General features: G+C 36.4%; 1 long non-coding RNA gene across 2 annotated transcripts; it reads left to right on the top strand.

The window, feature by feature from the left end:
- Positions 1-43,817: 43,817 nt before the first annotated feature.
- Positions 43,818-115,017, top strand: LOC309660192. Of its 2 annotated transcripts, none has more exons than XR_014263254.1 (2): positions 43,818-63,308; positions 112,631-115,017. It is a non-coding gene; the product is annotated as an uncharacterized lncRNA (long non-coding RNA). The 2 variants fall into 2 exon arrangements; XR_014263255.1 differs by lacking the exon at positions 43,818-63,308 and adding an exon at positions 97,859-104,534.
- The last annotated feature ends 29,162 nt before the right edge of the window (positions 115,018-144,179 follow it).

Raw genomic sequence — 144,179 nt, 5'->3', positions numbered from 1 at the left:
AGTCCTTGACTTAAAATGAGTCACCCAAACTTAAATGACTCAGATGTCAAATTTTTAAAGTCCAGAAATAGTAGTATTCCACTGACAAAACGGTTGGTGTACTAAACTTGAAAGCGGTTTCAAAAGAAGCGCCTGTGTATTTTGCAAAGGATAAACTCTGCCAATGATTAACACTCACCGTTGCAATCACCACCATAATATAACGTGACCTGGTGCCAGGTACTTTCACATTCATTATCTCAGTTAGGTTTCAGGCAGTGGAATAACAAGGGCAGAACAGGGATGAAGGAGTGCATTGCACGGGGATATTGCAAAAACAATAATAAAACTGACTAAAGTCGGTCTGCTTTTTATTATCACCAGGCATCAGCATCTCCAAACAATGTCAGTGCTAAAGTACTCCTGCCAGAAAAAGATCTCTTGGTCTAAATTCTAAACAATAGCTGTGGTAACTATTGTGTTTTGATAATTGTATTCAAGCTTCAAACTGGCACATTTTTAAATTAGTTACCTTTCAACGAACATTGTTTTATAAATGGAAGTAACTTTGGAAAATTCTTTGGATATAGTTGCCTCCCCCCACACAAGTGCATGCACACATACACACACACACACACACACACACAGACAGACTCAGGTACACAGTTTCATTCTCGTAGTTTAAGTTTGTAGCAGTTTAGTCTCATTTGAGTTTTCTTTGGGAGCAGTTCCTCCTATAACGCCTGTGATAGCACATGTTCCTATATTTAAACAGTGGGTCAAAATAAATGATGACAGCACACTGAAAATATGAAGAAATAGAACTTGATTTACTTTAATTCTAGCATTCTATGTTACCGCTTGTAGATTTCACTTGTTTAAACTTTAAAACAGTGGAAAAGTATGAAATTCAAAGTGGAATATTTTTTTATTGAGGTATAATTGACATATTACATTAGCTTCAGGTATATAACATAACGATTCCATATTTGTATATATTGTGAAATAATTACCATGATAATTCTATTTCACATCCATCAGTCACCCTAATAGTCATAAAATTTATTTTCTTGTGATGAGAACTTTTAAGATATACTCTCTTAGCAAGTTTCAAATATGCAATACAGTATTATTAACTATAGTCACCATGCTGTAGCTATATGACTTTTATTTTATAACTGAAAATTTATACCTTTTGACCACCTTCAGACATTTTGCACACCCCCACCCCATCCCTTGCCTCTGGTAATCACCAATTTGTTCTGTGTATCTACAAACTTTTTGTTTTATTGTTTGTTTTTAGATTACACATATAAGAGTTCATATGTTATTTGTCTTTCTCCATTTGATGTATTTCACTCAACATAATGTCCTCAAGGTCATCCACCTTGTTGCATGTGGCAAGATTTCCTTCTTTTTTATGGCTAATAATATTTCACTGTATATAAATACCACGTCTTCTTTACACATTCCTCTATTGATGGACACTTAGATTGTTTCCATGTCTTATCTATTAGAAATAATGCTGCAATAAACATGAGGGTGCCTATAGTTTTTCAAATTAGTGTTTTCATCTTCTTTAGGTAAGAACCCAGAAGTGGAATTGCTGGATCATATGGTAGTTCTATTTTTAATTTTTTGAGTAACATCCATACTATTTTTCATAGCAGTTGCACCAGTTTACATTCCTACCAGTTGTGCACAAAGGTTCCCTTTTTTCCACATCCTCACCAATGCTTGTTATTTCTTGTCTTTTTTATAATAACCATTGTAACATGAGGTGATATCTCACTGTGTTTTTGATTTGCATTCCCCTGATGATTAGTGATGTTGAGCACATTTTTATATGCCTGTTGGCCATCTCTATGTATTCTTTGGAAAAATGTCTATTCATATCCTCTGTCCATTTTTAAATCAGATTGTTTGCTATTGAGTTGCATATATTCTTTATATATTTTGGATATTAGCCCCTGATCAGATATATGATTTGCAAATACCATCTCCTGTTCAGGGGGTTATCTTTTCATTTTCTTAATGGTTTCCTACACTGTACATAAGCTTTTCAGTTTGATGTAGTCCCATTTGTTTATTTTTGCTTTTGTTGCCTTTGCTTTTGGTGTCTAATCCAGACAATCATCTCCAAAACTTATGTCAAGGAGCTTACCACCTACTTTTTCTTCTAGGAGTTTTATGATTTCAGGTCTTACATTCAAGTCTTTAATCCAGTTTGAGTTAACTTTTGTTTATGGTGTAAGATAACAGTCAGGTTGCATTCTTTTGCATATAAGTTTTCTCAACACCATTTACTGAAGAGACTATCCTTTCCCTCTTGCACATTCTTGGCTCCTTTGTCATGGTCTATATGATCACTTGTAGTTTTTACTTGTATTTAAACATTAAAACAGTGGAAAAACATGAACTTCAAAGTGTGGTATATTTACTTGATAAATACCTATTTTAGTTTATATGAAATATTTTACTAAATCTAAATATTAATAAAATTAAAATTCTTTCTTTTTAATTATTTAATTATTTTAAAACTAAAGAATAAATCATAAAACAGAAACTAATATTATTATATAATGTAATATTATTATATTATTCATTATGGTTTCCTTTTTCCTCCCAAAATACATTAATGAAACTGAAAGTATTAAGTAAATAATTTTTTTTTATACTGTAATTTTTATGCTATTTTAAAAATTGGCATGTTCATATGATGTCCCATAAAATTAAAAAAAAATTCTTTGTCTGCATTTCTTTTCTGGCTATTATTATGGGCTTGGGAAGTGAGTAAAAGAATTTCAAAAATGTTACTGAACACTTATTTTATGTAAGGTAATTCGTGGAAGACTAAGAATTGAGACTTCTGGTGCCTTGACAGCTGGGGCCATATATTATAGTCATCTTCTTACTAAAACATAGTTAAGATACACAATATTACCCTTACTTTTTTTGGAGCCTACAGTGTTATTGGAAATGGTGACTATGTACAAACAACTATGATAAAATGAAATACCTGATTTTTTTTTAACAGAACTGAAAAGAATTATTTTGCTTTATTGTAATCGACTGTTCTGGAATATGAGGATTTCCTCTCGTTCACAGTTCTCTTCCATGTGTCTACCTTTTCTTTTTGTTCTTCTTCTTCTTTTTTTTAAAATCTCTTTAGTCTGTTTTCTCTCTGAAGATGGTCCTTTGAGAATTTGGAAGTACTTAGTGCAGATGACAATTCGTTTTGTATTGGCTATTCAATTCCAAGTAGCATTTCCAGGAACAAAATATTCTTCTTTTGGAGTGGACTATTAGTGCCTGTCATGATGAATAAGGCTTTTTTTTTTTCCTGTTTTAATTTTTATTTTATATGGGAGTATAAAAGTATCTGATTACTGCAGACAAATACTGCAGATTTTCAGGAGAGAGAGAAAGAGAAATCTTGTGATTAGGGTACTCACAACACATGTCATGGATGATTATTTAAGCTGCATCTTGAATAACTTATAAAAAAAATGTATGATGAAGAAAAAGCTTTACCAGGGAAGGATAATGAGTTTGGGTGTGGATATGTTGAGTCACAGGAGACTCTTCAGTCCTGATCATGAATAGGGGTCTATGGGTATCTTTTGTCAGGTATCTTAAGTTCTAGCAAATTGGATATTTAGTTAGAACCCGTAAGCATTTTTTCTGACACACCTAAAATAATGGACAATTTATTCGGCATTCCTTCACTTAGAAAGTATAGACTATTATAGAACTTGAATATCGAATGCACAACAATATGGCATAGGGTTTATTTGGTTTTGGTTTTTGTTTGTTTGTTTTCTACTATAGTTGATTTACAATATTGTGTTAGTTTCAGATGTATGGCAAAGTGATTCAGAATATATATATATATATATATTCTTTTTCATATTCTTTTCCATTATAGGTTATTACAAGATATTGAATATAGTTCCCTGTGCTATACCATAAACCTTGCTGTTTATGGTTTTGCTTTTTTTAAGTGGGTTTAGCTTATTCTGTCATTCTCTGTATAAAAATATGCAGAACTTCATTCTTCTTTTGGGAAGGTACCATGGAAAGGGGATCAGAGATTTAGAGGACAGAAGCCACCCTCAGAGCTATGGTCATTGCAAACCCTTTTTATCACTGGAGAGCCTCCCAATGAGAAGAGATGGTAACAAACTGAGGAGCGTGACTGACCGCGGGCAGCATCATGTTCTCTCATTTGAGGCTTACCTCTCTCTTGAGATCTAGAACTGGGCTTCTGTTGTTAGATCTGAGTCGCAGTTTATTTAAATTTAAAATTTGTGTAGGGAAGGTTTTTAGCCTATTCTACCTAAATATGTACATAGTTAAAAAACCAGTATTTTCTTTCCAAGCAAAGCTGAAAATAAATATATACTTACAGTATTCTTTATTCTGCCGGGCGTTGTGATTAACAAACAGTTTATTTTTTGGAATCCAATTTACAATCATCTTTCTGTTATTCTTGTTAATATTATTATTTTATTTTACTTCTAGATATCACAGTTATTCAGGTTCAGTTTTGGTAAAATAGCCAAGACACTGACACCAACGCCATAGGCCCAGTCTGCACACTTTGTTTCTCTGGTCCCTATGATTGTGGTTATTTTTGAAGTCGGGCACCTTTATAAAAACATGCCTCTTCCATAAACCTCTGGACCTACTACTTCCCATAGCCTTATTCTTACTTCTAGAATTGTAAGATTCTTGAAGGCATTTGAATATGTGACTTCTTAAAGTTACTCTGTTGGTTTTCAATAATAAGTTACCTATTTTACTAACAATACTAATAAGACCATATTAAAGGAGTCTTGGTAAAGCTACTGACTATGCCTCGCGTCTCTCTGGGCATGAAGATCTTGGCAGTGCAAAGAGTTAAGTAATTTACTCGCAAAGAACAATGATTTTTCTCCCGTTTATTTTGGACAGTTTAAAACAAAATAGTAGGGACTTAAAACAATCAATATTCAAAACCTGAGGTAGCCACTGCTAGTTCAGCTGACACTCAGAAATCAGACAGAAATATCTTCTTGTTAGTCAAAACTGAATCTGCTGTCTTATATTTGTGGGACTTGAGATCTGGCATGGCTATCTTTATCTATACATGTCTATGGATAAGTCACATCACCTACCGGAACTCCAGTTTTATCTGTAAAAGGGAGATGAAGAATTTCTATCTCACATGGCTGTTGGAGGTCTTAAATGAGCTAACATGAGAAGGTGATTGATTCTTATTAGTCACTCAATTAAAAAACATTCAAAATATGTCATCATAATGCAAGTTAAATTATTTTAAAGTGCAACTGAGTTATTTTGAAACCTCAAATTGATTTAAAACTTCCATTTGTATAATTTAATTTAAATAAGATAATGGCTCTTTAAACATTACTATAACTTTTCATAAAATTATCTGCTTTTTTCATTTTTGGCACTAGGTTCAATTAAAATTTCATTTGGCATTTGAAAAAAATCGAGGTATGAAAGTTTTCTACATTGAATTTGTGAGATGAAAAATTTTGTATTAAAAAGTCTTCAATATTGCCAAATATTTATTTTGAGACAATCTTCCATTTTAATTTCCCTCTTTAAAAAAAAACAGTTTATTTTCTTAAATCATTTTGTGGTTAGTTTGCTTTGAACATACTTCAGATATTTCACAATTTATGTATGGAAAAACAAGTTTTCCCATGTCTAGTTGATATTTGATTCACAGAGAATCTAATAATAAAGTGGTCCCCTATTTAACATCTGTAAATTTAAACATACCGGTTGAAATGGGGTAACAGATATAATTATCCAGATAACTTCATCCTTCCCTAGCCTTCAAAGTAACAAAGACATACTTTTACCTAGATTTTGAATATTTGAACAAAATGTTTTGTGGTCCAAATCCTTGGATAATTGCATCGATTTTTAGTGTAGGAGGGAACCTGAGGGAGAAGTAAAGTAAAGAACCTGTGGATACACTCCAAAAATAACTTAAAATTTGTAAAATATAATTGCTTTACTCTAACTTATAGCTCTTGGGAATATAAATTCTTACTATCGCTTGTGGAGAACATCTTGGCAATACTTATCAAAATGTAAAATGTACATGCTTTTTGATTTAAAAATTCTACTTCAAGGCATTTATTCTATAGATAAACCCTCCCATATAAAATAATGTATGTACAAAGATACTCCTTATAACACTGTTCATAAAAGCAAAAGCTTAGAGTCAACTTAAATGTTCATCAATATGGTTTTGGTTAAGAAATCATTGGCTACGTATGTCTTATTAAGAGAATTAGTTTGGTGCTAGTTAGGAGTACAAGCCCTGGAGCTGCACAGCTTGGGTTCTCATCTTGGCTCCACTATTTATTGCTGTGTGGACGAGTCATTTAGTTTCTGTTTGCTTCCATTTCTGCATCTTTAAAATAGGATAGCAATAGTACCTACTTCATTGGATTTTTGTGAGGGCCAAGTGATTGCAGAAGGTTTAAATATGTGCAGAATTTAGCACAGTGCCAGGACACAGGAAGCACTTCACACATAGCAGTAGGTCTTCTGCTTGGTTGAAAAATCTGTTTCAGGTGGACACAAAGAAATAATGATACATGAGTAGTAAGTGCTATCATAGCACAGAGAAGGGACAATTAATGTTTTCTGAGATGTAAACACATACATGCTAATGCAGATGATCCTACAAAGTAGATTATTTACATGTAGATTACAGGTGGAGGAGGGTTTAAAACAATCTGTTTGGATTTCTGAAACATCAGGAAAAGGTAGGATTGCACCAACCCAGGTCTGTCCTTGACTGTGTATCCTGAGATTCTCATAGCATATTTTATTTCTTTAACGTTTTTGAAGTCTAATAGTTGGGTTTTGGGAATTGATTTTGGCAGTAATTATTTTTGCTTAGTAGAATATGGGAAAGGTTTAATGATGGTATAAGAAAAAAAAAGGACAATTTTTAGTTTACAACTCACAGAATCATTTTTTTTTCCTTTCCTTATACCTGCATAATTAGACTTTCAAGTCTTTAAGGGTATAAAGATTTTCAAACATAGTACCCTGAATGCAGAAAAACCAAAATATTAAGCATAGTAGCTGTGAGTAAATGCAAACATCTCATCTCTGGTAGAGACTCTTGAATTTTTTTGTGTGAAGAAATTCCTGAAGGGGAAATAGGTACTTGAAGCTTTAAAAGAGCAGACATCGTTTCTTCCTTGTTTCTCCTTTCTTAAGTCAATCAATAATTTAATGAACATAAAGACATAGAAAGGGAAATGTCAACTTTAAGGAAATGATGAAACCATTTAGCCCCATAACTTAGTATATATGTATGAAGTAGGACAACCAGGGGCAGGGAAAATCTGATCAAGGTTAAGAAGACAGCAAGAAATAAAGATATTGTATTATGAAATTATTACTTGGTTTCAGAAAAGAGAAAGGGGAACAAAGGCAATGTCTGCTTTTTAAAAATTGAAAGTCTCCATTTATCTTGAGGAACCCCTCTCCAGAAAAAGTTCAGTGGTCACTGCTGTTAATATTGGCAGTTATTCCCATTATGTGTAATTGTTTTTATTTTGTTGTGGAGTCAGGTGAGCATAGTTCTCCAAAATCAATGACTTATTGTTCGTACCAAGTAATTTTCTGCAGCTTCTTTGAAGCTTGTTTAAAGAGATGCTATCTTTTCGGCATCTTTGTGGTAGCCTCAGTGTTTATAGTATAAATCTTTAACATATCATAATCTAGCTTAGAGCAGTATTATACCACTTCATATGCAGTATAACTTCACAATAGTATATTTCCATTTCTCCTCTCCCAGGCTTTGCACTACTGTCATACATTTTGCTTTTCTACCTTAATGGAACACCATACTACATAAAACATTTAATGGAATAACTTGCAACAGTTAAAAAAAAAATGAGGAACCACTTTATGAATTACATGGGATATGTTCCAAAATGTACTGTCAAATGAAAAAAGTGAAGAACAATATGTTGCCTCCGTGTGCGCATGTGTGTGTGTACACGGATGTATTTACACATATGTTTACAGAGAAAAAGCCATCTTGGAAAATGTTGTAACAGTTCAGTAACTGGTCATAGTTCCTGTGGGGAGAGGAATTGGAGAACTTGCATCTTTTGCATTTGCTACTTCACTTATGCATTATCTAGTAACACAAATAAATATGTAAATAAATAAATGGAGGTAGATGGAGAGGGTCGACACTGGACTGGGAAACATTACTAGAAATCTCTGCCATCAGACCCTTGACTGTATCAGTATCTGAGTCATGAGAATTTTAGATGGGGAACAGAGGAGGAGGGGCAGATATGAAGTACTGAAGAATGAGTTTGGTTTTATGAGTATTAATTTGAAAACATAACTTCAGAGAAGTGAATTTAGAGCATAAAAAAGAGAAAGGAACGGGTTTGAGATAAATATTTTAAATTCACTTACATGTAGATATTAATTGCAACATGACATTGACACGTTCACCTAGACTGAGTGTGTAGTGAGGAAAGAAGAAAGAAAAAGATGGAATTCTGCGGCCGGTAAAATAAGAGATGCTATATGAAAGAGAGATGGAAGGGAAATCAAATTCTGCAAAGAATTAAGAGAGGTTGTGATGCAAAAGAAGCACAGGGAATGTGAATAACGTGAAGACTAAAAATAGAAGCCAATTTAGGGATTAGGAGATAGTACATTGCGGAGATTTTTGACCTGCATCTACTATTTCTAGGTCCATATTTCTATAACATCTAAAATATGTAATGTATTATATATATATATATATATATATTTTTTTTTTTTTTTTTTTTTTTGGTTGGAGCACTTGGTGGCCTACATACCTTGTTGCTCTGGGACAGATCCTGCCTATGAGGACCACTTCTTACCCTTCCAGTAAGCATCTGGTGGAAATGCCATTGGCCACTGGCTTACCAGCCTCCCGTCTGCTGGATCTGAAGATTAATTTACTGCCCATCCTTTTTCTGCTCTCACTTGACATCTCATAAAATCCCATAGGTGGGATTTTAAAGTCTGTGTTGATTGTTAAAAAATATATACATATTTCAAACTTTCATAGATACAAGATATATATTTTATATATAGTATATATAATATATACATGTTACTGTATGTGTGTACATATATATTCCTTTTATACCTTCAACTTAGGATCAGGATACTGTAAAAAAATCAACTCTTTATTTCTTATCCATGAACAGATTGTGAGACTGTGGTCAGGGGCATGACCAGGAGTGTCATTCAGCTGGAAAATACTGAAAGCTGAAAACAAGTGATAGGTTCTGAAGTCAGGTTCTACAACAGGAATAATTTGAACCTTTTAAAGATATCCATAATGATTGTTATCTGGGTCAACTAGAAAACATATATTTGCCAAAGGTTTGCTATAACCTAAGAATTCAGCGTGATATCCCTCACTCATTTTCTCCACCGCTTCACCTCAAAATAAATGGGCTTTGTCCTGTGGTGTAGCCTTTCTTTTTCTGCAAAAAGGAGAAGACATGGCAGAGAACATGAGTTAGCTACTTGTGCAAACTGAAATCAGTGATTTTCACTGGAATGAATCTAGCTTGTTCTCTACAGATTGCCTAAATAAAGAGTGGGAAGCCGAAAGGCCTCTGCCTTTTAATATTTATTTGGTTAAGGCTTGAAGATAACGTTGACCTCAACATAAAAACCTAAGATTAAAATCTTTACAAACTACAATTTGATTGAGTAAGGCCAGAAAGTGACTAAAATAAATGATTGTACTGAGATTGTGTATATTCCCTAGAGACTAAATTTGTCAGAAATAAGAAAGCTGCCTAGCCTATTTTTAAAGAGCCAAATCGCATTTCTGTACTTTTTAGTGTATCTTAGCAACCCACAGAGCCAAATATGTACGCCTGAGCAGAGAGAAGATTCATACTCCTATATGCTTCATTTTATGAAATGTTAAAATTCATGATTTTCTATTACATTTCTGGATGAGACAGTCCCTCTCCAAAATATAAGAAAGCCATTTAATTGTATTATATTTCATGGAGAAAAGGTACGCTGAGGTTTTCTTTGGTTTACAAAATTTACGTAGTATTTTAGAGGGATGAATCAAAGTTTTTACTGTGGAGCTGGTACAAAGTTTTTACTACAGAACTTTATATAATTATGGAGTCTAAGCAAGCATCTGCAAGGATGAGAATGTCTTTATTGCTTATCTAACTCTATCCTAAGAGATAACAATTTTTAGGGAAATTAAGTATCTTGGAATAAACATTACATGTGTTTACTCATTGATAGAAATCAACTCATTATATATTTATTGAGCATCTACTGTGTGCCATGCACTGTGCAAAGAACTAAAGAAATCCAGATAAAGAATGGTAGTTTTTGTCTCAGTGCACTGACATTCTAAGGGAGAAAACAAACTAAAAAAGAAAAAAATTGTACAATGTAATGACAGCAATGGTAAAAGATGTGACCTGGGATATTGTATCCATTGAAGTACAAGCAAAATAGATATACAGGCCTACAAAAACAAAAAACAGAAAACAAACTTTTGTTCAGGGAATACACATTTTGAGCTAATTCACCCTGAACACTTACAGCACATAAGCATTTTACATGTAAGAGAGGATAAAAAGTGCCACACTTATCTTGAATTCTACTTAATTGATATTTGGGTAATTTTTCCCCCTTGTAGTTTGCTTGTAGAGTTATCATTGATATTACAGTGTATTTTTTGCATATTTTACCTTGGCCATAAAATATGCCAAATTATGTTATAAAAATATTTTTGTCCCATGGGAGAGCAAAATATATACCTGAGATCTAGAAGCTCTTTTTTAATGATGAACTCAGAGTCATAAAATACATTTACCTGATGCCTTTTTCTGTAGTTTAAATAGTTGTCTTGGTCTCCTTGATAAAAACAGTGTGGCTGAACTCTTTTTTTTTCCAGAATTCTTTTTGGTTTTAAAAACTCTGTCTATGGTATGAGGTGTTGATCTAAGCAAACCACTTTCCTTCCTCCAGATCTTTTACCATCATTTATAAATTATTCTTAAAACATTTTCATAATAGTTTTTTAATATTTTCTCAGAAAACCCTTGTATTATAAATATTAAAAGAATAAATTATCCAGCCAAAAGCGTTTAATGAACCACATCTATGTTTCCCAATATATTGTTTACTTTTCTTTGCCATGGAACAAAGAAGGATAAATGTGAATAGTTGAGAACTGTCAAAGTGACATGGTGCAAATCATGTATAATCTTAAAAATTAGTCCAATCCATGTATAATACTAATAATTAGAGCAAGTCATGAATAAGATTAATCACTGATTTTATAAGGTTTTACTATGTCACAAGTAATGTTTTCTCTGTTGCTTCCTGCAGTGAATAGAAAGCTGGGTGCGCCATTAATACTTTTGCTCCAATGATCTGAGCTTTCGTATGTATTCCATTTTCTCCTTGTGTCATTGTAGACAGTAAGTTTAGGGTTTAAAGTTTTAAGTCTCCATCCACTGTTGTTTCATAGAGAGGATGGCTGACTTTTACATCATTCCCTCTAGACAGCTTTTCATCTACTAAAAACAAGGCTCCAGACAAATCTCTCTCAGATTTGTCCTTTCTTTTCTAATTCCACTTCTGCCACATCCACTGCCTTGGTTTAGACCATCTTCTCTATCTGGACTGGTCCATTTGTCTCCCACCTCTACACTTGCTCAAAGTTTTTCTTCTGGCATCGGAAGCAAACAAGACATTCTCAAACCTAATACAAATCTTTCATTTACAAAAGAGGTCTGCATTTCTCTCAAGCTACTTTCGCAGGATCCCTGACAGCTTCCTTGAACAGGAAGAGATAAGAGGTGTTTCTGGCAATGACTGGCCAGCTTTGCTTTAGAAATTCTTCCGTTACCATTGCATTAATGGATTTGAACAAAGTGTGGCTGAAGGAAGTTGTAGGGAGGAAGGAAAAGGCAGCCCAGTCTCTGGAGATAAACCCTCAGGAAGGACAGCTTATTACAGTGTCGAAGAGTCCAGGTTTGTAGACAGAGACATTTAGAGTTTCTGTTGTGACAATGAGAAGAGGAAGAAGAGAGAACTGCGATTCTACTAAAGCAAGCATGGGGCCAGGCCTGTGATGCTGTGTGTCACAAGAGGCTGAGCTAGAGGGAACAGAAAATGGAGTTTCACTTCTCTACTTTGATCCCAGCTAATTTAAATGGCTCTTAGATATGGGATAACAAAATGAGGCAGTGGAATCTACCAAACTAACAAACTTAGTTCTAACCTTGGGAATCCCTTAGTACAGTGGGGTAACCATGCTTCCTGGGTATGGTTGTTAGCGGGAGTGGTAACCCACATTCTCCCTCCCTCTTCCTCTCATGTTTCTCTTCCTCTCTCCATCTCTCTTTTTCTTTCTCTTTCATTTATTTTTATTAAGTAGACATTAAATACTATTTATGCTACTCATAATATGTAAATTATAACAATACAGATGTTCATAAACGCACCATCCCATTATATAGAGTATATTGCATAATTTTTAGTTTCTTGTGTGCTTACCTCCATAGAGGTAACAGCTGTAAGAATCATGTTTACCATTCTCATGATTTTCTTTATAGCTTTCCCACATGCTCATAACCCTAAACACTAAGTTCTAAACTATGTTTAGTTCTACATTTTAAAATTTTATGTAGTGAAATCATGCTGTATGCATTCTTCTACAGTTTCCTCTTTTCTCTCCAACTTATATTCTTAAAATGCATTTCTGTTGTTGCTTGTTACTATTTTATCTTCATTGTTAGATGGAATTGTGTTGTGGTAGATATTTGGGTTGCTTCTAGTTTTGTTTTTTTGTTTTGTTTTGTTTGTTTGCTATTACAAACAGAGTTTCTGGGAGTACTTTGGTACATATTTCTTGGTTCATATATAGAAAAGTTTCTCTAGGGTATAAACAAACATAGGAGTGCAATTGTTTTGCCACACATAGGATAAATACATCTTCAACTTTAGATACAGCCAAATTGTTTCCAAAGTGACAATATAGCCTTACACTCCCACCTGCAGTGCATAAATGTTTGGTGTTCCACATCCTTGATAAATTTGACTACATTAAATTCTAGAATGTCTGTTCACTAAACAATGCTGCAAAGAGAGTAAAAATATAAATCACAGCCTGGAAGAAGATATTTACAGCAAATACATTTCCATGGCAGAGATCTCTTGCAATGCAAATTGAAAAAGACAAGAAACTCTGTGGAAATATGAGGAAAAGAGTTAAAAGACACTTCAGAGAAAATAAAATTTCAAGGATCAATGAATATATAAAGGATATTCAACCTCATTACTATTCAGGAAAAGTCCACAGTGGGATATAATTTCATATTTACCTGACTGGAAATTTTAAAGACTGAGAATGTCAAGTGTTATCAACAATTTTCTGTACTTTCTTTTCTTGGTTAATAAATCCTTCTATATCGTAAATATGTAAAGATATTTTTCATATTATTTTCTAAGTCTTACAGTCTTTCTTTAGTATACTTTTTATTTTGGAATAATTTTAGGTTTACAGAAAGGTTTCAGCAATAGTACAGAGTTCCCATATATTCTTCCCTCAGTTCCATCCTTTGTTACCATCTTGCATTACAATAGTACACTTGTTAAAGCTAAGAAACCAACATTAGTACATTACTATTAATTGAACTCCGATTTTATTGGGGTTTCACCAGTTTTTCACCTTTCTATTCCAGGATCCAGTCCTGGGTAAGATTGCATTTCTTTGTCACTTCTGCTAATCTGTGACAATTTCTCAGTCTTTTCTCATTTTTCTTGACCTTCACAATCTTGAGGAGTATTGGCCAGGTAACTGTAGAAAGTCCTTGAATCTAAATTTTCAGATGTTTTTCTCATGATTAGAGTGGGGTTAAGGGTTTTTTGAAAAAAAATACTATGTAAGTGATATTCTCATCCCAGAATATCAAGGGGTGCATGATATCTACAAGACATCACTGGGAATGTTAACTTTAATCTTCTGTAAGAAAGATTTGTCTCCTCTTCCCAATATATTTATTTATGCAACCATTTATCTTTATTCATGTATATATTTATGTACATTTAGTATATATTCATGTATATTTATTTTGTACTTTGGTTTAGTCTTGCAGTTTTTCATTTACATTTAAGTCTTTTCTCTACTTGGAATTGGTATTTCAATATGGTGTGAGGTAGGGGACCAGTTTTATTCTTTATATACAGATAACTAACTGTCTCAGCACCTTAATAGAAAAATTCATCCCTCACCCTCCCACATACACACACTTATCTGCAATGCCAGTCTATTCATAAAAAGGTTCTGTTTAAAAAATTATTGTCAATCTAACATTTTAAAAATTATTTGATTTAGTTTTGGTAGCTTGAATTTTTTTAATTTGAATTTTTTGTGATCTTTGTCTATTTGGTACGTTGTGTATTCCTTGTGATGTTAAAAACAGTTTATAGCATGCATCAGTTAAAAATCTTTTAAGAATAGTTGGAACTTCTTTAAAAGCCAAAGCAAAATATTCAAGGTAATAGTAACAACTGTTGATTAGATGCTTACTGTGGTTTCTATACTAAAGATTTACCTACAATCTTTCATGTTGTTCTCACATCATTTTTGCAATATAGGTGCTTTCCAGATTGCACAGATGAGAAAACTGAGGTTCACAGAGGACAAGTAATGTACTCCAAGTCACAGCTAATCAATGGTAAAGCCAGATTCAAACCTGGTTTTGACTTCAAAGTTTATAGTTGATTTCTTCCAGTAAGGACTCTGCTTGCTTTACAACTTAATCCTTTTGACTCAAACCAATTTTCATTGAATCCTTAGTGTAAACACTCCAAGAAACATTTACTATTAAGGTAGGTTCTGCTACATCTGCCTCAGCTAATATTGGTTATGTACAATAGTAGTTTCAAACTGAAATAGATGCATAATTTCAAAACCAAACAAACTCAATTGTTTATAGAAATATTAACTTGTGCTTGAGAGAGCAAATGTGACCACTTATACATGAAACTATTAGAAAGAATCAAATTTACAAACCTACTTAAGCTATTAAGATTACTTTTAGGGAAAGCAATAAACCAAGAGAAACCAGCAAGTTCACCTTGCTATTAAAACCATGGAGAATTAAGGTAAGACTGGAAAAAGAAGATGGGAAACTAATTTATAAGAGCAATTTAACATCTTCAAGGTAATAAGAAATATGTAATCCTTTGATAGATGTTTGATTTTAAAATTTGCTGTGCAGAGCACATTTTATTTTAAAAGGAACCATAAAATTTTTAGGTAAAGGGACATAATTCGTGGCCCAGGATCTGTGCTGCTGATAAATCCCATAAATAGCAAAAATCTGATTGGAAATCCAAATTCTCATAGAAAATAGGGACGTGTAGAAAAAAATTGAAATGTGGTTACTGAAAATGGACCTAGAGAGTATTACTCAGTGAAATAAGTCAGATGGAGAAAGACAAATACAGTATGGTATCACTGATATCTGGAATCTAAAAAATAATACAAATGAATGTATATGCAAAACAGGAGCAGACTCACAGATACAGAAAACAAACCTGTGGTTACCAAAGGGGAGAAGGAAAGGGAGAGGGACAAATTAGGGTATGGGATTAATCGACACAATCTACTATGTATAAAATAGATAAGCAACAAAGATATACTGTATAGCACAGGGAATTATAGCCATTATCTTGTAATAACCTATAATGGAGTATAATCTGCAAAAATACTGAATCACTATGCTGTATACCTAAAACTAACATAATATTGGAAATCAATTATACTTCAATTTAAAAAAAATAGAGTATTAGAAGGCATTGGCTTCCAAAAGAAACCAGAGTAGACAGGGTTAGAACATTCTGCCAATAGGTAGCTGCTCTTATGAATCACTTTCCTCAATTGTTCAGGAAACACTGCAATGACTTTCTTCTGGACAGCCATATTCTTTCCCCAAAGTTTTGTGTTATGCAGATTTATGCAGATTACGCATCTTTGTAAACTAACAAACCACTTTCACTGGTTTAGAATTTTGTGCATTGTATGTCTATTTCTATAATTCTTTCTTTTAAGGCTATTAACTAAACCATACAGATGTTAAAAATTATATATTTTTAAAATTTCAACATAAAATTTAGAATTGTTACACAAACTTCAGCAAATTGTCAAACTAAGGATGCTTAAATCACAGATAGTAAGATGTTACTGTATTTGCCCTTATCCCCAAAGTCATATGAAATTTTAAAAAAAAGCATGGTGTGAACATATTTTCAACATATGGAGTAATACAGTTTATTTATAAAAACTAATGCATTTGAAACCTAGCATCACCATGATCCATTCACAGGAAGGGAATAATAATTAAAGATCAGAAATATATGTATCAGGTCTGAATTTTGTATTAATAACTACATTTTTCCAATTCATGTTTTTATTTTTTGCTGCTAAGTAGACAAGTTTCAGTGTTACAAATAGTATATCAAAAAGCATTATCATTCTATTACATAAGTGGTTCTTGCATTTGTTTTTGAACACATGGCTACTGCATTTTATTAACTAATTAAAGAATGTATACTCTGTAATTAAACCTTTAAAAATATTCTGTTATCCAAAATGCCTCCCATGTTAAAAAAGAATATTGGTCTTAATTTCTTATGATGCATGTACATTTATATTTCTTTGTTTAATACTATTTCTGTGCCTTCCCTTTACGTCCCCTTTAACAAACACTTCCCTTGTCACATCCTAGCCAAGAACAAAAAAGGCCACACTCATAACATTGCGGTCTATAATTTTGGTTAAAAAGGATGAGGTTAAAAAAAGTTTCTAACTTCTCCGAGAGTTGAGTTATAAGGGAAAAGATAATCTAGAAACAAATAAAATAAAATCACAGGTGTGGATTAAAAAAAAAAAAAAAAAAAGTCTTATAAGAAATTACCCAGATGGTGATGTCATTAAATCAAGTAGAATGAAAATTATCTAAAATGCTTTGGGAAGGTTGTTCTCTGGGGCAGTTCTTATAAATGAAGGATCCTTATAAATGAAAGAGGGAAGCAGGTGTGTCAAAGTCAGAGAAGAAGTTGTGACCATGGAAACAGAAGTCTGTGCTGTACGGTTGGCTTTGAAGATGGAGCAAAGAGCCATGAGCCTGGGAAAGCCTCTAGAAGCTGGAAAGGTTAAGGAAACAGATTCTCCTGAAAAAAAAAAAATGCAGCCATGTGGATATCTTGATTTTAGCCCAGTGAGACTCATGTCAGATGTCTATTCTGTACAAATGTAAGATAATAAATTTGTGTTAAGTTGCTGTGTTTGTGGTAATTTGTTACAGCAACCACAGGAAACTAGTATAAAGACACAGGCACGTATTTCATAGAAATAAGTAATTTTTTTAAAAAGCAGAACCCTATGATATAACAGAAAGTGAGCTATAAAGATTTCTAGGGAAATAATTGCAGTTCTCTTCAAGTCAGAGCATCAGAGAACACTTTTCCTCTTTGGTTCTACAAATATCAATTACAAATGCTCACTTACTTACATGCAGTTTCAGATTATGCAAAAGGTTTAAATATCTTTGGTTCCATTTTACAGTGAAATTCATCTTAGCAGAAAAAGAAACAAGAATCCATGCCTTCAAACATTTACTGTGCAGCTACACATATGCTAAACCCTGAGGATAGAAACATAAATAAGACAGTGGCTGTTATTCCCTTATTTTGAGGCATACAATCTAGTATAGGGTTTTTCTCTTTGACCATGACCTATAGTAGAAAATAGATTTTCTATTGCTACTGAGTTTATACACCTATGACTGAACCAAAGGTTGATATACGCTAATATTTTCTATTCTCTTCTGTCTATTTTATTCAAAAATGCTACATAGAAACTGTTAAATTGATTTTATAACCTTCTAATGGGTTTGAAAAACACTAGTTTTGTAAGTTAGACATGTATAGAAATAGGTGAACATGTCATATGCTATAACAGAGAGGAAAATGACAACCATGGTAACTGCAAGAAAAACAGTATTAGTTAACATCTGAATGCTTCCTATGTTCATTGCTTTAAGATCATTTTAACATTTGTAGTACCTTAAACAGGTAATCACACTTCAGATGTAGCAGTATAAAAACTTCAAATATCATTTTGGAAGTCTATCAGAGTTTTTAGTTCATAAGAAATATTAAAGATGACTTTTTAAAATAGTAAAATGAGTTGTGCTTGAGTTGTGTGATTGAATACAAGGAGGCAACAAACACCACTACTCATGGATGAAGATGGAGTCAGGATATGGCAAGTATGGCTGCAGCTAATACCTTTGGAGCAGCCTGCGAGGCCCACAGCTCCCTTTGGCGATGCACCTTCGTTTCAGAGGGGACACTTTTGCTTGACCCAAACCAGAAGTTTCGCTAATCTGCTTTCAGGACATCTTAGCCTTGATACCGCAAGCTTAGAAGCACAGTTTATGTGACTGTGCTTGCTTGTTAGAAAATGTTAGACAGGCCTTAATCTAAAACTTGTTTTCATAACATACCGTGAGGTAGCAAAGTTATGTGATCGTCAGCCAACACCTCCCTCTAATCACTGGGAGCTGTCAATATTTGCCCAAAGAACCTGATAATTGTTAAATGGTCAACTTGGCTTCTTTTAGTTCCCCAACAGACTTTGCACTGTGTTCCAAGGAACTTGTAGCAACTTATCTCTTAGCCTGTGTGTCTCAGCAAGAGGTATGCTGTCAGAAACACTTACATGGAGTTTAGTTTTCTGCATTTTCAACAAGCACCCTTGCCATTCCATAAGCACTGCAGTTTGAGAACACCGGCTGTAAGTGGGGGAATGACGTCATGAGTGCAGTGGTGATCCCATCAGATCTGCTGCAGCCTCATCTCCTTTCTCCCTCCCCAGCCCCATACTCGGAAGTGGAAGGCAAGGTGTCCTGATCATTGCTCTGAAAACTATAGCATTTTCCATTTCACCACACCTGGAATTCTTCTCCTTGACTATTGTTTTCCTCTTAGCCTATGACCTAAAATTTCTCCTGACTCTGGTAGTATCATAAGGACTGAGAGTAGAGAACGGGCATAAAAGGGCTTAGAAATATTACTATCAATCATTTGTTATTTATTATTTTAAATCTTGCATCTTATAAGAAAGGATAGAAGGCAACATCAACAGTACTGAAAACATGATGTTTAATATACCTTTTCTTCACTCTTCCCTCTCATTCCTCAGATTCCCTTCTGTGATGACTACAATTATCTTCCTGCCTAACAGCCCTTATCTCCGTCCCTCCCCAATCCTCACTGAATGCCTAAGTGACTGTGCCTTTTTCTGCACACTCTACAAGAGTCCTGGAACTTTTAGGGTGGATACAAAAGAGCAACTGAAAATAATTGTGTCACATCTATCTTAGAGGTCTGAGGTATCCAAAAGGGAAAAGAGAGAGAAAGAGTGAAAAGGTGTGGACAAAGAATGTTGTCTGCCATTTCAGTAAACAATGAATGTTGCCCACCATCAAGCCATGAGCCATTGTGTCCACTGCTGACAATGCACCCTAAGGGGAATTCAGGATGGAGAAAAACAGGATACTGGCCCTGGATGGTTAGAATTCACGTGAAAGGGATAATTTCAATGAGCCCAGACCCTTGCATCTTCCCATACATAGAAAAGCGCTAAAATCATTAACTTGGGATGTCTGGTTTTGGTGATTAGCAGTAATTCTTTTGATGTTCGACTACGTGGTGGCTTTTTGGCTTTTGTTTTTGTTTTTGTCAACAAAACTCGTATATATCCTTGCTCCTCCCTTACCTCTTTGGAACAGTTCTTCAGAGCTACCTGAGAGGCTGTCTTCTGGGCTATAGTCCTCAGTAAGTTCCCTGAATAAAACATAATTCTCAACTTTCAGGTTGTGCATTTTTTGTTTTTGTTTTGTTTTTGTTTTTTTTCAGTTGACAAAGGAAGGAAGAAAGGGAAGAAGGGAAGGAGGGAGGAAGAAGGGAGGGAGGAAAGGAAAAAAAGGACCCTTGGGTCCCTGGAGAATAAAATGAATTCTTCCCACAATGATGAATAAAAATTAAAAACAAAAAAACAAAACTTTATGATTCAAGTTTGCTCATTTCAGTTACTCCTGAAAAAATTCTTCTCTCCTAATTTCAGTTTTTAGCATAATGTCTGAATCATGTGAAGATCATTAGTTATTTTTAATGAAGACTGGATTATCAGAAATGTTTAAATCTAATACCTTCCTCCCACACATGGCACGGAGATGCTTTTCTTCCTTCTGTGAGTTGTATATGCTTAGGATACACGGAGATTTCAATAATAATATTAGCTACATTTATGTAGAAAGACAATTTCATGATACTGCTTTAAAATGTTTCAAATTTCAGTTTCTAAAATCTCCATATTGCCTACTTACAATTCTTCTGAGAAACCTTCCCTCATCCCTGGGTTTTGTTTGGAGGTGCCCCCTGGTTAAAGAGATTCTCTCTTAGAGCCCTTATGATAATTATCTCTTTCTCTGCTTAGAACAAAACCAGGTACACAGTAGGTGCTTAGTAATTGCTGGATAGAAGAATAAATGAATTATTGCCACTACATAGCTTATTTTTTCCCTCTAGTGTGACTAAGTGATTTTCCTTCCTTTTTGACATTAAGACATTTTTACAGAAATGGAAAAACATTATTTAATGTGAAAAGCCACTATTATGGTCTATTATAATCTTCACCCCAAAATAGAAAGGAACAATTTGTCTTTCCATCTAGTGTCTAAATTGTGGGTAGCAAGTTTCAGTTTCTAAATGTAATTGCTGTGCAGATCCTATTCATTTTGTTCTTCTTGGATGGCTCTGAAGCATTCCTCTAGCCTTCTACCTTTGAGTTTTGTTTTAAGAACACTCTTGTCAGTTGAGATTAAGATAACATTTCTAAGTGAACACAAAAGCTGAGAAAGAATTCCAGTCATGCTGCCTGAGGAACTAGCTGTGCTGTTCCTTTTATTTTCTCTCTGTTCTTCTCCAGACAGAGTGAAGCTGTGCCCCCAAACAACTAAGAGTCAACAGGTAAAATTACCGGTGAGTAAGGGTTTGTACAACATCCCCTGAAATACACAACAAAGGCAAAGCACTGCAGTCAAGACTAGCCTTCTGTCGTTCTATTAAATATTCTAGAAAAACTGATTTTTCAAATAAGTATTTCAGGGTGTAGGAAAGACTTCTGCCGTACTCCTCAGTTTCTGTCCATTTTCTTTTGATTTAATGGACATGCAGAAATGTGGATCAAATCAGGGTGTAGTTTTCACTAAAATGTCTAGAATATTCTTGACTCTAAAATAACCAGAGGTCTTTTTAAAAATAGTTATAGGAAATATTCTTTTCATTCTGGATTCCTTTGTCCCCAGGCTTACTTTTTTCTGAAGTGACTTCAAGTTTAATTTGAGATCTGCCCATAAAGAAAATTCTTTCATTTATCGAATATTTGTGGGCATGCAATGTGGTGGTAACTGTTCTCCACAAAGAGTGGAGAACAAGGCAGAGAAGGTGCCTGCCTTTCATGATACTTTCATCCTCATGAATTTCTCCTGAAACACCATAGCCCACAATTTTGAACAAGTTGCTTCCCAAATTCTGCTGCACTGTATTTCCTCAGTGTTTCCTAAATTCTTTCTCTCAGAAAGGAATAAGACAACGTCATAAAGAACTGCCTGGGATGTTCTAAAAAGTTTAGATTCTCAGCCTGTGAGGCCCAGAGATTCTGTTTCAATAGGCTGGACTGACCCAGCAATTTCTATTTTAAAACATTTTCGTATATTTTGAAAAAGGTTTAAAATGGGTTTTAAAAATTCTTCTAAAAGGTGTGTTTTGGGGACTTCCCTGGTGGCGCAGCGGTTACGAATCCTCCTGCCAATGCAGGGGACACGAGTTCGAGCCCTAGTCGGGGAAGATCCCACATGACGCAGAGCAGCTAAGTCCGTGCACCACAACTACTGAACCTGCGCTCTAGAGCCCGCGAGCCACAACTACTGAACCCGCACGCCTAGAGCCTGTGCTCCGCAAGAAGAGAAGCCACCGCAATGAAAAGCCCGCGCACCGCAACGAAGAGTAGTCTCCGCTCGCCACACCTAGAGAATGCCTGCTCACCGCAATGAAGACCCAATGCAGTCAAAAATAAATAAATAAATAAATAAATAAATAAGTAAGTAAAAAGTGTGTTTTTTGGGGGGAGGAGGCAACATGGGAAAAGCAGAAAAATTTTGTAATATCTGAAAATTGGGGTGACAGAATAGTTAAAAAGCAATTTTATTATTGATTTGGTAAGCACATTAAGTCACGTTTGGAAGAAAATTATCAAAGACAACTGAACCCAGTGCAACAATGACCTGATAAAGAATAATGACTAATCCTGCCAAATACTTGACCATTGAGCTTTCTTTCAACTCATGCAGTGCAAACTTAAACTAAAACACACAAATTAGTAAGAATTGTATAAGACTTGTAAACATAAAATGAATGCACACCTTTTTTTTCTAGCTAGATGCTATAACATAGCATCTATCTGGTCTTTAATAGTTTCCATAGGACTACAAAGAATATTTTCTATATGAATAAGCACTATAAAAACTCTTATTACTGTGTAATCACGTGATAATATATTTCATGCGTTGACAGAGCCAGAAGCTAGGATTAAAGCTGAGTGGTTTTGTTTTCTCCTTTAAATAGTACAAATTCTTCAAAAGGGATCTATAACTACGTCTTTGTAATCTGAGGTAGAAATTTGCCTAACAAATACAATCTATTATTGCTTAAAAGAATTTGAATGATAATATCTGGTGCTTGGCACATTTTACTTTCCAGAATTTCCTTTACTGAAAATTAAGATTTGAGGATTCTTCTCAGAAATCTTCACATTTCTAAAGACAGTGAATAAAAGAGTTATTTTGTATTATCTTCTTCTTGCCAACGGTCTAAATTTTCACCTATTTTTCTCTTCATTTTAGATTTGACACAGCCATTGCCAAATTAATAAAAATACTTCTTATGTTTACCCAGAAATACAAGATCTGTCTCCTAAAGTAAAGGAAATATAAACAAAAGTAAGCAAATGGAACCCAATTAAACTTAAAAGCTTTTGTACAGCAAAGGACAACATCGACAAAGTGAAAAGACAACCTACTGAATGGGAGAAAATATTTGCAAATAATATAACCGATACGGGATTAATATCCAACATATATAAACAGCTCATACAAGTCAACATTAAAACAAACAACCCAATGAAAAAATGGGCATGAGAACTGAACACACATTTTTCCAAAGAGAAAATGCAGATGGCCAACAGGCACATGAAAAGATGCTCAACATCGCTAATCATTAGAAAAATGCAAATCAAAACCACAGATGTCACCTCACACCTGTCAGAATGGTTATCATCAAAAAGAGCATAAATAACAAAAGTTGGCGAGGATGTGGAGAAGAGAGAACCCTCTACAATGTTGATAAGAATGTAAATTGGTTCAGCCACTGTGGAAAACAGCATGGAGGTTTCCCAAAAATTAAAACTAGAACTACCACATGACCCAGCAATTCTACTTCTAGGTATATATCCAAAAAAAACAAAAACACTAATTCGAAAAGACACATTCACCCCAATGTTCATAGCAACATTATCTACAATTGCCAAGATATGGAAGCAGCCTAAGTGTCCATCAACAGACAAATGCATAAAGAAGATATGATATACATATACAATGGAATACTACTCAGCCATAAAAAAAGAATGAAATTCTGTCATTTGCAGCAACATGGATGGTCCTGGAGGGCATTATGCTAAGTGAAATAAGTCAGACAGAGAAAGACAAATATTGTATAATATCACTTATATGTGGAATCTAAAAAATACAACAAACTAGTGAATATAACAAAAAAGAAGCAGACTCACAGATATAGAGAACAAACTAGTGGTTACCAGTGGGACAGGAGGGGCAATATAGAGGTGGGGGGAGTAGGAGGTACAAACTATTGGGTATAAGATAGGTTCAAGGATGTATTGTCCAACATGGGGAATATAGCAAATATTTTTTTTTTTCAGTAGTACAGAGGTTGAGAAACCCTGTTTTATTTATTTTTTATTTTTTAAAAATTTTTATTGGAGAATAATTGCTTTACAATGTTGTGTTAGTTTCTACTGTATAGCAAAGTGAATCAGCTATACTTATACCTATATCTCCTCATTTTTGGATTTCCTTCCCATTTAGGTCACCACAGAGCACTGAGTAGAGTTCCCTGTGCTATACAATAGGTTCTCATTAGTCATCTATTTTATACATAGTATCAATAGTGTATATAATCAATATTTTGTAACAATTGTAAATAAAATGTAGCCTTTAAAGTTGTATATATAAGTATATAAAAAAAGAATAACAACAACAAAAAACAAAATGAACTAAAAAAGTATATATGGGGACTTCCCTTGTGGTCCACTGATAAAGACTCTGCCTTGCAGTGCAGGGGATGCGGGTTTGTTCCCTGGTCAGGGAACTAAGATCCCACAAGCCTCGGGGCAACTAAGCCCATGCATCACAACTACTGAGCTCGCGCACCTCAACTAGATAGCCTATGTGCTGCAAACTACAGACCCCATGTGCTCTGGAGCCCACGTGCCACAATTAGAGAGCCCGCATGCCCTGGATCCTGTGTGCTACAACTAGAGAGAGAAAACCCGCATGCCACAACTAGAGAGAAGCCTGCGTCTCAAAGAAAGGTCCTGCATGCCTCAACGAAGATCCCGTGTGCTGAAACTGAGACCCGATGCAGCCAAAAAAATAAAATAAATAGATAAATAAAAAATAAAATAAAAAAGTATGTATGCTGGGGCAATAAAAATGTTCTTAAATTGGATTGTGATGATAGTTGCACCACTTGGTGAAAATATTAAAAGCACCGAATTGTATACTTTAAAAGGGTGAATTTTATGGTATATAAATTATATGTCAATAAAGCTGTTTGAGAGTGTTTATTGGGTTTATTTTAATTGCTAAAAGTGTTTGCTAACCTTTTGGTGGCACATTTGTGGAGGAAAAAAGGGAAGCAACTAGAGAAGTAGATTTCCCCATTTTCTCTCCCTCTATTTCTTTTTTAATTTTTTAAAGACATAGTATCATCATGTAGTAATCCTCTTCCACAAGCAAGGAGTACTTCTTGTAAGCTTGGAAATTTTAGTTAAGATGGATATCATAGGTAAGTATAACAACAAAACATGTGTGAAAACAATGGCTATACATTTTACTTATTTATAATGTGTTTTCTTGGAAGGCTACATGCTGTATCTTTGTAGGTATTCAAGTGGAGTTTCCATTACATTTGTAGAGGATGCTTGAGAGGACATATCCACACAGAGTGTGAAATTGGGCTTAAGGACTTTTAAAAGGCCCATATAATTCTGAATTAAGACCTCCAATACATGGAGAGTGAGCCTTACTAGAACATTTTGCCAAAAATTTACCATTTAAAGCATATTAAAAGAAGTACGTTTCTAAAGCAATTCTCTCTTATTCATACATAATTTAATAAATGTTATCACTGGTGTTATTGTCCCCTCCCTATGGTAGTCATGACTTTTCGATGAAAACAAAGACCAATCTGGGTCTAAGAGATTATTGACCCCATGAGTCATGCCAGTGTCATGGCAACATGGGATGCTATACTTTAAGTCCATCTCAAAGAAGTGAGTTTTTATAAACCTTATCTAGGCTAAGGACTTCCCCAACATGCAAATTCTTTAATGAATCCCTGCTTGGTTGTTCCTCTTCTGGTCACTTAAGTAACCCATGTCCCATAAGAAGTTATAGTGTTCTCAGGGGGACTGAAAAAGTTGGTATTGGTATTTATCTTTGAGAATCCCATTTGATGACTTCCTGAGTTCTTGCTGTGCCAGGTACACCTCACCATCAGTATTTGAAAACTTCCAGGCACATCAAGACACTTTCAAAGTCTAAGTATCTTGAACATTGCATGGAGCCATTCACATCCTCCCAAAAATGTGACATCAGTGCTAAGCTAGGATTGCATAGATTCTAAAAACCGCAATGAAGAACACTTATCTCTAGTACAAAACTAGACCTGACACATGAAAGGCAACTATAAAACATTCTGAAGTCAAAGGATAATGAAGAGTGTTGGCCAGCAGCAGTAATTAGCCAAAGACTCATCACCCAGAGAAATAAGAAGGGAGAAACTTCCAGACTAAAGTGGTGAGGTTAAGCTTATTCACTCTCTTCCTGGACTTCTTAGGTTGAACATTTAATATAGGTTCCCAGATCTTTTTAAGTATCCCTCATCTAGGGCTTCCTCATAGTAGAACATTTCTCTACATGCAGAGTGCTCTAGGAACTCTCAGACTAAGATGTCAAGAGACTTCCTTTTTCTTTCTTTCTTTCTTTTCTTTTCTTTGTTTGTTTGTTTGTTTTTTTTTTGGAGTAAAATGATATAAAAACTTTCTATTACCAGAAGCATTTTATTCACGAAGAATTCTCTCTCAAGAGTAAGCTGCTAATTTCGTCTCATTATTTGGCTGCCTGGAAATAAGGATGGTTTTAAAATACAGAAGGAATTTGCTTCAAAGCCTATGGATATCATCACAAAATGCGTTCCTTAAAATGAAATATTCATAATCTGACTCGATAAACTATTGTATACTGGAATAAAAATATTAAGTAGTGTAGAAAAATATTAAGTGCTTTGCATGTACTTGCATAAGAAAGCAGCCAATAAATGTTATTATTAGTAGAAACTATTAGTAGCCAATATTGTTACTATTAGCAGAAAATGGACAGAGATGATGATGTATTTTCTAGTTTTGCTTATACCAATACCTAAATATTTGGGTGTCACCTTTGATGTTTGCTTGATTTCAGTTTCTGTGACAAAGGAAATATGATTTTAAAGAAAAAAATTAAATCTATGAGTGGTTAGGAAGAGAATCATCACATCCAGAATGGCACAAATCTTCTCCAACATGTCATAAAGACATTTTACCACCTGGTGAAATTCCTACATTGCATGAAAAAGTTTTTGAGAAAGAAATAAACATTTTGAAGGCTAAAATAGTTTTCATAAGCCATCTTTAGATGGTGAAACTCAAATCTGCTCAGTTACCTTCTCAAATGGAAGATTTCAGTAAATTATAAACCCTGAGTAATCAGAAATACAAAATATAAATTTTGGAAAGGGCAGAAATGACACAAATATCACTATCTCATTCTACGAAACAAGAATATGTTAAAGAGTTCTCTACATGAGACATTAAGAACCACTATCATGGAAACACAGGCATTTTATAAAGTCCAAATCTTGTTCCCAATATTCATTTTATTTTAAATTATTTTACTATTTGTTTATTTTTAAATTGTGGTAAAATATGCACAATGTAAAATTTACCATTTTAACCACTTTTAAGTGTAGTTTAGTGCATTAAATTCACATTTTTGTGAATGATCACCACCATCCATCTCAAACACTTTTTTCATCTTACAAAACTGAAACTTTGTACCCATTAAAAAATAACTTCCCATTCACCCCTCCTGACCCTGGCATCCACCATTCTACTTTCTGTCTCTTTGAGTTTGACTATTCTAGGTACCTCATATTTGTGGTATCATACAGTATTTATTCTTTTGTTACTGGCTTATTTCACTTAACATAATGCCTTCAAGGGTAATCCATGTTGTAGCATGTGTCAGAATTTTCTCCTTTTTAAGGCTGAATAATATTCCCTTGTATGTATATACCACATATTGTCTCTCCATTCACCTGTCCATAGCAACTTAAGCTGCTTTCACATTTTGGCTGTTGTGAATAATGCTACTATGAAGGTGGGTGTACACATATCTGTTCAAGTCCCTGCTTTCATTCCCTTTGGGTGTAGATATACCAAGAAATGGAATTTTGGAACATAGCAATTCTACATTAAATTTTCTGAGGAACCACCATACTATTTTCCACAGCATCTGACTCATTCTATATACCCCTGGCAATGCACAAGGGTTCCAATTTCCCCACATCCTTGCCAACACTTGTTATTTTCTTTTGTTTTTTTCTTTTCTTTTTTTTTTTTTAACTATCCTAACTGAATGGTACAACATTATAGTTTTGATTTGCATTTTCTTAATAATTAGTGAATTTGAGCATCTTTTTATGTGTTTATGGAGAGTTTTTATATCTTTTTTTGAGAAATGTAGATTCAAGTTCTTTGCCCATTTTTTAAACTGGGTTGTTTGGTTTTTCTGTTGTTGAGTTTTCTTTATATATTCTGGATATTAACCCCTTATCAGATATGTGATTTGCAGATGTTTTCTCCCATTCCATGGGTTGTTTCTTCACTCTATTGATAGTGTCCTTTAATGCACAGAAGTTTTTAATTTTGATGCGGTCCAATTTACCTGTTTTTTATTTTCTTGATTGAATATTTACTTTAACAGAATGATATACAGTTGAATTGGTCATGGTTATAGTCAGTTATACACAGGACAGAGTTTTCCACATAGACTAGATGAAAGTAAGCACATTTTGATTGCAAACTCTGTCATCCATACATTCTGCAGAATTGGTACACAGTTTCAACTGATTATAGGTAGTTTTTATTATTTTTGTAATTTTTTCCATTTGAGTCCTACTTGCATTTTTAAATAAAATGACTACTTTATCTGAAATCCCAATTTAGGTCAAGAAACAGATTCTGAAACAGATATTTTTTTAGTTGCTATTATTCATACTTCTTGGATGTACTGTATCTGAATTCCTAGAAATTTACCTCTGAGCCTGGACAGTGTTCAAATCCATTTGTTTTATAGTCACTTCACTTTCTAGTCATGTGTTGCTTAAATACAGGAGCGGTGCTGAAGTGTTCTGGAGCTCTACCCCGTCTTTTGGAATTCCAGATTTTTAGGAAAAAAGACAATTTCAAGAACAGTATGGAGGTTCCTCAAACAACTAAAAAGAGAACTGCCATATGATCCAGCAATTCCATTCCTGGGTATATATCTGAAAAAAAAGGAAACACTAATTGGAAAAGATACATGCACCCCCCCCTGTTCATAGCAGCACTATTTACAATAGCCAAGATATGGAAGCAACCCAGGGTCCATCAACAGATGACTGGATAAAGAAGATTTTATATATATATAGACGATGGAATAATATTACTCAGCCATAAAAAGAATGAATTTCTGCCATTTGCAGCAAAATGAATGGATCTAGAGACTATTATGTTAAGTGGAATAAGTCAAAGACAAATACTATATGATATCACTTATATGTGGAATCTAAAAAGTAAAACAAGTAAATGTATATAGCAAAACAGAAACAGACTCAGTTACAGAAAATAGACTAGTGGTTACCAGTGGGAAGAGGAAAGGAGGGAGGGACAATATAGGGGTATGGGATTAAGAGATACAAATTACTACAAATTACCCTGTACAAAATAGATAAGCAACAAGGATATATTATACAGCACAGGGAATTATAGCCATTATTTTGTAATAACTTTTAATGGAGTATAACTTATAAAAATACTGAATACTATGCTATACCCTGAAGCTAATATAATATTGTAAATCAACTATACCTCAATTAAAAAAGAGACAATTTCAAAGACCTCATGATAGTTTGAGTCCATTGCATTGTGCTTTAATTATATTTAGATAAAGATTTAATCGGATTTAATCAAATACCTGGTCCAATGGATGAAGTTGAACAGCTCCCCCAATCTCACACACACACACACACACACACATACACACAGACACACACATACACCACGCAGTGAAGAAGGTGGAAATAATCCAGTACTTTTAGGTAACTGGCTATCTGCAGATCTTCCACATTTGTAGATTTCAAGAATGCATTGGGATAAGTAAATTATTAGGTTGTCTCATTTTCTACTTGGGTCGGTCACTTCTAAGACTTTTAATTTAAAATACCTAATGTTTGACATGTTTAAATCAGAGTTAAGGCTATGAGTAGGCTCCATATACTAATATATTACATGTAAGAGTTTTAAAAATGTATATTTTTTGGAAAAGTCCATATGAGAAAAAAATAGCATGTTTACAAGTTGGCTGAGGACTAGTTGGTAGGATTTTAGGATTTCTAGGTAGGAGCTTCAGTCCAAATATATGGAGACATTTAATTATTGTTTGTAATTTAAATAAATTCTTTTAAAAATATACCCAGACCTTTGAGTCTGAAAGGATTTTGGTGTTCCAGCAATCCCTGTTGAAAGCTAAAGCTCAAAGAATTGATATCATTATCAGCTGAAATAAGCCAGGTGTCAGATATGAGCTCTTGTGGTAAAATAGAGGACTTAGAGGTCAAACAAGTTCCAAGATGGAAGAGAGAGATGTTAAAACAGGATTCAGATCTGCACCTCATGCAACTGAAAATTCAGATAAAGTAGATTTAAAACTAAAAAAGAAAACCTTAAGAAAGTTTCAATAATTAATTTTCAGATATCTGGGTTGGAATGGCTTTCTACTACAAAAAGAAAAAGATATTATTACCCAAAAAGATCATTATTCAAAAAAACTACAAGTAAAATTAAAAGGCATACTGAGAAAATAATCACCTCAGACATGAGAGCTGACACTTTTTTATGTTGATTTTTTTTTTGTAAAGGGTTTTTTTTAATTATGTGTAACACAAAGTTATTTACGTCAATAAATTTTTAAGGAATTTCACATGTTCTGATTCTTTCCACTGCCAATCACCTTAGTTCCTCCAAACTCATAATCTTCAAGATAAAATAGCCCTTTCAAAAAGAAGTTATCGTGTGAGTCAGCCCACAATTCTTTTAGTTAGGCTTCTTTGATCTCCAATGAAATATGGACACACTTCAAAATTCCCCACCTGTAATCTTTGGGATCCAGTTTCCTCAAGCGATTTACTTTAGGACCATGTTTAGGGTCAGGCGATGGATCTGCCTGGTGTTGATTTTTTAAAAAACCTGAGAAATGAGGTCTTAAAAATAGCCAATTTACAAAAGAATAAATATCATACGCCTCAGACCTTGACCCAGTGATTTAATCACTGGGAAAAATGCACAACTCCAAAATAATAATTGTGTGTTGACAATAGTGTTTCAAAAAACAAACATGTGACATAAGGGGCCCTAGTTCATTCTCTGGGTCATACCATTTTCCCAGTTAGTATAGTTGCTTGGATCAGAGATGGTTATAAAAAGAGTGCCGTCTCAGCCTGAGCCATTTCTCAAAGGTCATTAGGACTGAATTGGTAAACATAAGGTGATTAATGGTGGTATAGCTGTGTCACATTTGTGGCAGTACAAACATATAGCTTTCCTGAAGATTTAGCACCTTAAGTTTTCATTGGGATGTATTCTAAAGGGAACATGTCTCCATATGCTGAATTATTCTGTCAATTGTGAGATAATTTCCAGGGGTTGACTTATTCCCTCAGGGGTGAGGGAAAGCACTTTTTCTTTTCTTTTTTCCACATTCTTTTCCCCAACAACCTGTTTACCTCTGAACAAACAAGGAGAGTTATCAAAATATATGTGTGTATACTTTCTTAACCTCTCCAGTAACCTCATTACAGCTTCTTTCCTGCCTCAACTCCACATCCTAACTACAGACCAACCTGTCAGTTTTCTCATGTTTATCTAAATTGCATGTAGTCCTCTCACCAGCTATTATCTCTTACTCTAGTAAGTCTAGGTTAACTAATTGTTTTCTTTTTCTAAGGAAAAAGAAAACAATAGTCTTAGCCATAATTTTAATCCTATAGTAAAATGAAACTATAGTTTAGGACTATATATATTTTTCTCACAAATAAGCACAGACTGGAATTTACTTTAGACCACAGTATCTCAGATTGAAGTCAGCAAATGGTGTCTTGAGGTTTTCAAACTGCTTCCCACGAATTCTGCTTCATCCAGATATCCACCTTATAATGGAACACCCAATTACATGAGTCCCCAAGTCTGTATTGCGGTATGATAGTGTGTCTGAAAAGTGGAAGCTGAATCACTGCGCGAAGTTTTCAAAGCACTTGAAATAGACAAGTCGTGAGTCGATGGATACATACGCACCTCTTTCACGTAGCAAATGTCTGCTTTATGCGAATGTTTCTGATACTGACGTGCAATAATTCAGCAACGGTAAGTGGGCACTAAATATGCAGTGAAGAAATCTGCTGTTTTCAATTTTAGCAATCAATAAAATAGAAAATATTTGATGTCGATTTCAACAAACTACAATGCTAACCTGAACTTTAAGTAAACATAGCTTTGTTCCTTATTCATGTGTTAGATTGACACTTGAAGATTGTTTGTTGGGTAAATTGTCATTATTCTGAGCTAGTGAAGTTTTGAAACTGTTCAGCTTCCTATAGTATGCATATGTGAATAAGCAGTTCTTACCTTTGCAGGATTTATGTAAAAATACAAAGAGAGATCAAATCTAGGATTAGATCTAAGGTTTCATCTTTCCATTAAACTGATATCATCTGTCATTATTAATTATTAATTTAGATATTATAAATGTTTTGCTTAGCTGTACTACTTAACTTGAAAAAAATTGTTTGGTTGTATGTTTGTACTTATGCTAGGAAGTATTCTTAGTTTTATTTGTATTTAACATTATATCCAAAGGAATTTAGTCTAAGCATTTTTCAAAAATTGAATCCAAATGTTATTCAAGATTGAGAAAAAATGCTTTTGCAAAGAAAAGGATATATTTCCTTTCTTTAATTCTAAAAATTATTAAGAAGAAATTTCAACTGAGAGAATAAGTAGTCTTGGGAATAGATGGAAAGAGCCCACACATTCAAGCTGTATTAACACTAGAGTTAGCCAGATAAAATATACATTTTTGAAAATAAACATTTTATTTGGTGGTTTTCCAATATCAAAAAAGTAGATGATATAAGCCAGTGATTCTTTTTTAACCGCATATTTTAAAATTAAAAATGTTAACTTCAAATCTGATTTTATACCAGTACTGAAGTCTTGCATTATAAAATGCAGCCATATGACTGCTATAGCATATTTGTTTCCCAGAAAATTTATTATAAGCAGAAATTCTCACCTGTTTTCCTTGTTTGACTTTGGTATATGTTTTCAAAATAAATGCCTTGTTAGGATGGTGCAATAGTATCATACTAATATTCTTATTACTAATAACAATACAACTACTAAAACCTTGTAGTTTTATAGGGTTTAGCAACATATAAAATACTTTCTCATATATTAATTTTCACAATGATATTTTGAAGAAGGTCCATCACTCTCAATTTACAAGTGAAGAAAAAGAAGTAAAGAGGCTTATCTCAGATCATAGAGTTAGGGAGTCATTTAACCGAGGAAACTTTAATTTGGCCATTTTTCACAATTACTGCCTCTCCACTCTACCATGTTGCCCTGGAAGCATTCTCCAGCTCTCTCTCTGACCTTCCTGCCCCCAGTTTCTCTCCTAATCCAGGTCATCCTTTACACAACTACAAGAATGATCTACTTATAGAAATAAATCTGCTGCTGCAGCTCCCATTCTCATAAAGAGCTCTCCTGTCTCTCTCTTTTTTTAAATTGTGGCAAGAAAACTCAACATGAGACCTACCCTTTTAACAAAATTTCAAGAATATAATACAATATTTTAACTATAGGCACTATGTTGTACAGCAGATCTCTAGAACTTAATCATCTTGCATAACTGAAATTTTATACCTGTTGAACAATTCCTCATTTCCCCATCCCCCAACTCCCAGAAACCACCATTCTAATATTTTGACTATTTTAGACATTTCATATAAATGGAATCATGCAGTGTTTGTCCTTCTGTGGCTGGCTTGTTTCACTTAGCATAATGTCCTCCAGGTCCATCCATGGGAGGATGGGAGTGCATCCCATCCCAACATGGGAGTGCAGGTACTCTGCACTTCAAGACTCTGATTTCAGTTCTTTTGGGTATATACCCAGAAGTGAAATTGCTGGATGATATAGCAGTTCTATTTTAATTTTTTGAGGAACCACCATACTTTTTTCCACAGTGGCTGCATCATTTTACATTCCCTCCAACAGTGTAAAAGAGTTCCAATTTCTCCACCTACTTGCCAGCACTTGTTATTTTCTTTTTTATAGTAGCCATCCTAACAGGTGTGAGGTGATATCACATTGCCTTTTGGATTTGCATTTCCCTGATGATTAAAGATGTTGTGGACCTTTTGAAATACTTTGGTCGTCATCCAACATCATATGTCTCCTTTGGAGAAACATCTATTCAAGTTCTTTGACTATTTTTTAATTGAGATATTTGTTTTGTTTTGATTTTGTTTTTGTTTTTGCTATTGAGTTGTAGGAGTTCCTTATATATTAATATTTTGGATATTAACCCCTTATCAGATATGGATTTGCAAATATTTTCTCCTATTCCATAGGTTGCTTTTTCATTTTGTTGATTGTTTCCTCTGTTGTGCAGAAGATTTTTAATGTAGTCCCACTTACCTATTTTTTGCTTTTGTTGCCTGTGCTTTTGATGTAATGTCCAAGAAATTGTCGAAGAAAGTTCAATTAACAATCAAGTTAAGAAGAGAAAAGGGAAGTTTATTTGAGCCAAACTGAGGATTCTATCCAGGAGACAGACTCTCAGAAAGATCTGAGAACTGTTCCACCTGTTAGAAGTCAAAACAAAGGATTGTACATCAAAATAACATACTGATATTTTACATAAAGCTCGTCAAAGATACATAGTCCAGGTAAGCACGTACAAAGCAAGAAACAAGTCATTATGACCCCTTACAGAGCTGTGAAAGAACACTATTCATTAAAGAATTTACATTACTAGCATCAGAAGAAAGGGAAAAGAAAATGAAATTTATGGCTGAGCAGGCACTCCCATCTTTAAGGAGCTCTGGTTAGTGTGTGATGCAGATGCACATTGCACATAAGGGAGGGATGGAGGAGGCCCAAATGGACACAGAGACATAATTTTATGTTTAATTTTTTTGTCCTGCCTTAAAATATAAATTTTATTTCATCAAAATCATTACCAAGACCAATGTCAATGATCTTTCTCCTATGTTTTCTTTTAGGAGGCTTATAGTTTCTGTTCTTCCATTTAAGTCTTTAATCCATTTTCAGTTTACTTTTGTATATGGTGTAAGATAAGGGTCGAATTTCATTCTTTTGCATATGGGTATCCAGTTTTTCCAGCACCATTTGTTGGAGACTATCTTTTTCCCGTTGTGTATTCTTGTCTGCCTTGTCAAAAATCAGTTGACTGTGTATGTGTGAATTTATTTCTGGACTTATAAAGAGCCTTTACTCTTAATTGACTGTAGGACAGAATGTCATCTGGCTTCACCTATCTCTCTCCATCCTCATCTTGTTGCCCCTGCTTCTTTACAATTACTGAACGTTACATAGGACTAAGGACAAGTAACCCTACAATATCGCAAGTAGGAGGATGGTAGGAGATTATAGCTATTGAAGCATAATAGAATTATCAATATTACTTGAAATCAGTTTCATCCATTGTAATATCTCATGCAGTTCTTTTTGTTCTTACCTAAATTCCTGTTTGCTTACTTAAGGTCTACTTTTGGAGAGACTTGCCTTGATTATGATCTAATAATGCTCAGGCATATTAATCATGGTATGCTTAGGCCAAGTACAGTACACACTACCACTGCTCCTGAATATACCAGGTAGTTTTACTCTTCCATGCCTGGAATATCCTTTCCTCTCCCTTTGCCCAACCAACCTTTCCTTAAATACCAACTGAATATTCTTGTGATATCTGGCACTTCCTTAGGCAGGGTTAGTGTCTCTATCCCATGCTCTTGCTAAGAATTTTGTCCATGCCTCCAGAAAATCTATTATTTCTTGTTATAATGTTTTCATAAAGTTGATAAATATAAAAGAAGAGAAGCAAAATCACCCATGATTCCATTACTTATAAAAAATCATTATTGATGTTTTGGTTTATCATGATGTAGGTTTTTCCAGTGTAGAACTGTTTAAAAAAATCAGTAATCTTACTATACAAATAAGTACCTTCTGTTCCCTTCCACCTTAATATGATATCAAACAGTTCCTCATAATTTCACGTCTTTGAAAACATCGGTTCTAATGTCTGCATACTATTCCATCAAGTAAATACACCATCTTTTACTTAACCCTTCCCAAATCATTCAAAATGAGTTTTTTTTAGTTCTTTCTTAATCATATTTGCAGCTCCAATATTATCACAGAGATTGGGCATGTTAAAATATATTCTATAAATCAGTGCTAAAGAAATCTTCTGTCTAGGAGACTTATGCTATTCTCCTGTTATTTTACTGTTTTGATTAATTTTAATCCCAATTACAGAATATTAACTGAAAATTAGGGGGAATTGGAAAGTTGGAAAAACTATCTGCAGATTTCAGTCTGAAGCTTTTCCTTTGGAAATATACCAGATTATAGTTCCCATGGTTATCATGGCCATTCCATATAGATTATTGTGTGTTTGTAAGTGTTTGCACCTCCCTGAAATATTTTATTTGACTCTTTTAACTGCAGAAACTACTTATCAATGCTACCAGTAGAATAGAAAGGAGGCAACACAAGCATCTTTTCCAAAACATCGAAAGGGCTATTCGTGATTATATATCAAACTTGTAATATGAAAGCTTGATATTTCCTTTGGAAAGGTCAGTACTGTCTTGGGATTCAAGGAAATGTCACAGAATGAATTAATGGGAACTAATTATTGAAACTCTTGCTTAAATATTTGGCCTTATTTACCAACATCAGAATTTACTTCAGCGTATCAGTGGAAATTGAGAGTGGGGAATGGGGTAAGAGGTGAGAGGGAGAAGCACTTTCCATTTGACCACATATATACAAATAGTAAAGCTAAAGCTAGCTCAGCAAAACCTGACAAGTGTTTGCCGAAATAAATTATTTATTTGAAAAATATTGACATTAGTATTTTACACATTGATTTCCATCACATAACAGGGAACATAATGTGGAAAGAAACATAGGGGAAGAAACAAGGGATTTTGATTCGGACTTGGGTTCATATCCCATCTCCAATTCCTATGACCTCTGAGACCCTAAGCAAGTCTTTTAACCTCTCTGATCTTTAGATTTCTCATCTGTAAAATATGAATAACAATGCTTTCTTTGCCAAGCTGCCATAAAAGTAAAAAGAGACAAACACTTAGCATCCAATACACTGCAGGCGTTCAAAAAAATGGGAGCTACTGTTATTATCATACTATGTTACATACTGGTATCCCAAAAACAGATAGGAAAATGGGTTTTGTCTAAAATAAAAGGCAATTGGCAGGCTTCCCTGGTGGCGCAGTGGTTGAGAATCTGCCTGCCAATGCAGGGGACACGGGTTCGAGCCCTGGTCTGGGAAGATCCCACATGCCGTGGAGCAACTGGGCCCGTGAGCCACAACTACTGAGCCTGCGCGTCTGGAGCCTGTGCTCCACAACAAGAGAGGCCGCGACAGTGAGAGGCCCACGCACCGCGATGAAGAGTGGCCCCCGCTCGCTGCAATTAGAGAAAGCCCTCGCGCAGAGACGAAGACCCAACACAGATAAAAATAAATAAAATTAAAAAAAAAAGAAAAGGAAATTGGCATGAGATACATTCTGGGAAGAACAGATTATCACAGCACTACTGCCTTTTTTTGTTTTTTTTGGTTATCTGTAGCCTAAGTTTTCTGATACTGTTTTAAATCCATGGGCCTCTCTATTTGTTTACACAGGTCCCCTAAATGTTATCTGGAGACTTCCAATGCCTGACTACCTATCATATGGTGAGTCAATCAAATTTTTTTTTTGGTCCACAAATAATAGGAATTTCAAATTGATACCATTATTTGCATAACATTTGGAAGAGTATCTGCTATGACAGTGTCCACTTGACTCAATCTACCTGAAGGCTCTAATCTGAGTCCAGTAAAGTGCTCTTGCAAATAAGGTCTACCAACCAAAGAGCATAACTGCTCAGATTCTCCTTTATACTTAGAATATTTTTTCCCCAAAGATACCAATAGAAAGAGCTTTGGTTATTCAAGAGAGAACAGCGAGTTCACAAATAAAGCTTCCTCCTCTGTGCCCTGTTTCTTCATCTGTACAAAATACTAATGAACATTGGGAATTTCAAACTCTTTTGGAAGCCAGCAAAGACATATTAATGATATAAAAGTGGATATGGGAAATCAGAATGAGAGAGTGAATATGAATTAGGTATTTATATAATTAAAATATTCCAATAGACTAAGTTTGAGGTTCATAAGAGTAATATTAAAAATTAACTTTCTTCCCAACATGGAACATGGAGAAAGTAAAATCAAGATAATTGTCAGGGGTTAGTTTAGTTTTGATGAATGAGTGTGACCAAATCAGAATAGTGATTCTGAATTAAGTTCTATCAAAACAAATACAATATCTTTTAAAAACTGTTATTTTCTTTCTTAAGTTGGGCTTCTCTAGCAATTGCCTTTCCTGGTACACTTATACCAGGAAGGAAGTTTGCTAGCCAGGACATGTAGGAAGGTATGAAGAATTGATGTTTATTCTGAGAAGATAAATAAGGCCCCCTTTCCTGAAAAATACCTTCCCGCAGATTTAACGAATGTTGGTATCATCCCATCCTGCCCATATCTCTTCTCCAGAGTAAATAGGGTAGGTATCATTTCCACTCCTATTCCCGGAACCCCAGTGTTCTGCTGTTGTCTTAAACCAAATCTTTTAACTTGTGAGCAAAGAAAGCCTTTTCTCATCTGGCCTTCCCAATCATCTAGAATGATGTTTCTGTCTGTTCCATGAATCAATCCATTGTCATCTTGGAGGGCCACAGACAGCAGTGGCAAGGATAAAATACAGAAAGTTAGACATTCATGTTGGGAAATTGGGAGACACTATGCACACAATAAACACTGTTGGCCTAAACCACTAGAGAGAACTAAAATAAAGATAGTAAGTAAGTTTGAGAACATTGGATCAGGACATAGAACCAAGGTTGTGTTAGCCAGGTGAAAGAAAGATCACATGAAACAAGTAGGATTCCAACAACACGGAAGACACTCTGATAACGCTTCATATTGATGTCAGGCCAGCATGTAAAGTGGCAAGAATGTCTTATCTATTTTCCAGTGTGGATGAATGTCAAGTGGAGTATCAGTAGTGAAGATGATTTTGACTATTCCACGTGTACCTAAACACAGTCATCTTTAATTTGGCTGAAGCATGGATTTGATCACACAATGTGAGTTGAGACAGTCCCTTACCTGGTGAATGATTCTAGGTCACCACCCAGCACTCCCATCTCTACCTTTTTGATTTCTTTCTTATTTTCTACTTCTTGCAGTAGCTTTCAAGGAGGGCCAAATACTGTTGATGTTCTGAAATATGGCCCTCAAGGGAGAGTTAAAACTTGGATGTAAAGTAAACATTATAATAAGCAGAAATGCCATGATTCTTGAAAAAATGAGATTTCTGAGAAAGCTAAGAGACTGTATAAATATGTATTTGTCTGTGTTTGGGGGATTTTCTAAAGTATTGGTACACAGACCTTGTTAAAGTCAAGTTTACTATATTCCTATCTAGAATACACACAAGACTTCTTTGAATTTGGTTAATTTATATAAAGCTTTTTCTCTCATACAAAGCAGGGAGGCTCCAGGACCTGTAGCAAAAGACAGAAATGAGCTTTGAGACCCTAAGATGAAGTCAAACACATTGGTGATTTAATGGCAATCACCCTGCATAGTCTGTAATCACTATATGATCAAGAAGTGGCGATTTCTATTCAAAATGGCCACCTGTAGATGATCTATTATACTTTAGTGTGAAAAGGACTCCTTGTATCCGATATAAACTGCTTTGTTCAGAAGATGACCAATTTCTGCTCTTAGTGCCAAGACATGCCTCATCAGTGATGACAACCTCCCAATCCATTTCTGATAGACAGATGGTGGGCCATGGCCTGTCCTTGGCTCCATATGGTCATATGGATGTTTCTTCACACCAACCCTAATGGGGTCAACTGAAGGCTTAGAGACTTGGGAAAACAGCATGTTAAAAGTTCATTCATAATTTGTTGATAGATCTCTATTAGTGGAGAAAATTGAGGTACAAGGGCTGGGGGATACCTCTGTTTTTTGTGAAAAGGTTTTCTGACACCCTTTAACTCAACTTGTGTTGGTAAACTGCTCCCTTAAAAGATGATCAAGGAGATAATTTCCAGTAACGTTTACGTGAATCAATAAGCAGATAAGACAATTATCTTAATTTTAGCTTCAGGACTCCACATTTGATTGCATTGATTTTAAAACATCTGTATTTGAATCAAGTGTCTCTGACTCTAGCCATTTTCTTGGCTGCATTTTTTCAGTGCTGTATAACATATTATATAAACAACTTATTTAATAATGTTGTCTTCTTTATCATATTCCATTAAGTATTCAAATGCCTTATCTGCCCATCGAAATTTTTTTCCTTAAAATGGATTCTTGGAATTTCTAAAATTGGATACCGCCAGGGGAAAAAGAAGAACTTTACATATCATGTAGCAAATTATGTGCTTTGACCACTGAATAGATGATGTATTGGCAACTACTCAAGGTTCACATTTGTGGTCTCAGTTTGGAATTGGGATTCAAGAAGACTTCAGTGGATAGTGATCTGCCTCCAAGCGTCTTCTCCAATCCTGCTTGTCAGAATCGATATAACACCCCAACTGTACTAATTACAGCATTTACCATATTCATTCCTCCAGTTGTACTCAATTTTCCATATGAAGTCCAGTTCCCTAGAGCATCTTTGTCATCTTTTCATTTCCTCCCCCCGGGCCTTTAACCAAATATGTGCTCGATAGTGCTCTGTACTGGTGGTCCTAGGGTAAGTGTGATAGAATCAAGCTTTTCACATCAGTTTACCCCTACCTTGGTAGAGGTTACTCATAGGCTCGCAAGTAAACCAGCAAATAGTTCTAAAGTATGGTAACTGCCTAGTTAATTTAGAAAATTGAGAGCTGTGATGTAAAATAGTTAATATGAGTGTTGGGAATCATGTGAAAACAAATTTTTTTTCTTCTTTTTGGTATTGGATATGTCTTCTCTCTGGCAAGTTCTCCTTCATCAGTTGTGTGTACTGCAATTCACTTGTTTGAACTAAACTACTATTAAATTGGAGGCTAGTGCTTTCCCACAGCTTTTCTTTTAGTGACTTCTGATGGTGAGTGTGAATTAAATGGACTCTTAACAGCATTCCCTCAGGTGTTCTATCTCCTGAAGTTCCAAAGCTAAAAGTACACATTTCCTTTACTGCTAATGATGGTGAAGGTGTTCAGAGCATGCCAGCCCAAAACATGCCTCTTTGGCATATTGATAATTTTTAGCTTAAGGCACTTAAGAAACAGTAGATACAGGAAGGGCTCTCTGACTTCCCACTTTCTACCTAAAAGCAGGTCATATTTCCCATGAAAAAGGTACCCTCCCTATACCAGTAAGAGAAGAACATTCTTACCACTGGAGACTGGATATCAATTCCTAAATGGATCTGTACAAACAAACTTACTAAAATAACCCTAGCCTTCCATTAATTTCCCTCATATTCTTTCTAGTCACTTCCCTACAATTTACTGCCCCTAAAAGCCTAAGTCCTCTTCCTTTGTCTTGTCATTTCCCCACAAATTTATGATATTTTGTTAAAAAGGTACATAAACTCTCAATCCTAATTGCTTTTTTGAGTCTTCATTTTTCCCTATGATGGCTCCTGGGTGCACACAAAAATACTAAATAAAATTGTATGCTTTTCTCCTGTTACTCTGTCTTACTTCCAGTTAATTATCAGGCTCAGGGCAGAACATAAAAGGATAGAGGAGGATTCTTTTTCCTCTTCTATACTGGCTATGGTTCAAGCTCTTTATCATGTCCATTTATTTAAATATGATATATGAATCATATGTTTAAGGAGTTAAACAGCTAAAACGTGATATCTATCCCTAATCACTATCCCTAGTTAACAAAGTACATGGAATGGGTTCTCTTGATTTCTCAAACATGAATCCCAACAAACCAGAAAGGCATGTATGAGTCAACATACTTACAGCCTTATGTAAGGTTGTAAGTGCTGTACTTTGCACTTATAGTGCAAAGTACTTTGCAGTGCTGTACTTTCCTGTGGAAGGCATCCTTCTCCCTCAGATTGGAGGTAAAATGCCTCACTCTTAAACCTGGGAGTCAAATAATTTCTTAAATTATTTAATCTGGATATTGTGAGGTTAACAAACAATCATTATTAATAATAAAATATGATGAGTTTCCTTAGAAATAAGTAACAAGTTATTGCCATAAAGTAACTTTGAAAGCTATTTTGTAAGTTCAAGAATGGATGAGAGCTCTATGTTATAAAGAGTTAGTTTGCAATCATCAGCTGGCTGAATTTGAGCTCTATTTTCCCTAATGATGGGTGTAGATGGGAATGCAGCCAATCTCTCCAAATGACCTCAAACATTCCAGGAATGTAGCATGACCCTTCCCAAAGATGGGATGGTCAGCAGGGAGCATTACCATGTGGGATACAGATTCTTCATTTACTTCCCCAGAGGATATGAAATGAAAGGTTCATATGATTTTATTTTCAAAGGTTCTGTTTTGGCTCACTTCTGGGAACTCCCTTGTATAGTGATGATGGCTTCTTTCCAAAATGTGTTGATGCTAAGATAAGTTTACTATATCTTAGAAGAGGAAGCTATTTACATCTCCCATATTGTAAAAACTGCCTGCTTAACTGCTTCTATGTTTTCTGTATTTGAAGAAAAATTGGAAACACTATGTAAAAATGAGAAATGACACAACTTTTGGAATAAGTAGGACTTTTAAGAATCCACAAAACCGCTGGGTTTGAGTTCTGTTTCTACCACTAACTAGTTCCTTGATCTTCAATAACTCATAATCCCTCTACCTTTCAGTTTCTAAACTTGAAATGAGAATAGTAGAACATACATAGTAGTTGCTGTAAGGATTCAATAATAAAAGTATGCAAAAGGACCTAACAACCCTTGGTGTCAAAGAAAATCCAGACCTGGATAGTAATTAAAGTGGTAAAAACAGATTTTATTCAGAACCATTGCAATAAGGAAAAGAGACCTCACTATGGAACTGAGCTCAATCCCAAAAACAGTACGGGCAAGTGGGAATTTATAGCCAAGAAGCAGTTTAGGGGTAAGTGTATGGAAAATTATTGAAACATCAGGGGTAAGAGAGATTCTAGCTAGACTCACCTGACAGGATCTTTGCTAAAGAGAGGCCACGGTGATCAGACATCACCTGCGGGATGATGGAGAATGAGAAACCCAATGAGATATTGAGGGTGAACAGATATAGAGGATGGGCGGCTCTTGCTAAAATGATCTAGGAGGGATCCTGCTAAAATTGGATTTTACAAGGAAGGGCACAGGTGAGCTGTGGAGAAGTTTCAGGAGGCTGAATAAAGTTTGGTCAAGCAAAGAATCTTGGTCATTGGACACAGTCTGCTCACGAAGTCTTGGTTTATATTCTTCCTATTATCTTAATATTTGGGAACTATATTTTATCAATCTGTAAGATAAGTATGTTTTTATTTCTTTGACATATTGAGTTATTTTAGATTTCCAAGAAAGTAATAAGTAAAAAGGCATTGAAAATAATTTTAATATTTCCTTAAAAAGTTAATATTTTTATTTATAGGATTAATGCTACAAGATTATATTGGACATCTATGAATAAATGCTACAGTTGTTGAGAAGCATTAGTAAAAGCTTTGAAATGTAGATTCTTTCTGTTTCAAAGAGTATGTGAGCTCAAAATGTGATACAACTTCTGTGCATTAATGCCTCGCATACTCCCACAGAAGCTTCCCATTATGCCTTGACAACAGCTTGTCATCCATGTGGTAGAAATTTTACCCTTTGAGAACAACCAAATTTCAAATTGTGGAGGTGTTTTTTAAAAATGGGAGCTTTGATTTTATTCCTTTTTTTTTTTTTTTTTGGCATGCATAGAGTAAGAGGAAATTCAAATCCTTAAAGGTAAAGAATCTAATGAGGATAAATTTTACATTTGATCCAAGGTACATTTTCAAAACTTAATACTCAAAGTGCATTGATTTGCAATTACTTTACAACAAAGAGATACCACGTACTGAATTCAGGCTGAAATATCCTTTTCCACAGGCCTGGCCACACATTTCCTCTTTGAGAATGGCTTTGGATTTCCATGGCCTTTCATGCCATTTTTAGTTTTAAATCTTTGATCACAGTAGCTCACTCATCTTCTCTCCAGTTATTCTCACTTCCACACTTAAGAATCAAACAAGCAAACATGAATATACCAGGATGGCTTGGAATAAATACGAAATCCTAGGAACTAGATGAACTTTTAATCAATTTTTCCATATAGACCAGTTACAAGTTTGGCTCACATGTAAGATCTGCGATTCTAACTTCTGGCCTATGTATAGTTTTATATTTTGACATTCATTGGTTAATTCACACCCATGTTACTCTCTTAGTGTATTCACTTACTCTGATGCTACAATATATTAGTAGGTTCTGTGAATAAGAACTACTGATTCTAAAACTCAAGTTAAGCAGGTAACTTGTCAGATGATAAAAGGAAAACACTTCAGAAATGCTATTTTGAAGTAAAACTAAAAGCATATTTCATAAGTTTCAGCTTTTCATGTCCACAAAGAAATACAGGTGCTTCAAATATTTATAATTAGAATAGACTTTGTCAAGGTGGCATTTGTTACAAGTTTTGAATGGGATTAAGGGTTTGGATTAAAAAAAATCTAAAAATCATTAAATACTAAAAGAATCCTTTGGAAACCTGATAATTACACACACACACACACACACACACACACACACACACACACACACACTACACTGCTTCTATCTCACTACATTTAATTCAGAAATAGAAATGTTTTCTCCCAGGTGCTGACCTAGCCAAGGTACTTTTCTTTTGTATTTTTAGAGAAGAAAACCAAACTTCTGAGAAATTAATTTTACTAAGGTCATACAACTAGACAGGGGAAGCCAGAAGTCTAATCTAGGTTTGCCTAATATCACTGCTTTATTTGTTCCACCATATTCCATGCCTTGACATAGACAATTGGGCTGAGATCTCTGCCCTCAAAAAATGCCATCTAAATGGAGAAGCAAACGTAAACAACCATTTATAATACACTTGAAAAGCAGGATAAGTTTTACTAGTTTCATGGGAACTTTAAGAAAATTGTTTTATTGTTATTTTTTTCCAGAGCTACAAATGACACATAACATTGTGTAAGTTTAAGGTGTATAACACGTTAATTTGATACATTTATATGTTGCAGTATGATTACCACTGTAGTGTTAGGTAAAACTTCTATCACATCATGTAAATATTTCTTTTTTGTGGTGAGAACATTTAAGATCTAGTGTCTTAGCAACTTTGAAGTATAGAATATTGTTGACTATAATTACTATGCTGTGCATTAGATCTTCAGGACTCTTTCATCTTCTAACTGCAAGTTTGTAGCATGGGAACTTTTTGATGAGATCAACTTAGTCTATCTCAAAACCTCAGGGAAGATTTTGTTGAGGAACAGGCCTGAGGAGGAATAGAAGCATTCAAGACAAAATGGGAAGTAGGGCATGACAGCAGGAGAAATAGCATATGTAAATCATTTGAAATATAAGAGAACATCTCAAAGTCAGGAAATCATGAGGAGGTACATGTGATTAAGTACCTAGGAAAGAAGAGGATGCGTGGAGTATTAAAGTCTTAGAGATAGATCATGCTAAGGAATTTGGACTCTATAACATAAGCAATTAGAAGCCTTGGGAGGGTTTTAATCATGAAAGGAAACTTCATTTACTCAACAAATATTTGAGTGCTTATTATTTCCAGGCACTAATCCTATTCATAAATTAGAATAATTTCAGACAGCAATATAGAAGACAGGCCAGAAATGGCAAAGAGTAGAGGCTATTTCAAAATGTTTAGGCAAAAATGATGAGACACAATTGAGATAGAGACTAAACCTATTTCACCTTTGGATTAACTATTGTCAGAGGGTAAAATAATAGGAAAGATGATTTTAGTAGCTTTCTCTTCTCATCTTTATTTCCCCCTACCTGCCACGCCTCCTAATACTTTCAATGCCCCAGAAGACCTCCAAGGCTCCACAAGTTTCCTGTGAATTCAGATACTACTCTCTGACTTGTTCCAGTCACCACTGTATTTCATTACTATGCCCGAGATGCTGTCTCAAGTGGAAGTCAAGTTCAGGAACTAAACTTTTGAGACAACTTACCTGTATTACCCTCCCCAGGCTTTTGTCTATAGCCCACAGCTATAAAACTCTTCTGCTTCACACTGTGAAAATCCTTTCCAAGAAGTTTAAGCCACTCAGGAACAACACTGTATGTTTGGCTCAGTTCTCAGTCCTTTTATGTAAAAACTCACCAAGAAGTGGAGAGAATCCTTCTCAACTTTTCCAGACATCTTATGCTACTAACACTTTAACTCATATCTTTTCTCCTCCCCTTTTTTATTCTCTTCATATTTCAGTTACTGAATGAAACTTTAGAAACATTTATGTAAGAAGATGGGTAGATATGAGGAGATAGACAAAGTAGTTCAAGTAATTGAGCTTTATCATAAAGTTAGTATAAAAATGCAGAGTTAATTTTTTAAAAATCTTTAGTTTTTAAAGGACCCAGGTCTGTGGTTCATAGTAGAAAATAGATTTCTAATTTTCTTATTAGAGTTTATTTTTTAGAGTATTTTTAGGTTCACAGTAAAATTGAGTGGAAGGTACAGAGATTTCTCATATACCCCTTGCCCACACACATGCATAGCCTCCTGCATTATCAACATCTCCCACAGAGTGGTACATTTGTTGCCATGGATGAACCTACATTGATACATCATTTCTTCCAAAGTCTGTAGTTTGCATTAGGATTCACTCTTGGTGTTGTACATTCTATGCATTTGAACAAATGTGTAATGACATTTATCCAAAATTATAGTATCATACAGAGAAGTTTCACTGTCACAAAAATCTGTTGTGTTCAACCTATTTATCTCTCCTGACAATTACTGATCTTTTTACTGTTTTCATAGTTTTGCCTTTTCCAGAGTTGGAGTCATACAGTGTGTAGCATTTTCAGATTGGCTTATTTCACACAGTAATATGCATTTAAGTTTCCCCTATGTCTTCTACTAATCTATCTTTGAGAAGATTTCATTTGGAAGCTTATACAAACACAGTATTTCATATCATCCTTAATATGTTTGTTTTATTTTTTTCATTATAATGAGATAGCATTAAAAAGCAATTTTTTTCCACTAAACCCCATATAATTGCCTTCAAATCCCCTTTAATTTATCCCAGTGTGCTGTAAAAATATCATTATTTCTATGGATTTCATAATGTGAAAAAGGGTTGTGAAGCACTACTTTAAACTTTACATGAGGATTCTTAACCTCGGGCCCCTTGATGGATTTCGGTGGATGTGTAAAATATGCAAATGCATTTGTTCTGGAAAGATGGTCAGTAGTTTTCATCAGATTCTTCCATGTCCTTTCATGACTTGATAACTCATTTCTTTGTAGCACAGAATAGTATTCCATTGTCAGGGTGTACCACTGAATGCTGTCTACTTTATCCATTAAAGCCTTTAATATTAATCATAGTTGTTTTAAATTCTTGGTCTGATAATTCCAACATTTCTGCCATATCTGAGTCTGGTTCTGATGCTTGTTCTGCCTTTTAAAACTGTGGAGTTTGTTTGTTTGTGTTGTTTGTTTTTTAAATCTGAACTCCCCAGTGGGTTTCAGGGAGGCATTTTATTTTATTTTATTTTATTTTATTTTATTTTATTTTATTTTATTTTATTTTATTTTATTTTATTTATCATTCTATTCTATTCTATTCTATTCTATTCTATTCTATTCTATTCTATTCTATTCTATTCTATTCTATTCTATGCCACGTAGCCTGTGGGATCTTAGTTCCCCCACCAGGGATCAAACCCGTGCCCCCTGCAATGGAAACGTGGGGTCCTTACTACTGGACCTCCAGGAAATTCCCTAAAACTGTGTTTTTTTAATCTTTTGATATGCCTTGTAATTTTTCTCAATAGCTGGATATGATGTATGAGGTTAAAGAAACTGCCATGAACCAGACTTTAGTAATGTGATGGGAAAGTGTGGGGAGAGTGGAAATGTTCTATAGTCATATGATTAGGTCTCAGTCTTTTAGTGAGACTATGTACTGGACTGTGAACTTTGTAAGCTCTTCTCAGAAGTCACACCCCACCCACCCCTTATGTATGACAGGATAGCTGGGGTAGACTGGAACTGGGTATTTCCCTTCCCCCAAGTCAGTTAGGCCCTTATAAAACCAAAGCAGGTGGGCTCTGGTTAAATACTCTTCCTGAGGGCAAACCTTGTTAAGAAGAAAAGAATGATGTGCTTTCTTTCATGATGGCTCCTTTGTCCCTTACCCTGCTGGCAGCACAAGGAGATTTTTCTCTACTTACTGTGAGAACCTGGTGGAGCTCCAGGAGATAAAACTCACAAGACTGTAGGGGCCCACTGATGACTGGGGTCCTCTGGAGTTTTTATCTCCCAGAATTGTCCACGTGAACCTTCCAGCAATTCATCAGTTATACTCCAGGTTTTCCTACCCTGGAGCACTGATTCCCATGGAGGTTTCTGCCCTGGTAAGTTGTGATTCTTCGTATTTATTTGTCTGTCTCTCCAGTTTTGGAGCCAGCAGTTTGCTCTGTGGCCTTACTTCTCTTAGGGATCTAAGAAGAGTTGCTGATTTTTCAGTTTATTCAGCTTTTACTTGTTAGGATGGAGTGGCAACTTCTCAGCTTCTTACATGCCAGACCAGAACCAGAAGTCTCCGACAACAGATTTTTTTTCTATTAATTTTATTAAGCAATGTATTAGGAGTAAGTAACTAGAAATATCTGGGTGATTCAGTGTCATTTAGCATTCCTAAGCCCCTTCAAATACCTAATTTTCTGAGAGGGGTGAGATCACACCATGAATCATGCGTCTTTTATTGTTGTTACTGACCCCTCCCTTCATATTCTTCCAAAAGATCACATTACTATCTGGCGGCCTTTCCCATGACAATCAAGGAAAATGGAAATATAGTGTAGGCTTCTCTTCTTACTGCTGTCTCCATCAAGAAATTGCACCAAACACTCTGGGGAATTTAGTTTTCTCTACTTTGTTACTCATCTGATATTTTATAGTTTAAGGGCAAGTCTTCATTGTATTATGGACTTAAAAGAAAAAAAAATGCAGTGGTGGCACTGTATTGTAGGATTCCAGAAGCTTTTGGTAAAGTTGTAATTTAAGAAAAGAGAGTTCCTAAACCCATTAGAGGCGTGCAGGGTTTGCAAAAAATATGTTGAAGAATTCCCTTTCTTTCCACCCATATGCTCATAATCTGTTTAGTGTGGTGCTTGACACTTAGGAATCCTCAAATGTTAGTGTATACCAAACAACATATTAGGTGCTAGAGAAGGACCTTGAACCAGTCCAGCAAGACTATCTTGTTCATTCTTTTACACTTGTAAAACTGACCCAGAGGGCTATAGGGAGGGTATCCTGGAGTTCATACTGGAGAATTCTGTAATTCCGGTTTATTAAAGATACTTATTTTCCTATTTGTATAACTCTACAGTTCTGCTTAAGCCATGGACACAGATAGTCCCACAACATAATCTATTTTATAAGGATTATTAACTTGCAGATGGAGGTATGATCTGAAAACACTTCCTCTCAGTCTTTGGTCCAAAAGTCTTAATGCCCCATGTCACATAGACATTTTACTCTGGATATAGCAATTCAGGGATTTTTCTTTCCCAAGGTCTTAACGTGGGATTCAATGCCAAGTTATACATATTGAAGGCTGACAACCAAGGGACCACCTGCAACAGCTTCAGGGCTGTCTTTATTCGAAGTTGGATTTGAATAGATTTGAATAGATTTGAACAGATTTGAACAGATGTTGCTGGTAACAACAGTATCTTCCTCTTTGGTAATGAAGGAAGAAACATTTATCTAGACGTATCACAAATGAAAATAATTTGGAGTTAATTTATACCTGAACACATAAGAAAAAAAATAAAAGCTGTTCTCTCTGAAGCAGAACTTGGGGGAGGGGGCTAATTCACCATTACCACCACCAACAGCAACAAAATTCTTTCTTACTCCTATTGCCGCCTGTACTGCTCATTTGCTACTTACCAAATGATCTTTTATTATCCCTTAATGTCTCAAACATTTGTTTCTTCGACTTGATTGGGAACAAGTGATGAATAAGATTTGCTTGGTAGTCTCTCTAGGCATGCTGAGAAAACTATCACTAAATGGCTGGAAACGTCAAAACCAAGTAAATAAATGTGCTTCAATCACTTACATATTCAATAAATATAACACATGAATGGAAGCCCAGAGTTCAAACTTTTCCCACCCTTCATGAGGGTGTATACGTAAAAGAAGTTTAACCAAACTTCATCGAGCAGTTTCTGGAACTAAAACAACTGGGCTGTTTGCCACACCCCACAGCTTGGAATGTAGGCAATCAGGATTTAGGATGTTTAAGACTCCAACCAAATTAAGTGGATGCAAACCATTGCATTAGATGTTGGATCTGCCCTCCTCCTACTTAAAATGCCTGGGAAACAGGAAATACAAGTTCAATTGAGATGGCCTTTCTCTGGTAGAAAAGTAATTGTCATGTGCCAGAGACAGTGAATGAATATTATTGATGTTTCTATGATCAAAGGACACTTGGCTTTGCTATTGTAACAGCCATTTGACTTCTCCCTTGCAAATCAACACAAGTTAATATGTTCATGATGACTGAACAATTACAGTGAAAAAAAACTTGCTTTTGATCCTTGCTAGTGGGGAGAAAAAGGCCAAGACATGTCCGGGTGGAAGTAATTCAGAGTTGTCTCAGAAGTATGTACAAGTTAGCAACACGACAGTGAGTTTTACTCAGTGTGGGGACTACGCTGGGGAAAAAAGATACCAAAAGTTTTAGTACCCACTTGCATTTTAAGGCTGTCTCGTGTCCTATTTGGGGATAATTTCCCACAATGTGTGATCTTGTTGGTAGACAATGTCTTATTTCCTGCTATATAGATCAAAGAGAACAGGGTACACCCTGATTGTCAGGTAGTGCTAATGATTTAATCCCTTCAGTTGGATTTTTCATACATGACCTGCTCTCTTTATTTTGTGATTCAAACAGGATAGAAGCAATTTTTTCAGATCATTAGTGCCCACATCTGAGCCAGATGAGTGAGATGCTAAGCGATGCCCTTTCAGAAGAGCCCTCTATCAATATAGTTAGCTCCTGATATCATATATTTAGATAGATATAGATATTCTTAAATATGCATATCCTTCAATATATATATCCTTAAATATATATGTATCCTTAAGTACATATGCATTCTTAAATATGTCTCTATCCTTAAATACCTATCAATCAATCAATCTATTGCCGTAAGCTAGCCACTAGATATTTCTGTTACCTATTGTAAAACAATGTCCTAATTGATGAAGAGTGTAGATCAACACATGCAAAATATCCCAGGGGAAATATGGAGAAATGGGATTGATAATCTTGTCTAGATGTATGCAGTTAAAAGTCCTATAATATTCTGGCATGGGAATTTAGTAATCCACAGCAAAAAGTTGTGAAACTGCTAATTCCATCATCCTCTGTGTTCACTTGGGAACAAGCTCTGGGAGACAGCATTGCTACCACCAAAGTATGGTAGCAGGAATTCAAGGCTGCATGGTGGCATGGATCTTTTTGATAGAATTAGATGATTTGAAGAAAGGGAATTACAAATTCAAATACCTAAATTCGAGAACTAGAAATAGGATATTTAGGTGTTTTGTTTCCCACCTTCCACTAAGCATCCCTTGCCCTCAGAAACAGAGTCCCTCTGCTTGTCTGATTCCCATCAGAAGAAGATTATTCTGTTACCAAGTCACCTTAGTGATTTCCTTGAAGAGGAAGTCCATTACCCCCATGTCTCTCCTTATCTCTGCCTCATTCAAACCTGCTGCTAAGTTAGGTGTCAGTATAGCAAAGGAAATAAATTACAAATAAAACCTTGCAAGTTAGGTTGGGGTCATATACCTGACAAGGAATCAAAGACTTGCCAATTTATATTGGAAAAGATCTGGGGGACATGTATAAAAACAGATTTTATGGTGCTCATACAAGACTGAAACATTTTTAGATCACTGGTACCAGTTGCTAAGATAAAATTCTCTCTTGCCATCCTGTGAACATGGGTTCTTACATAACTTTGTTAAAACTTACTCAGGCATGTTTTGAAGAAACTAATATAGTTAACCATTGTCTCCAAGTGACTATATAAAGAAGCACATTAGAAAAATTACTAGTTTAATGGATTTTGTAATTTTGGACATTTTGTCAACGGTTCTCTTTTCAGTCCCTCCGTCTCCTCCCCTTAGCTGCCTACACTTGGTTTTATTTTCCATCACAACTAACTGATATATTCAGTCTCACTAGGTCATGAGAAAAGATTAAGGAACAGCCTTATGTGTACCTTTTAGAATTCTTCCCTCCTCTTCGCTGAAACCCAAGTCCTTCCTTCCGCCTGGCCACAGCAAGAAGAGAGAGTTGAGAACGAAACTATCAAAACCTGCCTTCATATACTCATTAAACACTTCTCTTCTAGACTTCTCCATTCCTAACTCACTTATCTTTTCCAATAAATTATTTTTGTTCCCTCCCACAACTAAAAGTTGCCCTTGCAATGGCCCTAACACTCATACTTTAGATAAACTGCCCTTGATAATAATTATCTGGGAACTGTTTTAGAGAACAGCAGCATTTCTTTCCATAGATTTTAACATATGGTAATTTAATTTTTTTCAAAATAGAAAAAAGTAATAGCATTAGTTGTTTTCATGAAAGAAAAAAGGAAAAAAAAACATTGGTATGAAATCTATAGAGGGCCATAAGATACACAATTACAATTTTTAAATTTACTCAGGGTGGAAAAAATAAACTTTAATGTTCTTTAAGAATTAGTATGGAAGCAACAGTAGGATAAGTGTGAGAAAGGAAACCTAAGGGAGGGTCAATAGAACATATTCTCCTGGACAATCTAAAAAAATTATACCTGATAAATGGGTTGTGGTACATGGCTACTATTCACTTGTTTTAAAAAATGCAAGACACAATATTAAAATATCATTCTAAGAATGCATGCTAGATACATCTGATAAATTTATACAAAGTATTACAAATGACTATGGGAAATTTATTGCATGTACCTTCATTCTATAATTTGGAAGCTGTATTTATCAGAGTTGTCCACAGAAACAGAATCAGTAGGAGATATATATATATATATGTATATAGAGGAAAAGATTTATTTTCAGGAATTGACTCATATGATCGTGGGAGCTAGCAAGTCCGAAATCCATAGGGCGGACTGAAAAGCTGGAAATTCAGCTAAGAGTTGATGTTGCAATCTTGAGTCTAAAGATTGGAAATTCAGGTAGAAGTTCTATATTGCTGTTCAGAGACAGAATTCCTTCTACTTTGGGAAACCTCAGTCTTCACTTTTAAGGTCTTCAACTAATTGGATGTGGTTCACCCACATTCTGGAGGATAAACTACTTTACTCAAAGTCTACTGACTCAAATGTTAATTACATTTAAAAGGTACCTTCACAGCAACATCTAGACTTCTGCTGGACCAAACAACTGGGCCCCATAGTCTAGCCAAGTTGACACTTAAAATTAACCATCATAGAAGCTTTGGAGGGGAAGAACACTTGTATCTAATCTGGTTATAATTGCTTGCAGTAGTTTCTTTTAGGGTCATTGTTTGCAATTGATTTTACTAAATATTTGAAATGATTTTGAATATCTTAGATAAAGACTCCTGTTTAGTACATTGTACTAGAATGTTCAGCCATGGCAAATTTTACCACTGAACATACTTGGATACATTAGACCTATTCTTTTCTGCAAGTCAGCATCTGGTGGCTCATGCTTTGCTTACTCATTTAACACAGCCACCCACATATAAAACAGTGTAAAGAACAGAGTAGACAAGTGCTAATTAAAATTATACAAATAACAATTGTGTCTTCAAAAATGAAAGAATGAGAACATTTTGTTCTGACATATTGAGAATCAGAAAAATGAATTAAATAGGAAGACATGCCAGGATATTTTAAGTAGAGTAGCAGATTATAAGCCTACATGCTAACTGTCATGTGTTACAATTCACTTCTGTTGCTTAGCAGAGCCTACTCTTAGTTATATCTGGAGATTATATGTTAAGAATTTCTGAAAGCATCATAAAAAAAAAACTCCACCAAAACTAATGGCACGAGGCTAACTGTATTGTACCTTCAGAAATTGGGTCTGCTTCTCTCCTATATGACTTGTTGATTCATGTGCCACTCAGAATTATTTTTGTTCTACATCTTGCAATCAATCTCCACGTACAATGACAAAAAGTCATCTCAACAGATTCCAAGGAAAGAAGATAGCAATAGAAAGCCAAATATACGAATAACCCATGTTTGGGTTCCAATAAAAAAGTTTTACTTTTGTTTGCTTTTGTTTTGATAATGAATAAAGATGCAATATCTTGCTCTGAATTCTTTAGTGTGATAACTAAAACTCCCTTTTGCATCACACATCATTTTACATTTTCTTAGTAGTTTCATGAATGTCTTTTCTCTTGGAGATTCTGTCTGTGTCCAGTAGAAGGAGCGCTCAGCTAAACGGAAAATGAAATAGACTTAAAGAAACAAAATCTCTAAAATGCTAGTAGCCCTGGGACACGTATCTATTTCAGAGATTTAGCTGCCCTGAAGCTGAGCTGTAGTCTGTGGATGGGCAATTTTACCTGAACTTGACTCCGGATGTAGCTATTAGGGCCCCAAACTAAAGCATGAACCTAGACTCCACCTATGATGACTTTATGCCTGAGAGGCTGTGAAAAGTGCTGGTCAGGCTCTCAGAAGCTAACGTCTCCAGAGGAAAATCTGTCCCCACATCTGGGGTCACCTTTCTAGACTTTTATCTTCTCCTGGATATTGACCTGATAATTCTTCACTATCTTGTAAGCTTTCCAGTGCAATCTAGCTAATGGTTTTTATATCATGTCCAGCTTTTCTCCTTTAGTAGCAATGTTGGTTCAAAATTTGCAGCCCTACTTACCACAAGTAGAGTCCATCCCATTTCTCAAGTACTTAATACGCTTCCTTGTCTCTCTTAAATTCAGATGTGCACAATGACCACCATATTGAAGTCCAAAGCCAAAGTGTACATAATCTAATTTACTTACTGTAATGTGGATAATGTTGGTTTTAACTTTACCTAATTTTGCTGAGCCCTAATTGTGCTTGTTTATTGATTGCCTTTGAGCCTCTGGCTGGGGCTTTCTTTCAATTAAAAAAGTCTCCCTACCTCAAGGTTGCCTATTCTTCTCCTCCGTGTATGAGAAAGTCCAGCTCAAAATCAATTCCATCCATGCCTTCTTCTTCTACCTCTCCTCTCTCCTCGATCACTTCCTAATTTGAAATACTATTTTACTTATTCTCTGTGTGATACACATAGTGTTTCTGCTCATGAAGGGTTAGCAAGTTTGCTGGACAAGGTGATCTTGTTTGCCACCCTGGATTGCAAACTTTCCAGAGACAGGGTTTAAGCTCTTAGTATTTTCTTCTGAATTTATTTGAGTACTTCAGATACAACAGGGAGTCCAACACTTGTTAGAGAGACACTTTGACTATCTCACTGCAAGTTAGAGATCTTCCATCTCTTTGGATCTCATAGAAGCTTCTGAACATTACCTTAATTCAGTGTGTCTCACTGAGAGAATATCAACTGGTATGTGGTATTTTTTTCCAGGTTTTACTAGTTATGACTTTTAATGCATATACAAAATAAAACTTGAAACCTATGATTTCACAAATATGGTGTGGTAATATGGACGTCTTAAATAACAGGCATGTTACGAGCAGATAAAGGGGACTTGCAAAATTCCTAAAGATGGTAGGTAAATGTGGTAGGCTGATTGCAAAAATAATTCCCATCTGCTCACAGTGTGACTTGGTAGCTCCTCCCAAAGTGTCCTTTTCCCCACTTTTTGACTCTGGGCTGGCCTTTCAACTTGTTTTGGCCAACAAAACGTGGCAGGGATGACAAGATGCTAGTTCCAAGCCTAGGCTTCAGAAACCTTGTACATTGTTGCTCCCTTGCAACCTTGCTGAGCAATTAGAACAAGCAGAGGCTAGTCTGCTAGATGATGTGGGAACAAATGAAGCAGAGTTGGGTCTTCACAGCTGTGGACCTCCTAAGTCAACCAGCTCCCAGACATCCCCTAGTCAGCTACAAATGCATAAGTGAGCCAGCCAAGATCAGCTGCAACTGGCTCAAATCAACAAAATCATCCAGCTGACCCACAGACTCAGGAGCAGGAAAAAAAAATTATTATCATATGCTATTGAGGTTTTGTTAAGAGGTATTATTGTGACAATGGATAATGAATTCAGAGCATGACCAAAATTTGAGAAACATAGATTTATGTACTTTACAAATTATGGTTTTTGATCTTTTGATATTTATTTCATAATAGAGCATGATTCAGAATCAATTCCAGAACAGTCTGTGGGAGAACAACAGATTGAGGCATTCTTTCTTTCCATTGTAATTCAAATAAGTAAACTTCAGAGTCTATTTCTTCTGCTTTTTTTCCTTGTGGAATCCTCTTCCAAATACCTTTTCTTACCATTACTCTAGATTCTAAAGCAGTGGATAGGTAAGGAAGGAAAATGAATGAGGTGTAAAAGAGATCATCAAAAGGAGGGAAGCATTCCAGTCAAAATTGCCTTAATAAATATTCGCTAATCTCTTTAATTGCTTAAAAGTTTTAAATCCAACTATGATTGGTCAGTAGCCCAATACCTTCTGCTTTTAAAGATTTGGACTATTGTTTCTCTCTTTAACCAGATCAATTTTCTTGAAGGAGGTCCTATATCTATTTTTCAGAATGATGTGGAAAGGGAGGAGGATTGAGTTTGGAGCCAGATGGTTCTGGCGTGTGTCCTGGCCTCACTATTGCCTCTGTGGCCTTAGGTGAGTTACTCTATCTATGAGTCTCAGTTTCTTCCTCTATAAATGAGAATGATATCATTTTTAAAAGAGATTTAAGATATTATACATAAAGTATCTGGTACCAATACTTATACAAAAAATAGTAGTTACTTCCTCCCAGGCAGCTTGTTGCTTCTTGGATACTGAGTACCTGCAGGTACTCATATTCTTGACTGGTTGACACATTTCTCTGACCATCCTGTCATGATCCATTTGGGTTGCTGTAACAAAATACCATAGAAGGGGTGGCTTATAAACAACAGAAATTTATTTCTCACAGTTCTAGGGGCTGGAAGTCTGAGATTAGGTTGCCAGCATGGTCAGGTTCTGCTGAAGTTCCTTTTTCTGATTGCAGACTGTTCTCTTGCTGTGTTCCTCACATGGTGGAAAGAGGGCTGGAGAGTTCTCTGGGGTCTCCTTTGTAAGAGCACTCATCCCACTCATGAGGGCTCCACCCTCATAATCTACTTACCTCTCAGTGCTCACCTCCTAACATCATTACATTGGGGGTTAGGATTTCAACATATGCATTTGGAGGGCACAAATCATTCAGTCTATAATATACCCCAAAACACAATGACATTAAACTGATCTGAACTCTCTTCTTCCAAAGTCACTTCTTTTTTTTTCTTGAATTTTATTTTACTTATTTATTTTATACAGCAGGTTCTTATTAGTTAACTATTTTATACATATGAGTGTATATATGTCAATCCCAATCTCCCAATTCATCCCACCACCACTACCATCCCTGCTTTCCCCCTTGGTGTCCATACATTTGTTTTCTGTATCTGTGTCTCTATTTCTGTCTTGCAAACAGGTTCACCTGTACCATTTTTCTAGATTCCACATATATGCGTTAATATTTGATATTTGTTTTTCTCTTTCTGACTTACTTCACTCTGTATGACAGTCTCTAGGTCCATCCACTCTCTACAAATGACCCAATTTTGTTCCTTTTTATGGCTGAGTAATATTCCTTTGTATATATGTACCACATCTTCTTTATACATTTGTCTGTCGATGGGCATTTAGGTTGCTTCCATGTCCTGGCAATTGTATATAGTGCTGCAATGAACATTGTGGTACATGTCTCTTTTTGAGTTATGGTTTCCTCTGGGTATATGCCCAGTAGTGGGATTGCTGGATCATATGGTAGTTCTATTTTTAGTTTTTTAAGGAACCTCCATACTGTTCTCCATAGTGGGTGTATCAATTTACATTCCCACCAACACTGCAAGAGGGTTCCTTTTTCTCCACACCCTCTCCAGCATTTGTTGTCTGTACATTTTCTGATGATGCCCATTCTAACTGGTGTGAGGTGATATCTCATTGTAGTTTTGGTTTGCATTTCTCTAATAATTAGTGACGTTGAGCAGCTTTTCATGTGCCTCTTGGCCATCTGTATGCCTTCTTTAGAGAAATGTCTATTTAGGTCTTCTGCCCATTTTTTGATTGGGTTGTTTGTTTTTTTAATATTGAGCTGCATGAGCTGTTTATATATTTTGGAGATTAATCCTTTGTCTGTTGATTTGTTTGCAAATATTTTCTCCCATTCTGAGGGTTGTCTTTTCGTCTTGTTTATAGTTTCCTTTGTTGTACAAAAGCTTTTAAGTTTCATTAGGTTCCATTTGTTTATTTTTGTTTTTATTTCCATTACTCTGGGAGGTGGGTCAAAATAAATCCTACTGTGATTTATGGCAAAGAGTGTTCTTCCTATGTTTTCCTCTAAGCGTTTTACAGTGTCCAGCCTTACATTTAGGTCTTTAATCCATTTTGAGTTTATTTTTGTGTATGGTGTTAAGGAGTGTTCTAATTTCATTCTTTTACATGTAACTGTCCAGTTTTCCCAGCATCACTTATTGAAGAGATTGTCTTTTCTCCATTGTATATTCTTGCCTCCATTATAAAAAATAAGGTGACCATAGGTGCGTGGGTTTATCTCTGGGCTTTCTATCCTGTTCCATTGAACTATATTTCTGTTTTTGTGCCAGTACCATATTGTCTTGATTACTGTAGATTTATAGTGTAGTCTGAAGTCAGGGTGTCTGATTCCTCCAGCTCATTTTTTTTCCCCTCAAGATTGCTTTGGCTATTCAGGGTCTTTTGTGTCTCCATACAGATTTTAAGATTTTTTGTTCTAGTTCTGTTAAAAATGCCACTGGTAATTTTATAGGGATTGCATTGTATCTGTAGATTGCTTTGAGTAGTATAGTCATTTTCACAATATTGATTCTTCCAATCCAAGAACATGGTATATCTCTCCATCAGTTTGTGTCATCTTTGATTTCTTTCATCAATGTCTTATAGCTTTCTGAGTACAGGTCTTTTATCTCTTTAGGTAAGTTTATTCTGAGGTATTTTATTATTTTGTTGCAATGGTGAATGGGATTGTTTCCTTCATTTCTCTTTCTGATCTTCCATTGTTAGTGTATAGGAATGCAAGAGATTTCTGTGCATTAATTTTGTATCCTGCAACTTTACTAAATTCATTGATTAGCTCTAGTAATTTTCTGGTGGCATCTTTAGGATTCTGTATGTATAGTATCATGTCATCTGCAAACAGTGACAGTTTTACCTCTTCTTTTCCAATTTGTATTCCTTTTATTTCTTTTTCTTCTGTAATTACCATAGCTAGGACTTTGAAAACTATGTTGAATAATAGTGGTGAAAGTGGGCAACCTTGTCTTGTTCCTGATCTTAGAGGAAATGCTTTCAGTTTTTCACCATCGAGAATGATATTTTCTGTGTGTTTGTCATATATGCCCTTTATTATGTTGAAGTAGGTCCCCTCAATGCCCACTTTCTGGAGAGTTTTTATCATAAGTGGGTGTTGAATTTTGTCAAAAACTTTTTCTGCATCTATTGAGATGATCATATGGTTTTTATTCTTCAGTTTATTAAGAAGGTGTATCACATTGATTGATTTGTGTATATTGAAGAATCCTTGCATCCCTGGGATAAATCCCACTTGATCATGGTGTATGACCTTTTAATGTGTTGTTGGATTCTGTTTGCTAGTATTTTGTTGAGGATTTTTGCGTCTATATTCATCACTGAGGTTGTTCTGTAATTTTCTTTTTCTGTATCTTTGTCTGGTTTTGGTATCAGAGTGATGGTGGCCTTGTAGAATGAGTTTGGGAGTGTTCCTTCCTCTGAAATTTTTTGGAAGAGTTTGAGAAGGATGGGTGTTAGCTCTTCTCTAAATGTTTGATAGCATTCACCTGTGAAACCATTTGGTCCTGGACTTTTGTTTGTTGGAAGATTTTTAATCACAGTTTCAATTTCAATACTTATGATTGGTCCGTTCATATTTTCTATTTCTTCTTGGTTCAGTCTTGGAAAGTTATACCTTTCTAAGAATTTGTCCATTTCTTCCAGGTTGTCCATTTTATTGATATAGAGTTACTTGTAGTAGTCTCTTATGATGCTTTGAATTTCTGTGGGGTCTGTTGTAACTTCCCCTTTTTCATTTCTAATTTTATTGATTTGAATCCTCTCCCTCTTTTTCTTGATGAATCTGGCTAAAGGTTTATCAGTTTTGTTTATTTCTCAAAGAACCAGCTTTTAGTTTTATTGATCTTTGTTATTGTTTTCTTTGTTTCTATTTCAATTATTTCTGCTCTGATCTTTATGATTCCTTTCCTTCTATTAACTTTGGGTTTTGTTTGTTCTTCTTTCTCTAGTTCCTTTAGGTGTAACGTTAGATTGTTTATTTGAGATTTTTCTTGTTTCTTGAGGTAAGATTTTATTGTTATAAACTTCCCTCTTAGAACTGCTTTTGCTGCATCCCATAGGCTTTGGAATATTGTGTTTTCACTGTCATTTGTCTCTAGGTATTTTCTGATTTCCTCAGTGATACCTTGGTTATTTAGTAATGTATTGTTTAGACTCTATGTATTTGTGTTTTTTACATTTTTTCCCCCGTAATTGATTTGTAATCTCATAGCGCTGTGTTCAGAAAAGATGCTTGATATGATTTCAGTTTTCTTAAATTTACCAAGGCTTGATTTGTGACCCAAGATGTGATGTATCCTGGAGAATGTTCTGTGTGCACTTGAGAAGAAAGTGTAATCTGCTGTTTTTGGATGGATTGTCCTATAAATATCAATTAAGTCTTAATCTTGTTTAATGTGTCATTTAAAGCTTTTGTTTCCTTTTTAATTTTCTTTCTGGATGATCTATCCATTGGTGTAAGTGAGGTGTTAAAGTCCCCCACTATTATTGTGTTACTGTCAGTTTCTTCTTTTATAGCTGTTAGTATTTGCCTTATGTATTGAGGTGCTCCTATGTCAGGTGCATATATATTTATAATTGTTATATCTTCTTGGATTGATCCCTTGACCATTATGTAGTGTCCTTCCTTGTCTCTTGTAACATTCTTTATTTTAAAGTTTATCTTATCTGATATGAGTATTGCTACTCCAGCTTTCTTTTGATTTCCATTTGCATGGACTATCGTTTTCCATCCCCTCACTTTCAATCTGTATGTGTCCCTAGGTCTGAAGTGGGTCTCTTGTAGACAGCATATAGATGGGTCTTGTTTTTGTATCCATTCAGCAAGCCTGTGTCTTTTGGTTGGAGCATTTAATCCATTCACATTTAAGGTAATTATCACTATGTATGTTCCTATTACCATTTTCTTAATTGTTTTGAGTTTGTTTTTGTAGGTCCTTTTCTTCTCTTGTGTTTCCCACTTAGAGAAGTTCCTTTAGCATTTGTTGTAGACCTGGTTTGTTGGTGCTGAATTCCCTTGGCTTTTGCTTGTCTGTAAATCTCTTGATTTCTCTGTTGACTCTGAATGAGATCCTTGCCAGGTAGAGTAATCTTGGATGTAGGTTCTTTGCTTTCATCACTTTAAATATATCGTGCCACTCTCTTCTGGCTTGTAGAGTTTCTGCTGAGAAATCAGCTGTTAACCTTATGAGAGTTCCCTTGTATATTATTTCTCATTTTCCCCTTGTTGCTTTTAATAATTTTTCTTTGTCTTTAATTTTTGTCAGTTTGATTACTATGTATCTCGGTATGTTTATCCTGTATGGGACTCTCTGCGCTTCCTGGACTTGGGTAGCTATTTCCTTTCCCATGTTAGGGAATTTTTCAACTATAATTTCTTCAAATATTTTCTTGGGTCCTTTCTCTCTCTCTTCTCCTTTTGGGACCCCTATAATGAGAATTTTGGTGCATTTAATGTTGTTCCAGAGGTCTCTTAGGCTGTCTTCATTTCTTTTCATTTTATTTCCTTATTCTGTTCCTCAGCAGTGATTTCCACCATTCTGTCTTCCAGGTCACTTATCTGTTCTTCTGCCTTAGTTATTCTGTTATTGATTCCTTCTAGTGTATTTTTCATTTTAGTTATTGTATTATTCATCTCTGTTTGTTCTTTAATTCTTCTAAATCTTTGTTAAACATTTCTCACATCTTCTCAATCTTTTCCTCCATTCTTCTTCTGAGGTCCTGGATCATCTTCACTGTCATTATTCTGAATTCTTTTTCTGGAAGGTTGCCTATTTCCACTTCATTTAGTTGTTATTCTGGGGTTTTACCTTGTTCCTTCATCTGGTACATAGTCCTCTGCCTTTTCATTTTGTCTATCTTTCTGTGAATGTGGTTTTCGTTCCACAGGCTGCAGGATTGTAAATCTTCTTGCTTCTGCTGTCTTCTCTCTGGTGGATGAGGCTATCTAAGAGGCTTGTGCAAGCTTCCTGATGGGAGGAACTGGTGGTGAGTAAAGCTGGGTGTTGTTCTGGTGGGCAGAGCTCAGTAAAATTTTAATCTGCTTGTATGCTGATGGGTGGGGCTGAGTTCCCTCCCTGTTGCTTGTTTGGCCTGAAGCAACCCAGCACTGGAGGCTAGAGGCTCTTTGGTGGGGCTAATGGTGGACTCCAGGAGGGCTCATGCCAAGGAGTATTTCCCAGAACTTCTGCTGCCAGTGTCCTTGTCCTCAGGGTGAGCCACAGCCGTCCCCTGCCTCTGCAGGAGACCCTCCAACACTAGCAGGTAAGTCTGGTTCAGTCTCCTATGGAGTCAATGCTCCTTCCCCTTGGGTCCTGATGCACACATTACTTTGTATGTGCCCTCCAAGAGTGGAGTCTCTGTTTCCCCCAGTCCTGTCAAAGTCCTGCAGTCAAATCCTGCTAGCCTTCAAAGTCTGATTCTCTGGGAAGTCCTCCTCCCATTGCTGGACCCCAGGTTGTGAAGCCTGATGTGGGGCTCAGAACCTTCACTCCAGTGGGTGAACTTCTGTGGTATAATTGTTCTCTAGTTTGTGAGTCATCCACCCAGATGTTATGGGATTTGTTTTATTATGATTGCACCCCTCCTACCGTCTCATTGCAGCTTCTCCTTTGTCTTTGTATGTGGGGTCTGAAGTCACGTCTATGAAAATGGGGACAGAGATTTGACTTTGACTATAGCTACATCAATTTACACTTGTTGAACCAGGTTCAACTGCTCTGTAGTATTCATTTTATTGAACTTTTCTATTTTTTTAATATTTCCGTCAATATTGAAGCTAGGTTAAACATAGTGACTTTCCCAAGATGGTTATCCTTTTCCTCTTAATTTTTAAAATAATTACTTCTGTTTTATCTTTTTTTAAAATTGCAGATATGTCTTTTTTCTTTAAAATTTTGATCCAAGCCCCTTCTATCCTCTCACACTTGAAAGGGACCTGATGAACACCAATTTCCCAATCCTAGCATCACTAGCTTACAAACCTTAGGGTTAAAAACTCCCTCCTCATTTACCCAATGTTCAATTTCCATCAGTTTCAATATACACTAGTGTAAATACCATGACTATTTTGCATGAAGTTAATTCAATCAGATAGTTAATAGAACTATCCTGTGTTCCTATTAACCGAAGTTTTCTTAGACGTATGTTGCATTTTGAGACTGCAAATTTGAATATCAATATAAATTAGAACCTCAAGACTGGAAGGGATCTTGAAAAGAAAATTAGTACATTCTTCTCTGGTCAGAATTATTTAGAACCACATCCTTCAAAGATTTGGACCACCTAAGTTCAGATTCCTTGTATTCGTCAGCATTCTCCAGAGAAACAAAACCAATATAAGTGAATGTATTATATGGAACTGGCTCACATGATTATGGAGGCTGATGAGTCCAAAATCTTCACAGGTAATGTCCAGTTCAAAGACCATCAGGCAGGAAGAGTCGATGGGCCAGTTTGAAGGCTCATAGGCAGGAGAATTCTCTCTTACTGGGGGAAGGGTCAGCATTTTGTTTTGTTCAGGCCTTCAACTGACTGTATGAGGCCCACCTACTTTATGAAGAGCAATGTACTTTACTCAGTCTGCCAATTTAAATGTTAATCTCATCTAAAACACCCCTACCGAAACACCTAGAATAATGTTTGACAAAATATTGGGGCCCCTGTGGCCCGTCAAGTTGACACACAAAATTACTCCTCACATTTCTCATTCTTCAGATGAAGATTTGAGACCTGGTGAAGTATAGAGTTCTTCTAAAGATACAAGTAACCACACTAAAATTGGAACCAGTGATGTGCTGATAAATGTTTACAAATCAGATCTCCAAAAGTGAAAAAAGACAGGAAAAAAAGGTTTGGGTGTAGCACTTACTAATTTCCATGGTGGAAATGAGAATAGTGGTGGGAAGGAAAAAGAATAAAAAGCAAGAAGGGTTTTGCAAAAATGAAATGTGCCCTGAACTGAGCAATGTAATCAAAGCAACTTCCTGCACCTAGGAAACAAAAAGAAGAAAAAGGCTGTGTCTGAAGTCATTTACTCAGCCTGCATTAAGTGATAAACTACATCACTTCAATGTTTAAGGGGTCTGAGATTAAGACCTCAAATCAGAGATAGGAATCCAGTTGGGTAATTCTTACTGTTAGAAGAATTGGGGTCAGTTCAACTTACAGAATACATCAAAGTTTTCTCATTAAACATTTTTTTTTTTAATAAGAAACAACTTTAGTCTCTGTCAGTGTGACTTAACATACCACTCACCCCAGATTCAATCAGATAGAATCCAGGTTGGTTCATGGGCACTGGAAATTGGGCCTAAGCAGCTTCTTTAAGGTAGGCAAGCCAGCTCTCATGGCCTCTGACTTTACTTTTAGGGAAATATAGGCACGGAACAGTTTACTTTTAATTATAAATTTTAAGACATCAGAACTAAAAACTGGGAAAAGTATTCCAATTTTAAACATTCCACTTTAAAGTGCCTTTGCTCAAATTCTAAATCATTAGATTTCATACTGAAAGTGAGAATGAATGTTACAGATTTGAGAACCAGTTTTATTGATGCTTGAAATTTAAATGATTAAATAGCCCACACATGCAAATTTTCATATACAAAATTTATAGTAATCCACATCAAATAAAGAATCACAGAATTTTCTTGAACTATTCTTATCCCTAGAAGTTCTCTCCACATACAAATGTTGCAATCTGAAAATGATTCTGGAAACGTTTTTTGAGTTAAAAGAGCTAGAAGTCTGATTTTAAAAAAAACAAATAAACAACTTCTTATGTAACTGTGTATAGAATCAATTGTTCTGTGTTTGTATTCCAAGAAGCATCCTGTGATATGAACATTTCTTCTCCCAAAGCGGAGTATTATCTCCTTGCCCATATGTGCTTAGAGATGCTAGTGAATTAGTAGATCTGTGGCTCTATCAACATCACTATCAGCAAATTCTTGTTAGATCTGTGAATTCGTGGGCCCACCTAAGACCTGCTGAATCAGAAACGAGGGGATGGGACCCAGCAGTGACTTAAGCCCTTCAGGTGATTTATACACATGCTAAAGTTTGAGAATCACTGCACTAGATGATAACTTTTCCTTTGTAAGACCAATGCCCTAGAGCAACCAGTTTCTCATTCCCCTCTCTAAAGGCAATACTGAGAGCAAAACTGCATTTGTGAGGGAAGAAGAGTTCTGTTTTAGTGAGGAGTTAGGTTATGTACCTTCAACTAATCCCTTATCACTTGCTCTTTCTCTCTTCCAACCAAACAAGTCATTCTTAGCACCCCAGACTTGAAGGATGATGAACTACTGTGATGTCGTTTCTCCCGAAGGGCTTACAGCATTCAGCATATAATTGTACTCACAGTTATGATTTACTGCAGTGAAAGGGTGCAAAGCACAATCAGCAAAGAGAAAAGGCATCTGGAGCAAAGTATGGAGGAAACCAGGTACAAACTTCCAAAGTCCTCTCCCAGGGGAGCCAGACAGGATGCACTTAATTCTGGCAGCAACTAGTTGCAACAATACAAGTGAAGTGTTGTCAACCAGGGAAGCTCATTAGAGACCCATTGCTCAGGGTTTTTATTGGGGGCTGATCATGTAGGCATCCTCTGCTTAGTATCTACCAAAATACCTGACTCCCAGAAAGAAATCAGGTGCTCATGATAAACCATTGTTTGTATAATCAGTTAGGCATAATGTGCCACTCTTATCAGTTTGGAGAATGGTGGGTACACTTCCAAAATTCAAGTTTCAGATGCCAGCTAAGGGCCGACTGTGTAAGCACACAATTCAAAGGGTAACAGTCAGGGCTGTTATGTCAACTATTTCCTACACCTCCTTTCTGTTTCCTTTATCTGTAAAATGGTAATGAGGACCTATTTTATATGGTTGTTATAAAGATTAAATGAGATAATCTATGTAAAACATGTAGAACTCTGACTGACTCAGAATGATCCCTTAATAAATGTTAGCTAAAGTTGATATATAATCTGTGTTGAAGAAGACACCCAGCCACCAGAACTAGATGTTAGCAGTTAAGCGTGGATCATAGTTAATCCTTTTCTCTTCCCGGTGTTCACTACATTGTCCAGCACACAGAAGGTGCTCTTCAAGTATTTGATGAGGATGGTAGTGATTTCTACCCTCTGTCAACTGAAAGAAATGCACAACCTAAAAGTTGAGAGTTATGTTTTATTCAGCAGACAAAACTGAGGACTTAAGCCTGGGACACAGCATCTCAGATAGCTCTGAGAGACTGCTCCGAAGAGACAAGGGAGGGGAGCCAGGATATACAGGAGTTTTTGCAACAAAGGCCAGGTAATCAGAACATCAAAAGATTACTGTTAAAGAAAACCAGACATCTCAAGTTAAGGAATTTAGTGCTTTTCTATGTATGGGAAGATGCAAGAGTCTGGGCTCCCTAAAATCATTCCTGTGATACGCACCTCGGCTCTCTGGGGCCAGTAACCTATGCTTTCTCATCCTGAGTCTCCTCAGGGTGCATCGTTGGGGGTGACTGCAGAGGCTGCTGGCTTGATGGCAGGCATCCTGTTTCCATCCTGAGTTTCCTCAGGGCTCACGGTCAGGGTGGCTGTAATGTGATGGCTTGATGGCTGAAACATCCTTTGTTTACTGATATGGCAGACAACATTTTTTTCATTGACACCTCCAAACTAATCCCTGTTTTACCTTTCAAGTCCCACCATGTGGACTTTCTTATAACTGTTTAGTCTTGAGTTAGTCTCTGGAATGCTCCACTATATAGAAGACTTACTATGCATGGTCACCAACAATGGACTTCTCTCCAAAGTTATACACAAGGATATATATATATATATATATATGTATTTGTCTTGAATCTTTTACCTTTTGCTATATTTGACACCTAAAGCCTTTCTGAGCTCAGATTCCAGGACAGGATATTGTCTTTCTCTCACCTGAAACTTTCTAAAGTCTAAAACTGAGATAATCATCATCATTTCTAAAAGATCCCCTTTTGTTTCTGTTATTCATACCATCATTTACAAGTGTTCAGATTTGCAGTTTTGGGGTTGTTTTGAATTCTTGTCTATGTAAAGTCACCAAGTCTGGCTTACTGCTTATTGTGTAGAGCTCTCCTAATTTTCGGTTGTTACTGACTGTCATATTGTAAAACTTCTTCAGGGCAAAACGCTTCAACTGGTTGTTCTGTTGTATAGCATTCTTAAATTTTAGCGCATCTTGCATACACCATCTTGAATGGGGGGGTGTGATCATCGTAAAATCCCTTAGTCATTACAGGCACACCTTGTTTTACTGCACTTTGCTTTATTGTGCTTCACAGATAATTGCATTTTTACAAATTGAAGGTTTGTGGCAACCCTGTGTCGAGCAAGCCTATTGGTACCATTTTTTGAACAGCATTTTCTCGCTTTGTGTCTCTGTGTCATATTTTGGTAATTTTAGCAATAATTCAAACTTTTTCATCATTATGATATTTGTTATGATGATCTGTGATCATTGATCTTTGCTGTTACTATTGTAATTGTTTTGGGGCGCCATGAATCGCGCCCATGTAAGAGGGTGAACTTCATCGATTGTCAAAATGACAACAAAGGATTTAGAATATTACATAAACTTAGTTGATAAAGCAAAGGCTGCATTTGAGAGGATTGACCCCAACTTTGAAAGAAGTTCTACTGTGGGTAAAATGCTATCAAACAGCGTTGCATGCTACAGAGAAATCATTCCTAAAAGGAAGAGCCAATCAGTGAGGCAAACGTCATTATTGTCTCATTTTAAGAAATCACCACAGGCCACCCCAGCCTTCAGCAACTACCACCGTAATCAGTCAGCGCATCAACACTGAGGCAAGACCCTCCACCAGCCAAAAGACTGTGACTTGTGGAAGGCTCAGAGGATGCTTAGCATTGTTTAATAATAAAGTATTTTAAAATTAAGGTCTGTACATTGTTTTATTAGACATAATGCTATGGCACACTTAATAGACTACAGTATAGTGTAAACGTAACTTTTATAGGCACTTATAACCCAAAAATGTGTGTGACTCACTTTCTTCCCATATTTGCCTTACTGCGGTGGTCTGGAACAAAACCTGCAATCTCTCTGAGGTTTGACTGCACTAAAAATATCTACTGAGAGTCAAAACTGTATATTAAGTAAATTTTAATTCTTTAGCCTATACTTAATATCCACGTTATTTTTTTCTAAAAATTCCCTACATTCAGCCAAGAAGAGCCCCTTATGCCATCTGTGAACAAGATATTCTCTCAACCAGTTTAGTCCAGTAGCTTCTTCTGGGCCCAACTCCAGTCCCTTTAAGTCTTCTCCAACATCAAGTTTTCAAAGAAGGCTAGTGTCTTCGTAGTGTATTTTCCTTAGGAGAGCAGGCTAGCAATTTCAGAGGAAAGACATACAAAGTAAAAGCCAAATCACAAGTTAGGATTTTAGATGCCAGTTATAAGTCATGGATCAGGGAGGAGTAGCCTCTGAAGTGCTTTGTCTAACCAGTTACCAGGGCTCAAGGCAGAGGCTGGCTAGGAGAGCTCAGTGTGGATGATGAGTGGCCGCATCTGACTGAGGGTGTGGCTTCAAAGACCAGCATATGACCTGATGAAGGGGCTACAAAAAGCATGCTGTTCTGCTTCTCCATTTGACCTTCTCTCAACAGCCAAGTAAAGCGTGCACTACACTAACATAGCGAGTAGGAAGAGGACTGACAGGGGTCCTTGAAAGACCAACTCACTCAATTTTAGATGCAAAAAAAATGAAACACAGAGAGGTCAAGTGATGGCAGCCCTCCCACTGGCCAAACTGACTATTTTGTGAGAATTTTAAGATAAGACCTATCTTATTCAAGATACTTTACTTCCCCTAGCCAGAAATTTTCACCACAACTTCACAAAATTTCACCATACATAGAAATGTATGACAACAGTGCACAGCACAGCACGACCAGCATCGAGTCTGCAACAGCCCAGATCTGCAGAGCTGGGGTGAGAACACGGGCTCTTTTAGATTCAGACCAGTGCACGTGCACCATGATGTCTCCCCATTGTGCTACTGCTGCCCTGGGATGTTTTTAATAGCCCGTTTCTGCAAAGTTTTCAAAACAGCCCTCAAATTGAGTGTAAGTTACTAGATAAAGGGAATCATTTCTTCCATTTTCTTTGGTTTCCCCATAGTGGCATTATGCTGTCAGCCCTCAGTAAATGTGTCTTGTGTAAATACTGCCTACAATGTTATTAGGCCTCAGAGGCTGTTCCTCAACCATATGGCAGCATTGCCCTCCAGGGCTGTTCCCTTCCTGCATGGTTCTTATTCTTATTAACAGTAGCAGCATTAATGAATGGGTATGTAGTTAACAGAGGAAACGCTCTCAAGGTTCAGCAGATGGTTTGCTTTTGCTTCTCATTTTTTGTCCCTTGTAAGCTGACCATCCTCAGAATCCATCTCTGTCCAGCCATTAGCTGAGTACTGCAGATTCTTTCCGCAGCGTGTCTTTCTCATTGGATCCTTTAATCCCTTTTCCACTACCATCACATTTGAAGCCCATTCTTTTCTTCCCCTTAGAAAAGTTCATTCACTGTTGCACTAATAAATCAAAGGAGATTAGAGAGGGGATCGGAAGACCCAGTCTAAACTTGGTTGTGACACTGCTCATGATGTGACTTTCAGCAAGTCATTTACTTACAGTTTCTTTACTATTCAAATGACCTGAATTAAATAATTCTAGGGTCACCCCCAGACCTTTCCGCCTACTGATCTCTGCCTGAAACACATTACTCCATCTTTCTGTCTCTCTCTCTCCCTCTGTCTCTCTCTCTTTTCTTTCTTTTTAGTTTGTACACTCCCCTGTTTTCTCATTCCTGTATTTTATTTATTTTTTAATTTTACTTGAAGTATAGTTGATTTACAATGTTGTGTTAATTTCTGCTGTATAGCAGAGTGATTCAGTTATACATATATATTCTTTTCCATTATGGCTTATCACAGGATATTAAATATGGTTCCCTGTGCTATACAGTAAGACCATGTTGTTTATCCATTCTGTATATACTAGTTTGCATCTGCTTACCTCAAACTCCCAATCCTTCCCTCCCCCACTCCGCTTACCCTTGGCAACCACAAGTCTGTTCTTTATGTCTATCTGTTTCTATTTCATAGATATATTCATTTGTGTCATATTTTAGATTCCACATGTAAGCGATATCATATGGTATTTGTCTTTCTTTTTCTGACTCACCTCGCTTAGTATGACTCTTGACTGCTTACCCCCAATCACAACTTAGCCTAGTTTCCTGCTCTGGACAACCTACTGCAACCTCTCAGATTGCAAGTGGGTGTCATGTTACACCTTGTACTTACCTCAGTTATACTGCTCCATTCATTCATCCAGCAACAATTGGGTCTTTACCATGTGTGAAGCACTTGCTGGCTTCTTGAGATAACTCTTATGAACAAGAAGACTGGATTCCATGCCTGTTCCTCACATTGTGAATGTTGCTTTGTATATTTGTGTTTTTGTTTTCTGAAGTGAACAGTAATTACTTTGAAGGCAAGACTATGCCGTATTTACTATATGTGTAGCACCTCACCAAATCTTAATAAATATTTTCTAAATGGGTAATCAAAGCTTCTTCCGATTCATGATTTGAAACAGTTTTGAATCCAAGAGCTCTGGATTTTGCCTTTCATTATGGACAGATGTCTTTGGCACCAGTGGTTTAAATAAACCAATAAATAAAGAAAAAAAAATGTTTGAACAAACATAGAAACAAACAAAACAAAACCAACAAATAATGAAAAATAAAGTATGCGCATTAATCTACATGCAATACAAAAAATTCAAGAGGCTGTGTTTAATAGTAGCATCCATGCCCTAAGAACCAAAAACCAGTTAGTTGGTTTTGCTCTTTGTGCACATCAATCACCAAGCCCAGCACTGCATTTACATGGGCAATTTCAACATGTTTTTTAAAAATTTTATTTATTTATTTATTTATTTATTTTTGGCTGTGTTGGATCTTTGTTTCTGTGCGAGGGCTTTCTCTAGTTGCAGCAAGTGGCGGCCACTCTTCATCATGGTGAGCGGGCCTCTCACTATCGCGGCCTCTCTTGTTGAGGAGCACAGGCTCCAGACGCGCAGACTCAGCAATTGTGGCTCACAGGCTTAGTCGCTCCGTGGCATGTGGGATCTTCCCAGACCAGGGCTCGAACCCGTGTCCCCTGCATTGGCAGCCAGATTCTCAGCCACTGTGCCACCAGGGAAGCCTCGTCAACATGTTTTTGAAACATATATGCTAATAAAAATTGTGTTGAACTAAAACATTTACAAAATTTAAAGAGAAATTCCCAATTGCACAAATGTCTTCATTTTCTTTTATTTGTGTTTTAAAATTGTTTAAAGACCTCTAGCACTAACATTTACGTCATGACACAGACAGGGTTAGTTTATTCACTTTGAGATGCCTCAGGTCCAGGGTAAATAATAAAATTGAACTCTACTACTCAAATATTTCTTTTCAACTCAGCATTTTATTTTATATTTAAATAATTGCACTAATGATCATTTGCAGCCATGAAGCATTTGCTATGTGCTTCCCTTAATAGCCACTGGATGGCAGTGCTATATCATAATATCAGCAGCATTTTGTTCGGTTTGGTTGGTTTTTCTTTCTTTTTCGTCTTTCCTAAGTGTAGAACAAGCAGCTTTTTGAAGAGCAAAATGTTAAAGGGACTTTTTAGAATAAAGATCAACAACCAAAAATTTTTTAAAAATATAATTGAATATAATTAAATCCCATCTACTTGAAATAAATAAATTACCATATATTTCCTTTCTCAGTTCTAGATTTCTTCATAGTGGTCAAGAATACAAGCTTTATAATTAAACAGATATGAGATTTTCTTTTTTTTCTTTAGAAACAACCAAGAATTTTTATTTTAGGCAAGTTTCTAAGTCTCCTTAAACCTTTGTTTTCAAGTGTAAACATTTATCATAGCACCTATCCTTATCATGTATTAAGTGAGAGGATGCTTGCCAAGGGTTTAGGCTATATTGTTCTCAATATACGCTAGCTATAATAATGGAATAAAATAATTTTTTATTATTATTGGTAATAAATCAACTACACTTTAATATGAATATGTAAATAATATTTTATTATTAGGTTCAGAATCTTGGCAGGTTGGAAAGAATTGAAATAAAAAGTCTTCACTTTGAACTTAAGGAGGAAGAGAGAAAGAAAAGTAAGAAGACCAAAAAGAAAAAAGGGACTATCCAATAGGTTTTTGCAATTCTCTTGAAAAATACAGAATACACACACACAAAAAAATGCTCTTGCAGTGACATACTGTGAAAAAAAACCATAACATTTTTAGAGTCCTCAAGACCAGAGTTGGAATACTGATACTGCTGTTTCCTAGCTATAAGACTATGCATTCATTACTTTACCTCACTTAGTCTCAGTTTTGTTATTTGTAAATCAGAACTCATAATATAATACTTTTAGGGCTAATATGAGATAAAACAAGCTAATACAGGTAAAGTGTTTGACAGATAATACATATTCAAGTTTGTTATTTCTCTTCTTTGCAGACTTTTATAAAAACCTACAAAGAAACTGCATATTAAATTTTGATCTTATTATTTTCCTGGGGCTTTAGCTCTGTCAGAAGTCTGTAGAACATACAGATCCAGCAATCCCTTATATGTTTCTTCATGTAAATGTTAATGTTACTGGTTTCTGTAATTTAAAACTTTTATTCAAACCTATAAATTATCTTTGATCTTCAACAGTTTTCTTTAAACTTCCATTCTCTGGGTAAGATGTTAATGAGTATTGGGATGATGAGGCAAGGCAGTATTAGGAATCAGAAAAGACATAGAGGATTAATTCACTAAATGGAAACGCAGTCACTGCATGATCTATGTTGAAAAAGATTATAAGACATGAACTCTTTCAAAGTGATGTCTGAGGATTTGTTTCTGGTGGTTAAGAGAATTAAATTATGGACTAAAGAAAGTAGAAAAACAAACAAATTGTGTCAAGACTAGTTGATCAATGTTGTCTAACAGGTGATATGAGTCATGGTAAAGGATACTAATAGTGGCAATATGAAGAATGTTCTGTGTGCCTACCCTTAATACATAAATAAAATTTCCACAGATTCGAGTCTGTGTGTTCACTGAGAGGAAAATAGTGTAGCATACTATTCCCATTTACAGAAGAAGATCTATGCCCAAGAAAAGATAAATCCTGGGATATTTATTTTCAACAACAGCATCAACTACCTACTCACTGACCATATTTCTCTTCGTTTTCAAAGAGAGCCATATATTTCAAAATGTTGGAAAAACTTATCCATCATATTGTCAAACCAATTCTCTTATCAACGAAGAGACTGAGGTCTTGAGAGAGGCCATGAGTTGTTCTTGGCTGCACAGGTTCTTGGTAGCACAACTCACCTAATTCCTAATCCAACATTTCTCCCATTTTGGCATTCTGCCTCAAGCAAAATTAGATTTTCTGTTCATTTATTTATTTACCTTTAACTAATCAAGATGCCTTCCTTTCTATAGCAGACCCTTTGGTTGCTGATGGTAAAAACAAGCAGACCATCAAGTGAAAGCCCACTTTATGAATCCCAATTCAAAGGACACCTTCACTAGAGAGTGCTAGAGTTCTGGAGGGATTCCTGGTCCTTTTATTTATTATGTATTCAGGAGACAAGGGTGTCAACAACCTAAAATACCTTAAAAAGGCTATTTTAGCAGCTGCTGATCTTGAAAACCAAACTGAGGGAATAATGGAGTAACAGCCTGATCTAGGGGATAAATTGTGTGGAAAGCCAAACACTTAACTGAACTGGTTGTCCTTTCAATCTCGGCTTTCATTCCCAGGGGTGGAAAGGTGTTTGGATGGCTCCGTTATGTTGCTCACTCCTGCTGGCCAAAGAGGCCAGGGCTCCTCATTAATTTAATGGGACGCTGCTAAGCCCGTACCATTCGCACCATGAAATGCACCATGAGCAGCTGTCATCCCGATTTATTACGGTCTGACCGTTAAAGTGCTGCTGGACTTGGAACATCTCAAAGAATCCACTCTTTCAGTAGGCTTTGGATATTGGCGTTTCAATATAGGAACAGCACATTTTCAATGCCAAATAATAAACAAAAACACATTAATGAGTTTTTTAAATCATTGCATTCTTTTTAAAAAAGTTTTATTTATTTATTTATTTATTTATTTATATACAGCAGGTTCTTATTAAGTTATCTATTTTACACATATTAGTGTATATATGTCAATTCCAATTTCCCAGTTCATCCCATCACCACCCACCGCTTTCCCCCTTTGGTGTCCATACGTTTGTTCTCTACATCTGTGTCTCTATTTCATTCTTTAAAAAAAAAAAAGGGATTTGTGGGAGGACATAATCCAAATGACATTAGAGTGTGGTTGAGAGACTGTGCTGTCTTTTTTTAAGGTTGTGGGCAATGTCTCTACTTTGCAGTTTACTGATTAAATGCTAATTTAAAAGAAACATAAAATATACCTACTCTCTTAGAAATTCCATTATAAATCAGACAAAAATATCCTGTGAAACTGGATGCTTAACTTTCTTTTTTAAAGGTGAGGAATGTAAGGCTTAGAGGAGTTGACTAATTGGGCACAGGTTACATGGCCAGTTAGAGTCAGGGGTGGAGGGAACTCAGATTCTGTAATTCCTTAGCTGGCACCAAACTTCACTAGACCAAGTGGCTCTTGGTTGGACCTATTTTGAGGTTGGTTCATCTGGGAGATTGAAGGAATAAGGAAAATTGCTTTCATATTGTACAGTTTTTGGGGGGATGGGGTGGGTAGTTGGAGAAAACCTAGTCTGACCCTGTTTCATAAAGAGGGTGCCATTTAAAACTGCCATGGGTTGGATACAATGGAAAGGTCTGGCACAATGGAAAGGTCATGAACTCTGATGGGGCGTCTAATAGGCAACCTCAGATTTGTTTGGCGGGGGTGAGGGGGGTGAGTGAGGTGGGCCCGTGGTGACTGGGTCGCTTAATATTTCGTTTCCTCAAGTATAAATAGAAACAAAACCATAGGCCTCAGAATGGTTGTTTAAGGGCTAAATTGGGTAGAATACCAATTAAAGCATCTAGCAGAATGATCCACTTGTATTTGGTGTTTAATAAACATTAAAACTAATTTACCAGCCTTCTAAGGCAATTCACCATTTAAACTTAAATGTGAGATTAAAACCAGGCATGGGGTAAGCAAGAAGTGAGGGAGGTTCTGAATCCGGTATGTACTGCAGTTTGACAAATGAACCACAGAACTTTAAAAATATAAGGAGATGTCACGGTTCTCATTTAGTTTGTCCAGGAAATAACATGCCTTTTAATAAGTTAACAAATCATAAGGCCACCTAAGTCCGTGTTTTCTAAACACACAGCCTAACTTTGATACATCTCAATCTTCGCAGTTACTAGAATGTAATAGGAACAACTCAGGAGGCATGGAAACAGCATTCTGAAAGCAGTGCATTGTAACTGACAAAAGTTATCTTATTACAGTGTATCTTTTTTCCTTTTGTGCTGTGCTTTGGAGGCAAGACGATTCTCATTTATCCTGTGATTGTATTTTCTGCATATTATTGATCTGAGGCAAATGGCATTCAGAGGAGAGAGTGATTGCCTAGGCTTTTGTCCTTTCGTGTACCAGTAAAATGCATCAAATGAGCAATTTTCAGATCTCTCTGATTGTTATTCTTCCCACAGTTTTGCCATGTGGATGGACAAAGAGAGCGAGGGCTCCATGGGTCCTAAGAGAATTCATAACAATATATTCTCAATTCAATGTCGGCCAGTTTGCCTACCCACTAGTCATGAAATTCTTGAGAAATATCACCGAGTAAGACATAGGTGTCCTCAGGGAGCTCACAACTTAATATTTGTTTATTAAGCTGCTACAACAATTTACAGAGCTGACGTTTTAGGCAAGAAAATGAAAGAGAATCTACAAACCTGTGTTTGTAAAGAAGCAGACTTCCTGCTTTTAAAGAGCAATTCCATATACAAATGCTTACTGCAGTGTAACCAACAGAAGCCTATTGGAATAGCGAATATTTTAAGCTGAAGGAGTTTGAGAAAACAAGAGAAGCAGGAAGGTCATCTGACCTCCCCTAACCCATCATACTCCTCTATGACTGTCTACTCTTGGTAAAACCTAGCATGAAATACTCAGGTCAGTTTCTTTGAGTCTTCTTTCTGTCAGGAAGGATCCCATGTGATGTCAAACTTAGATTAAATATATTTGTATACTTTTCTCCTGTTAATCTGTCTTGGTCAGTTTAATTTTCAGACCCAGCCAGAGACCCTGAGAGGGTGGAGGGACACTTTCTCCTTCCCTACAGTTTCTCCAAGTTTCTTTTACAATTTCTTTCTTTCTTCCTCCCTCCCTCCCTCCCTTCCTTCTGTTACTGAACCAAACTTGGGTCAGGTCAGCTCACCAGCACGCAGTAAAGCCAATCTGCAGACACCGGGTTGTGATGAAGGGAAGTGCAGCTTTGGCGTCTATAAGGAGTCAGAACAGCTAGTGCTCCAAAAACCCAAACTCCCTGATGGGTTTCAGAAAAACATTTTTATGGGCAAGGTGAGGGAGGGGGGGTCCCAGGGTGTGAGATCGGCTCACACAATTCTCTGATTGGTTGATGGTGAGGTAACGGGGCAGTGTCACAGGGGTTAACATGATCAATCCGTAGGCTCCAGGAGGTCTGGGGGCTACTTGCTTTCGGTTTTCAAGTAGTTAATTTCTTCCATTTAGTGGGGGTTTTAGCATCTCTGAAACAACTCAGAAAATGGGCATCAGATACTATTATCTAGGTACTTCAGAGAGGAGCTAAAGCAGAGGATATGGGGGAGGGGTCTGTCCTGGGAAAGCCCCATAGCGTCCTGCTGGGTTATGCTTCCTTCCTTGCTTCACTGTTCAACATCCCTTAATGATTATTATCCAGGGCCTGAAAGGTCACAGATGGATTATACCTGCTTTTGTGTAAGGTGAGAGACAAGATGTATGTTAGATGTTTCAAGGGAGCAGTCACTAAGGGCAATAGGGATGTAAAGAAAGAGCGGATGAAAACTTGAGTACTTTACAAATTGGGAACAAGTGTGGACTATTTAACCTTAAAACTTTTACTTCTAGGGTCTTGATATAGCTTCACTTTTGAACCTCTATTAGTGGTAATTGTGAACAGATTAAGTATATTCAACTTCCTACTCATGTGTGAAGTGATGTGCTAGGAACATCAAGAGGAAAGCATTTTGAAGAGGAAGACATGTTTGGGGTGGGCCTTTGTGGGGAGAAAAATCCCTCTTCTTCCACCTTCTGAGGTTCAAGTCTGGGGCCCCAAAAAGCAAACTGATTAAACACAGACTAACAAGAAAAAATAGTTTTAAATACCTATAGGTGCATGAGAATTCACAAAGACAAATTTGGCTCTAGGAAGCTGTCAGATGCTTGAGGCTTATATACCAACTTAGGTTAAACAAAGGAAAAGGGGTTTGGGGCTGCTGGTGAGGGAGGCAAGTTATGAGGAGGGGAGGTGGGGAGATGTCTGGTAAATAAGGGGCCTATTGTTATGCAGATAAGAGTCTCTGGGGTGGTGAGGTGTCTCCTGGATGTAGCTCTCTTTCTGGTTTGGAGACATCTCTACAAATAGAAATTTCCTTTATAAATGTAAATTTCCTTTACAAAAGGGGAAGTTCATACTTTATTTTTTTTGGAAGTTAGGGGGAGGCAAAGAGCTTTCTCTGTGTCTGCTGGTTCTCAACTGTCTTTAGTTCCAAATAATCCATATGCCAAAGAGACATATTTTGAGATAGAATATAATGGTATTCTTCATCTTGAATAAACTATAGGATTCAGTTAGGTGGAGAAGACTATCAAGGAATTCTCAAGCAGAGATAATATAAGCAAGAAAAGAGAAATGTATGAAAGCATATAGGTCATTTGGAAGAATAACTATTTAACAGTTTAGGATATATTAAACAGATGAAATAAGAGTGAAACCACATGTTTCTCTTCAAAAGGATAAGGATGGGATGCGGGCCACACAAGTTACAAGGATGATAATATGTTTGCATGAAGGAGATTTAATACTCCTTGGTGTTTAAAAAGAAATTACAGTTGAAAAATTTGCTATTACTTAAAAAGGTCAGAAATATTGGGATGAAAAACAAATGGTTGGAAAATGTGGTATCATTGTAAAATTTGCAGTAGTATCAAAACAACAGTTGGCAAATGTCCCTGGTGCTTAAGTGGTTTCGTCAGAAGCACTTCTTCAAAATATCCTCTATTTTCTGAGATGGATGGGGTTTGGTGTGGCAGGTGGGGAGTGGCAAATTCAAGTAAGGTTGGAAAGTCAGGCTGGGGTCACAGGCTTTGAAGGTGATTCTCAGGATTTCTAACTTTCTTCTGTAGGTGGATGAATGGTATGATTGATCAGTGTTCTAGAAAGGTCATTCAGGCTGAGGTTTGAATTGGACTGAGGAGGAGCCTAGTAGCAAGGACGGCCATGGGTAAGTTATAGAAGCCCCTGCAAAGAGCAATGAAGGCCTGAGTAGCAATCCCAGCAGGGTTAGAGCAGAGCAAGTAGTGGATCCTGAACACATTGCCGAATTAGGGCTGCTAAGTTGGGACATGGGTGTTGAGGCAGTGGAGAGAGTCAAAAGAATTTTCTGGCTCTTGGTACCAATAGCAATAAAAATGGGGGTCATGTTCTAATAGTTTCTTTTCATAAGCAATAACTTCTAAAATGCTTTTCAGAATTGTTTCTAATTTAGTGAATGAAAATAGGAAAACACAAGAAAGGCTAATTAAAACTCATTGATGTTACAGGGCCACAAAGCAGAAGGGAAGGAAGTGATGGGAAATAAAAACATCAAAATTTGACTGAAGTAATAGATTATGTAAACATTTTGAGTTTGATCTCATTATATCAGAGATTTGACAATGCAAGGAAATTTTACTAAGTGGAATACAGTAAGATCCTTTAAAACAATGATGTGGGACAAAAATTTAGAAGTATTGGGGCACTAGAAGGTGAGTATAAGCATACAAAGGGTGAAAAATTTGAGGCTTACCTCTGCTTTTTCCACAGAACTATCTCTCAAAATTGACATTAGTTCCTATTATTTTTACATTTAAGTTTCTATTTTGAAGATATTTTTAATATTAATGACATATCATTAATAGAGTGGTTATTTTTCTTCAGTTACATGCTTTAGTAGAAATTGTTGATTGTATATTTGTTTGGGAGCTGAATGTTCTCAAATAAAACTATTTCTCCAAATTTTACTGGGAAATAATTTAAGAAGTTCCAATATAAAAATTCACCGTATGGTAGCATTTACAGAACCTATCAGATCCATATGTTTTGAACAGTGTGTTTACTCTACCAGTTGGGTGCCGCCTGGGCCTGCAGTAGTATATGCCAGCATCTAGGTGTGGGAGGGGCAGGAATAATAGCGCTGTAGGATCGGTGAACTTTTATCTCTACACTCTTACAGTCTTAGGGTGGGGCCCGAGAGTTAAATTGACATAAGATAGATCAACAGGAGAAATGTGTACAAATTTATTTAATGCAAGTTTTACATGACGTGGCAGCCTTCATAAGGAATGAAAACACGAAGAAATGGGTGTTTGCTGCTTGCTTTTGTATTACGTTGAACAAAGAGAGGCAATTGTGGAAAAGTGACTGAATTATGTGGGGAAGCTAAAGGAAAAGAAGTATTTTAACAAAGTCTATTTGTATAGAATTCTCCAGGTCTCAACTTCTTATCCTTGATGATAAGAACGTTACTTTCTTTCTGGTACCAGGAGGACATCTTTCACATGGGGATTTCATCTCCTGCTTTTTTTCTTAAAAGTCAGATAATTATTCTTGTAGTTGCTGTTTTTTCAAGTGTCTTTAACTCAAAATAATCAACTTGACAGAGCAGCATATCTGGGGGTCATGTTCTGAACTGCTTCAGTGCCTTGCCCCTGCCCCAGTTTGGTTAATATGCTCCGCTGTCCACCATCAGTCTAGGAGATAAGGGAATTCACAGGGTAATAGTTAGAGGATTTTTCATGGGTTCAGCAGACTGCAACATGGAAGAGAATCATTTGGGGTGTGTGTGTGTGTGTGTGTGTGTGTGTGTCTGAACAACAGTGGCTTTCTCCATCCAAAAGCACAATCTCCAGAAAAACCTGTAGATCCCTGGAATGCAATGTGGTCTTGAGGATGCTTGTAGCTCAGGACTGGTATGAATGTATTCACTTTGAACGGTGAAAGTTGAGAAATGTTTGAGCCACTACTAGTAAGTGCTGTCACATTCTTCTCTTCATTGGATCACTGAGATCATCCAAAAATATTTATTAAGTTCCAATGTGTAAAATACCATGCTAGACATACATTGGATTAAAAAAAAAAAAAGGAATCAAGACCCAGTTCCTGCTTGAAGAAAGCGTTTAAACTAATGTGGGAGAGAAGGACAAGGGAAGAGCTTAGATGCGGAGCCTTATAGGAGAAAGATCAAATCCCAAATGGGAATCAGAAAAGGTGTCGGGATGTTATTGGCCTTTTTCTCTTTACCTCTTAATATTTATTTTTATTGAGGTGTATTTTACATAAAGATAAATAAGAAGAGCTTAAGTGTTACAGTTCAATGTATTTTGACACATGTATGAATCACATTATGTAACCCACACACTTACAGAATGCTGCCGTCACCCAGGAAGTTCTTGTGTTCCTTCCCAGGCCATCTTTGTACCTCCTACCAGAAGAAACTGCTGTTTCAATTTCTTTCACTGTAGATGAGTTTTGTCTAGTCTTGAACTTCACCTGAATGGAATAATACAGCCAATACTCTCTTGTGTCTGTCTTCTTTTGCTCAGCAGAATGTTCTTGAGGTTCATCCACATCGTTGTGTATATCAGCAGTTCATTCCTTTTTGTTCCTGAATAGTATTCCATTTTATTAATGTATCACAATTTATTTATCTATTATCTTGTTGATGGATGTTTAATGGTTTCTGATTTTTAACATGAATGAATCTAGGTGCTGTAAGGTTTCTTGTACAAATCCTTTTGTACAATATGCTTTTAAAAAAATTTTTTTATTGTGGTAAAAGTCACATAATATAAAACATACTATTTTAACCATATTTAACTGTACAGTTCAGTGGCACTAAGTACATTCACATTGTTGTGCAACTCTCACTATCATCCATCTCCCGAATTTTTCACCTTCCTAAACTGAAACTGTCGCCATTAAACACTAACTCCCCATTCCCCCTCCTCACCTCCCCACCCCCGGCCCCTGACATCTACCAATGTACTTTCTGACTCTATGAATTTGACTATTCTAGGTACCTTGTATAAGTGGAATCAAACAGCCTGCTTTCAGTTCTTTTGGGTAATACCCGGTGGAACTGTTGGGTCATAGGTCAGACGTGTTAACTTTATCAGAAATTGCCAAATATTTTCCTAAAGTACCATTTTATCCTGCCATCAGCAGTATATAAGGATTCTGGAGGTCCTATATCCTCACCAGTTTTTGGTGTTGCCAGTTTTATTCATTTTAAACATTCTAGTTTGTATATTGCATTATTTTACTGTGTTTTAAGTTACATTTTTTTCATGTACTTATCAACTACTGATGTGTCTTCCTTTTCACTGGCTTTTGAGTTTTTGAATGGGATGTTGACAGCTGGTGTTTAGGGCTGGAGGGAATGTTCCGTATACAGGGATCAACACTGGTCAGAAAACAGAGCTTTGGTCCAGGTGGGTAAGTTGGCTAGTGCCACTGATAAAAATGGTCATCAGAAGGCACTCATCAATGTTTTTCAGGAGGTTTAGTGTTACAGAGTAATTTTTTGTGTATGCTTTGCCTTCTCTATTTCTTTGTTTTTGGTTATTAAGAAAATGATATATTTTTATATTGAACAGTTAGAAAATACAGAGAATTCACAGAAGAAAATAAAAATCATTGGAAATTCTACTATATAGAGATAACTAATCTTAATATTTCAGTTAGTGTATATCCTTCTGGTCTTCTCTCCACTCTTACATGCCAGACAGAATACAAAAATAAAACCTCACAGTACTTATTATTGGGTAAAATCTTTCATTTTTGATGAACATTATATAATAATCATTTTGCTGTAGATTTAAATACTCTTCTACAGTAACATTAAATGGCTGAACATATTAATTGCATAAATGTATCATAATTTATAGAACAAATTTTAAAATCTTAGGCACTTTACTTGCTTCCTATTTTTCATGTGTGAATAGTATTTCAACAAACATTTCTTGTGCCTAAATCTTCAAATATTTATTGAAGAATCCTTCTTTTCTCTACTGGAATTGAAAGGTAACTTTTACCATGTATTAAATTTCTGTAAATATTTGAGTCTTTTTCTGGGTTTTATGTTGTTTGATTGTTCTGCCTGCTCTTCCTGTACTCATTCCACACTATTTAAATTATTTTTCTATTATTTCTATTATCTAATAGAGCAAAGCACACTTCATTTTCAAAAAAACTCTTGGCTATATAGAGAGGAATTATCTGGCCCTAATGTAAACAGTGCCAAAGTTGAGAAGACTTATCTGTAAAATACCCCCAGTCTACTTTGGTGTGTTTCGGATTTAGGTTTTGCCTCTTTTTCTTTCTTTTTTCCCTCCGTTTAACTTGTCCAGAACTTTGCTTATCTTGTTAGTCTTTTCAAAGAACTAATGCTTGGATTTATTTATCAATTTTGCATTTTAATATTTTATAATTAATTTAAATAAGGTTCTTCATCTCTATTAATTCTTCTCTCTGCTTCTACTTCCTAGTTTCATTTTGTTCTTTTTTATACTCAAGTGATATTTTTTGTTACGCATAAAATGCTCTGTATTTTCCTATGAGTATACTTTTGACCTTATCCCATAAGATTTTAAAAATATTTTATTGAAGGATAATTATTACACATGGAGAAAAGTGCACATACCATGGGTATAAAGCTCAACGAATTTTTACAAACTGAATATGCTCATATAACCAGCCCTAACTGAGCAAACCTGTGTGACCTGTGCCCAGATCAAGAAATAGAATATTCCAGCTTCCCAGAACCCTCCCTTCTAGTCACAACCCTCTCAGGAGGAGCTGGAATCTTAACTCTTAACAGCATAGATTAAGTTTCCTTTCTTGTACTTTATATAAATGGAATATGCAGTTTGTAGTCTTTTAGGTGACATCTTTGGCTCAACATTATTTATGAGCTTCAGCTGTATTGCTATGTGTAGTTATAATTTGTTCATTCTCATTGCTATATAGTATTTCATTCTGTGAATACCTCATAATTAGTTTATCCATTCGGGACATTTGGGTCATTTCTAATTATAGGGTATCATAAATAGTGCTGCTATGAACATTCTAGTAGATATGTTTTGGTGAGCATACATGCATGTCTGTTAGGAATATACCTGGAATATATATATTCAGCATTACTAGATACTGCCAGTTATCCAAACTTGTTTTACCAGTTTTGCTCTGACTGCAATGGGTGGGATATTTGGTTACTCCATATCCTTGCCCAAATTTGGTATTGATTGTTCTTTTTGATTTTAGCCATTCTGGTAAGGGTGCAGTGGTTTCATATTATAGATTTAATTTGCATTTTTCTGTTGACTAACAAAGTTAGTATTTTTTCACAGATTCTTGGCCATTTAGATATCTTCTTTTGTGAAGTGACTGTTCAAGTTTTTGTCCATTTTTTTGTTTGTATTCTCTTACTGATTTTTAAAAGTTTTTTCTACATATGAAGTTTTTGTTACATATGTGTATTGTGAATATCTTCTCCCTCTCTGTAGGTTTTTTTTCACTCTCTCAATGGTATCTTTTTGATGTACACAATTCTTAATTTGAATATTGTCCAGTCACTTTTTTTCCTTGGAAGAGGTGTTTTTATTTCTTGTTTAAAAATCTTTGCTTATTCTAAAGACACAAAGATGTTCTTCATTGTTGTATTCTAAAAGTTTTATTGTTTTACCATGATCACTTAGGTTTGATATATAGATATATAATTGGTTATATTCTAGAGAATTTAAAGGTGTACTTCAATTCCTTCTTTTAACTCAGGAGTTAATTAGGAGGGTGTTTTAAAGTTTCTTTGTAGTCTGATTTTTTTTTTTTGCTTCTTTACTTTATACTAGCAAAATTTAGTGCACATCCATGTGGTTCACACAATTTCTACCTTCAATAATTTACTGAGTTTTTGTGGCATATTATATTATTATTTTCTTATAAATATCCCCAAGACATTTGAAAAGAAAGAATATTCTCTATAGGTAAAGTTCAAAATTCTGTATATATCATCATTAGTTGTTGTTATAGCAGTTAATATTGATTGAGTACTAAATAGGTGCTTATTATATCTTGAGTATTTCATATGTATAAATTTATTTAATCATCACACAATTATATCCTTCACTTTGTAATGAGAAAACTGAGGCAGAGAGATGGCAAGTATATTGCCCCAAATCCAGCTAGCTAAGTGGGGGAAACACATTTGGTACCCAGGTTGTACAGCTCTTTAGGCAATGTTCTTAACCACTTTCCTTTGTACATATTTCTATATTACTATATTATTATTTTCATATTTTCACCTACTAAGTAAACATATTAAATATATCAATTGTTTTACGTACAAAACTTTTGTCTTGAATGACCAAAAACTGAGAAAACGTTAAATGTTTCTTACTGTGATTACTTTTTATCAGTTTTACATTCTTCCATTAGATTTTGCTGTGTTTTTTTTTTTTTTTTTTTTGTGGTAGTGCCTTGGTATATAGCACATAAAAGTTCACACCTTTCACAAATTTATTATGGATTTTACCTGTAAAAAACAAATATAAAGTATTTGGCACATGGTAACCACTCTGAAATCACTGTTTCTGATTATTATATACTGTCTTCTCCCTTCTTAGCTTTCCAATATTGATTTTGTCTCCATGAGCTGTCACTTTCTTTTTGTAATTTTTCTGGAAGTCTATATAGGTATTATGCTTTGTATTTTCTTTTCTCTTGTACATGTATCAGCTTGATTGGATATGGAATTCTTGGATCATAGAATGATTTTCTGAAACTCTGAAGACTTTGCTCCATGAACCTCTGACATTTAGTATTGCAGAAAAGCTTGAAGCCAACTTGAAAGTTTACATTTTCCTTTTGTAAATTACTTATCTGTACCCCGCCCCTGCCATCTGCCCCCCCGCACCATGTTGATGCATGTAAAAATTTTTGTCTAGTCCTGAAGTTTAAATGTTTCACCAGGATATATCAGGTTTAAATCTGTTTTAATTAAATATGTCCTTTATATTTGGAATTACATGATTTTCTTTTGATGCATAACATTATATTGGTTTCAGGTGTACAACATAATGATTTGATATACAAATATATTGCAGAATGACCACCACAATAAGTCTACATAACATACTTTCAAATTTTTTTCTTGTGATGAGAACTTTTAAGATCCACTCTCTTGGCAACTTTCAAATATACAGTAGAGTATTATTTACTGTAGTCACCATGCTGTACGTTACATCCACAAAACTTGCTTATTTTATAACTGGAAGTTGGTTTTGACTACCTTCACCCATCATTTTTTCTCTTTTCTTTTTTCTTTTTGCTGTTCCATCTGCTGAGTCTTTCCTTCTAGACTTCTTATAAAACTTATTTTAGATTTACTGGATTTGTCTTACAAAATTTTAAATTGCTTTGGCAACATTGTCTGTTTTCTCTAGAAGTTCTGGAAGGATTTCTCTAGCTTATTTTTCTAATCTATTGATTCTAATTCTACAGAATCTCATCTTCTCTTTATGAATTCCATTGCATTAGAAAATTTAATGGTCATGTTTTTCATCTTAAAGCAACTTTTCCTGCTCTCAGATTATACCTTTTATATGACTTCATGCTTTTATACTTAATAGACAAAGTGTCCTCTTGAATCTTTTAGGAAATACATATTAGAGATTTTCTATAGTTTTTCCTGCCTTTTATTAATAAAGCCATTTGAAGGGAATATTTTTTTCTGCCTGTTCAGCTTAATTCCCTTTTTTTGAACTACTGAATTTTTATAATTTTCTCTTTACTTATTCTAACAAGTAAGCATACATAGGAGGGATGGAGAATGAGAGAGTGATTGGATAAATAATTGGTGATGGAAATTGTAAGCTTGTCCATATTTGGAGTTTTATGTGATTTTTTTTTTGAAAGGTTGTTTTGATTTAAACCATAAAGGAAGGGAGAACAAGGAAGAGAGGAGAGAGGGAAGAAGGGAAAGAGAGAGAGAAAAAGGAAGGAAAGAAGGAGAAAAAAAGGAAGGTAGGATTAGCTCTACTGTAGTTTTACATTGTCAAATTATAGGGGCATCACCACTGAAGAGTAGGGTGTGAATTAAAGCCAAGGGCAGCCACATCAGGTAGTTTTGCCCCTATGCCAAAGATAGTCTATTCCCTCTTTGTTTGCTGGGATAACGTCCCTATTCTCTAACTGGTAAGGCCTTTTTCTTTAGAGGCCAGCTGTGGCACTGCCCCCATTCCACTTGGCTTGCTCTATAGTTCAAGTGTAGACTGGGAGCAAATTATGTCGAGTCATCTCACCCTTGTTAGCTCTAGATTTGCAACCTCCTCCCCAAGCCCCCTACCACTGTCATAATGTCCATTTTCACTGCAGGCCCTGCTGCTCTGTACTTAGGGTCAGTTTATGAATTGTGAATTGGCCAGCAAGTCTCCCAATACGGTCCCAATACATCAATATATTCTGCAGAAATTTCTTGACTTTTCCCCCAATAGTTAGGTTTCCTTCCCTGATTTTCAGAGCTGATTCAGATTTTCCACAATTTTTGAATTCTTTTGGACATTTCATTAGGAATTTGGGAGAATGAGATGTTAAATACAAGGATTCAGACCAAAAGTCTGTCTTTTTAATTTTTAGTTAAAGTAGCTTATTTTCAAGCATTATATCACAATTAACACTCAGCCAATCAATGAGAGGTTGATATATCTCCTAATTTTTGTGATTCTAAACTCTGGTCTACAGACTAGCTGCATTGGAAATACCTGGGGATTGCTTTATGAATGGAAATTCTCAAATTCCACCTAGGAGATTCTAACAGAGTACATTTTAGTCTTTTTTTTTATGAGAGCAAATGTAAATTAATTTTTCTTTTAGAATTTCATGACAGTTGTTAAGATAACTGGAGACCCCCTGATGTGTGGCAACAAGAAATTATTGCTGTAACTGTAGGGTGATTGTAGCTACATCTGAATAGGGCACTATTTGAAAATGAGATAGTAGTCCCCTACAAATTCTTTGCTGGAGCTTTTAGATCTGGAGAAGTAATTTCATCATGTGTTGGTGATTATTTAGGAAAATCCTATTGTGCCTTTTTAAGATGATAGCTGGAATTGATGGGGGAAAAATGAAGAAGAACAGCTGGAGGCTTTGCAAGTACTTTCATGAGCAGAGTGTTCCATGCCAGGAGGGAAGGCGTTTTATAAGAATTTTTTTTTTTTTAAGATCTTTATTGCAGTATAATTGCTTTACAATGGTGTGTTAGTTTCTGCTGTATAACAAAGTGCATCAGCTATACATATACATATACCCCCGTATCCCCTCCTTTTAGCGTCTCCCTCCCACCCTCCCTATCTCACCCCTCTAGGTGGACACAAAGCCCCTAACTGATCTCCCTGTGCTATGCGGCTGCTTCTCACTAGCCAACTATTTTACGTTTGGTAGTGTATATATGTCCATGCCACTCTCCCTTCGTCCCAGCTTACCCTTCCCCCTCCCCATATACTCAAGTCCATTCTCTAGTAGGTCTGTCTTTATTCCCGTCTTGCCACTAGGTTCTTCATGACCTTTTTTTTTTTTCTTAGATTCCGTATATATGTGTTAACATACAGTATTTGTTTTTCTCTTTCTGACTTACTTCACTCTGTATGACAGATTCTAGGTCCATCCACCTCACTACAAATGACTCCATTTCATTTCTTTTTATGGCTGAGTAATATTCCATTGTATATATGTGCCACATCTTCTTTATCCATTCATCTGTTGATGGACACATAAAAAATGTTCTACTTCATGAATACATTTTTATTGGTGTTACTTAGAAATTTCAATACTGGCTTTATTCTCTAGGGTAACAAGCATAGATACACCTATTACTAAAGATTTAGTTGACACTTTCTGGTTTTATTTGGAGAAAGAAGGATTGGCTATTTAGATTAATTCATAATTCAGATCCATTGATATCAATTAGAAATGTTTATGCTTAGAAAGGCATATGCAAATACGAGAAAATAGAACTTATTTTAAAACTTTTTTAACCTAGGAACTCTGCCCTCTGGCACTTAATCATTTGGTTCCCCTTCTCTTGCCAGCCAAAACTAACAGTCAGAGCACCTTAAGAAGAGGGATTAGATGTGACATCCTGATAAATCCCATTCAGTTTGAGCTCTGTACCAAGAACAGAAGGACATTTGTTATCCATCTGTCTTTGTATGAAATGGGAGACTTTGTTGATGGCACTACAAGCAATGTAATAGAGGGTTCTGAGTCTATCTTGTGGTGTATTTTTATTCAAACTGCAAACTCATGATACAGATATATACCACTCTGTGCTCTGAAATCACCCAAATAAAATTGCTAAGGCTTCTATATAATTCTGGGCTAACTAAACAATAACACCCATATCTCAATGGTCTGTGTGATTACACACACAAACTGCAGGTTTTCTATTCAGTTTACCACTCCCCTAGGAACTTTAAATCTCACCGTAGCCAGCCTCTAATTTCTTCTCCTTCTTATCCTGTTTATAAGCGCAACTTGGGATTCAAAGCAGAAAAGCATTTGCGGGGTTTAGGGGTTTAGAACGTCACCTATGAGTACAAAAGACATTAAATGCAAATCCTTTGTGTAGATCATTGCATTAAGACAAGAACAGAAAACGTTTATTAAATTTAATTATAGAAGGTGTGCATATAAAATAGGTAGGAAAAGAACCATTTAGACATAAAACAAAAGTCAAGGATAACTGCACAAAAGGCATATAGAACAACAGCAAGAATACATGTGAGGATCTGCCCAATGTTTCAAAGCCATTGCGTTCTCCTAGGGCACACAGTATGCACACACACACACACACACACACACACACGCACACTGTGACCTTTGGCCCTGTGTTAGTTTTCTGTTGCCACATAAAAAATTGCATAGATTGAGCAGCTTACCACAAAATTGATTTATTATCTCACAGTTCCAATGGCTCAGGAATCTGGCACGTTTCAGTTTGGTTCTTTGCTCAGTGCCTCACATGGGTGAAATCAAGGTCTTGCTGGCTGCATCCTCATCTGGAAGCTCGACTGGGAAAATCCACTTCCAAGCTCCCTCAAGTTGTTGGTAGAATCCATTCTTGCAGCTGTATAACTGAGATCCCCATTCTCTTTCAAGCTGTTGACAAGGGTCACTCTCAGCAACTACAGGCTGCTTTCCATTGCCCAATGGCTCCTTCCATAGGCTTCCACAACACAGTAGCTTACTTCTTCAAGACCAGCCTTAAGGCTTCACTTGATTAGGTCAGGCCCAACCATGATAATTTCCCTGTTAATTAACTCAAAGCGAACTGATTAGGGACTTTAATTATATCTGTAAAATCCCTTCACCTTTGCCATACAATGGAACCTAATCACAAGACTGATATGTCATCCTAATTACAGATTCTGACTGCACTCCAGGAGAAAATTATACAAGGCATGTAAACCAGAGGATAGGGATTTGGGGGAACCATCTTAGAAAGCTGCCAACCACAGGCACCCTAGTATTTATAGCCTTAGTCTGTCTTAATCCACATACCCTGACCCACTTTGCATTCTAACCACAACCTATTTTTGATTTTCACAAAGTCAAAACCCTTATTTTATTTATGATTTCACTATACTCCTAATCCTTGGCCTTAAGCTCCTTTGTCACCACCTGAGATCCCTCAAGGCCTGGGCTACGCTTGGTTGCTTTGGTTGGAGACTTTACTTGGCCACTTGTACTTGGCCAATTTCCCCACTAGAATAATCTCAAGCCAGGGAATTCACCTGGAGTCAAGATGCTCTCTTATTGTTGAACACTTGCCTGATGAATATCTAGATATGTGCAAGATCTGTGATCCCAGGCAAAAGGGAGAGGAAAGAGAAATGGAAATCCCTCCAGAATCAGATGTGCATGTATAAACTCCCACATACCTGCTTGATGGGTAGCCAGAGCCTGTTAGATTGTGAAGGAAATGAGAAAAGAAGAGTTCCCTTCTACCTAGTCAGCCTTGCAATTCCAGGATTGGTAGAGTCCCATGTTCGATGTTAAATGTCCTATGAAGCTGCTGGATGAGATAGGGAGGGTGAGACTTCCTGGTCAGGTGGCCCCAGGTGCCATGTGTGACCAGGAAAATGCATTTTCCTAGAACACAAATTTTAACTCATAATACATTTCTCCCTAGAAACAAGGTTTCAGGTAATGTTTTGGTTACTAAGTCACCTTACAAACTCTTTAACAAAAACACCATAATGCAGAATAAATACATTTATATTTAAAATGTAAATGCATTTATATTTGGCATAAATGCAGAATAGTTCAAAATGACGGCATGTCTGCCTTACATGTCTACCATCTCTCCTCTATGGAGACTTGACTTATGTACTCAACTAAACTGAGCAGGGATATCCTGTTTTGGAGTGAGAAATGTTATCCTACTTTCTAAAATTATTTTTTGGGTAAGAGTTAACTGATGTGGAAATCAGTTTGGCTGTTCCTCGTATGACTCAGCAACTCCATTCTTAGGCATATACCCAAAAGAATTGCAAACAGGTGCTCAAATAAAAACTTGTACATGAATGTTTATAGCGGCATTATTCACCATAGCCAAAAGGTGGAAATGACTCAAATGGTTATGAACTGATGAACAGAAAAACAAAATGTGATATGTTTATACACTGGAATATTATTCCACCTAAAAAAGGAATGAATGAAATTCTGATATAATCTACCACACAGATGAATCTTAAAAATATTGTATTTTCATAATTTCATAAGTGAAAGAAGCCAGATACAAAAGACTACAGGATACATAATTCCATTTACATGAAATATCCAGAATAGGCAAATCTATAGAGACAGAAATGGATTACTGAAATATAAAACAGAAAAAAGTCATTTAAGGTTAAGGGAATTTGGGGTAGGGAGCTGATAACTAAGTGGTATGGGATTTCTCTCTGTGGTGATAAAATGTTCTAAAATTGCTGGGGTGGTGGTTGCCTGTCTCTGTGAATATACTAAAAACCATTGCATCACACACTTTAAATGGGTGAATTGTATGGTATGTGAATTATATCCCAGTAAAGCTGTTAATAAATAGAGCTAATTACTGCTAAAAGGAAATCATGTTGGGTAAATAGAGGTAAAGCATGAACATCAGACCCTTTTCTCAAAGCCCAAGTAAGACGTGGAGCCTCATTTATGACAGAGTGACTTGCCCCTGGTGAAATCTTTTTCATTCACTGAAAAAATACATTTTTCTTTAGTTTTTGATCTAAAGAGCTTTGGTGAGTCTATGCTGTCTGTTAGGCAGATTTAGGGAGCTCTCTGGGAGGTGTACATATGGGCTTTGATCTTGGACTCCAGAGACAGCAGTAATTCGTCTTTGCTGTTTGAGGTTACTTACTTATCTCTCTTCCTGCAAAGGACCTTCATGTGGAGGGTTGGGAAGAGGGTGAAGGTGGATGTTTACAGTCAGTTTCTGAGGGATCCTTAAGCAGCTTGGCAATAGCTATAAAGTCAAACTTAAGGTTTCTTGGCCATAAGAGAAAAGGAAGTTGTGTTCTGGAGTTTTTTTGAGCTAAACTGGACCAAGAACTTTGAGGGAGAAAGGAAAGAATAGGAAGTCAATAGCAATGGGCAGGTTTGAAGGGAGGCATGTCACAGGTGTTCTCATTATGAAGTAAGTGTTCTCCATGTTAAATAATTGCCACAGCTACTTAGTGGATGAGACGATGTCATTTGCATTTTATGGATGAGAAGAGGAAGGCCTGGAGAGAGGGTCAGAGTTAACAATGGTGGAGATGTAACTTGATTACAGGTCCTTTTGATTCTTCAAGTCTTCATCCTTCCTCCTCTTCTCTTTTCAATCTACATCAGTGATTCTCAATGGGAGGCAATTTGGGGCCATGTCTGGAGACATTTTTGGTTGTGGCAACTGGATGGAGGAAAATTACTGGCATCTAGTTGTGTAGAGGCCATGGATGCAGGTAAATATCCTGTAATGCAGAGCAGAGCCTTCCACAGCAAAGAATTCTCTGACCTCGAATCTCAACAGTGCCAAAAATGAGAAACTCTACTCTATACATAACCTAATATCTCATTAACTTCCATGTGTCCAGCAAAAACCCATAGATGATTCCAATTTCCACATTTATGTTTTTAGTCCAGATGTCTATTAAGAGCTTTGGACTTATGGATGCAACTGCTCTCTAGAAATATCGTCTCATCTATCCCCAAACTCAAAATATTTAGTCATCACATATTTGGTCAATATTTAGATTTGCAATTGTGGCATTAATAACACAACTTTGGTTTACAGTTTATTTCTTTAAATCAGGATATAAGTAAAATCTACACATTGTGACTGGTAGGTTTGTTGCTGAACATACTTCCAATCTACTGTCTTCTTCTATTTCTTTTTTAATGTAGGTTGATTTTGCTGATTGTAACCTGTGTTGTTAAACCTGTAGAGGTTTAATTAGATTGAAATTCAACCTTTTTTAGCAAAATTAATTCACAGAGCATGTTCTGTTCTTCTATCAAGAGGCACCTAAAGGTTTTTCGTTTTTCTTTGTGGTTTTAGCAGCTATTGCTGATCAATACCTACCTCCATTAACTCAAATGGTGAGGTACTAATTAAATAATTTCTTCCTCATTTATTAGCTGGTTTATTTCTATAAAGAGAAACTTTCTCTCATTTAGTATTGGTTACCTCTTGGTACAGTTCATACAGGAAAGGCAAGAAAAATGCTTTACTCTTTCTCTTTATTTAACAGTTTTCAAAATAATTTACAGTTACTCTAAAGTGGCAACCAATTAGTTTATTACAATATCATTATAGACTTATAGACTGAAGCTTATTTGATGTGTTTTACTTCTTTTAGTTGTTATCATTATTGACACTCCAATTGTCCCCTCCTTGGTGAATGAGAGCCTTTTGAACTTGGCTCCTTAGTCTCTCCAGATGTTGGGGGTTCATATAGTGGACGGTGGTTTCTTTGTCTGTCTGATCCTGTTTGATTTCTGCTTTTTGCAGATCCTCCATATTTATGTTTTGTAGATGGAAGTTCTTATTGTTCCTGAGGCTGTTACTTATTTGGTCTTTAAAACAATATCCTTTTGTCCTAGGGGGAAAAGAGGTATGGGAGAAAAGAGTCAGGAAATGCAAGAGTTTGCTGTCTTAATCTAATTTCTCTCTTTTTTTCCTTAAAATTTCAGTTTGATTTAGGTATAATTGACAAACAACATTGCAAGATATTTAAAGTGTGCATTGTGGAGATTTAATCAATATCTAAACATTGTGAAAGGACTTCCCTCATCTAGTTAATTAACACATCTATCACCTCACATATTCATCTTTTTTTTTTTTTTGGTGAAAACGTTTCAATTTTACTCTCAGCAGATTTCAATTATAGAATACAGTGTTATAAACTATAGTCACCATGTCTTGATCTAATTTCTGAAATACCTTTCTAAAATGTAAACCAAATTATGTCATTTCGATGACTGAAACTTGTAATGGCCCATATCTCCCATCAGAACCAACTCCAAACTCCTTAAAGGGCCACTTTATCTTCTGAATCCTGCTTACCTTGCTCTTGTTAAACTTCAGCCACGTGGAATCTTGTAGTTCCTCAAACTTGCCACTGTTCCTCCAGCTTATTGTTTTTTGCTCATTGTGCTCTTTCTGCCTGATCACCTGGAGTACTGCCCACTTCTCACCTTTGTCTCCTTGACTTCTGTTCCTCCTTAGGTCTTACCCTAGATATTATTTTCTCTATAGGGTCTTCTCTGAACAGGGTACCTATGTCTCCCAGTTTCCCTGGGACAGTTCTAGAATATGCCTGATGAAGATCTGTCAATTAATGTCTATTTTTAATGCCTCCTTTCACTCTCACAAGGGTCCCATTTTGGATGATACATCGTTTAATCATCATATCTCTGAACCCACGATACCAGAACTGTGTTATACCCCTCTTGTGGCTTTCCATGGCATTCTATAACTGCACCTAACATTTTCACATGCAATTACAGTATCCCATTTACTTGTTTATCTTTGTTATGGACTGAATCGTGTTCCTTCCAAATTCATATATTGAAGCCCTAAATCCCAATGTGACTGTATTTGGGGATAGGGTCTTTAAAGAGGTAATTAAGGTTAATGAGGTCATAAGGGTGGGGCCCTAATCTAATAGGACTGGTGCCCTTATGATAAGAGGAGGACATACCCGAGATGCATGCACACAAAGGAAAGACCAGATGAAGACACAGCAAGAAGGCAGCCATCCACAAGCCAAGGAGAGAAGCCTCAGGAGAAACTAAACCTGCTGTCATCTTGATCTTGGATTTCTAGCCTCTAGAACTGTGAGAAAATAAATTTCTGTTGTTTAAGCCACTCAGTCTGTGGTATTTTGCTATGGTAGCCCTAACAAACAGTCTTCTTCACCACAATGACTTATTCATTTTTGAAATCCCTGCTACCAGTTGTAGTGGTGTGTTCATGGCGGGCACTGTATCATCAGGGTTCAGTCAGAGAAACAGACCCACTAGGAATGATATATCACAAGGAATTTATTGTAGGGAGTTGACCTTATATGACTGTGGGAGCTGGTTAAAGAGCCTATCAAAGTCTGTTGTCTTTATGTCTGAGTTAGGAAGGGAGGCACCGGGGAAGAAAAGATGAAGAGCAAGGAGAGACTGGACCCCCTCGGGATGAGACTGGAACTCATAAGAATGGACTAGAACCCCTGTTGGTCTGTCCACATCTCCAATTTCAATATTGCAGGTGACCTGTAATGGAAGCTTGAGTCCTTTGTCACAGAACTAAGCCTTCACCTGTCCCAGGAGTTGGAGAAGCTGAGAAGGGGAGCAAGAGGAGCTGTGGACAGGGATCTGCCCTCCACCATCAAGGTGAGCCGGCAGGTGGCACCATGTGTGTGAGTTGCAATAGTGCCTAGCAGAGAACCTGCACAGGTCTTCCAAGTATTAAAGAAAAAACAAGGCTGCTGTTTCACTTCCACCTCTCAGGTATTATGCAGATATCACTTGTGGCCCATAGTAACTTGGAATTACACAGTGAAGGGAATTCCTGGAAATGTGGTTCCATCTTAACTCAGCTGACACAATATGAATCCACTACAGGCACTCAGCATGGTTTGCTAAATAAGTGATGCCAAAGCTAGTAACATCATCACAGTGTCATGATCCTTCTCCTAGAATGGAAAGGACCCAAAGAACCCACTTAGCATCTAGTCTAGGAGCTTCATGTATCAGTCTTCCATGGTGGACTTTGAGGGCATTAAAATTTTATCATGAGGTTGGTATTTTATAGCTAAAAGAATAGGGATGAATCAAACATATGAGATATAATGCTTCAAAAAGAAGATTGAATCATGAGCACTAGCTATAGGGTTAATTTATAATGCAGCTAAAATATAGAAGATTGACAAAGAAGAATATCAAGTAGTGGTGGTCTTTGTTTCACATTCATCCTGAAATTAATGTGATTACAGATTACCTGGTTTGTGAAATTAGCCAGTTTTGCCTCTTCCATCTACTGATTGCTTTTTCACTCATTCAATATGAACTGAAGAGGGAGTAGTGGGAATTTCTGAAACACCTAATATACTGTGACAATGAAACATTGTGTTCTCTCAATTTCCCAGGGACCAGTAGTTTGGAGTGGAACAAAACCCACCATTGTTGTTGATTACTATATTGAAGGACAATATATGTTTCAACACATTAACTCTCAAAAATGATTTATTGCCTTAGCATCTAAACAATGCTCTGTAACCAGTGACAGTAGTTTTTAGATAAGTGATCATTGGCATGAGTACTGCTCAGTCCCGTAATCTCTGGGACACAAAGTCCCTGTGAACATGGGATATTTTTCTTTTTTACTTGCCAGGGTCACTTCAGGAACCAACCCCAGGATGGTGGATGTGTCATTCATTCTTACATCTTCCACTTGACCACTGTTGGAGGGGAGGTATAGTTGCAGGAGACAGAAGTGCACGCTCAGGCTTAACCAAGTGACCAGACCATTCAAAAGCTAAATACCAAGCATATGAATTACTTTGGCAAAATGTCCACAGTAGAATAATTGGGTAAAATATTATTATTTTTTTAAAAATTTATTTATTTATGGCTGTGTTGGGTCTTCGTTTCTGTGTGAGGGCTTTCTCTAGTTGTGGCAAGCGGGGGCCACTCTTCATCGCGGCGCGCGGGCCTCTCACTATCGCGGCCTCTCTTGTTGCGGAGCACAGGCTCCAGACGTGCACGCTCAGTAGTTGTGGCTCACGGGCCTAGTTGCTCCGCGGCATGTGGGATCTTCCCAGACCAGGGCTCGAACCCGTGTCCCCTGCATTGGCAGGCAGACTCTCAACCACTGTGCCACCAGGGAAGCCCGGTAAAATATTATTGTAAGATAGTAAGATTTTATTGATCCAATTAAATCTCAGGCATTGTTTTTGTAATGTGCAGTTTACTAGCACTTCTCTTTTAAATGGTTTTGACTATACAGAATGATTTTTAAAAAATTCTTTCTGATTCACAAGAACTGAAGGGTGAAAAAAATGACCCCATGGCCCTCCCCTCTCCTTCTAATGAGGTAAAAGTCACAGAACCGGAAATGCACATGGATTTTCTCGACTATTTCTTTTAATACAAACGTAAGAATGATAACCAACTCTTTGTCCTCAACTAATTCCATATAGAGTTATGCACGGGATGCAGTATATGGGCTTGGCAGTTATATGAGAGGAATTTACATCTTCTAAAACCGAAGCAGATAGGAGAGAAATGAGCTGAAATAACAGAAATGAGAAAATGGTAATAAATCACAAATGATAATCAGAAAGATAAAATCAGTGGCAAGGATCTAACAAGTCTCTAAAGGTCCATAAAACTCCTTGCTTGCTGGCAACATAGCAAAGAAAGGTATCCCATCAAATCATGCTTCTTTGGGTCTCCTAACGACCGTTGCAGCTCACCTCTCTCCTCCCAGCTCACCAACTCTCATCTCTCCTAGAGAGAAATTAAATGAGCTCTCTCTCCCTATTCTCATTTGGTCACTGAAAAGTAGAGACTCACTTGAACCACTAGAGGGATCTCTCTTCTTTGGAAAGGAAAACAGCTATCTGAATTGTATAATAAACTGTGAACTTGAAATGACACAGGAAAGAGCCAAGCAGGACTGCAAATTAACTATTGCCGTTTTCAAAGATGTTTCAGTGTCTGCAGAGGGGCCCTGCCCCTGGGGAGTCCGACCTTTCCAAGGTCCTGAGAGAGATGTGGCAGAGATGGACTCTGTCACATAAACATGCTTTGAACTACTTGAGTGGACTTCAATGAAATCGTGAAGAAAGAAAGCTACAGGCTGAAGAAAGAACCGTGATAGTTCAGATCCTGAAGGCCAATTGCCACTAGCTCCTGTGGAATTTGTAACTCTTATTTTATGGTAGTTTTGAAGAACTTCACATTTTGACATTTCAACACTTTAGACGTTTGAAAAGAATGAGAGCGAGGTGACACACACACATAGACACAGACAGACACACACAGACACACTCATATACACACGGACACACACATCATCACTTAATTCTCACAATTCATGAAGGAGATATTTGTATTCTCATTTTACATACATAGAATCAGGCTTGGGGAAGTTAAGTCATTTCTTCGACTACTAAGTAAAAGAGCCAACATTTTAACTCAGTTCAGATACTTTTTCTTTTACTTAAGCTTCCTATGTTAAAAAATAGAATTTTGGAAGAAAGTGTCCTATGTTAAGTATCTGATAGCTCAGAAATATAACACAGAAGATAGTCATATAATATAAACTTCTGAAAAACAGATGTAAGGAAGTTCAGAGAAAAAATTAATAGTTTTATATGGAGAGATTTAAAAGTCTAGAAGAATCACACAAGTGAAATTTTGACAAAATAGTCACGAAATTGCAATGAGGGAAAAAAGAGAGACACACCGAAAGGGATCATTGTAGTGATATAAAAAGCTCTCTGAAATAACTAACTGTGGAAATGCCTCCTTGGGTCTTCTTGTCATGCAGACCGTATTCTCCTTCTTTGTTCCAGTCATCTTTTTAAAAAAATTAAATTTCATTAATTAATTAATTTATATGGCTGCGTAGGGTCTTAGTTGCGGCATACAGGATCTTTCGTGGCAGCACACTGGCTCTTTATCACGGTGCGCAGGCTTCTGTAGTTGCGGTGTGCAGGTTTCTCTCTAGTTGTGGTGTTAGGGCTCCAGAGCGTGGGGATCAGTAGTTGTGGTGTGCAGGCTCTCTTGTTGTGGCGCGCAGGCTTAGTTGCCCCATGGCACGTGAGATCTTAGTTCCCCAACCAGGGATCAAATCTGTGTCCCCTGCACTGGAAGGCGGATTCTTAACCACTGGACCATCAGGGAATTCCCTCCAGTCATCTTTTGAGTCTTCTCTTCCTTGCTGACAAAAACATCCTAACTGATACTCAAGTGATCGTTTTATTTTAAAAAGAAAAGTCCTGTACAAAATGAGAAAGACATGACTTAAAGTTGCTATAGAAATACTTAGTGTTTTAATAAAGAGTAAAGCAAACTAGAGTCAATAGAAGTAAACAAAATTGTTTGGACATTAGAGAAACTAATGCTATCAGTCTGTGATCTCAGAATCAGGAATAGTGCTCAGACAGTGGAGACACTGATCTATCTGTCCTGGTTAGACTCTATGAAACAGGAATATATTTACTAGTACTTCCAGAGTAACTTGGATATGTGTCCTCAACAGTTCATTTGTACCTATTCATAAAGTGGCTGACATCCCAGCAAGGACCTTCTGATCCTGCCTGCATGCATCCTGAGGTCTGATTAGTCCTACCTCCTTGTGTCCTTCCAATCATCAACATGATCATTTTTGCCTCTTGCTTTTTCTTACATTGTCCTTCAATCTGGAGTGTCCTCTTCCTTTAGTTTTTCTCCTGTCTCCTCTGCCTAACCAATTTATACAATTCCTCAATGTCTGTCTCTTGTCTTGCTCTGTTACCTTTAGTCCCAATGCTTCCTCTTGTTTATGAATTCCAAAATATTCACTGGTAGTATTATGTCACTGATTACGTAATTTTTAAACATGTGTTAGTATTATCTCTCCAATATAATTATTTCTGTGACTACCATATTGTTTTGCATAGTGCTTGTTCAACAAAGACTGGTTGAGACTGGAAGAAACAAGACCAGCTGGGTAGTTTGCAGCCTTCCAAATATAAAGTGATGGGAAATGAGTGATGGTAATAAGGATGGCAATAAAGACATCATAAAGAAAGTGAATAAGATTTAGTAGTGGATGAGTATTACGTGATAAGGAGGACAGCTTTGGTGGATTACAAGATCTTTGGTTTGTGTGTCTGGAGATCCTCTTAGTGCTACCGGTGGAAAGCGAAAATTGTAAAAGGAAGCTTCGTGGTCGAAAAGTAAGAGTTATTACTGGAATTTGGACCAGCCCAATGTGTTGACCACATGGTCAACCTTTATATGGTATAATTTAAAGGTACTGAAATAATTGTTACTGCAAATTATATCCCTCACTAGTCTTCCAGAATGCCTGCCCTGTCTGATTTCAATTCCACCTTCGTATATCTGCCTTACCAATCTGGGGCTAAGATACAGCAAAGTGTATTTCCCAGACTTGGTTGCCAGCTGGCTTCCTGTTAGGTTCCGCCAAGAAGCACTAGAGTGACGGGAACACGAGGAGGGAAGGACTTCCTTATTCCTATTTGCTGTTCCAGCTGCTATCACCTTAGCATGACAATTCATGCAGCAGTGACATTTCATCCCAGTAGGAACAGTCTGTCTTAACAATGGCATCTGATTTCAATTTCCGGCTTCTTTGAATTCTAAAGCTAGTTAATTGCTCTCCTTCATAAGTACCAAGTGCAACCAGGCATTGCCTCCTCCTTAGAGGTTTGAGTCCCAGATCTGCAGGACCCCTACTTTGAGATCCTAAATTCTAATAATTTAACCTCTTCCTTTTTATTCCCCAAGCTTTACGTGTAGTAGCTTGCATGTTATCTCTAGGTAATCTTTAGTGTTTTCTGTTGCTCTGTCAGCCCGCAAACCTGTATAACCAGCTTCTAAACTAAATCTTTTTGCTGGAATACTTACTGTTTTCTGATGGCATCTGACTGACACTGCTAGGAGACTCTAGCAGTTAAAGGTTTATGCAAAGGGGTTTCCGGGGTTTCCCTGGTGGCGCAGTGGTTGAGAATCTGCCTGCTAATGCAGGGGACACAGGTTCGAGCCCTGGTCGGGGAAGATCCCACATGCCGCGGAGCAACTAGGCCCGTGAGCCACAATTACTGAGCCTGTGCGTCTGAAGCCTGTGCTCCACTACAAGAGTGGCCGCGATAGTGAGAGGCCCGCGCACCGTGATGAAGAGTGGCCCTCACTTGCCGCAACTAGAGAAAGCCCTCGCGCACAAAAGAAGACCCAACACAGCCAAAAATAAATAAATAAATTAATTAATTAATTTAAAAAAAAAGGTTTATGCAAATAGAGTTGGGGTCTCCAATAATTCTTTTGGGAAGATCAAGGAAGGATTTATGCTTAAAAGTAGTACTTGCAAATGACCTTGAATATGGCTTAAGAAGTGTAAAGATGGGCTGGAAAAAGCTTTTCAAGGCATGAAAACACTATAAAAATACTCATTAACAGGAAACACAAAATATTAAAATTATGTTGGAAATCATGATGTGTAAGAGTTAATATTTGGTAATGAATTTGCAAAGGTAGCGTTGTATCAGATATTAGTGGAGGGATCTTTAAAGCCAGGCTCAGAATTGCTGAATCTTTAAAGGCTTTTGAGTAGCTGGGTTGAAATGTTAGGAAGTTAGAGGAAGAAAGAAGGGAAACGTATTATTGAACATCTGTACTTTGGAAGATAATGTAGTAACTATGAGTAAATTCTGGGAGATAATAGAGATAATAGGGATGTCATATTCTATTTTTCTAGCCAAATTTAACCTGCTCTGTGTTTCTAACCATCTGACTGGCAGGACATCCAGTATCAGTCGTTATTAGAACTTACTCTTTACTTTCATCTAAGAAGCTAGGGCTCACATTATTCTGTGAAAATGGAAGAGGTTCCTGGTCTTTAGTGCATGATGGCCACCATTGTTTTGTTCATTTTAATGCTGGGCAAGTCTACTGAGAGCTGCAGGGATGCTCTGGTTGGGTTCCAGAGATGCCTTTTCACATGATCTTCTTTGACACAAGAAATTTGTAGTTGTTCTCAGGGCCACAGTGTGTTTTTCAGCGTCTTTGGATCTCTACAGTCATCCCCATTAGAAGATCTGCCACTTCCTGAGCTTTGCTTGGAGTAGAATACAGGTTTTGCACATGCCCTGTGAGAGGCAGAATAATCGTCCCACAAAGATGTTAATCCTAGTTCCCAGAACTTATGACTGTTACATTATATGGAAGAGGGGAATTAAGGTTGCAGAAATGATTAATGTTTCCAATCAACTGACTTTAGGATTTTCTGAGTGGGCCCAGTGTAATCATAAGCATCTTTAAAAGTGGAAAAGGGAGGCAGAAAAGAAGATTGGAGTGATCTGATGTGAGAAAGACTCAACCTGCTGTTCCTGGCTTTGAAGATGGAGGAAGAGGACCATGAACCATGGAATGTGGGCAGCCTCTAGACGCTGGTGACGGCAAGGAAACGGACTTTTCCCTAGAGCCTCCTGAAAGAGCGTATTCCTGCTGACATCTTGATTTTAATCCAGTGAGACCTCTGTTGGGCTTCTAACCTACAGAACTGTAAGATAATATATTTGTAGGTTTAAACCATAAGTTCGTGGTCATTTCCTACAGCAGCAATAGGAACCTGATATACTCCTGGAGCTGCCACATCTCTTTCCCCTAGACGTGGGTTGCTTCACTCACACCTGCATGCCTGACACAGTTTGCCTTCCTCCTATCTCAGTTTCAACATATTCACCCTTCCCTCTTTCAGGGCAATTCCAGAAACACAGGGATATTTCTGTACAGACCCTGAAATACAGAAATATTTTCATTTTCCCCAAGAAAAGCCTAGACCTTGTAAGAGTCAGCAAACCTTAGTCCACAGGCCAAATCTGGCAGATTGTTGTTTTTGAAAATAAAGTTTTATTGAACACATTCATATGCACATTGTTTATGGCTGCTTTCATACTATAAAGGCAAAGTTAAATAGTTGCAGCAGAGACCACATGACCGGCAAATCCTTAAATATTTACTATCTGAGACTTTGCAAAGAAAGCGTGATGACCTCTACCTTAGAAACAAAATATGGCTAAATCTGAGGGCGGGGATGAGGATTAGTATGGGGAGAGCAGAATTTCCTTTTCAATTGTTATCCTACAGCAGCAGTAAGTAAGACAGAAATCAGTTCAGTTGATTAACTCACGGTTGGTGTAATGGGCTGAATGGCAGCCCCAAAGACATCAGGTTTTATGTCTTGAACCTATAAATGTTACATTGTTTGGAAAAAGGGTCTTTGCAGATGTGAATAAGCTGAGAATAATTTAGATGAAGAGCTAATTCTGGATTATCCTGATGGGCCCTAAATACTGTCATGAGTGTCCTTATACAAAAGAGGGAGAGGGGGATTTGATATACACACAGAGGAGAAAGCAATGTGGAGACAGAGGCGACATTGGAGTGACAGAACCCACAAGTGAAGGAACGCCAAGGAATGTCAGCAGCCACCAGAAGATAGAAGAGGCAACGGATGGATTCTCTCCAAGAGCCTCAGCAGGAAGCACAGCTCCACTGACACATTGATTTTGGACTTCGGCTTTCAGAACTCTGAGAACGTACATTTCTGTTGTTTTAAGCCACTGAAGTTGTGGTAATCCTGTTACAACAGCAATGAGAAGTTAGTACAGATGGGAAGACCATACTGAGAAGATTGCAACCTTTTAACTGACCCACATGATTGAAACCAGTAAAAATTTTATCATTTTATGAATTCCAGACTCATTATTTCACATAATATCTGGCTTTGGTGGAAGAAATGCAGAGAAATGTGAAGGAACAAGCTTTGGGACTTATAGACTTGGTGAGTATTCAAATCATTTAACAGTGTATAAATGATTTCACAGTAATACAGTCAAAGTTCTTAGAGTGAATCATTTTGATTCCCACTTCTGTCTGGCATCGAGAAATAATCAGCATTTCAAAATGAGCCCTTGGCTGTTCTATCATTGCCTCAATAATGCTTATGGAGCATACGGTGTGCCAGCTTACATTCCCTTCAAAATCAATGTATGTACACATGTTATATTGTATTGTATATATATATAAAATGCTTCTCTCACCCCTGTTAGCATATTTAATATGCTAAATATTTAGGCCTGCTTCACTGAAAACCATTTACAACTGGCTTATTTTTATAGGTTGGTACATATTTGAACTCTTAACATCTATAATATACTTCTCTAGCTTTAATATGTATTATTCTTTCCTAAGAAAGCTGCATATCTTGGTAAAACTGGAAATAATAAGATGATCTATTTGGGGTTTTGATGGTTTAATGCCAAAATTTTTAAAAGTAATCATATTCGTTTCACTCTACCAATTCGAAGTCAAGTTTTAAAACTCATCTAGCAGTGGGAATAATCCCTTTTCCTGGTAGTGCATACCTCTTGTGCACCATATTGAATTCTCTTTGTCCAGTCACAGATGCAGGAACTGTTTCTACACAGGCTGGACTTCCCATAGGGATACCCTAACAGGGCATGGGCTCAGGTAATGCAGGTTGCTTCTCCCCTTCTGCCCTGGGGTCTCCCTGAGGCTGAGAGTGTCTGCTCCTGAGGTTTATTCCATTAGGCTTTCTCAGAAAGTCCCTCCATTTGAGCAACCTCTTGTGGTGGCCAACTCAACAATGAACCTTTGTCAGGACCCTCCCTTCTTCCTTGTTTATCATCCCCACTCCATCACATTTCTGAATAGTCCATTCATGCAGCAGCTTTTATTTTAGGCTTTGTTTTTTGGGGGAAACCCAAGCTAAGGCATTAGAATACTGCAGTCAAAAGAAAACACCAGTAGATACTAATATTTAAAACCTTTCCATTAAGGATATTTACAAGTAATCACAAAAGTAGAAAGAGGAGTAAAATGGAATGCCTTGAACCCTTTACTCCATATGCCTTTCCCCAGAGTATTTTTGAAATAGATGCCTAGACAAGGTTTTTATTGGAGGGTGATCTAAAGGTAAATACATATGTAATTTTGCTAGTTAATACTAAATTTCCCTCATCAGGATTATATCCTTGTAAATCCTTCTTACCAACAAAATATAAGAGATCCCATTTCCCTGTAGCCACTCAAACAAAGTATGTTGTCAAACTTTTGGATTTATGCCAATCTCATCTGTGTAGTTTTAATTACATTCTGTTATGTGAGCAAGATTGAGCAAGTTTTTGTGTTTATTGTGAATTCTTTCTTCATATCTTTTGTCGACTTTCCTATAGGGCTGTGGGTCTTTTGCTTCTCATTTTTCAGAAGGTCTTTCATATGAGGGAAATTAAAACTTTGTGATATAATTTGAAAATATATTTTTTCAGCTTTTGTCATTTTATTTTGCTTTGGTGTTCTCATGCATTTCTTCTGACCATATCTTTATAAAATAAAGACCCTACAAAGTAATTATTGGAGAAGAGATTTGTATGAGAGATTATATTAAATAAGTATTAAGAGTGAATTAACCTTTGCTATATACTTTATGAAAGATTTACTATAAAATGTTCAAGTTTGCAAATTATCTCACATCATTCCAACACTGAGTAGTTATCATTTTGTCTAATTATCATGTCCTTTTTCTATTCTTTGTCACACTTTCCTCCCTTTCTCTCTCCTCTGAGTTTTTCAATTTCTCCCTCCCGTCCTCTCTTTCTTTCTTCCTTCCTTCCTTCCTTCCTCCCTCCCTTCCTTCCTTCCCTCCCTTCCTCCCTTCCTTCCTCCCTCCCTCCCTCCCTCCCTTCCTTCCTCCCTCCCTCCCTCCCTCTCTCCCTCCCTTCCTTCTTCCCTCTCTCCCTCCCTCCCTTCTCTCTCTCTTCCATCCTTCCTTCCATCCTTCCCTCCCTCCCTTCTCTCTCTCTCTTCCTTCTTCCCACCCTCCCTTCTCTCTTTCTTTATTCCTTTCTTCCTTCCTCCCTCCCTCCCTTCTTTCCTTCCTTCCTTCCTTCTTCCTTTCTTCTTTCCCTCCCTCCTTCCCTTCTTTCATTTGCCTTCCTTCTTTCATTTGATATATTATGATGAGCAAACAGGAGAACAAACATTAATCAATATGAACACCCGTAAAATTGCAACTCTGACATGTGCTAGAAGGAGAGGCACACGATGCAATGTGAGGCTGTAACTGTTGGGTTTTCATCTAGCCAAGGGAGATCAGAGAATATGTCTTTGAAGAGCTAACAATTAATGAAACTCTGCAGGATGAGTAAGAACCAGAATAAAAGCAGAGGGGCTAGCCTTTTTGGTAAAGGGAACAGCATCTGCAAAGGTCTTGTGAAGAGAGCAAGTGTGGAAGTAGAAGAGACTGAGAGTGAGGCCATTGTGAGTGGAGCAGAGAGTGATGAGAGGCTGGAGTAAGGGCAAAGGTAAGGTGATTGATGTAAGGGTAAAGGTAATGGGTAAGGGGCAGAACTTGTGGGGCCACGATAAGGATCTCTGTCTTTATCCTAAGACCATTTCGAAGTCATGGAAGTGTTTAAAGAGAAGGGAGTGGGTATGATCAGATCTGTATTTTGAAAAGGTCATTATGACTCCTTTATGAAGAAGTGCAGATAGGAATCAGGCACTGCGGTTTGAGAGAGGACAGCGGGTGATTTAGGGTGGGTGTCAGCAGGGGTAGACCTAGTGCATTTAACACTGGAATGTCTCATTTTTAAAATGTCTCCCCAAGTGACAAAATTATTTTCAGAAATAATCATCAAATGAAACAAACAGCTTATAATGATAATGGCTAGAAAAGAAATACAGGCAAGGAAGACTTTCTTTCACTGAACTTTGTGTCACGTCAATAACAAATAATTGAAAGATAAAATAATGTTGCACCAAAATGGATAAATGCACAGCTACTCATTCAGTTGTTTTTATATCTATTTAACAGTTTAAACTTTAATCATCTGATTATAATTCTATAATAATATCTTATATAAATAATTTCCTGACAATTAGTAAGGGAATTTTCTTAAAACCAAAATGTAGGCAGCAACTCAGTGACAAAACTGATGGAACATTTTGTTTACTTGATCCATTTTTTAGTTTTAAAACTATTACTAATTTAAAAAGAATAAATTTCAATTTTAATGATGCTATTCAATATGTATAAATTAAAAATTGTACTTAGCAAATGGCAAGTTGTACCTCATGGTTCACATTCTATTTCACTTTTTTAATGTTTTTAACACAAATATAGACTCTAAGTGGTCACACAGAATGACAGAATTGAAGTAACTCAAGTTCTGCTTCTTTATCTTTTACAATCAGTGCGCTTTCATCATATATTTTGAATCTACTGTTTAAATGAAAGTATACCTACAGCATCCAAAGAGAGCTCAACTGATTTCTGAACCATTACAAAGTTGTTTTTAAATGAAAGCATATCATATGCTGAGTCCACAAGTGTTAAAAGCTGACTGTACAACTGGGAATTCTCCAAATTAACTTCCCTGTAAAAATACAATATTTACTGAAGGATAAGTAGTAAAAATGTGCTAACTTGAAGCTTATGTATATTATTATTCAAACTTAACAGTAGCCAGAGAAATTACTTAGAATTTAGATCCACGAAAGTTTCCAGGGAGGAGGAATATTTTTGTCACTGACATTATTAAGAATGGCAATAATGAAAAGCAGAGGTTTTAAAATTCTCTGTAGATAATATATGCCCCTTAAATGACTGCACCTGAGGAAGACCTCAATGACCACTTGGTCCACCCCTGGGTGACAGTGAATGTGGAGAAAAATGGGTAAATTCACAGGAGAAGTAGTTCAAAAAGGAACCCCACCTAGTCCCTGCTCTTAGAAAGTTTGTGCTGTGAGAGATGGGGAGGGGAGGCATGTAACTTCATCTGTAATGACCTCCTCCTGCCTTTCCAATGGAGAGGGTGTCTGGTGAGAGTGAATAGCTGAAGATGTATTTTGGCATAAGACTGACAAAAATGCTCTCCTTGGCCAAACTCGAGCCAGGCTCCTATGAGCACTCTTCTGGATTTAGCCTAACCTCGGCCTATAAAGACTTGAATAAAACATTAACATAGTTTTGAAGAGCAATGACCCTAGTCCCCCTCCCCCAACCCCCTTCCCCCCATCCCCCACCCCCGCCGCCCTTACAGTGCCTGCAGGAGAGAACTCAAGGCTGCCGTGAGACTTTACTATTTGTCCCAAACAACACCTGAAGACAGGGCCTCTGCCTCCCATCCTCTGTGGGTGTGTAGGAGCCTAACTTCTCCGTAAGCACCGGTTAATAAACCCAGATGGGTTTCACATGCACCAACCTCCTTTTCCTAATTTTTGTAAATTTTCTCTTCCCTGACTCTGTTGAGCCCTTGCTCACCCTTCTCCCTATCCCCTCATTCTTCCTCTAAAATGTCCAGTCACCACTGTACAAATCAGAGTTGAGTTCGGTTTACTCTGGACTCTTTTCCCCATTACAGTAGCATATTACCAATTAAGTTCTGTCCTTCACACTTTAGTGTCCAGATTTGTTTAACTTTGACAAGACTTACAAATCATCCTAAATACATATTTGAACAAAAGTAGCCACATGAAGCAGAGGCACCACAGAGATAAGATCCACAGGAAAATTCTACTATAGAAAGTCCTTTAGGTGAGATATATTTGACTCTGTTGAATGTGGTTAGACATAGAAGTTGGACCAGGCAGAAGACTGGTGGAAATTGAAACAGTTGGTCCATTGGAGGAACTAGCAATAGAGATGAAGATTTTAACTAAAGGTTTTGGAGTTGCCAGAGCTAGATGGAGAGAGAAACTTGTAGAATATACTAGGTTAATGACAATTGCTAAAACATAGATTTGTAAATAATTTGGAGATTTTTAAACAACAAGGGTCATTAGATCAAGCAAAACTTTCAGTTTTCCAGCAAGTTGTATGAGATGGAATCAAAGGGCTAAGGTACTAATGGGAATTTTTAAAAAGTCAAGCAATATAACACCTGTATATCCTATTTTGCCAAGTTATAGCTCCACTATAACAATAAATGTGACTATTTGACAGCAAGTTATATATGCACAAAGAGGCACAGATTTTCTACTTATTAAATGCTGACATTACATTTGCTAATCAATCATTCACTTATTCTGTAAAATATTTGATACTTATGGAATGCCAGACTCAGAGCTATGCAGTGGTCCCTGTCCTCAGAGAGCTTATAGACCAGACTTAATGAAGGTGAAAGTGCTCCAGGAGTCTTTTACTCATCTCTTCTTGTATCTATCCCTAGCCTTTCTCAGCTCTGCTCTGTATCTGAGAAGATCTGAACTTTCGGGATGCATTTCCCAGGCTAAGCTGGAATATGGCTGGGTTTGGCCAAAGAGCAGCACTGAAGAGAGGATGGAAGGTGGCAGAATTGGAGAAACCAAAGTGCTAGTAAAGCCATCTTTTTGAGTCATTCTTCAGTCTCTAGAGGTGGTAGTTGGCCTTCTGTTGTTATTCTTTTTTTTTTTTAATTTTTTTAAACATCTTTATTGGAGTACAATTGCTTTACAATGGTGTGTTAGTTTCTGCTTTATAACAAAGTGAATCAGCTATACATATACATATCCCCATATCCCCTCCCTCTTGCGTCTCCCTCCCACCCTCCCTATTCCACCCCTCTAGGTGGTCACAAAGCACCGAGCTGATCTCCCTGTGCTATGCGGCTGCTTCCCACTAGCTATCTATTTTACATTTGGTAGTGTATATATGTCCACGCCACTCTCTCACTTCATCCCAGCTTACCCTTCCCCCTCCCCGTGTCCTCAGTTACCTCAACTCCTCAGTTCTTTCTTTGTGTAATTAATTCCTTGTGTTAAATCCCCTCTCCTGTAATATCTGCTGTAATTTCTGGTTTTCTGATGGGATCCTGACTGATATAGTAGGGCATCTAACCTGGACTCGGGTTCTCGGGGAAAGATTCTCAGGAGAAATGTAATATTCCTATTTTTAAAAGATAAACAGAACTTGGCAATAGGATGAGAGGATAAAGAAAAAGCATGATTCAGCATCGTGTCTGGATTTTTGGTTTGGGAATGTAGGTGGATAAAGTTGCCATTTGTTAAGAAAGGAAGCAGAAACAGAAGAACAAGTTTGGGGATGGGATGGAAATGCTGAGTTTGAGTTGCTCGTGGGATACCCAAGGATAGATGTCCAGTAGGATTCGACAGAATCTGGACACAGAAGGGATATCGTCTCCTGAAACCCTCCTCCTCTTTCTGATCCCTCAGTTGCCTTGCTCAGCGGATTACTACATCTCTCTTCTGTACCTTCAAACTATTATCCCAGGTTTCATTTACATCTGCTCAGTTTGCCTTTATCTTAAAAAAAAAATCAAAAAAATTTTTCTTAAAGTCCAGGTTTCCACCAGCTTTTTTTGGGCTATATCTCTACTTTTCCTATTATGAATAATTTTGTTTCCATGGCAGTTATTTCTATTTCCTTCTCGCCCACTCTTCCTTAATCCACTGAAACCTGTCTTCCATCCCCACTGAAACTGATTCAGAAACTAATCTTGGCAAATACAACAGTGACTTGCTTAGTGCTAAATCCAGTGGGCTCTCAGCTCTGAGCTGGCCAGAGGTGCTAAATTCTGGTTAGTGGCCAGTAAACAGCAAATATTCAGTAAACAGGAGTTGTTATTATTATGCTTGGGCTGAATTAATTTTTAATTGTTACTGCTAAATTTTTTTTTCCAAGACGGATTATCTCAACGAATCCTCACTTTGTCTGACCATTTCTTCATGAATTTGTGTCTCTGATTACCTACCATCAAAACAATTAGTGAATTCAGCAGGAAAAAAAATCATTCACATACATCACTTAGCATCTTATGGAAAGAATAAAAATATAAACCCTATAAAAATTGTTTGACTAAAATTTTCACCTTTCAACTAGCTGTTCGTTTAATTACAGAGAGAGCTTCAAACGATGCAAGCTGCCTTAGGGGAATGATAGGCGAAAGCATTTTCCTCAAAACCTATGTTTTCTTGTAGTAGCCACAAATAGCGAGTCATCTTTACTAAGAAGCAGAAATGAGGAATAAGGGTCATTTACTAAGCGGCATGTTTGATTTATAGTCTAGTAGTTGCAAAGAATTAGCGGTGTATTTATTTTTCAATAGCTCACAGCATAAAAGGCACGGCTACAGAGATGATCACACTCTTAAATCATATCTTTGCCCCAGTGCAAAAGGGAATAGGCTTTAATAGAACAGCGTGACCTCATCTTTCAGTGTCTTTCAGAGGAAGGAACACAATCTACAAATGAGATGTGATACCTTATTCTTTTGTTTTTTTCCGTGTGCGCTTAAAAGAGCAGTTCTTTATTTGTAGACACTTTGAATTGTGAAAGCCAAGATTTGCCATGTGTGCATTTGTAATCATATGTGCTCAGATTTATGCTGATTCACAACTGATAAACCTCATGCTCTGAAGCAGAAAAACCACAAAGCAATCTTGAAATGTTTAGTAAACTGGTATTCTCCGTAATGTAACACCAGTGGTTGGACTGTGTGAACATATTCAGGGATCATTTATAGATAAACTTAACACAGTTTTTTTAAATTAGAAGATTACAGTGACTACCATGATCAATCTCATTTAGATCCCACATAAAACCTTAAAGATGATAAAATCCCATGATAGGACTACAGGTATGATTTCATACTTTTTTAATAAAAATAAATGATCTATTATTTTAATGACTAAAGAGATAGAAGGACACCAATACCATGTCTCTCTGAAATGCTTACTCATAATCTCTCTTTCATCACATAGAGAAGCTCTAAAGAGAATAAAATGCAGTGCATAATGTAATCTGTCATGATACATTGACGTGCTGAGTAAGAAAATTCAGAAGGAGGAAGCATTTTAATTTACTATGAAACATCTGTTTTTTTTGTTTGTTTGTTTGTTCGTTTGTTTTTTTCTTAGGTCCCCTACATTGGCAGGCAGATTCTTAACCACTGCACCACCAGGGAAGTCCCAGTCCAATGTCCTTCAAAGCACACCACGTCTGAAGCAAGGTCCCCGAGCAACACCCCACCATGCGCGGCTGACGATGGGCAGGACATGACGGCAGTCTTCACGAAACATCTGTTTTTATAACATTTTCTCTTGTATCGTTCTAGTTCCTTTGTGCTTTTAAAAAAATATAATTTGCCTTACATTCACTCAATTAGGTTACACCTAACTGCAGGATTAAAAACAGCCAATGGCTAATCAAATAATCAAACAAAAGGAAAAGAAAGAAAGAAAGAAAGAAAGAAAGAAAGAAAGAAAGAAAGAAAGAAAGAAAGAAAGAAAAGAAGGAAGAAAGAAAGGAAGAAAGAAAGAAGTTAGTACATAAAAATAAACATACACAAAAAACCATATAGATTGTTTTGATAACCCCTTGGAAAACGTCCATGCTTTGTTGCCCAATATTGAGCTTAAATTGATTATTTCTCCTCTTTAAAAGACAAAGGGAGTTCATTACATGGCACTTTTCTGACACATGGCACTATTTCTCTAGGTCAAGCACATACATTCTTATATGGAATTTATGTGATTTAAGCAAAGAATAGAGCCTCACTCAAGTCACAGTGTACCCCAGGGTTTGTGTTTGGATACATGTATAGAAGTCCAGAAAAAGCTGAACAATCTGGCCAAGGAATTTTAGGGACTCTGGAAGAGCTAGCTGAGCACATAGGACAGGAGCTAATATCTTCCTTTTCTTTCATTCTATTTCAAATAACTTGCAATTTTGCATAGCAGGTATTGACAACTTGAACCACTTTTGCCAGATTTAGATTTCTGTACATCAACCGATGAATAAATCCATCCTTACTCCCTTTCTCTCTTCCTCTCTCCTTTCCTTCCTTTCATTCTCATTACTTCCCTGACTGTGCCACTTATAGGTTATATAATCTTGAGTAAGTTACTTAATTCTTCTATGCCTTAGTTTCTTTCCTGGTGGGAATAATAATAACAATACATTCTCGAGGGTTGTTTTGATGATTAAATGAGTTACTACATCTATTGTGCTCAGAATATTGCCTGTTATAAGAGCTTAAAATGTTATTTATTCTTATTATTCATTTTTCTTCCTTTTTTGTTTTTCTTTTATGAAAAGTATATAAATATATTGCCACCAAATATAAAATTAATATAGAAGTATAAAGAGTAAAATGTGAAAGTTCCCTTTCCTTGCCTCCCACTGACACTCTCCTTGACAGAGATAACAATTTGATGTGTATAATTTTAGTCCTTTGTCTAAATATCTGCATGCAATTGTGTATCAAATACACACACACACAGACACATCCATATATAAACTGATATATATATATACATTCATATACACTTATTCTTTACATAAAAGGGACCGTATCATTTGTATTTTTTGGCAACATTAATATACCTTAGATATCTTTCCATGTTAAAATGCATAATTCCACCACATACCTTTTAATTAATTAATTAATTAATTAATCTAACATATTTATTCATTACAAGATATTGTTCTAGACACTAGTGATTTGATAGTAACCAATAGATAAACTATTTGACCATAGATACTTGGGTTCTAGTGAAGGAGATGGATAATTAATATGTAGCTCAGTGTTTAATGTCAGGAGCTGGTACATTTTATGAAGAAAAATAGAGAGGGATAAAATGTGGGGAAGGTTGAAGTCAGGATGATACAGGGTGACATTCAAGCAGAGCTTTTGAAGAGGAGGAACCAGCCAAGAGAATGTCTGGAGAAAGAATAATACAAGTAGAGGAATATGAAAGTGCAAATGCCCATGATTTTGAAACAGGGCAAGTGATGAGGGAAGAGGGAGGAGATGAGTTCACAGAGGCAGAGGCCAGATTACACAGGACTGTGGGTCTTGGTAAGGACATTGAATTGGATTTGATTAACTTTACTGAATCCCTGCCTCTTTTACTACAGTATGGATGTAACATAGCTTACTTAACTCTTCTTTTCTAACGAAGGGAATGTTTTAAGTGTTTCTTATAAAAGATTATAAAGACCACCCTTTGCTCATCTCCGTGCACAAGGGAATATTTCTGCAAATTGTATTCCTGGAGCAGAATAACTACATCATTGTGATAACTACATCACAATGTAAATGTTGATAGATGCTGTCAAATTGCCTTCCAAAAAGAGTAAACTTACATTCCCACCCATGGTGTATGGAAATGACCATTTCTCTTTATTCTTTTCAACACAGGACATTGTCTTCTTATTTTAAATAATCCAGTGGTAAAGAAATCATGTCTCTGTTTTGTTTTAGTGTACAGTTTCATGATTATTAATAAAGCTGAGAACCATTTCCTATGTTTATAACCATTGGATATTTTTTCTCTTGTGAATAGCCTATTAATCAAATTTTCATTCCAGATCATGTCTGTGGCCAGTCTTTGGACGGGCTGTCTTTGGGTCAATTGTCCACCCTTAGTACAGTCAGCTGTGTCTGGAGGATTGAGGTTATATATTACAAATCATAGCTCACTAAGGCCGCTCCTCAGCATGGGCTATAAGTAGTGCTTGATTACCTATAAACTATATGAGTGAAGCAGTTACTCTGATTAATGCCCAGTGCAATTTGATGGCGAGTGAAATTAGGAATGAAACACAATATTTATTGAGCACACGCTAAAAGCCAAGCTCTATTTTAGATGTCATGAGGGACAGAAAGTCACACATGGTGGTGTCACTGTCCTCAAGATACTTTTAATCTTATAAAGAGAGATGACAAGTATAAAACTAATTATAATCCAGAATAGAATACAAGTTCCCCAAGAATGACACAAACTGAATGATAAAGTAATTCTGAGCAAAAGAGAAATCACATTCAACTGAGAACTCTGCTAAGGTTTAGTGCCTTAGATTTTGAATAAGTGTAGGATTTTTTAAAGTACAAAAAAGTACAAAGACAGAAGTAGAAATCAGCTACAGTCCCACCACTGAGAGAAAAACGTGGTTTTTTTAGCTAATGACTCAATATTTTTAAGGATATCCTGCCTGATATTTGTGTATGTGTATGTACATATATGTGCATGTGTCCATATGAGTATACGCAAATAGTTTTACACAAATGGGGGCTTTTTATGGGCAAGGACCTTGTCAGTGTTTGGTTCATTGGCCAATTCAGGTACTCAGGATTTTTTTTTTTTTTTTTTTAGGTTTATACATATTTTTTTTTTAATCAGACAAAAAGAAAAGTAAACATCTACATTAAAAATATTATAGTAATTAGAGCCTATCTAACCAAAACTGCTACCTGGAATTTTTCAACATTTTCACTTTAGCAGAATTAGACAAATGACACCTGATAGTACAATTATTTTTTTTTTCCTCCAAAAGTAATACTGAGTATGTCCTGGAAACACTACAAACTAAGAAATATACTATGTATTATAAAGACAACTAATAGTAATAGTAATGATGGTGACAAAAGTCTGATTCTTTAAAGAAAGGTTCAATAATCTTTCATACACTAGTTTTACTGTTGCTGGAGAGTAGAGTGAAATACGCTAAACTGTGAGCTCCTTAAAGGCAGAAACCAGACTAGACGTGGCGTCTATTCTAGCACATAGGAAGCCTTTAATAGGTGGTGAATGAAACATAAATATTGGGTATTCAATTAGGTGAAAATTTCTATCTCCCAGAAAAACTGATCGCGGTTTCACTGCATTAAAAAATACATATTTATTTATTCCCTAAGGCTCCCATTACTTAATTCCTTGCCTGAACTTGCTTCAAATTTTAGTTCAACAAGCTAAACAGATAAAAGAAGAGAAATGGTGTTAATGCATCTTATATGAAAGTACTGAAAAACAATCCCACCACTGACTGAGGCATCTCTCACTCTGCATATCGGGCCTAAGGAAGAACGGGTACAGAAGGCAGACTTCCCCCTCCCCCTGCCCTTTTGGTAAGCTTTCCATTTTCTAACTTCAGCACAAAAAAATGTTTAAAAGAGTCTGACTATGGGAAAATCTTCCTCTTTTCCATCCTTACTAAAGACACAAGTCTTTCACTTCTTGTCACGTCTATTTTTGCATATTCAAGGTTTTCAGATCTTGAAAATGAGTATTTTCATGTTGTGCCCTCCTTGTGGGGATGAGACTTTATGTATACTTTATATAATTTTTGATATACGTATACTCAGGTGTTGAATGAATGAATATTTTATAGCTTGTTCTTTCTATGTTAATAAAGCTATACCTATCTAGCTAGTCATATTTATAGATTGCATGGTATTTCATTACTTGTATAATTTACTCAACCATTCTCCTATGGATAAATGTTTAGGTTTATTTTCAGTTCTATTTGATTTTAAACAACACTGATAAGAACAATGTTGGGCTAAATCTATTTTATACGGATGTGATTATCTCCTTGGAGTAAATTTTTAGAAATGAGTTTTCTGTCAAAAAGAATAAAGCATATTTTAGAGGATTGTGATGCATAATAGCCAAACTGTCCCCCTGCATAGAAATGTGAATGAGATTCTCACCAACAGGATACAGCAACATATATTTTCACACACTGACCAGAACCAGGTTTGATTCTTTGACGTAGGCAGAAGTGAGAAATTCTAGTTGTTATTTGGGGTCTGGGGAGAGAGTTGGGAGTGAGTACATTTTTAACAAACATCATTTGAGACTAACTTTATTTGGTGTGGCTTAAAGGACCACAACTCCTCAGGTTTATTTATGTTTATGATAAGTATTTGTCAAATTCATTTTATAATTTTTACTCTCGGAAGTCATAAGCTGGTTCAGTATTCTTCAAACAAAAATCAGAAATAGACATCCAGATGTGTAGTGAATCTTCTTGTATCACATAATAAACAGGGATTGGAATTTGAATTCTTATTTCTTTCCCTACCGTTAAAACTGTGAGGCTATGTTGAGTTAATGTAGCTTCTTAGCAAGCTACTAAACTTCATAAGCAGTTTATCCGTTAACCACAGTGTGACTGTAATCATGAGTCAATTTTCAGTTATTTCAGAAGCGTTTTCTGTGGATGGTTGTGCCAGTTACTAAGCAATTGTCTCTCAGCTCCAAATCACCCTTCTGTACTTGCGTCGTGATGCTCAAGCTGGAACTCTGCAAACCTTATTTCTACTCACCAGCTGACTCGCTGTTAGACTCTACCACAGGGGGCAGAGGAAGGAGACTAAAGCTGGAGAAGAAAACAGGGACTCTGCCCTTCTGTGTACTTCCTGTCAGCTTGCTGTCTGCTCTCAGTTCCCTGACCATCACCTTGGCAACGCTTCTTCACCGAGCAGCAGCGGCAGGCAGTTCTCCCCTGGGTAGCAGCAGCTGAGTTCAGTTTGCACTCTTTCAGCTCTCGTGGAACAAGCCTCACTGGGTCATTCTTACAGTCACAGCCATCAACCAACAGCATCCCAACCTCCGAGGTCCAGGCCCCAGCAACTTTGGGTCTCTCCCCTAAGCTCAGAGACACTAGTACCCATTGAGCAACTAAACCAGAACCTCCCTTCAAAGGTCTGAGTTTCAGGACTCCCCCACCCCACACCTAAGTTTCTAAATTTTAGTAAATCTAACCTTTTCCTTTTGTTCTTTCAGCCATAGGGATAGTATCTGCTTCCTGCAGTTGCTGCTTCTTTCTTTCTTTTTTTTTTTTTCAGTTACTTAGTTCACAACTTTATACCTAGTTGATGATTCCTAATATTAAATTCTCTCTGTTCAATGACTGGTATATTTTTTTATCCCCTTACTGGACCTTGATGGAGACAATGGTCATAGAAGAACAGCAGAAGTTTATATTTTTTAAGAACAAAGGTTATTCATTTATTGTCCCCCAGCATATATGTGACTCCCTAGAAGAGTTTCATGAGGCAGAGGAGGATGAAGAGGACCAAGGGGTGAAGCCAATTTTTAATAAGTGTGGTTTATAAAATGTGCCCTCACAGCATCACTTTCACCACGGAGAGCCACTGGATACCTCTTTGCATTTTTTCCTCCAAAATCATAAAGTCACATCTCCACAGCAGTAGCAGGATGGATTTTCATGATGGAATCTGACAAATAATGGGTTGTTTGCAGAAGCAGGGCATTTCAGTGACCTGAGGTTATTCTGGAAGCTGCAATTACCTAAAGAGAATAACCACAGAAACTCCTATTTGGGGGAACTCAGAAAATGTCATGGAGGTGCACCTTTGCAGTGACCATATATGTAAGGTGCGGCTGAGAGAAAGATTTCAGCATTGAGTTAAAATTCCTATGTGCAGTGACTGTGATCATAACAGATTCTTCTCTTTTGATACTCAGTTTCTATAAAATTTTATGGTTCTACAATTTCAAGTTATCCATTAAAGCTCAACTACGTTAACTAAGTCTTAAGGGCCAAGATCATAGTTGTTCTGAAAATCAAAGTAGTTGGAAAACTGTTTTCTAACTGTGTTCTAGTGAATCAAGCTAGCTGACAAATTTATAGGTACAATTCCTTTTGTGCAATTAGTTCAAGGCTCTATCCCATCAACTGTAACCATTTAAGAGTAAACTCTTATCAGATTTCCTAAGTTATTGATTATTATGAATTTCATCTAGTTTTGAAAAAAAGTCACCAAAATATTTCAAAAACATTTTTCTGTCTTATAAAAGTGGATACAATGTAGTGTCAAATGCAATATGGCTACAGTGACATTTTTCGTACATTTAAATTTTCCATATAAGCTAGGTTTGAGGATTTTATGTAAATAGTTGTGTCAATTGCAAATAATTAGTTTTGTGTCATTCTTACTAATTATTTTCCACTTAATTCTTTGGGCCTAGTACCTCCTATGCAATGTTGAATTGAAATGGTCAGAGTGAGCATATTCATTTCATACCTGATTTTATGGGGAATATTTTTAAAGTTTCACTATTGAATATACTGTTTCCTGTAGTCTTTTAATAAATAGCCTATATCTATCAGAATTTAGTACAGAAATCAGAAATCACTTTAGACATTACAAGGAGGAATAAACCTAATAGGCACTTGAAAAATTATTGGAAGGGCTGGAGGACAGGATTGGGGGCGGGGAGGGGGGGTTGATGCTGAAATTTGGTTTCAAGTTCACCCACCACAGGTGTCATCAGAGGTCAGTAAATTTGCAGCTACTACTGTCCTTGCTACCATTGCCACAGCTGCCTAACCACAAACCTGGTACCGAAAAAGAAAAATAATGAGTAATGAATCAACAAATCCTGTTGGTTCTTGCTTGTTAACCACGTCTGCCAAAGGAAGATGGTCTCTGCTCTTCTATCAGTCAGGGTTTAGCAAAAGCCACAGTAGGTATCTGAACAGATATAATTTCATATAAAGATTTTTAAGCTAAGCATGAAGTTGTTAATTAACTCAAAAGAAAAAAAAAGAAACCGCCACAAACAAAGTTATGAAAATAACAATTGCAGGAAGGAGTGACCACTTCTAGGTCTAAGTGAACAAAGAAGAGGTTGAAATTACTAAACTTTAAAAGCTTTAAGGAAGAGACTTGTGGAGGTGAAACTCAGACATCTCAGGAGATGGAGCTGGTTTGCTGATGCCTGGTTTCTCTGCAGAGGATGTAATGGGGCTATTTCTGTGAGTTTTGGGGGAAATTCAAACAAGATGTAACTGCAGCTATGGAAAAAAGTGCCCCAGCTGGGGTTTAGAAGCAGTGTCAGGGTGACTGTGTAGGAAAGAGTTAATACAGTAGGTCTGATGGTGCTCGTTGAAAGGTTTGCTAGTTGAGGCTGTCACATAAAAACTTGACTGGAATTTTCCCTATGTTACTAAATAATAATGCTGTTTTATGTGCCTAGGGCACTAAACCCGGCTGTACCAGTTTACCTAGATTGTGCAAACAATGAGATTTATAGTAAATACCTGCTATTCTTCTGGGAGTTTGGAATTTTAGAAATCATGGCTGATTGTGCAGGGAGAAAGTGCCGATGTAACCAGCCCCCAGTGAAAACCCTGGGCTCAGAGTGACATCAGCTTTATGGAGGCATAAGACATCCCTCATTTCTGTCCCCTAACTCAGCAACAAAAGTTTGGCATCTATCCATTGACAAAAGTGCCTTTGTGGGACTTCTGGGATCCAGCACCATATGCCAAGGGACCTAGGCAGAGTCTTGCTGACCCATGCATTGGGCCATAGACAGATAGATCTTGGTCCTGGTTGTGGATCCTGTAGTGACCTTTGAACCAACTCTAGCCCCTCAGCTGTGGTCCAGGAGCCCCTGGAAAACACTGCCTTAGACAATCACCCACAGACGAGAGAGCCTTTGTAGAAGTCCAGCTTTCCAGAGGAGAAGTTCCAGTGCATTGGTGGAGCAAAAAGTTACAAGTCTGGACACATAAGATTGGGTAAAAGGAATAGCTTGACTTTACTCACAGCCCTCTTCCCCCAAGGCAACACAGCTCAGGCCAAGAAAGATCTAATTGGCCCAGGTTTTCCCTCACAGGGGAAAGAGGGAGCATGTGACAGAGCACCTGGGTTCCCCAGCTGTGTGGGATGCTGCCAAAGGAGCTCATTTCTTTCTCTCCCCATCCAGATTACTGAATTATGAGCTGCATGACAGGGGGGCTGGAAGAGGCTGGGAGAGCAGCAGTTAGGACTCTTTTGGAGGGCATTAAATGGACATAGATCCCACTAACCGCATGGGCTCCATGAAGAAGCCCATCCACGAGCCACTGGTAACACCTCAGCCATGGATCCCCTGAAATAAGTAACATGAAAATATATGAAAATATACAACACACTGGTAAAGGTAAGTTTATAGGCAAATTCAGAATACTCTAATACTGTAATATGGTAAAATGTTAAACAGTTAACTCTAGTATAAAGGTTAAAGGGTGAGAGTATTAAAAATAACTCCAGCTACAATAAGTTGTTAATGAATACACAATATGAAAAGAAGTAAATTGTGGCATCAAAAACATAAAAGGAGGAAGCAAAAGTGTAAAGTTCTGTATGCAATCAAAGTTCAGCTGTTATCAGTGTAAAATATCCAGTATTTATCAGTGTAAAATATCAGTATCAAAGTCCAATTAAATATAGACGGGAGAGCAACAGGGCTACAAGCTCAGGCAACAAACCTAATGTGCATTAATTAGCCTTAAAGCCTTAGCAAAGGGAAAATTTTAATACATCAGAAATCCATGCAGTATTATTGAATTTCTTCAGATTCTGAATGTATAGTGCCTGTAAATGCATCACTTCTATGGCCCTGGTTAAGTGTCAGAAGGGCTTTTGAAATTTTGGCAAGTTAAATTTTTTTTAAGTGCTTGGCTTTCTGTGTCTCTATTATGAATCCTCTACAAATCTCTTGTGGATAGAATATTGGATCACACTTCTAGGTATATAAGATATAAAGACTCATTTTTAGGAACCTTCACTTTACCCTTCATCCTTGCATCTTAAACAGGAAAGGCATAATTTGTTTCTAGAGGGTTCCAGTGTATTATGAAAGCTCTTGTTTGTGTATGAAGAACAGAAACTTGTTTCACTTATTTGTTTCATGTAGCCTCCTTTTCATAATAAAATGACATAAGCGTAGAGTTAAATTGGGCTTCTAAAAAAATCTGAATTGGTACACTATATAAGGAAGAAAATAAGTAAAAAATAGATTATATAATTTTATGTAAATATTTAGTATTTCTCAATTTGCAGCATATAACATAATTTTAAGACCACATTTATATTCAAGGCCAGTTGCTACTTTTACAGACATGCTCCATTTAGTCTTTGCTTTAAGCCTTTGAATGCTTTATAATGTGAACTGCTTTAAAGTACTTAGCATATAAAAACAGTGCTTTTCAAACTATAGGAGCAATTAAATTTGTGTTATTTAACCAGTTATTTTATTTGAATTAAAATCTTTTTAGATTAAAAGAGATTTTAATTAATTGAAATTTCCAATGCTTTTGCAAAATTCCTCCCTATTTTCAAATAGGGAGCAGCATTCTGTTACCTTTGTCAAATGGCCAAATAAATCTTTTGACTCGCAGAAATAGAAAGGACCTATCTTATCATCTTCTCCCTCCAAAAAGAAGGGACGAATTTTGAAGTTAGAAGTAATGTTTTGGAGCCTTCTTTGAAGTGTAATTTTTAGACAAGCAGAGAATTGTGGAGATCTTTACATAATGGGTTCTGCAAGTGGCCACAAACTTATTTAGGTAAACACTGAGGTTAATATCTATTTACTGGGAATACAATGATTACAAGATGGTCACATGGGTCTGAAGAGAAAAAGCTTTTTTGTAATCAGGTCCAGAGATCAGAAAAGAGGAGTTTGTTGATAATGGTTATGCTGAAGTGTTACTTGTCGGGAGTAAAAAATGAATTTTATGCTCAAAAGTAAGTTAGGTGGAACTTTATCTTGTTTTTGACAGTTAATAGTTAAAACGAAAACAAGTTCAGGGAAAATGAAATATCTTAGGCAGATCCAAGAACCCATGTTTGATATGATTCTCACAAAAAGAATCATGGTGGATAATATGCCTACTGGTTTGGCTGTGGCCATTGGTTTGGGAATATGCTTCTTGAATAGCCACATTTCAGAGTGGATCTTTCTTTCTGGGAGAGTAGAAAGCTAATTACAGCAGGCAATTCAAGAAGCAGAAAAAGAGTTCATTAAGGTACTAAATATCAATACCTCCCACATTAGCCTCCCTGACATTCTTACCATGACAGTGGATTTATGGTTTTTAACCATCTTCCCTCCATATGTTACATGGAGTAATATGTTTATCTATGCAAATATTAATTTCAGAAGTAGATTAGTTTATTATACCGACTGGAGACTTGAAGATATGAGATACAAAATAGATATATTTTGATGGAGCATGGAATGAGCTAAGTCCAGATGGCACATTGTGGCCTGGGTGGTGAGTGTTCCTGGAAGAGAGAGGAGAAAGGGAAGATACTGTTGATGGATAGTGTACTGTTTTGCTGTGAGTCTGCAGAAACGGATATTTGGATAAAGGTAAGTCACCTTAAAAAAGCATGTTGATATTACTCAGTGAAAGTTAAGAAGCTCATTGAGAAAAAAAAATATGTATTTATATCTAAAAAAGATTGTTACCTATCTTTGTGATATAAATAAATTAATTGCATTCCTTTTGGAGCAATTTAAATTTTATTTTGATATTATTAGTATTTTATATTTTGAATATTATGCTATAATATTGGTATTATGTAGATATTTTTAAGAGTAAATGCTTGGCATTCAAATGTTTAATAACTCTTTTTTTTTCCCAGTAAACCTCTGACAAAGAATTGTCAAGAAAAAAAATCGATCAATCTAAGAAAGAAATGGAAAACTGTATTCAAGCCAAATTGAAGCTTATAACCCAGGAACAGCATCTCAGAAAGCTCCGAGAACTGTTCCGCCTGTTAGAAGTCAAGGCACAGTTATATAAGTTTTTTGAGACTGAAGGCTGTATATTAAATGACATATTATTGACAGTTTACCTAAACCAGATCTAAGTGTCATCATGGGCCCTTACAAGATCACGAAGGAATGTTATCTTTAAGGAATTGTCTTGATGGCAGGAGAATGTTGCTCTTTGTAGTTGAGCAGGTACTTCTGAAGATGGGAAGGTTGGTGGATGCATAGTACAGATACACAATAGGAGGGAGAGAGGAGGCCAAAAGGCAGAGGAAAATTTTTCTGTTTAAATTTTTCTTGTCTTGCTATAACATGTGAATTTTATTTCATAAAACTATATTTTTATAGTTCTAAAACCAACAGACTTTTATGGGGGATCATTTTTCTGACATTAATTACACAGGTACTAGTTTCTTAGCTGGAGTTCAAGTCTACTACCAATGTCAGTTTAGAGATAAATAGCTTTGAAATCCTGATATGGGAGAACTATAGAAATAACCTGTGCAGCCTCAAGTTTGTAAAATGGCCTCTGTGCATCATACAGCTATTTCCAAATGGAGACCAAGAAAGCAAGGTCATTTTTAATCTCTACATACATCTTGCTTTCCTGGCTCAACACTAATCGTTCATTATGTTCTGCATATTGGAAGGGAGAAGATGAAGGATATAGAAGAATTCACTTTGAAAACATGTACTCAATGTTGCATATCCAAAAGCTCCCAGGGGATTAAACAATCAGAAAGCCCTACATCATTTGCATTTTAATGGATAAAAATAAGAGTTGAAACATTTCTTTACACTTAAACTACCGTGCAAAAGCGTGTGTAGTTAATAGGACTGAAGTGGTGAGGAGGGGGGAGAGAGAAATGGGGACTCAATAAAATTTAAGGAAAATTTATTTCTTTTACAGAATTGGAGCTGAGCTGATTAAGTCAAGGTGCCTGCCTCTGCTAGAGACACATTTTCCTAATGAAAAGTACTGTAACTTCAGACCTTTCACATTTTCCATGAATAGGTGTCATTACTCACTATCACATTTATCATTACTTGTAAAACAGTGAGGTGGCAGCAAGGGAAAGGACTAAAATAGCATTGAAAAAAATTTGGTACTGGCTTAGGTAATTTTAATGAAGGCTTTTTTTGCAAAAGCAAAAACAACCTCCATCGTTACTCCATCATACCTTTGGAAAACTCACATCAGGTAGTGGGCCACTTTTATGAAAAGTGACTACAATTTCTCTCCACCCTCCTCTAATTCTGAATTAGAAATGCTAAAGAGCTTGACTGGTAAAATTCTGAAACAGATAATGAGTTTTTTAAGTGATAATTACTGAATCTCCTTATTTTTAGAAACCCATTAACAGGTATCTCTTTAGTCATAGAAAAAAAACTTCATAAATATTGAATTGTGCTATCACATGTACAAATTTCTTTCCAATTATGGAATCTGACTAATTTCACAAGAACTATTTGGTATTAATTGGCTTTAAGATTTAATCAAGTAAAGACATCATTTATTAATTTCAATTTGAAAAGCCAGAAAAAAAGTATAACCTTATTATCTTTAGACAAACATTGTCAAATGTTCACGTGAGTTAGAAATTGAAAACAAAAAGTGTCCCTGTGCCTTGTGAGTTTCTCCAATTCAAAGAAGAGGATTTATCAATGGGAAGCTGCGGCAGGTCTTAGAGTGAAATCTTACTGCCTTACGAGAGAATGGAGAGGGTTTGACTAGACTTACCAAGGATGCAATGGCCGTTTGTTGAATTCTTAACTAGTCTAGTAAGTAGGAAGAGGGCAGTAAGCCCTACATTACAGTCAAAGTCAAGCAGCTCCACATTTCCAGTAAGTAAATATTGACCATGTTCTTCAAGTACCTAGAGGTAGTGAAACCATAAAGAGGCCCCGAGGTATACAATCTTGGAAGCTGAAGATTAGCAGGCCTTGTAGATGGGAAAGTCCTGTAGCTGGCTGGGTTCTATCAGCTGCTAAAAGTTCCATCAGCTGTTGACAAGGCCCCATTCAGAGCACATAGACATTTTCGAATGTAATTATTATATGTTAATTGCCACCAACTGATCAAGATTATGTATTGTACCAAAGACATTACAGAAGCTGAGGATGAATTGCACCCCAAAACAGAAAACATAAGTTAAATCTGTAGATTCGATTCATTTTCCTCTTAGGAAAATGAAGGCTCTTTACTCAAGGAGCTGTTATGTATAAAATAGGCAAATAAGGGTTTTGCAAATTATTGTCAATAACTGCCATTGACAGATTCATTATTAGAAACAACCCTGTTTGCATTGTAGGACATTTATATAATGAAATCTGATTTCAGAAATGTGTTTTTTCTAACTTTATAAGTTTTTGATGTCTGCATTTTCTTTCACTGCCAGGATCTTTTCTAATTTATCTATTGCTAACTAATTTTCAATTAAAAATATGATAAGTGAAATTTTCTTTCAAAATTTAATTATTCAATTATTCAAAAGGCTGAATGAAGATAGGATATCAAAGTTATCAACAAGTGTTCTTATAAAAGGCTGTGATTGTGTTCTGGAGCCTTCTATTTTTTTAATGATCATGAACATTATTTGAACTGAAGCTATTCAGGTTGGGGGCAGTAGCTTTACTTTCTATTTGTGCTATTTTTATAAGTAAATTAGAAGACCTCATGCCACATTTGTGGGGTTACCGGAAGGTAGAGTGATCATGAAGACCGCCTGTCTCTTCCTGGTTCCCTATTAGAAAGTCAGGTGATCATCAGAAAATGGCTAGACTATTGCTAATCACAACTCCAGCTCTGGGAAACCTTGAAGCACTGAGATTAAGGATTCCATAAATTATCAAAAAGCAACATTTTTTAAAACATCTTTATTGGAGTATAATTGCTTTACAATGGTGTGTTACTTTCTGCTTTATAACAGAGTGAATCAGCTATACATATACATATATCTCCATCTCCCCACCCTCTTGCATCTCCCTCCCACCCTCCCTATCCCACCCCTCTAGGTGGTCACAAAGCACCAAGCTGATCTCCCTGTGCTATGTGGCTGCTTCCTACTAGCTATCTATTTTACGTTTGGTAGTGTATATATGTCCATGCCACTCTCTCACTTCGTCCCAGCTTACCCTTCTCCCTCCCCGTGTCCTCAAGTCCATTCTCTATTAAGTCTGTGTCTTTATTCCCATCCTGCCCCTAGGTTCTTCATACCTTTTTTTTTTTTTTTCAGATTCCATATATATGTGTTAGCATATGGTATTTGTTTTTCTCTTTCTGACTTACTTCACTCTGTATGACAGACTTTAGGTCCATCCACCTCACTACAAATAACTCAATTTCGTTTCCTTTTATGGCTGAGTAATATTCCATTGTATACATGTACCACCTCTTCTTTATCCATTCATCTGTCGATGGACACTTAGGTTGCTTCCATGTCCTGGCTATTGTAAATAGAGTTGCAATGAACATTGTGGTACATGACTCTTTTTGAATTATGGTTTTCTTAGGGTATATGCCCAGTAGTGGGATTGCTGGGTCGTATGGTAGTAAAAAGCAACATTTACTGTAAAGACATTGTTTTTGATGTCCTTTTTCTCCTCAAAATATGGAAGTGTTGGTTCAGGAGCAAAGATTGTCTTACTCAATCTAAGGTCATATTTGCATGTCCTTTGAAGAGAAGTTTACATTTGCATTCTTTAGCAAAGAAACTGAACAGGAAAAAATACTAGTCTTGTTTATGCACTAATTTCTTAGACACTAAAGTACTACAATAACCTCTCTGATAATCGAAATTATCAACCCAAAACTATTTTTAAAAGGGTCTTGAAAAATAGGAGGACCTGCTTGTGTTTGTGTGGTTTATTATTATTTTTTCTCAAACACCTGGCACAGTTCCTGGCAGAGTGCAGGCACTTATTCATTCATTCATTTAACAAATATTTACTGAATGTTTTCTATGCCCCGGGATCTGTGTAAAGTTAGTGAAATACAGTATTGCATAAGACCATTTATTCCTGCATGGAGCTTATTGTCTAGTGGAGGAAACAGATGAATAAAATATTCATACCAATCAATTTATGTAAAACTATAACTGTGTAAAATTATACTGTGTTAAGTACTAGAGATGGAATGGCTTATAGTGCTATGAAAGCATAAGATAGAGAAGTTTAACCTACTAAGAGGACATCAGAAAGGCTTCTTCAAGGAAGCAGGCAGAAGTGGGAGAAGGGGGACCCTTAACCCTGGCTACATTCTAATGAAATTGATGCAGATTGAAGGAAAAGCCTAAATATACAAAAAAGGAGAAAACAGTTTTAAGATAAAATGCAAAAAGATAGACATGTCACTGAGTATTTTAGAGTTTGAGGTGTTTGTGGGATATTCATATGGAAGAATTGAATAGGTAGGGCTGATGCTTTGCAGAAAAGTCCCAACCGCAGAATCTTTAGTATACGAGTTATAGTTAAAGACTTTGGAGTTAAGACCTCAAAAACAATGCACAGTATGGTGGGCTGAATAATGCCCCTCCCCAATATGTTTACATCTTAATCCCTGGAACCTGTGACTGTTAGTTAATATGCTAAAAGGATGCAAAAAGGATTTTGTGGACGTGATTAAATTATGAACCTTTAAGATTAAGATTATCCTGGGTTATGTGGGCAGGTCTAATGTACTGTAATATAATGCTCTTTATAAGGCAGACTAGGAGGGATCAAAGTCAGAGGAGGATGCAATGTGATGACAGACACAGAGACTGAAGTGCTACTCCTTGTAGATAGAGGAAGGGGCCACAAGCTAAGAAACACAGGTGGCCAATAGAAGCTGGAAAAGGAAAGGAAACTGATTCTTCCCTCAGAAAATCCAGAAAAAAACAGCCCTGCTGACCCCTTGACTTCAGCCCAATGAAATTCATTTTGGACTTCAAACCTCCCCAGAACTGTAGAAGAATAAATTTATGTTGGTTTAAGTTTGTGATCATTTGTTACAGCGACAAAAGGAAACTAACACGTATGGAGAGGATAGAAGAGGTCAGAAATAAAACCTTAGGGAAGACTCACCTCTAAAATAATAGTAGGAGAATGTTCTAGGGCAGAAGATACCACAGAGCAAAACCAAGAAAAAGTGGACTCAGAAACCAAGAGAGAAAATATTTCTAGGTTCATGGAGCCTAAACTGGATGGGGTAGGGAGTTGAACAAGAGGGGATGATAGATTAGAGAAAATGCAGAGGCCGAGTGACAAGAAGTCCTGTGGAGATGCAAGACTAATATTGGGGATAGGAGATAACAACCTCTGGTTGGATATGGTTGTTGTGATCTGAAATATTACATTAAAACATCAGAATCTGGAGGTGGGCGGTGATTCAGCATAGAAATGTACAGAGGAGTGGAGCTAAGCTGGCCCACATGTGCACTCAGCTCCTTCAATGTGATGGCAGGTCTTAGAGCTGAAAAGAAGACTTGTCTTTAAGTGCCTGATTTACTGAATTTGTGCTTTTCCTGAGTCATTTTACAGAGAGTAGCATCCTCTAAGATGGAGTCTCACCTTTTCATCTTGCTAATATGTGAGAGGCTGGGTTCACATTTTTATTTTCCTTTAAAAATTAAAGTGGTCGACACCACACTGCATTTTCAGGATCCATTTTTTCGCACCTCCAAGCTAGATTCTAAAAGTTGAATAGTTTTTGTTCTAGATGATTTTGTGTAGCCAGAGAGTTGGGAGGAGTGGAGACGGTTGTGCACGCGGGAGAGCTCTGATAAAGTGGCACGCAATCCTTCTCAGAACTCAGGGCTGTACTCTACCCTCTGCCCTGCGTCCTAGTCCAGGGTCACTCCACCCAGTGGGAGACCCTGTCAAGTAGGATTCTTTCCCTGTGAAACCCTGGAGACTTTACTTCTATCAGAGGTATCCTGTTGTTCATTTCTCCTGACTTCACCCACTTTTCCCCTGGAGACTTTCCAGTAGTGTTCAATCAAAAGAAAAAGATAACAGTTGAATTTTCTTTATTCCATTTATACTGTATTAGGGAGCATTGACAAGCTCTCTCGGAGGCTGAGGACATTGTTGAGAGCATGTTTTGTTCACTTCTTCCTTCCCCTCCAGAAACATTTGTTTCTTTCTTTGGATTGATTTATTAAATTGCATTATGTTATTCTCTTGTTCTTGTTTTGTGACTGTTGGTGAACATATTTCGATTGGCTTTCATTGGTGGGTTTTGTTTTCACTCATTTTGCTAAATTTTATGGGAGGGAAATTAAATGATACAATTGTATTCTGCCATCTTAACCTGGATGCTTGTAAACAATATTTCACTGGTTACTTTTATTCATTATTTAAAAAGGAAGTCAATCTACCAAAATTATACTTCAGATGTAGGATTAATTACTTTTATGAAGTTGAATTTATTACAGATACAGCTAAAACTAACTTGTGTTTTTAACTTCCTTAAAGTGCCTCGATTGTGTAGCGATAGGAGCAATAAACATCGAGTATAAATAAGTACTCGCACCTGACAAGTAATTTATAAATATTTTACATGTACTGTGTCCATATTTATTTGTGTACAGATAATACATAGTCAGACTGTCTCTACAAATAAAAATGCTGACCATACAAAGTTGTAATTCATAGGTATTACATGTCTCTTCTCTCTTGGTTTATATTCCTGTGCACCCCTTCCCGTAATTATTTCCTTAACTCATGGCTGCCAGCTCTACTTTAAGACAAAAGCCAAGGAAATGCAGCTTTTGAGTTTGTGCCAGAAGATTTTTTCTACCTTGGAGAAAATAATATTTCTAACTGTATATTACAGTTTTTATCATTCTGAAGTTCTGTTAGAAACAATTTTCTGATTCTTGCTAAACTTTACATAAGCATATGTGAAATGAAAAACTAAGCAGAGCGGTTACAATCACAATGTTTCGTAAAAAATAAATTCCCAAGAGAGTTAATTCAGATACCAACACTGTATACAACTCATATTTAATTCAACTCAGGGTTTTCATCTAATCCTCTTTTAGTTGATATACCCTTGAAATGTGTGGATGCTTCAACAAAAACTCAGTGAGACTCAAGAGAGGATATCTGATAGGGTCATAATGATACAAAACTATATTGTTTGTGCATGCATGTGCACACACACACACACACACACACACACACACACATAGCGTAAATCAAGTCACAGGTGACTGTGACTCTGTCAGTGGCTCGTAGCCTTGTAAGTGACTGTCATCTTGCCCTGCTTCCTCTCTCTAGCACAAAACTATTTCTGTAGATTCTAACATCTCATCCATTCTATAAAGGAATAACTAACAAAAATGTCTTTCATTTCTTTTTGTTGTTATAAGAAGCAAAAGAACTGCGGGCAAGCCTGATTTCTTTCATTAAAATTATTTTAAATCACACTAACCAACATTAAACTGACAGTATGAGTGGGCCATAAAAAAGACCATAATTTTATTCTGCTCTCTGATTCTTGGTATCTAGAATTAGTAATAAAAAAATCAGGAAGCCCAATAACTTCCAGACATTGTATTTCAGCCTATGAGAAATTCCTAATGAAATATCAATGAGGACTCAATAGGTAATTCTGCACATATATTACCATAAGATGAATTTTTTACAGTCTAGTCAAGAGTACTAGAAGTCATTTGGATTAAGGTTCCTTTTAGAATCCCAAGGTAGGCTCCTTCTTCCTGCATTCTCTTGGGACAGAGAGGCATTTTGTGCCTGAATATACTACCAATACGCTCTTAATGATGTTATGCATAAGGAGATGCAATTTATAAAGACTTGTGCCTTTTTGTCTTAGAGTATTGCTAACTCCGGTCAAAAATACATAAGCTCCTGTGCCCAAGGCCTATGAGATCTGTAAGCATTGGTACATATGAGGTATGCTTTTATGTGACTCTTCTATACTTTAGATGTGGCTGGAATACACTTTGCTATGATAACCTATGTCAGCCATAGCAGGTACTTATGTAATCTCTCTGAAATCTTTCTCTACACTCAAGTTATTGAGGTAATGTTTTGCTAAATAGAGAGCTGTAGTAAATATTGGGCACATATATTGTCACTGGAGAAGTGATTTGAGTTTTCAATATCCTCTGACCTGTAAGGACAAGACAAATCAATATTGAAATGTCCATCAGCCCTCTCCACTTAACCCCCTACCATAAAGCTATGGATATCTCATTATACTGTGACCCAACACACCCCATACATTTCTCCAGTTTAATTCTGAATAACTGAGTGATAAATTCATGCAATTTAAGTAAGCAAAATAATTGTGTTGATTCATGATCAAATTTGTGATCCATGGGAGCAAGAGTTGGAACGGCTAGATCCCAAAGAAAAAATGGAACAACTAGTTTGGTTCTATTTATTAATTGAGCAGCTACTTACATAATTGGGTATTGCCTTAAAGAGTGAAATCACTTTGTGCATTATCTTACTCCTAAATGGGGTGTAGACATTGACTACTAGACTAGGAAATTATCTTGCATTTTATTTACTAAGGTGTAGTCAATAAAATTTCTTACCACTTCAGGGAAAGTTTATTTATTTATCTAACTGAATAGCCATATTATTTCAGCAAGAAGGGTCTACTGACCATTTCTTTAATAGAACTTAAACACTGTTACACATGAAAACTTCTCTGTTCACCCAATTTGGGTGAACTAGACCCATATTCTTTTGACCATATTCTTTTAAAATATTGTTATTAAGGTATAACTTGCATAAATTGTAAGTGTATAGCTGGATGGAACTTTGCATGTGTATGCATTCATGGAACCACAAGTCTGATCAAGGTGTATAGCATTCCCAGCAACCCAGAAAAGAAAAATGGGTGATAGTGGGCTTTTCCTAACTCGTAGGTAATTGTGAAGTCAAATGAAATAAGTTAAAATGTCATTGGAAAATTACAAAATCCTACCTAAAAAGAGAAAGCTTTGCTGTGGCGGTAGTAATAGTTATGAAAGATTTCCCCTAATCCAGAGATTGTTCTTTCACACTTTGTCTTTCTTATTGTATATAAACTTACAAAGCCTGATGGCTTAACTCTGATCAGATTGAATCTCTCAAAGCTAGACTTTCAAAAATAACAAATTTGAAAATTATGTAAAAACAGTCACAATTATTACCATAGGCATAGTTCATTAATGTTTCTTCCAAAGTGTAAGCAGTTTAAAGTATTTAATTACTGCCTCTCTTTTCATGCCAACTTGTATATATGTTTGTACGTGTATATAAAACATTATTGCTAAAGTGAAAAATGATTAGCATCCATTGGGGACAAACCAAGCAGAACACTTGCGTGGTTAACAATATTGACATACTCAAAGTAAAAACAAAACAAAGACAAATTAGTTGTTGCTATTTTCTTTAGGGACTATTAGCAAAGTACAAGGGTATTATTTTAGTTTCTGTTTTTTTTAACTAGGGTTAATTATCATCATTAACGCTTTTTTTTAAGATTCTCTAAAGAGAATCTGAGTAACCAGAACAAATCGGCAGATTGGAAACAGTGGAAAATTGTACAATTTTTTTTGATGGTTGATGAATTCAGTTGGACTGTTGGCACTCATTTTCTTCTTACATGTACTCAGTCTTTCATATATACAGTTGACCCTTGAGCAACGCAGGGGTCAGGGGCACCAACACCACTCTCCCCTGACTTCCCACACAATTGAAAATCCACCTATAACTTCTGATTCCCCTAAAACTTAACTACTAATAACTCACTATTGACTGGAAACCTTACCGATTAATATAAACAGTCAAATTAACATATATTTTGTATGTTATATGTAGATATACATATATTTTATGCATTCATGACATATCTACCTTTTTCTTAATTTTTTTTGTTATTTCTAGGCTACGTGGTTCATCTGCGAGTATTTTTCAAATTGTTGCAAATCTTCAAAAAATTTTCCAATATGTTTATTGGAAAAATCTGTGTATAAGTGGACAGGCCAGTTCAAACCCGTGTTGTTCAAGGGTCAACTGTATAAGCAAACCCACTTTTTTTTTTTTTAAGGAAATGGGTTTATTTCCTTTACTATCATCTATTATCTTACCTTTCTGTAAGGAAAATTGTTCAGCCTCAACAGAGCTTTCACCTGTTAGATGGTTTTAGCTAATATTCCTCGGATAGTCAAAAATATTCTTCCAGGGAGCTGCAGGTAACTCCAAAAGTGAAACTGCTGTGTCTAAGGCTCATCCTGAGAAGCAGGTTGTCCACGATTAGATTCATTGACTTCAACTTTCCTTTTTTTAAAGCTCCTGCGCTGAACTAATATTGACTCTGAGTGTCCTGAGCCATTTGAAACAACTTCCATGTATTTAGAAAAGGATTACTGTGGCAATCATGGTAAGCATGATAGTTTTGACACAGAACAGTTTTATTGCTCTGGGGTTATTTTTGATAATTTAAGTAGAAAGAATAATATTGCCCATAAAATGTAGATAGGAATTTAGTGCTTATGAGAGTAAGGGGATTAGCCACATTAGTTCAAACTAAGATGTTTGAAACTTCCTTCCCCAAGTTCTTTTAATACCCTTCAGGCCTGACCTGAACACCCAGCCCTTGGCCCTCTGCAAGAATGCAGACTGTTAATCTTCACTGAACACTGGCCAGTTACTGTCAGGAGAAATGTTCACAAACTAGAATGATGCCCCAATTATTTAACCATACTGAAAATGATTTTGGGATTTTGACTTCCTCATACAATTATTAAAAATGTTAAGATAGATTATAATATCACAGATAAATGTCACTCATTGTCATAATTGTTATGGTTGTTATATTAAAGAGTCTGTATGTATTAGATAAGCGTAATGAAGCGTTTACAGGAAAAATGTTACCATGATTGAGGTTTGCTTTAAACATGTGTGATTAAGAGGATACATGAAATAAAATTGGCAAGATGTTGACACCTAAGGTTCACTGAATTATTCTCTGTACTTTTGAGTATGTTTGAAAATTTCCATAATAAAAATGTGAGGAAGTCGATGATTATGATATTATGATACGGATACTAGCACCTTTGGGTTCGAGATACAATGCAAGTCATAACTAATGGATAATCTCAGGAGAGAGAAGTTCTTTAGGTATAGTTTGCTCTTCCATTTAACAAGTAGGGAAGTAGCAGGTGAAATGTCTTTCTTAGCATCACAGAGAGTTCAGTCAAGAGCGTTCTCTTTTTCAAGTCAGCCAATATATATTGAGCATCTTCAACGTGCCGGGTCAAATAGTGGTCCCAGATCACACCTATGTGAATAAGGCATATTGCAGTTGAGAGAGGAAACCACTTACACAAACAGCTAATTATAAAATAATGTCATTAATAGGAGGGAAGGCTGTAGCATTGCACGTGTGTGTGTGTGAACAGCACAAGCAATAGCATGATGAATAAGAAATAGCATGTACTGTTGAAGGAAAAACCAGTGGTTGAGTGCTGCTAGAGGTTCAAGCACAAAATAGGAGGAAATGACAATTAGGGGTGGAGAGGCAGGCAGGGAACTGAATTCTGTAGATGGTGTAGAGGCTCTGAAGGGTTTTAAGGTGGGGCAGGCGGGTGAAGGATAGGTTTGAGCAGATAACACTGGAGTCAAAGAAGACAGAAAGACGTCTGTGGTCATCAACCAGGTGAGAGACAACAAGGACTTGAACTAGATCCAGACTTTGTGGGAGAAGGATAGGAAGAAAAGGAGATTTCAGACCAGAGTAGTTTCGTAGCAATAGGACAGTGATAGAATGCTTATCTTTCCCTACTTTTCTTCTCTCATCCTTCCTTCTCAAATGCTCTCTTTTTTTTTGCCTTTCCTTTCCTGTCCTTCTTTTACCTTCTCTTTTCTGACTTTCCTTTCTTGGATCCTGTGCAAAGATAACTTTTTTTTAGCATGACTGAAATAAATAATTTTATTTCATCTTAACATAGGCCCCTTGATGTTAGGGTGGATTTGTGATCTGAAAAACACTGAGACAGAATCCCAGCATGAATGAACAACCATGAGCCCTGAGTGGTTGGAAGCAAGAGGAATGGGAGCTTTAGTACTTGCCCAAAAAAATGATTTAATATTTGAAAATCTGTTTTGAAGAGTTAATATACGCTCATGGCACAGAACTCAAAATACAAAAAGTACATAATAAAAAAAGTCTCTCTTCTGCATCCTTTGTTCCTCAGCTGCCCACTTCTTCTCCCTCAAGGGAGCCAGCCATTGTTCCTTCCGAGGTTCTTGTGTATTGCTTCAAAGTATTCCATGCATTTACCATCGTACATACACACAAGCAAAGATTTTTAAAAATAACTTGTGTGGAGACTTTGTGTACATACTTGACAAGTTAATTTGCATGCTAGCTGCTAGATTAAAATCTTATTAATCAATTTGTTGGGCCATTTGATTCTATGGCTCTAAAAGAAAATGTAGGCCTTCTATTGCAGACAACAGTGAGCTCACCAAGGATATTCACATGAATAATCTTCTTTGGAAGATGAAAAGTGCTAAATTAAACTATCTGAGCCCTTTCATTTCCAGTAGATATGAAGACTGTTAATGTCTATCTAGAGTCTTGCTTAATTTTCAAAAAGTTCAGCAAACACTCTTTTAGCATATTGAGAAATCTGCTTATGTAACAATATATTGCCTGCTAAAAGGCATCTATCTTAACTCAAAAATTAGTGAAATTATAAAAAATTTGTTTTTAAAATTAGAGAAAAAGTCTTTAACCTTTATTCAGTGGTAGGTTTTGGCAATTCCACATACGAAAACAATCCAGTTTCTATTTTCACCTCATGTACTCTGCAGTGAAATCTTTACTGCAGTAATTCCTGGAAGAGCAGAATATACGATGCTTTCAAAAATAAATATTAGTCTTCTTCCAGCCCAAGCCAGATTTTCCTAGCTGCTTATTTCCCCAGGTGGCCAGAAGAATACAATCCCTGGTATAGAAATCTGCCGGCTTCACATACATATCTGATCAGAAGTAATGTGCTCACTTGCATAATGTTCTTGCATTTCTGTTGATGATATATGGTATAGTGATTATCTAATAGACATTATGAAGTAAACTCATACATGATTAAAACCACTATGACTTAATTTGTGGCTGTATTTTACTTATAAAGAAGCCTCCCTTAATAAATATTTGCTTAAGGAATAAGTCCTTTAAATAGATAATACATAAAAATTTAGTCTAAAGATAATGATTATGTCATGTTCAGATTCTGGCATTTTCTTATTATGATTTGCAGTCCTAGAGGCTTAGAAGCACATTAAGGGAATTAAAGAGAATATATATTCCTAAAAATATTAAGCAGAAAATTGTTGAATTATACTCTTTCCCCCAATAGGAAGCTAGCTAGCATGCTCCAGAATGCCATAGCTTTCTTATATTTCAAGCAGAAACACTCCAATTTACTGAGTAGTCAAGTAATATTAATGATATTTTACAAAATCATTAGGTTTCTAATATGTTGGGCCTGAAATTATATTATTAAACTATACATGCTATGCTGAATTGTTTAATAGTACCCTTTGCACAAATTCTCTAGAAGTTTATCTGTTTTATGAACTACTGTATCCCCAGCTTAGAACATAGTAAGTGCTCAATAAATATTTTTAAGTGAACAAATACAACATTATCTATGATTATTTCCATTGGAATATTTCTATTTCTATTATTTTCTTCACCACACATTGTACATCTTTTTTCAACTTTGATTTTTTCTTTGTTGTTAGAAAATAAAAACTATGTAGCATAAGGTAGGAAATAAGATTGAAAAAAATTCCAGCTTGATCATCTCATTATATTCTAGTTGCATGACCCTAGTATAGAAAAATATTAATAATTTAATCGTTTCATTATTTTCCATACCTCATTTCCCTAGTTCAAGTTGACTGTAAATATGGAAAAGCTGTGAACTGCATCCACTCCCCAGCTCCATGTAAAAATGTCCTAAAAAGAACAAAAAGAGAGAGAGCTAGCGGGCTAGGGCATTAGGGACAGAGAGACAGAGACAGAAGGAGAGACACTAATACTGGGAGAGAGTCTTGCTTATGTTAATATGATTGCCCTTAACGGGACTTTTAATACAAAGTGCCCTACACTCCTCTGCACAGTTCATCATAAGCTAATGAAAGAGGTGCTTTAATTAGGAAGATGATAACTGATTCAGAGGATGAGAGAGAAGAGAAGGATTCCAAACCATTACATCTATATACACGGAGGGACAGCTGCCAAGTAAGAGAAGGCTTGTGGGAAAGGGTAGAGAGCAAGTAAGCTGCATGACATTACAATGACTGGGAATGAAGGGAGATGACAGTGACCCCCATGAAGAAACACACCCTAGAATGTTAAAATATCAGGGGGTAATCCTGGGCCTCCACTGTGAGACATGATATTAACCACTTCAGCCTCTTTTAATTGTCAGAAGAAAATCAGATTATCTCAAATTTTGGAATAAGTCACTATAATAATCTTACACTTATTGTTAATACTATTGGTTTAGCCTTAAATTCTATAATAGTTTTTGGCATCCCTTAGAGAATTAATGGTCTATCATTTGAAATTAAGGAAAAAGGACACTCCTGCTCCAAAGGAAATATTGCCAACTGTTTGACTATCAAGATGCCGATCGCTAGTAAGAATTGTGCTTGCTTAGAATGAATAGATAGAAAATGGGATGCAAATATTACATGTGACTATAAATCAATGATACAGCATAACTCCTAGGATTCCTTTCTTTTTCATTCTGTCATTACTTGTACTTTCTTCTCCTGGAGACCCAGAAAAATTATCTGGTACAAGAAGCTAATACAGTATAAAGGAAAGATGTATATAAACAAGATTTCTACTTTTAAGAGGGAAGCAGTGGTTTCACCTGCACTTTAGTTTTATCATTCCTGCTGCAAAACAAAGGTCTCTATAGAAATTAGGAGTGACCTTGTAGAAATATGTTGGATAAAGACCACTAAGCCAGTGCTACTCACAATGTGGTTCACAGCCGGGTGCCTGTCCCTGGGCTATTACCAAGTTGCAGTCTTGAGAATAAACTTTAGAAATTTTTGTAGTAATTTGACAGAGTAAATTTTTTTGCCTATTGAGTTTACTTGTAAAAAAAATTGCGAATTTTTAATGTATTTTTTAGCTCATTTTTTCAAGTAACTTTTTTTTTTTGCATAACTACTGGTCTTTGATGGATAAGAAATTAGAAATAAATCTTGTGCCATGGATAGTTTAGTAGATACTGGATTAAACTACTTTGGGGAAAAAGTGCTTATATCTTTCTTCAAAGTTCTGAATAATCTTAAACATTTAGGCCTTTGAATATTATAAATTTCTGTTTTTTTAGTAAGTAGAATGGTGGTTCCAAGGGCCTGGGTGGGGGAATGGAGAGGTATTGGTCAAAGAGTGAAAACTTTCAGTTTAAGATGAATAAATTCTGGCGATCTAATGCATGATAACTATAGTGAACAATATTGTATTATATACTTGAAAGTTGCTGAGAAAGTAGATCTTAAATATTCTCACCACCAAAAAGACATGGTAATTATATGAGGTAATAGAGATGTTAGGTAATTCTATGGTGGTAATCATTTTGTAATATACAGGTGTATCAAATCAACATGTTGTATATCTTAATTCACACAATGTTATATGTCAAATATATCACAATAAAGCTAGGAGGAAAATCAGAATCTCTGAAAAAAAATTTCTGTTTCTTTATGTTTTCTTTGTTATTTTAAAAAATAAATATATTCTATGTCTGGAATGTCTTCATACATTTTGGAAGAATTTTTAAAAATTTAGTCTTATGAAGTCCAGAATTGAAACCAAGCCTGTAGGGAGCATTTTACTTCTGTAATAATAAACATTTATAGGTTATTGTTGATGGAGATGGTAGCAGAAGAATTCTACTCTTAGTAAACTTCTTGGTCACAGATTAGCTTACAGACAAATATCAACGGAGTACGTCAGGAGAAAGGTCAGCATACTAAGTTGTTGGAGTGAATATCATGTCAAGAGAAACAAACAAAACTGCAAATAATTGGGAACTAAAGTAGTTTTATCAAGTTGAAGTCAGAAATATGGGCATTTGAGCCAAAAGAATATTTCAGTAGTTCATAGTCACATGCCAGGGGATGAGGGAATGGATACATTTTAACAAGAAATTTGAGAAACATTTAGTATCTACAGATCAGCTGCCAAGCCCCAAGACCTCTGTCCCAGCCATCCTCAGTCTCGAGAGACCAGGTAGCAGACCACCAGGAACTGCTAGGATGTGTTTTTGAAAACCTTGCATCCTGCCTACCATCCTTGTCATCCTTCGTCATTTCTCTCCTATTCTTATTTTTCCTATTCCCCTCTTCCTATTTTTGGCTCATTTTTTCCCTTGATCCAAAATGCTGACTGACTTTCACAGTGTCCTATCCAGTGTAAACAAAAATCTGTAAGAGTTCTTCCATAAGAACATGACTTTTCGGGTTGAGGCTACTTCTTCCCCCATTCCACTTATGTCAACCATCCTCCTCTATCCCCAAGCTGCTTCCAGAACATCATTGCATTAGCCTTATATAAAAACCCCACTATTTTGAGATTATTCCTTCAGGTAACATCATCCTCTGACATTGATTGTTACTGTCATGGACTGATCTTCTGGCACTCACTCTCATGCCGTCAATGATTTAGCATCTAACTCATTTTTTATACTCTCTACTTCACACTGTGTTTGACCCTTAACTGCTTTATTCCTTGATTACTTCATCTCCAGCCATGTTCATCTACACCTCTCATAATCCAATACACCTAATGCTGTCATCACTTGGAACTCTACCACTTCTGAAACATTAGATCTGAATACCCCACTCTGACCACAACTCTCCTCCCACAAGCCTTCCCACTCAGTTGTCCTCACCATCCCTCTCTATGTGGGGTTGGCAGCCTGTGATCCCTCTACCTTGCTCTGTTGGTCCCATCTTACCTTCTTTTCCTTTCTGTCTTGCTTTGATGTCATGGGACCTCATTTCAACCATTCTTTTGCCCATTTTTTTTTACATCCTACTCATTGCCTTTCTATCTATTCCTTTGTCAAATGCTCAGTCCAAGGGTTCCATTTTCCTACATCTAACCTAGACAGCTGAGTATCATTGAAGATAATCCCATAACTGTACACGTTGATGTCCAAACTCAGCTCGACCTTCAATACTTTCTGTTTCCCTAGTGAGCTTTCTCCACTCTCTCCTCAAATTTTTCGTTCTGCTGTACTCACAACTGACTGATAATCTTGCTGATTTGTTCAGAGAGAAATTATAACTCCAATTTCCTACCACCAAATCTACAAAGAGATGTCCCAGGGAAGAGAAGTTATTTCCCTCCTTAAAGATTAACTCCTGTATCTGTACTCATGATCCTATCTCCTGCCTTCCTAGGATACCTGTTATGGACTGAATGTTTGTGTCCCTCCTGAATTCATATGTCAAAGAACTAATATCCGGTGTGATGGTAGTAGGAGGTGGGGCCTTTGGAAGGTAATGAGTTTTAGATGAGATCATGAGACTAGGGCCCCCATGATGAGATTAATGCCCTTATGAGATGAGGAGAGCTTCTCTCTACCATATGAGGACACAGCAAGAAGGTTGTTGTATGAAAGCCAGGAAGTAGCACCAAATACCAGATTTACCAGCACCGTGATCTTGACTTCCCAGCCTCCAGAACTGTGGGAATAAGTGTCTGTAAGCTAACCCTGTCTACTGTACCTTGTTATTGCAGCCTGAGCTGATTAAGATGATACCCTCTCCTTTATCTTCAAGCTTTCCTTTCCTTTCTTTTCCTTTTCATCAGCCCCTAAACAATTGAATGTTGTCACATTCTAAAACCTTGTCTTTCAGCCTCACACCTTCCACCAAGCACTGTCCTTTATGACCACTGCTTCACAACTAAATCCTTTGAAGGCGTTGTCTATACTTACTGCTTCTAGTACAACTTCACTCATTCTCCAAACCTTTTAAATTTAGCTTTTGCTCTTGCCACCCATAGAAACGGTTCTATTCAAAGCCAGCAACAACAGGCTTCCTTGTGGCTAAATCACTGAGATCTTTCCTTGTTTGTCCTCTCTGCTCCTCTTTCCACTGTCGACCACCCTCTTTGGTTCCTTAACACCAAACTCGTTCCACTTCATCTCATTGATTGAAATCTCAGATTTCTTTGTAGAATCTTGAAATTTTGGTATTTTTCAGGGTTCTATCTTAGATTGTCTTCTCATTTCAATTTTCACATTTCTAGGAAATGTCTCCATCATTTCCTATTGTGGCTTTAATAATCTATCTATATGTTGATGACCCCCAATTTCATCTTTTCAGAGGCAACATCTCTCCTGAATTTTAGGTGTAGAATTCCTCCTTCCTCTAAGATGGCTCTTGGATGTTCCATGAACCCATCAAAGTCAACAACTGCAAAACTGAGCTCATCTTTTCTATTAACCTCCTCCATCTCACTTTCCACCCACTGGTGAAAACTGGAAATCTGAGTATCATCCTTGATGGCACGTTTTTCTTTATTTCAGGATTCCTAGGTATGAGTCAATCCATCACTGCTTTCTCTATCCCCTTTATGACACCTAATTCAGTCTATCATCTTATTTTCAGTAGCCTCATAAGGGGTCTCCTTTTCTCTGGGCAGATATCCCTTCAACTTACTCTCCATACTGCAGACAGTGATTTTTCTAAAATGCAAATCAAATACATGTATCACTACTATGCTTAAAAGTACTTACTAACCCTTTTTTTAAAAAAAATAACTATAGTCTCCATACTGTACATTACAACCCATGATTTATTTATTTTATAACTGAAAATTTGTACCTTTTGATCCTCTTCTCCCATTTCACCCACCCTCACCTCTTGCCTCTGACAACCACCAATCTGTTCTCTCTGTATCTACATATGAGCTAATTTTTCTCTAGATTTCTCATATAAATTGAGATCATACGGTATTTATCTTTCTCTGTCTGACTTATTTCACTTACGATAATGCCCTCAAAGTCACGCATGGTAAGATTTCATTATTTTTTATGACTAATATTTCATTGTATATAAATACCACATTTTCTTTATTCATCCATCCATTGATGGACACTTAGGCTGCTTCCACATCTTGGCTATTGTAAACAATGCTACAATGAACATGGAGGTGCATATATCTTTTTGAGTTGGTGTTTTCACTTTGTTTGGGTAGATACCCAGAAGTGGAATTGCTGGATCATATGGTAGTTCTATTTTTAATTTTTTGAGGAGCCTCCATACTGTTTTCACAGTGGCTGCGCCCCAATTTATATTCCCATCAACAGTGCATGAGGGCTCCCTTTTCTCCACACCCTTACTAACACTTATTATTTCTTGTCATTTTGATAAGAGCCATTCTAACAGGTGTGAGGTGATATTGTGGTTTTGATTTGTATTTCCCTGATCAATCGCTCTTTATTACACTGAAGGTAAAGTCCAAATTTTTAAATATGCTTCATATGATCCATTATCTTCTGGGCTGTCTTGACCATTCTTCCTTTTGCTTCTTAATGTGCCAACCATTTAGGATTTAAAATATTTCTCTTCTCCTCTCCTCTCCTCCCTTCCCCATTCTCCTCCTCCCCCCATCTGCTGTCTCTCTCTTTCTTCCAGGCCCTTGCACATCCTCTTTCTTCTGTCTTGAATTTTTCACTATACACACACACATACACAGACACACACACACACACACACACACTCCATTACATGCTTCCTCTGGCTAAATTATACATGCACGGTTGATGGGAATGTAAAATGATATACCTGATATGAAAAACAGTACAATATTAGCTTGAAAATTTTAAATAGAATTATCATAAGATCCAAAAAATTTGAAAGCAAGATCTCAAAAACATATTTGAACACCCACGTTCATAATAGCATTCTTCACAATAGTCAAAAGCTGGAGCAATCCAATTTTCATTGATGGATGAGATATATACACACAATTGAATATTATTCAGCCTTAAAAAGGATGGAAATTCTGACACATGCTACAATATGAATGAACTGTGAAGATATTATG

Source organism: Balaenoptera physalus (assembly GCF_965194825.1).
Source record: "Balaenoptera physalus genome assembly, chromosome: 4".
Taxonomy (NCBI): Eukaryota; Metazoa; Chordata; class Mammalia; order Artiodactyla; family Balaenopteridae; genus Balaenoptera; species Balaenoptera physalus.
Note: the sequence above shows the minus strand (reverse complement) of the source record. Positions and strands in the feature narration are given on the sequence as shown.